This window comes from Pangasianodon hypophthalmus, chromosome 30 (genome assembly GCF_027358585.1).
Source record: "Pangasianodon hypophthalmus isolate fPanHyp1 chromosome 30, fPanHyp1.pri, whole genome shotgun sequence".
Lineage (NCBI taxonomy): Eukaryota > Metazoa > Chordata > Actinopteri > Siluriformes > Pangasiidae > Pangasianodon > Pangasianodon hypophthalmus.
In genome coordinates, this window is record NC_069739.1 from 4,854,776 (window position 1) to 4,966,111 (window position 111,336).

The following is a 111,336-nucleotide window of genomic DNA, read 5'->3' on the forward strand; positions in this document are numbered from 1 at the left end:
GTGGATATGATCATTTGTTTCATGAAGTTACTGTAGATCTCCAGGAACAGGGTTGGTGACCACTGATCTAGAAGATCCCCCATCATGGATATGATCATTTGTTTCATGAAGTTACTGTAGATCTCCATGAACAGGGTTGATGACTATTGATCTAGAAGATCCCCCATCATTTATATGATCATTATAACACACATGTTTTCTAACTAGCTGTATGTTTCACACTGACTTGACTGTAACACGGAGACTGAGGGGGACGTGTACGCGCGCGTGCGTGCGCGAGCGCGCGCGCGCCTGCCTGCCTGCCTGCCTTCTCCTTTGGCCTCGCGCGTCTGTTCGGAATCAGTTCAGCGCGTTCGCTACTTCAGATAAGCGCCCGCGCGCCACAACAACAACAACAACAACCACCACCACCACCACCGGTAGGAGAGATGCGCGGAAAACGAGCTGGAGCACGTCTTTAAAAAGAAATAAATAAATAAAATAAGAGGGGGATGTGTTTTCTCTCGGACACGCTGTTCCGGGTAATAACGTTTCAGCGAGAGCATAAACCGGCGCGCGCAGAGAGACGGGATTCAGAAGACGGCGCGCGCTACAGCCGCGAGCTGAACGGAAATATTAACGGAAAAGGGAGAAGTGATCCGCTGAGCACACCGGAAAGTCTGCTGATGAAGGAAAGCAACCATCTGGGATTGGGAATTAAAGAAGTAAGTAGCTAGTGGAGTTTATTTATTTATTTATTTATTTATTCGGAAATTTTATTATTATTATTATCATTATTATTATTATAATAGAGAGATTTAAAAATCACCTCACAACTCTATGGTGCAATGCCATGGTGCAGGCATTATATATTAAGATGTGTGTGTATGTGTGTGTGTGTGTGTGTGTGTGTGTGTATATATGTATATATATATATATATATATATATATATATATATATATATATATATATATATATATTTCTAATGTAATTTTTTCACCATTAGGCTACATATTTTTTTTCAATTGGAAATATTACTATCATTGTACTTACAGTGAGGCTCCTTTCTAACATCCAAAAGTCAAAAGTAACACTATATTTTCTGAAACAGATGAATAAATCTGTATGCTGCATGAGAATTAATGAATAAATGGTAAATTGCAAGCTGCTGGTGTGTGTGTGTGTGTGTGTGTGAGAGAGAGAGAGAGAGAGATTGATTGTATATTCTTCGTGGATGTCCCTCTGTGTTTGAAATGGTAAAATCCAGAACCTTTATGGGTTCTTCGGTTCCCCACTTTTGAAGGAAGCCTTAAAGAAACCTGGAAAAGAGCGTTTTCCAATCTGAGCTCAAAGTAAACCATTTCTAAGAAGAAACAGATTCTAAAAGACATTGAGTTAGGAATATGCTTCCTATTCCAAACAAACGGAAACCTCATGGATTCCCAAATTATGGGTCTCAGTCGTAGGGTTTGGTGTCATGAGATAAACACACAATCTCTTCTTTTGTTTAATTGTATCGGTCGAACTATGAAGCCGGATTTTTGTGCTAATATTTTGAAATGTTCCTGGAAGTCACTGTATACTGTGTTTTTTTTTGCTATCCTGACTAGTGTAGGAGTTCAGCAATAAAAAAAAAAAAAAAACTTTTCTGTCCACCTACTTCTGCTTCTTTCTCGAAAGCATCAAGTGATTCTGATTCAATGTCTAGACAACAAACAAACAATTACTGAATATGGATTTACAACTTCTAGTTTATAAATCTGGAATAAATAATGTACGCTGGTCAAGGCTTGGGATTAAAATTCAAATCGTTTTGCGAAATGTTTAGGAACTCCTGTTGTGTCCTGTAAGCAGTGCATTATGGGATTTACACATTTGGACTGCCAAATGGCAAAACTCTCCAAGTGTGTAGTGAATTGTGGTTTTTGTGGACTTTCCATGCATTGCAAATGGACAAATGGACACAATCCTTTAAATGATTTTCAATGAATAATTTGGTCATTTATCGTCATATTAATACAAGTGCACATTTGCATATTTCATTTAATCTAACATTCAACTTAAAAATGTCTATAGGTTTGGTAAAGGGGTGGATGTGTAACATGTTTGATGCAGAAGTAACTTTACAAAGTAAAAACTTAAAAAAAAAGAAAACAAAAAAAAAACAACTAGCTTAAAAATATTGTGAAATTGGTTAAAATTAGAGGTAGCTGTACTTTGTTACTATAGTACTATTTTGGATGATTTATACTTAAGTATTATTGAAATGTAATTACGCGAGTAAATTCACAAGACTCAAACACCATTTACAAATTTTAAACACCAAGAAATTTTTCATCTTTTTCTATCTTTTTATTTTTTTTGTAAAAACGAAACATCTGCCTTTAAAATTCACCATCAGATATAGACTCGTATATATAAGAGCTAAAGAAAAGTATGTTAAGTTAACTTCAAATTTTGTAATTTAGCTAGCTAAATTAAAATTCTCATTAAAATTTGCTAGCTAGTTAAATTTTGTAAATTAGCTCCTTAAATGAACTAGATAGTTAAGCTTTGTTTGTTACATTAGCTAGCCAGTTTAGTTTTGTAACGTAGCTTGTTAAATGAGCTAGTTAAGTTTTGTATTTCATTACTCATTCATAAAAAAGCAACTAAGCATCAGAGAATTAGCAAGCTAAATTTCGATGGGATTTTCCCGATACCTGATTACTTAGTGAACTCGCTAGTCATGCGTTGTCGAGCATGATGAACCTGCGCTCAGCTCTTTTCCTCAGTTAAAAATATTTGCTTTTTACTCTCGAATACTTGAAATTGTTTACATTTAGATACTTTCTGATTTTTCACTCAGTAGATTTTTGCCTCCACATTCCTAAGTTTAATTGCGTAAGATTTTAACAAAGTAACCATACGTTTACTTAAATACAATTTCACTGTACTTTCTCCACCCATGGTTAAAACTAGCGATGCATCAATATCATATTTTCCCTTTTTTGGTACTCATTGATACTGATTCTGAAATAATTAACCTATGCAGTACTAATCAATCAATCAATCAAGGATGATCCAGATCATTTAATTTGAAGTCCATAAGCTAGCTACATTAGTTGCCTTGGATCGAGAAAAGCACTTCTTTTCAGTAAGTAAAGCATTTTTTTGTTTTGACTGCATCGGAATCCCTCTATAGCACTGACCAATAGCAGCTAATCTTCAAGAACAACATACTGGGTAAGAACGTTTTTTTTTTTTGCACTCACTAAGTGTTGTCTGTAGATTTTTTTTCTCGCCCAGCCTGCATTGCTGGTTGCTGCCATGTGCTGTTAGCAATAACAACTTGGCACAAGGAGTTCAACATGTTTTATCAAGTTACTTGCATTGTAGGGAGATCTTTTGGCAGAGCACAGTTTGTACTCTGCTTTGTTTTATTTGCCATCATTATTTGTGAAATAAGTCCAGATTATTTCATTTTATCTCTTTATTAGCACAACAGTGTACACGAGGCTAACATCATGTAACATCAGGTGGCATCACATGTTAGTATCGGAGCTTTTTTTTTTTTTTTTACAAATATGAGTATGCATATTGGTATGCATCCCTAATTAAAACAGTGGTTGAATATATTTTTTTAATTATTTATTGAGTAAACATCTAATTTGAACAAAAGTTTGGTCAATCAAGGACATGTTTGCTACAGCATCTAAAGCACAAACAAAAAATGGCAAGATTATCAGACTTTTTTTTCCCCCCAAGTAATATTTCAAAGAAAGCTAAAATTTAGGACACTCAGGTTATTGATATGCACACAAGCCCTTATAGTGGACTATTAAAAATAATTAAATTTCCTTGGCAGCCTCTGCAATTTAAACATCTTCTCATTTGTCTCTAAAATCTGCCCTGAAATACACTTGGCTTTACACCGTGCAGTCTCGGAGGAGCACAGCCCTGCAGAGTTTAAATTTCTACTTCATTTAACACCACCTCAGCTCAGCAGCTCAGCATGGTGTGTCAGAAGAGGTATAACACTAATCTCTATAGGGTTCGCATCGACCTAAATGATCTGGTCTGTGCAGTAAAATGTCAAATTGATTCAGCAGCTTCTTTTTTTCTTTCCTTTTCTTAGAACATTTAGTGCTCTAAACCCTTCACAACCTGTTCTTACACACAATTCCTATCAGTTAATGTTAATTCTTTATCTATATCCTGTTCTATATCCTATCAATTAATGTTAATTCTATATCAGTTAATGTTAATTCTATGTTAATTCAATTCCTAATCGATTAATAAACACACAGATACTTGGATTTCAAGGGGTTTCATCCAAACATTTATGGAATGAGTCTCCAGTTTTACATTAGTGTCGGAGTTTATACTTTGCGGTTTCTTGGTAACATTGAGAAACAATGATTTAATGATAACAGGAACTAACGTGTATTGTGGATGTTCCACAACATTAAAAACAACTATAAATGGATAAAAATAGGATGTTTCATTCATCAATAAGTCACTCATTATTTTCCTATCACTTTCTTCCAATGTGCTTTATTCTTTACCTAAAAGTGAAGAGGATGCTAATATTCACAGATTTGTATAAGCTGTTGTTGAATATAGATTTTCACTGGATTAATGAAAAGTGGAAAGACAAATCCATCCATTCATTTATCTCTTTTTTTAAATACTCAGTGGCTGCTCCTGATCTTCTGGACCCCAAAGCTGCTGCTCACAACTCCAAGCCCCGCCTGTCTTTCTCTGCCAAGCCGGTGGTGTTGAACACTCAGGATGACTTTGAGCCGCGCATCAGTGTCATGCGCTGGAAAACCGTGCTCACTGTCTTCCTGCTGGTCGTCCTTTACCTTATCATGGGAGCAACGGTGTTCAAGGCCCTGGAGCAGCCTCACGAGAACTCGCAGAAACTTGCCATCCTCAGCCAGAAGCTTCAGTTTCTCATAGATCACCCCTGTGTCAACTCCACCGAGCTGGAGGAGTTAGTGAAGGTAAGGCAAGAAACTCACGCACTTATACACTTTACACAATGCAAATGTAGCTATAATTATTACTATTATAGTGCTTTTGAGCTTCCCAGGGAATAAAATACACACACAAACACACACAGATGTCGCGGTGGTGTAGTCATGCTGTTTTATATTTTTTATCTCACAAACAGAAGAATTGAACGAAAGTGCTGGAGAAAGCAAAAGTGTTCAAACCGTAAGGTCGATTTCAGCACCAAGGACAGCAACCAGACAGGATAGTTTTTTTTACTATTTGACACGTTTTTGATGGAAACCACTTGATGAAAGTTGTGCTAACTGTGTATTTTAGACCTGATATTGAAATTTTAATAGCAAATAGTGAATTTTCCCTCTAAAATTCTACAGCTAGTGGTTTACATTGCATTTATGTCTGTTCCTGTCTGTCTTCCTCCTTTGGCTTCCTCCAGTTGCTTGATTAGATCAACAACATCGTCTGTCTCTCACATTTATTTTGGGATGAGAATTTCCAATACCAAAATGACTTTAGTTAAAATACAGATTTGTCTGGAAGAAAGCTGTAACAATTATATATACTGGAAGTCTCACATCCGCTATGCCATCACCATTACCACATGCCATTACCCGAATTCCTGGACACTTCTTCTCTTGTCATAGCCATTTCCTGTTCACATAAAGCTCACTAGTGTCAATGCGAAGTCGTCCTGATATCTGCATTTACCTTGTCATGTTTCTGACCCTTGCCTAGTTTGGACTATTCTTTAGATTTTCTCTGTTGGTTTTGACGTTTTTATGTTTATGTTTATTTGGCCTGTTTGATGTCGAGATTGATTCAAGATTGTGAACAAGTGTTGTTAATAAATCTCCAGCACATGGATTCTCACATAACTGCCAAGTCTGGTAGGTCTGGTAGGCTCTTGCCACTTGCAGTCTTAACAGTTATGGCATATTGTGTTTAATTAAATATACTGTATTGATGGTGGGTGTTACATTGGTGCAGTGGGGAGTACTGACACATCACTGCTCCAAGGTCTTTTTTTTATCCACATGGGTTTGCTTTTGGTTCTCTGGTTTCCTCCCACCTCTCAATAACATATTGGTAGGTTGATTGTCTATGCTAAATTTCTGAATTCACGTGTATGATTGACTGGTGTCCCATCTAAAGTGTAGTCCTGCTTTGCACCAGTGTTCCCAACATAGTCTCCAGATCCACCATGGCCCTGAGTATAAAACACCATCATATCATCTAGCCTACAACTAGACCACTCTACTTCCTTCCCATTTCTTTTTCTCTATCTGTCTTTCTCTATCCAATGGACAAGTGCTAACCCCAACCCTTTATCTTTCGTGGGCAGTTAGTCCATTTATTAGAGATAAATTAGAGATGAATTCTGATCATTGCCTTAAGCTCTGGCAGAGGCCATTATTGACTCCTCATACCTTCTTCACTCCCCAGAGCGTTCGTTTGTCCACTATTCAGTCACAAGTGTCTGAAATGACCTCTTATGAGAGTTAACCTTGGTGCCTAAGTAAGACCGTGCTGCCAAACATGCAGTAAAAATATCAGAGGTTAAGAGTAAGCCTTCGCAAGAGCAATTTCCAAGATGTTTTTCAGGCAAATTTCTGGAAACAAAGAATCACACAAAACCATTTGTGAATATTTTCATTCAGCATTGAGAAATGATAAACATGAAAAGAGTAAGCAGCAAATCTATCATCTTCTGAATGCTTTATTTTGATTTCCTTTATTTTAAGCCAGGCTTTTCAGCACCACACTGTGACACAAAGGGGAATAAAAAGGGCACGGTTAGCAGGGGGGGACAAGAGTGAGCAATGACTCACTTTAACAACTGTCATATTCTGTTCCTGTACAAAACATTCGCTGCATTACAGTAAAAAATCTCATCGTTTTTCAACTTTTTCATGTGAGGCAAAAACAAGCGAGGCTGCAGTGTCAGATTCTCAGGTGAATAGACAGGTGTCACAAAAGGCTTATCTTTTTGAAAGATTAAGCTTAGACTGAGATTACTCAGGATTTTCTTCGAAGAATCACTAGGAGGCATCTAAACTAATCTCAGGCATATGAACACATCAGTTCGTTGGATGAATTAGGTTATGCTACAACTAAAATTCACCTATGACGAAAAACAACGAGGACATATAATATACATTCGATAATATACATCCTGACGAATTCAAAATTGAAAATTGCATCAGGGAGCATGAAAATTGCATCAGGGAGCATTAAATCAGCCTTTTTTCCACATCATTGACAATTTTATGTTATGAAGTCTGCTCACAACCACAGATTGCTCTAGGAAGTCAACCTTTCAAGAGTCAAGAGTTATTTTTGAGAAAACTAACAGCTGCATGTTCACAGGAGGTTATGTTTCATTTCATACTTCTGTTATTTACACACTCCCGCTGAACGTAGTCCTATAACTGTACACACCCTGGTAAAATTATGTCTGTAAACAGGCTCTGATTAAGATCTATACTTGTTCTTGACTTTACTAGAATTGCAGTTTTGTAATCTAAATACAATTATGTAATCTTACACGTCACCTGGTCTTTATTTTTTTCTTCAACTGTCCAAATTTGGTGCCCATTTCGGCCTCAGATTCCTGTTCTTGGCTGAAACAAGTGGAATCCGATGTGGTCTTCTGCTCATCCATGTCAAGATAGTGGAATGTGAGATGCTTTTCTGTTTACCATGGTTGTAAAGAGTGGTTATTTGCGTTACTGTAGCCTTCCTTTCAGCTTAACCAGTCTGGCCATTATTCTCTGACTTCTCTCCTTAGAGCTACTGCTCGCTGGATGTTTTTTTGTTGTTTTTTGCACCATTCTGTGTAAACTTAGTTTCTGAATTACTCAAAACAGCCCGTCTCGCACCAACAACCATCACTTCTGTACATTGCGTGTTCTGAATAAGCAGGTAGGTGATAAAATGTCAGATGTACACTTTGTAGAAATGCTGATTCTTAGCAAATTCATAATTCATATCAGTTAAGCAACCCTTGGGTTCGGAAATAAGTTTACTGCTCAGTAAGCCAGTGTTTGATCCACTCACATACAGATCCAGCTCACATCAGGACCAGGCTTTGGGGAAAGATCATCACCGGAACCCTCGGATGATATATTAATGATTTTAGGGACCTCAGATCCACCACTCACATAATCACACACGTACATACAATATGTATACTCATGTCCTGACAAAACTGGCCTTTCCAATTATCTTCCCAAGTAAACATTTAATTTCATTTCATTCAATTCAAATGTACTTATATAGCAGTTTTAACAACATTAGTGCAAAGCACCAAGCGTGGGTTCTGGGGGATAAACTGTTTTTTTTTGAGAAGTGAAAATATTTAGGGCATCCACGAGGGAATGTTCTCTAATTAGAAAGTTTTTCAATAAGTGGCTTGAGGAAAAGCTGAGGTATGGATAAAGAAAAGTCGTGATATCAAATATCAAATATCGTCTTGAAATCCCGTGGGAATCATGCCTACAACTATCTCATCCGTCCCATGGTACTGCTCTTTTTCTAAGATAAATGGCTGTGCTGTTTCTGCTCAGTGGGAGTAATTAAACATGGCAGTGATGGTGGAGGAAGTGAAAGCCCTGCAGCATTGGAACAGTCACCTTCCTCCAGCACCACGAGAAAGAGAAAAGAGAGACAGAGCATTTATTACCAATCTTCATCGTCTTCAGCTTGGTTAATCTAGTGCTGTAGCCTTGGGGAGAGTGAAAGAAAGACAAAGAGAATCGGAATCCTAATTTATTAATATTTGGAAGAGATCAGCATCATATCTGACTGAATGTTGCACATTATGTTATGAAACAAGAAACAGGGGAAATGTGAGGGGGAAAAAAAACAGCAAATCTAATCAGAATCAAATCAAGCACACTGTGAATTAAATACTAACATGGCACACTGAGACTCAGAGTAAAATGAAATACAAAAATAAAACACAATGACAGTAATATCATAACAGCCAGGAAACCCTTTAACTTTAAACTAAATTCCTCAGACCAAGTTGATACTGATGTCACGAAATTCTCCCTCTAGTTTATTTCATGTCCTTTTGCTTTGTTTTTAATTTTGGCTTGTCTCCTCCCCGTCCTGTCATTGGTCTGTTACCTAATGTGTACACCTGTTCTTGATTATTTTGTCTCATTGCGAAGTCTTGCCGATTGTTCTTGCTTGTTCCTGCCTGCCCAAGATTTGACCTATTTCTAAGAATAAGAAAATGCTAATTTTACACACTTGAGTCTTTCCCATGTCTAAGGCACATTACAATTATTTATAGGTCTATTTGTTTTTGGATTATTTTGAATTAAATCTGTTCAATTCAAGCGACCAATGACTATGAGACTGCAATGGCAAATATAACGTTAATAATTGTGGGTTGTGATTTCCATAATTGGAATGAAATTAAAAAAAAAAAAATCAACCCCTAGCTACACTTCCTGCAACTTTGTTATTTAACAATTTCCACCCACGAGCCATCTCCATCCTATCACATGACTGCTACCAACCATTGCGTCAGGGATGGTTAAAGCTAGCACATGCTTCCTTTGAGACACGCAGCTAAACACCCAGAGGAAAGTGCTATCTATCCTCTTTCACATACATGAGCTCACAGATGCCCATGATTGGTTAGTGTCACTCTGATTGACAGGGGAAAAAGTAACATTGTCCCTCCCACTCACCCATCTTGGACTCCTGGCCACAGATGGCTGGCAGATTGTCGAGATTTGATCTCGCACGATGTTTTCTGTTGCGCCACTCGGGAGTCCAGTCTTAATTTTTTCATTTTTTAACTCTATTATCATTATACGTATTGTACAGTAAAATAAGGAATAGCAATACTTAAAAAAAAAAAAAAAAAAAACGTATAGCATGACACTATTGGTATAACTGTTTCAGAATTCAATATGATCGTATATCATCCTAACGATATAATTTTCAGTTCAGTTTCCATTTTTCTTTTCTCTGTTATTTCCAAGCTTTGTCAACAATGATGTATTTTTCATGCTTGTAAAGGTTTCAGAAAGCAAATTGAAAATGAGAATGAAAGCAAGAGAAGAGAGAAGAGAAAATATTGATGCAGCATCTTGATGAAAAATTAAGGGTGCGTGTAGGCGAGTGCACATTTTGAAATGCGGATAACATGTCAGTATAAGGATTAAAAAAAAAAAAAACATGAAAGCAGCCATGCAGAGAAAATCAACACTGCTCTCTGTTTTCTTTCTCTCAGCTCTCCTTCTATCTCTTTCAGTCTCATTCAACATGCTATAAGAGTCAATAGCATGGACTGGCTATATCCATGACACTCACATGCTGTTGATTGTGTGTGTGTGTGTGTGTGTGTGTGTGCATGTATGTGCGTGTGTGTGTCAGGAAAACACCCAGAGGCTATACATGGCACTCACATATTCACAGTAATGGTGTTTTCTAAGCAGAATTGTTTGTGTGTGTGGGACCAGTGTGTGCACATTAAGACTACAATGAAACCTTACCATGTGTGTGTGTGTGTGTGTGTGTGTGTGTGTGTCTTATAACAAGAGGTCAAACTGATTGATATAATCAAGTGAGGCAAAAAAAACATTTGAAAGATCTTAATAATTACTTACATTGGATTCTAAGGTTGGTGAGATGTGTGCTCTTATAAAAAAAAATTCCGTCAAATAAATTTGTCCATTACATCATTTTAAAGGAGTAGTAGTTTAAGGTGACCTGGGAATATATTTTATTGTATACTGTTCCACCCTTACAGTAAATATAATAAAAGTGCTTGGGAAAAAAATGGTAATAACTCACAGTGTACACTGGTACTGATGAGAAAAAAAGATTCTCATAATGCAGATAGTGTAATTACAGTAAATTATATTGAAATATATGCATCATGGAATAACAGCTCACCGGACAACAAGAAATATGAGAGAGAGAGAGAGAGAGAGAGTATCCACACCTATATGGTAGGTATATCTAAGAAAATTGTCAATGTGTGTGTGTGTGTGTGTATGCTGTTACTTACTTTTCTGCATGGCTGTGATCAATGTGTTCCCTTACAAAAAGATACATACAGACAAATTATCCGATAATGTGTTAAAAAAAAAAAAATCTCAGCCTTAGCCTCAGCCTCTTCCTTAGACACCATTCACGACTTTGAATGATTTTTTTTTTTTTTTTTTTTTTTGTGTAGCATGTCCATCCATACATCTATACTCAGGCTCTGCAGTCCTAGCAAATGTTTATGAAAGAGTGAGAAAGTACAAGAAAGATGGAGAGAGATGGTTCCCTGGAGTCATTTATCCATCCATTTTCCATACAGCTTATCCTACACAGGGTCACGGGTGAGCTTGGAGCCTATCACTCGGGGCACAAAGCAGGGGACACCCTGGATGGGGTGCCGACTCATCGCAGGGCACAATCACACACACGCTCACACACTACGGACAATTTAGATATGCCATGCAGCCTACAACACATGTCTTTGGACTGGAGAGGAAACCGGAGTACCCGGAAATACCACACATACAGGGCAGACCCTGGAGGTGCAAGACAAATGTGATAACCACTAAACCAAACACAAACACACTCAGTTATGAATGTTATGAATGTTGTGGGAAAATGAACCATGGTGGACCCTGTCCGGTCTTCCGTTCCATCTACAATGCAGCATAAGTTGTGTGTGGTGGTGGTGGTGTGTCTGTGTGTGCAATATAATTGTCATTGAGTGTAATTTCCTGATAATGTGGTACTATGACAGACAGGTGAAATGATTTAAGCCTCAGTTAAATGTATGTTATGGGTAAGCTGTCATACTTAACAAGCAAAAAAAAAAAAAAATGGCTGTCGAAATTGATCAATAGGGTGAATAACTCTAATAAATAGCAAAAACTGGGTAGTGGGTAGCGTATTTTGTCACAAATGACACTCAGCATTATGCCTAAGTCACACTATATAATTTTTTCAATCTTAACCAATGGTGAAAATATCAGACCCTGGATATAATAACAGATTTCACTGATTTTTTGTCCTGAATCTTCCATCATCTATCACACTGCTCTATAATACTACAGTTATGCAAAATAAATCACCACACGCTTTCAGGTTATGCACACGGCCTCTCCAGAAGCTGGGATTTTTGCAGAATTTTCTCATGTAAAAATGTGACATCAGATCAAAACAAGAATTTCAGTGACAGTTCAGCTTGGTTCTTCTTGGTTCTCCATGTTCGCTACACTTTAACATATTAAATATGTTCAAGATTTTAAATCTGCACAGCCAGGACTGGACTGTGAATAGACTGGAGGGGTTAAAACTGGATTTTTCACACCACAGGATCATTTGAGAAGATTTGCAATCATTGGGAGGGATGAATTCTGCCCAGAACTGACCTGATTGTCCTCTAGTTTGGGCTAGGCACTACATTTATAAATCAGTATATATTAAGAAAACACCCCTTAGGCCCGAACATATCCTGGCTGATTAGCTACCTTTGAGGTCAGAGGAATTTTCTATAAAGTGTCATTTTTCTCCAGATCGTTCCTATAATGCACAATATGTTCTCTTGTTCTCTGATTGCAGCAAGTGATGTCAGCCATTCGCGCGGGCGTGAACCCTTCTGGAAATTCGTCCAATGTGACAAGTTTATGGGATCTGAGCAGCTCCTTCTTCTTTGCCGGGACTGTTATCACCACTATAGGTATTACACACACTGGCACACAAACTCCTAACGCATTCAGTTACCATTGACACTATAGATAATACATTGGCAAGTCTTCCTTTGACTATTTGCTGAGAATATAGGGACGGGTTACATTGAGAGAAGTGCTAATTGTAGCTTTTTTGCAGCATTTGTACTATGGGTGTGGCCAGTCTGAGCGGACGATCTATTAAGAATATGCAAACAAATGACCACAGGCACATCTTTCCTAATTAACTTATGGATCACTCAGTATAAACCCTGGTTTTGTGCATGTTTCTCTATAAGTAAATGGGTGAATCTGGGTGTGTGATGAAGATGAGGCAAGGGATGGGATCCTAGTACATGTTTACTGAGTCAAAGAAAGGTAAGGGTCAGAATACCAACCACAATCCATGGAAATAAGACAGAATATTTAAGTACAGAAAGTCAAGTCAGACAGAATAGGAAAAGAACTCAGCGTCTCAAACCAACCAACAAACCAAAACCCCACAAAGAAACTGCTCGGACTTAGTAACTAGGCTGAGGCAAGATTTTGCAACATTAGCGAATGTGTCATGGGTTTAAAAATACTGCAGGTAATGATGGTGCTGATGAGCTCTGCTGGTGGACACCGAGTTCCTCGGATGCAGATGTCTCTGGTTGTTTTGCCACAACTTTTGATATTAGTGTTTTCCAATCACACACTGTCTCAGGCCACTTGGCAGGTTTGCGAAATGGCATTATTAGTAATTGAATAATAATGGAAATTCGGACGTGCTTTGGAACATGCTACATTTGCAGCCCACAATGTTTGAAACAAAAATAACACAATCACAGCACAGACGTCGCACAAGGCAGCAATTATCAACCCAGGAATAGAAGGTTCATTAAAATAACATCCACCCAAAATTTGGCTTGTTGAGAGGGAAACTCCTCGGAATGCATATCCGATAATGGAAAAAAAAACAATACGTATTTGGAAATAATCCACTAAGGGAAAAATAAAACACATTATATACAATACTGACCACCATTTTGAGCTTATTATAGACATTAAAAGCCCCTGTTTAGTAAACAGTCATTTTTATTCAGTGTTCAATCCTTGTATATCCATTGTACCTGATTTCAGTTATTTTCTTTCTCTACTAGACTATAAACTGTCTTTTTTAGTATTTCTAACTTTATAAATTTTACATTGATGAGACTCTGCAGGTTTAACGTAGACCATATAGTGCTATTCTATTTAATCTTTATTGAAAGAAACCATTGAGGGGCATGCTGTTTTAGAAAAACAATCATCAATTGTTTGGTGTGATGTGGCATGATGTGAAGAAGAGTTACAATTTCCACCCCAAAGTCAATTATTTTCCTGTAATATCATGTCCTGGTGTGTTTTATTCCTTATTCCAAATGGCAGTTTGGCAATGATTACATATTTTTATTAATTAAAGAACATCATTATGAGAGCTCGTTTCCAACAAATATGAGAAAATATTATTTTTAATCTCATAATGAGGAGTGTTTTAGACTCAGTAGGATAGTGTGCTTGTAGGATAAAAAGTCTTAACTGTGATATAAACTCACAATTGCAAGATAAAGCTAAAAAAATAATATTTTCTCACACATGGCGTCACCTAGTTGCTGCCTAGTTACGTTAAATGTTGTGAAATGTTCGTTAAACAAGTTAGCTCCTTATGTTATAGCAGCTATAAATAGTCACTCCCTCACCAGACTCTATGTTTTCTTTCTCATGAAGTTAATAAGACAACAATATTAAACTTGTCATGTTACTGATAAATCACGAAGCGTAAATTCTGTCCTGAAGACTCTCTTACTGACTGTTACAAAGCGCTGACACTGGACACTCCCTCCACAAATGTTACATAAACGTGTTTATCATATCAACGATTATACATTTTTCTTTGTTAGATAACACATCCTTTTCTTATTGTCAGTAGGATATAGCAAATTTATCAACACCTTGTGACCAATCAGAATCCAGAGTGGTATAAAAGAAGCTAAAACTGAGTCAGAAATGCGAATAATATTCCCCATCATTGTCTTTTTTTTGTTTTTGCAGCTGCCTGAGTGTCTTTAAACAGCTACATTATCAGAGTCAGAATGAGGACAAGTAGGCCTAAGAGGACAGAAAAACAGAAAGTGGAAAGCGGTTATTCGTTTACCGACATTTAAATAATCCCCTGGTAGACCTGTCAGTCAGTGCGACAAACAGTGAGACGGATCCAAACACAAGACGGATGGAATGTGTGCGTGAGTGTGTGAGTAAGAGCGAGAGAGCAAGAGAAATATTTGCATATGCCAAAGACAGCTGTACTGTGAGCTGCAGAGTTTTATCCCATGATCCTCCATCATTCCTTCTTTCATTCAGTTCATTTAGTACCGCATGACTACGTTTATTCAGACGTGTTTCGTGTGACTTCTTGTTAATTTTGCTTCAGAAGGAGCTTAGAGAGATGTGGTAATTGCAATCAGCCAATTGGTACAGAGACGAGTGAATGCTCGAGTTAAGTGGCGGAGAGAGAAGTTGAGGGCGTGCTGATTGGTGCAGGAGAGGGTGAAAGGGAAACGTTAATTGCAAGCAGGCCGTCTTGAGGTCAGGGAAACTGAAGGAAACAGCCCCAGGCACTAAACAGAGCGAGACAGAGATGGAGAAACATGACGGATCTCAAGATTCATTCCTTAGGGAAATTGTTTTATTGTTCCATTTCTACTCCCCTCTATCAGAATGGCTTTCTGAATATCTCTCCTAATCACCTTGCTGTCCCAGGTAACATGTGTAACATATTAAAATGTGTGAATTCTACAAACCTTGTATGATATATTAAATTTCTACACTGGAAAAAACAAAAGATTCAGTCAATTTTCTCAAAGTATTTATCGCAACATTACATATTGACTCAATTGAACTTTTACTTTACACACGCACATATATATATATATTTAGTCAGGTCCGGAAGTATTTGCCTTTATACACCACCACAATGGATTTGAAATAAAACAATCAAGATGTGATCGAAGTGTAGACTTTCAGCTTTATTTTAAGAGGTTCCACAAAAATATGGCATTTACCATTTAGGAATTACAGCCATTTTTAACAAAGTACCTCCATTTTCAGGGGCTCAAAGGTATTTGGACAAAGTGACATAATTATAAATATAACCATAATTTTAATACTTGGATGAAAATCCTTTGCACTCAATGACTGCCTGAAGTCTGGAGCGCATGTTCTCAAAACTCAAATTCTGAGTTTCCTCCCTGGAGATGGTTTGCCAGGCCTTTACTCCAGCTGTCTTCAGTTGCTGCTTGTTTGTGGGTCTTTCTGCCTTCAGTCTGCCTTCAGTAAGTGAAAAGCATGCTCTATTGGGTTGGGTCAAAAAGTCTTGAGTTGCTTTCGCCAGTGAGCCCGTTCCATTGGCAGCCATACATGCCCATGCCATAACACTGCCTCCACCATGTTTGACACATGATGTGGTATACTTTGGATCATGAGCTGTTCCTTTCCTTCGCCATACTTTTCTCTTCCCATCATTCTGGTATAAGTTAATCTTGGTTTCATCAGTCCAAAGAATCTTATTCCAGAACATGGGAGGCTTTTTTAGATGTTTTCTGGCAAAGTCTAATCTGGCTTTCCTGTTCTTGAATGTCACCAGTGGTTTGCACCTTGTTGTAAGGTGTTGTATTTACATACATGAAGGCGTCTCTTGATTGTAGATTTTTACAATGATACTCCTACCTTCTCCAGTATATTCTTGACTTCTGTTGATGTTGTGAAGGGGTTTTTCTTCACCAAGGAAAGGATTCTGCGATCATCCACTTTAGTTGTCTTCCATGGTCTTCCAGGCCTTTCGATGTTGTTGAGCTCACCAGTGCTTGATTTGGCCACACCTAAGGTTTTTGCTATCTCTCTTATAGATTTATGTTGTTTTTGCAGCCTAATGATGGCCTCCTTTACTTGCATTGAGATCTCCTTGGACCTCATATTATTAGGTCCAGTCAAACAGCTGCCAAATGCCAACTCTATACCTTTTATCAACTCCAGCCTTTATATACCTGACTATTTATATATATATATATATATATATATATATATATATATATATATATATATATATATATATATATATATAAGAATTAAATAGCAACATGGTATAAGAACATTGGTAAAGCTTTACCTCACTTCGTCTTTCCCACTTGCTCATCAGGGAGAGACTGTATTACCAGCATACTCCTAAAGGACTTCCTTACAGCAGAGCCGTGCTGAATCACATGGACTTCTATAATAGTGTCCTTTCATTTGACGCCTATTCTCATCTCTCGAAGCTGAAAAAGGCTCTTCTTGGCTCTCCCAAGCTATTATTCCTGACATCCCACCCATGCACGTCTTTCGACTCCTCACTCCATCTCACATTTTATTGGATCCAGCTTTCAGTTCTGCTCCATTAGCTGTTCTTTTTTCTGTCATCCATTCTAATTTTCTCATATTTCTTCTTTCAGCATGTCTTACTCACTCACTTAGCCTCGCTCTCTCTTTATCTGCCACCATTCATCCGCTATAAATATATAGGACCTCATTCTACAATTGAGCATTTTGAAAAAAGATAGGTGAGGTAGTGTATTAATACAGCATTTACTATTTATCTTTCATGAATGGCAGTCAATCGGAACCACATAAATCAAAAATAATACTGCAATGATGAAAAAGTGAAAGAACCAAAACATCACAAGCTGCAATTAAGTTATTTTTTGCTCTCTATGAAGAAAAAGGGGGGAAATGAGTCAATATTTAGAGAATATTCAGAGTTAAGTTCAAAAGATAAGTCAATATTTGCGTAGGGAAAGTTCTGGGTATTCAGAATCGTGTTACGCAGGCGCTTAAGATGAATTCGGATCATGAAGCGCTTTCTTTCCTTGGCAGGAGTGCTGAAAGAGCATCCCTCCCTTTAAATATATACAATATAGATACTTTAACATTAATATTGACTATAAACTGTCATGCCCTGCATCTTCTACTCTTAATTAATAAGAATTTGTTTTAAATAAAATAAGAGTGTTTTCGAGATCCAGCCATTGCATAACAAGGTTTCAAATCCCATTATTTTTTATGGTGCTTTTGAAATTATATATTTATTACAAGCCTAGAGACACTACTCCATACTGCATACTTTAAATGATATCCATCTACTGGCATTTGGATTTTGCACTCTGTTTCAGCATCCTCTTTCTCCTGTAGGATTCGGGAATATTTCCCCTCATACAGAAGGAGGCCGGATATTCTGCATAGTGTACGCTCTGCTAGGAATCCCTCTGTTCGGCTTCCTGCTGGCGGGAGTGGGCGACCAGCTGGGGACCATATTCGGAAAGGGCATCGCTAAAGTGGAGAAGATGATTGTGGTGAGTGAAAGAAAAAAAAAAAAAGAGAGACAAAATGGTTAGTTTATATTGACTATATTGACTGATTTTATTATTTTTTTTATAAACCCCTCACCACTTGTGGACATTGTAATATAATATATGTATAAAATTACAATTTATTATCTATTAAAATCAGTCCTAAAAAGTCCTAAAAGTAACAAAAGCTAAAATTATATGTAAATTAGCTATCAGATTTAACCCCGTTGCTGTTTATCTGGTTTATCAGCCATATTAAGCCATATCAGCCTTACGTCTATTAGCTGTTTAAAAGCATAAGACTAGATTCAATTTGTGTTCAAGAATGTGAAAAAGGTTTAAAGTAAAATTAAAATAAATACATGTAACACATTGGGTGCGTAATGTAATGCATGCTATGAGTATTATGATTATTTTATTAGATTCTTGGGTCATTTGAAACATTCAAAACACAGAGAACACATCCCCATCAAACTCTGACTCAGAGCTTCTCTCTCAAGATGTTTTACCCACTGTGTATATTACTTTCTGTTCTCTGAATTGGCAACATTACTGCAGCCAGAAATGTCGAGCCAGCTGCTTTTAAGCTGCGTTGGATCATTTGTCCTGGGAGAAGCTCTCACTTTCAGACATAATTCATGCTGTTCTCACACTGAATGTCCTCACAGGACCATCAAGCAGCATCGTGTTCACTTTATCACAGCTCTGCTTGTGTGCATCACGACCTGATCTGGGACTTTTGCCTCAACATGTGCTCCCTCCCTCTGAACTGACATCAGAGCAGACTGCAAATATTATATGGTTTTCTTTGCTAAAAAGCAACATATTTTTTTTTAACACTCATTTGAAATACGTTATTGTTTCTATAGTAACAGCTATCTAATGTGTAGCTATAGGCAGGACGAAAGCGTGATTAGAGTGAATCCAATAATCATCATCAAAGTCCATTGGGGGTCAGAACACAGGCAGGGAGCAACAAACCAGGATGATCCGTACTCAAAAACACAGACGCAGTCATGAGTCAGACAATCGGAAGAGACATGAACAGGAAATAAGGCTCAGAAACATACACTTATACAATGAATGAGACTTTGCATCTATGCAAAGACACAACATATAAATAAACACATTAATCAAGATCTAAAAAGAGAACATATGGACACAATCAGGAAACACACCAATGATAAAAAAGGGGCGGGGACAAGGCTAGAATCAAAACAAAACCACATGATATGAACTCAAAACAAAATACGAATACGGTGCTTGTCATTTTCGAAAATGTGCCGTAATTAACAGGGACTTTCTGTAAGGAGATGTTTATATAACATTTATGGAAGGAGTCTCCAGTAACAGTCAGAATTTTTTTTTGCCATGGGAAAGTTTTCAGAAATTTTCAGGACTTACTCAATAACGTTTTTCTTTTTTAAGTAACTCATAGACATGCATGTAGTTTTGTCCACAACTATGAAAAATAAGGTAGATTTAAACATTAGATGTTTTGTGTTGATCCAGAAATCTGGCATCTCTACAAGAGTTGATAGATGTTAATAGAGACCAAGCCGAAGTTCTTACCATATCTAATATTTACATCTTGGAATTTCTGACTCACTCCCTGGAATAAGAATTTGTCTGAAAACCTCGTTTCAGAAATACATACAAAAGTACCTGAGGCTCACGAAAAGGGGAAAACACTCTGCAATATTAATGCATAGCAAGCACAGAAGAAATACTCCAGTTGATAAAAAGCTTGTTATAGAAAGACTCTGGAAAGTTGGATTATACCAAAAGATGGAAGAGGGGAAAAAGGGCAATATTAGGCAATATATTTTAGCATCAGTGAACTATCTACACGTAACACGTGGGAGCTGGAGGTCGTTTAAGGTCATATATCAGTGTAAAGAGTTCCAGCAGTCAGGGTTATTGTGATACTGAATCACTAAACGAGAGCACAAGCCCAGACTGAATCCACAAAAGATTGAAAAATCAACCGGAAAATCTACGACTACTAGAAAATACTACGGAAACTAGACACAGGGGATAAATAGTAAGTTTTTAATTACATTTTTTAATTATAGTCGGTTTTTAAATACATCAATAGAATCCAAATGCATGAGAATATTAATAAGTGAGTAATTCTGTACTACATACATTAACAGTAGTGATACACTATGTCTTTGTATTGTATAAAACACAGAAGATCCATCCATCCATCCATTTACATCCATCCATTATACATTCTGATGTCAACCCTTCCTATCACCAATCCATCCATCCATTTATGTCAATCCATGATACATTCCCATGTGCCATCCCTTCCTGTAAGCCATATAAGTATATAAACTATCCATCAATCCATGTATTCATTCATCCATCCCTCCATCTATGCATTATACACTGGGTCAAACCTCTCTCTAAACCTTATAACTATATACTATTCATCTATCCCTCCATCCCTCTGTCTATAAACTTGTCTGTCTGTCCCTCCATCGATTGCACCCTCCATCTATCCTTTCAAACATCCATCCATCCATCCATCCATCATACACTCTGTCAAACCTCTCTATAAACATTATAACTGTATACTATTCATCCAGTCCTATATCCCACACCAATAAATCAATCTGTCTGTCCATCCATTGATCCCACCCTCCATAAAATCTCTCAAACATCCACCATTCCATCCTTCGTACATTCCCATGTGCCACCCTTCCTACAAACCATCTAAGTATATAAACTGTCCATTTATCCAACCACCCATCCCATCCTCCATCTACTGTATCCCTTCACCCATCCACCAATCCATCCATCCAAATGTATGTCCATCTATTATACATTTTTTTGTGCCAACCCTTCCTATAAACCATAAAACAAATATAAACTAACCATCCATCCATCCATAAAAATCACAATGAGACAATCTCAAAACTTTATTATGTTTATATCATAAATAAATTAGAATGTTACATAATGTTGTTTTGGAAGGAAAAAGGGACGGCATGCTGCTATAATCCTCCCAAAACATTTTAATAATAAATAGAGCAGACAATGTTTCACCAAAGAACCACAAAACATCCAACAAATAAATTACATCCACAATAAATGTTTTGGGATTCATTGGTGATTATATTGTATTGGAGAGGATGATTTATTTTCTGGAGTTTTTCACTGGAGAATTCTTGTTTGTTGTCTACACCCATTGTCAGTTGTGTCCATTTAAAGATTTTCAGGATTTAATGTTTTTACTGCCTGACGAAGACCGACACGGTTGAAATATTGTCAGCTCTATTTAGTATTAAAATGTTTTGAGAGCATTACAGCCATGATTTATTTTGTTTTTTCTTGGCCATACACCTGTAAAATAATTTTTGGGATGTGTGCAAACTATCCTGTTTCTCACATAATGTTATTTTCCCAATAATTTTTTTCCCATAACACCATGCCCTGTCCTCTTTTGTTCCTTACATATCCCACTGTACACATGAGAGAATTAACTTAATTAGTATAATAAACCATATCATACATTTACAACGTTCCAGTCACCTTGTGCCACCATTGAAAAACAAGGCTCTGTAAGACTCAATATTATTTCCTGTAATAAAAATAGTTCAACAGATAAGATAAAGTGAATTTAATTAAATGGAACTGTCTGTTTTCTGGAAAGTCTTCTACAGTAGATCAAAGGATACTTGCTTCTCGACTTTCCATTATACAGCACCGAAGAGAATTCAATCTTTCAGGGGATTCAGTGGATCCTCTTTATCTTCTGAGCATAATGAACATTCAAACGCACCATAAAGCAAAGAGTGAAATCCATTTTAAGGAACGGATCACTCTCAGATCACTGACTTAACACACCAGACTCAGCTAATGGAATGTGCGTTAATTATTGGAGGAGGATGAAACGTACTTTATTGCTTTATTGGACTTGTTGTTAGTGAACTCTGTGCTGAATTGAAACAAAAGGATTGTGTTAGTTAGTATTGTGTTAATTTCAATCAGTGTAAATAACAGTTTGTCACATGTACTTACCAAAAAAGGACGGATACTTCCTGTTTGGGTTTTGCAAGAAAACATAACCTAGTATTCCAAGCCAGTGTGTTTTTTAATAAACAAAAAGACATATTAGGTTGTTTGGAATAGACACAATGTTGAGTGTGATTATTACACAACATTGACTGAATGCTGTAAGTTCTGCTATAACCTCTATAACCTTTATAACTATAAACTATCCATCCATCCATCCATCCATCTATTCATCCATTTATATCCATATATTATACATTCCCATGTGTCTTCCTATAATTATATAAACTATCCATCCATCCATATATTCATTCATTCATCCCTCTATATGTGCATTATACACTCCTTATATACCTTAAAACTATATACTATCCATTCATCCCTCCATCTATCCCTTCAAACATCCATTCATCCATTCATCCATCCATCTATCCATCCATCAATCCATCCATCAATCCATCCACATCCTTCTTGTAAACAATAAAATTACATAAACTATCCATCCATACCTCTGTCGCTCCATCCATTCATCCATCTACATGCACATCCATCCCCCATCCATCCCCCATCCACCCATCATCCATCCCCCATCCATCCCACATGTGACAACCCTTCCTACAAACCATAAAACTACCCATCTATCTATCTCTCCATTGATCAATGCGTCCATCCATTTCTCCTTCACCACAGAAGTGGAACGTGAGTCAGACGAAGATCCGCGTGATCTCCACGGTGCTCTTCATCCTCTTCGGCTGCCTCCTTTTCGTCACGTTGCCGGCCATCATCTTCAAGCACATTGAAGGCTGGAGTGCCCTAGAGGCCATTTACTTTGTAGTCATCACTTTGACGACCATTGGGTTTGGCGATTTCGTTGCAGGTGAGGGCGAGCGCCGTCACCACCAGGACAGCAGCGGTAAATAACAGCACATTCTATTCCTTTATATGTCACATTTTTCATTTAGCCGGAGACTGAAAATAGTCAATAAAAAGTGTGGCCATGCAGAAACCTGGGAGCTTAGTGAGTATTTATATAACATATCGTTGGTCATTATAGGATATACTGATTAATCTTCATTATACCACGGCGCTCTTGAATGGTTAAATCTGATTGGTCAGAAGGTATTGATTAATATTCTTTTAAACAGCAGCTCTGACAGTAGATCTGTAATTCATTTTTTGTCTTATTAACTTCCAGAAAAATGACAGTTTATAGCTGCTATAATGTAAAACATTAGCTAACTTGTTTTGTGGACATTCCACAACATTAACTGTAGCTATAAATGGCTAAAAAGTATGATATTTTGTACTTTAATTAATAATAAAATGTAATCCTTGGCAAACTGCTGTGATTTAATACCATATTGAAATATGAAATTCCCTTATTGAAAGACTCTGACTAAGTCGATGTCTCTGCACACCTCCTGTATACATAGAACTGACATCTTTTTTTTTTCCTTTTTCAGTCCCCTTCTGTAAACATTGTGTATATTGATGTACAACTGTGCACTCGGCCATTCCCTTTTCCATATTGATTTACAATAAATTCAGCGGCATGATCCAAAGCTAATATTGATGAAGGTGAAAACCTGACAGTTTGCTCTCTGTCTCTATCCTGTTCAGGTGGCTCTGAGATGGAGTACCTGGATTATTATAAGCCGGTGGTATGGTTTTGGATTCTGGTGGGACTGGCGTACTTCGCTGCAGTGCTCAGCATGATCGGAGACTGGTTCCGGGTCATCTCAAAGAAAACGAAAGAGGAGGTAAAGCTCAGTGGAAACTGACAGTAAAACTAAACTGATATAAACAAAAAGTGTGAATTGAATAAATGAGCCACGATAGCGTGAATCCAATAAATATGTCACGGGCAGTGTGAATTGAATAAATGAGTCACAGACAGTCTGATTCAAATAAATGAGTCACTGACATTGTGAATCAATTAAATGAGTCACTGACATTGTGAATCAAATAAATGAGTCACAAGCATGGTGAATTGAATAAATGAGTCAAGGGCAGTGTGAATTGAATAAATGAGTCACAGACAGTCTGATTCAAATAAATGAGTCACTGACATTGTGAATCAAATAAATGAGTCACTGACATTGTGAATCAAATAAGTGAGTCACTGACATTGTGAATCAAATAAATGAGTCACTGACATTGTGAATCAAATAAATGAGTCACAAGCATGGTGAATTGAATAAATGAGTCAAGGGCAGTGTGATTCAACCAGACAAGTCAGGGACAGTATGAAAAGAATGAAGGTGTCACAGGCAGTGCGAATCCAATTAATGAGTCACAGTCAGTGTGAATCAAATAAATGTCGCAGGCAGTGTGAAGGAAATAATTGAGGGTGAATTGAATAAATGAGTCATAAGCAGTGTGAACTGAATAAATCAGTCATGGACAGTGAGTAAGAATCAAATAAATGAGTCGCAGGCAGTGTAACTTGAATAAATGATTCCTAGGTAGTGTGACTTGAATAAATGAATCACAAGCAGTGTGAATTGAATAAAGAGTCACGGGCAGTGTGAATTGAATAAATGAGTCAAGGGCAGTGTGAATTGAATAAATGAGTCAAGGGCAGTGTGACTTGAATAAGTGAGTTACAGGCAGTGTGATTCAAATAAGTGAGCCAGGGGTGGTGTGAGTTGAATAAATGAGTCATAGGCAGTGTGAATCAAATAAATGAGTCAAGGGCAGTGTGAATTGAATAAATGAGTCAAGGGCAGTGTGAATTGAATAAATGAGTCAAGGGCAGTGTGAATTGAATAAATGAGTCAAGGGCAGTGTGAATTGAATAAATGAGTCATGAGCAGTGTGAACTAATTAAATGATTCATGGGCAACATGAGTAGAAAAGCCTAAACTGCATAATACATAAAGATTATGGCTCCATTTATAGAAGAATTGATTTTTGCCATCTTGTAAAATGTGTTTGAAGGAGTCTTACACAAAACTCAATGCCAAATGCATACTACTTCTGGGTTCTGTGGGATGCATGCAGGTAAACTGAGTAAACCAATGGAAACCAACGTCATGGCTTTTAAATGTCCTTCATGCAGTGTGGAACAGTGCGGATTGTTTTTGTTGGATAGTAGGAGATCTGTATCAAAACCAGAGAGCCACTGTAGCGGGAATTTAGTTGACAGGAACCTGAATATCACGGTTTAGGTATAGAGCTAAAAGTAAAAATAGTTTCTGATATATGAGATGTGGAGAAATAGTGTCTAGTTCCATTGTGTCCAAAACAAACACAAAGTCATGTGTTATTAGGGGTTACATTTTTAATTGATCACGTCGCCAAGATATCATATCATAGGAAGCGACTAAATATGATTCTGATTTATGAGGCATGGAAAAATTTTTAAAAATAAAGAAAAAAATAAAGAAAAACAACAGAAGGCAAACAATCGTGACGGCTCATTTGGGATTAAAGCTGTTAACTGCTCAAATAGCCAAGTAAGCCCCAGTTGCCATCACACCTGTCGCAGGTTTCCTAGCAACCACCTTTTCCTCCTGTTCTTAGAGAGATTCATTATATATGATAAGAGAAAGAAATTCACATGGGCTGTTGAGAAAGTAGACCACACACACACACACACACACACATACATGTTAAGCTCTGTTGCACATACACATGCACACACACAGCATATATCAGCAGATGTCTTTTCAATTCTACGTTATTATTATCATTCATTGTGGCTTAAGTGATTATGTTTTAGAGTGCACACACATGTGTGGTCTAAGGAGGAGAGAGAAAGAGAGAAAGAAAGAACGAATGATTTGGAAGCCCACTTCATTAGCGCAGAAAGCATCTAAACTATTCTCTTGATCTTCCTCTACGAGTCCCAAGCTTCCTTCTACTTTATTTATACTTGATTATATTCCGCAGTCTCTCGCCCACACACGTTCGGTTCACTTCAAAAGGGTTGCCGGTGTTTCTGTACTTAACCTTTCCCTTTCTTTTTCTCTTTCTCTCTCCCTCCAGTATTAGTGTGTGTTCATTCAGTGTTCATCATTTTATTGCCTACTTAATGCCATTGCACTTACCTGCTTTTTGCATTTATCCACTCGCTCATTATTTTGTTCTCCATGTACATATACATATATATATACATATACACACACACACACACACACACACACACACACATACATACACTGCATGCACAATTATTACGCAAGTGGTATTTCTCAGCTTAATTTTACAAATACAATGGTCTCAGTCGATCCTAAATGTTTATTTCACATCAAACTAGAATGCATAACAAAGAAGAAATGAGATTTATCTTTCTCAGGGGAAATTATTAGCGTGCACAGTTATGAGGCAACTTTTAGTGTGCACAATTATTAGGCAACTAAAATTCAGTCTTTTTTTTCTTCACTTACTTGTTTATTCTTCAGTCTTAAAGTATTATTTAAAAAAGTTTAACAGTTAACAAAACCAATTTTGGCCCTTCAAAACTATTCAGTGATGAATATAGCCACCCTTCTTTTTAATAACCGCCTTTCATCCATTGAATCTGTCAGGTTCTTGATCTGTTCACGGTCGATTGTCTTCCCTCACTGTAAATCTCACGCAAGTTCTTAAAAGGATTTCAATCAGGTGAGGAAGGGGGTCAGGTCATCATTCTGTCATCTTCGAAGCCTTTTTTCTGGCTAGCCAAGCAGTGGTGTACCATGATGTATGAGATGGAGTGTTGTCCCGCATAAAGATCATGGCCTTCTTGAATGTTGCTGACTTCTTCCTGTGTCGCTGCTTGAAGAAAGTGTCTTCTAGAAACTGGTAGTTGGTTTGGAAATTGATTTTCAATCCATCTTCAGCCGGAAAAGGTCCAACTAGCTCTTCAATAATGATACCAGCCCGGACTGGTGCTCTCTGCTCCATCTAAAGTCACTCTCATTTCATCTGTCCATAAAACTTTTGAGAAATCAGTCTTCAGGTATTTGTTGGCCCAGTCATGACGCTTCAGCTTGTGAGACTTATTCAGCGGTGGTTGTGTTTCAGCCTTCCTTACCTTAGCCATGTCTCTCAGCACTTAACACCTTGTACTTCTGGACACTCCTGGAACATTGCAGTTCTGAAATATGGTTGCACTGGAGGCTAACATGTTCCTGGTAACCTCACATTTTATTCTACTTAAGTCTTTCTTCTTAAGCCAACATGTTCCTTTTCTTCTCCACGCGTTTTGTGCGACCCTGATGAGTATTCATAACAAAGATTTTGATTGTCTGATGGGCATGTCTCAATAGTTTTGCAATCTGCAGTGTGCTGCATCTCTCTGATAGGTATTTTACAATTTTTGACTTTTCAGTCTCAGTTAAATCTCTTTTTTGTTCCATTCTCCTCTGGTAGAGAAGCTTGCTAATAATTCTGCATACCTTATAGAGGGTGTTAATCACTTTAAGCCACACCCTCCCTCATTAAATGATTAAACTTCACCTGAAAATAATTATACCCCGTTAGCATTCAGGTTTATATGGTTAAGAGTTGGATAATATGTATAGAAATAATGATCAGATCATAATACTAACTTGCCTAATAATTGTGTTTATATTATATATATATTTTTGTGATGTTGACAGTCTACTTTTATTAATCAATGAAAATATAATGATGTAAATCAGATAATGAATTCCCCGTCATGTTTACAGGTAAGAATGCAAGCTAGTTTACAAGAACGACGGGAGAATTTGGAGAAGTTATATATATTTACATAAATTACAATGTATATTCATGGACCCTGGCAAGTCTAATGAGGGTAAAGATGTTGAGATGTTCCTAGGCCATTTTAGTTGTTTCCTGTATATTAATACACATAATAAACAATATATTATTCTGCGTATTTTCCTTATAGATTTTTACACCACTGTTGAATTCTCAAATGCGATTGGTCAGAAAATGTTGATTAATTTTCTGTAACTGCATTACTTCAGGCTGTAGTTCAAATCACTGGTTTATATTAATGCGCTTGTTCTAATACTTTGTTTCTATAGTAACAGCTTAACAAGGAACGGACTTTTATGGTGGATGGCATACATAATCAAAGGCTAATAACAATAATAATTCAAACAAAGAACAGTTTTTAATTGCTGATATGGTGCAGTTTTCTGTATATGGAAGGAGTCTCCAGTGTCAGTGCTTTATAATAGATTTCTGAACATGCGGTAAAATTCAGGAGTTTACACTTTGTAGTTTCTTGGTAATGTGAGAAGCTTCATTTCTTTGTCTGATTAACTTCAAGAGAAAAAAAAGAGAGGCTGGAGAGGAAATTACTGTTTCTAGCTGCTATGATAGAGTAAGTGATAATAGAAACTAATTCCACGCCATTAAATGTAACTATAAATGGTTAAAAAGCACAAAAGTTTGTTATGCTTTATAAATTAAATACATGACTACTTGATGAAATATTGATCATGGTTTCCTAAGCCAGATATAAATATTTCTGTCTCTCACTCAGGTGGGCGAGTTTCGAGCGCACGCTGCCGAGTGGACGGCCAACGTCTCTGCCGAATTCAAAGAGACTCGTCGCCGCCTCAGTGTTGATATATATGACAAATTCCAGCGTGCTGCTTCTATCAAGCGCAAGCTCTCGGCTGAGCTTGGCCTCAACAACGCGCCAGTCAGCCAGGAGATGACGCCGGGCAAGCGGGCGCTCTCTGTCAACTTGGGAGACGACAGAGAGACATATCCAGCCTTCACACTGGCACGCAACGGCAGCCTCTTCCTCAACGGCCTCAGCCCGGAGTACGCCGACCGGCGTGACATCGCCATAATAGAACATCTGAAATAAGAACCGAGGAGGAGAGACAAAGAGACGGAAAGAACTATGAGAGGGGAATGGAGGACAGTAATGGAGAGTGGTAGAGGGAGAACTGAGATAAAGGAGTGAGGAAGGGATGGAAAGAGCGAGGGTGCTGTGTTTACCAGAAACACGAGTGTCGGATTACAGGATTAGAACTTCTGCACTCTTACCTGATTAATATATCTTCATCCATGACTTTTTGCTAATGCAGAAACTAATGCCTGAGCGTTTACAGGATTAATCCTCCTGCACATGTACCCTTGACTCCACCCCTTTTCTCTGAGAAGCTCACCAATGAGCTCACGAGCCTCAGACCAATGAAGATGTTCTTCACTACACCACTTTGTATCATCAACGATGAACCAGCTGTGTCTTTTCTACTGGATCTTGTTTAAAGAAATAGTAGACTTTTTTTTAATTCTTCCTCCAAAAAGTGATGAGAAAACCTTCTGGAACTTGTGAAAGCAACAATCTGAATGTGTCTCCATCGCTTTGAAAAGCCAAACTGTGTTTTGTTAATGCCGCAAGCTGTTTTAGACATTTCAGATCCGTTGTGAAGCAAAGAATGTCCACGTCCATGTCTTTTAGCCCTGCAATTCATTTCAGTGCCTTAATGACTACAGAACTCTTAAAAACTGCATGTGTTGATCTATTTCTGGAATCTGCTTGGATATTAACCTAAAAGCAACCCACATGGGGTTTGAAATCTGAACAGGTAGGTAGGTAACCCGAGGTCCGCTGAGGTCTGCTGTTGCTATGGTGATCTGGGAATAGGAGACGAGCCTCTCCGGCCAAAAAAAAAAAAAAAAAAAAAACCTACAACGATTACCATGGTTACTACAGCACGGCAACCGAGTGTAGTCTGACTCGCACACACTTCCCACTTCACACAGACTACAAGTGCAAATCAGAGACATGACTCTGCATCAATCCAGCGGCATTTCTGATACAGATTGCTGTCGCTATTCCACGCTATATCTCATTCACTTGAAGAATGTGATGAAAAAAGCACGGTCACATTTGCACATTTTGAAGAATTTGAGTGGTATGAAAGTTCGAGCGAAAGCTGACGTTTGTTTAAAATGAATTACAAACCCTATATATCGGTCATGAAATGAGGTTGATGAAGCTGTGTGTGAGATTAATAGCAATATTTTATTTCATATCCATGGTCTTAGCTCTTGCTATTAGCTTGCTATTTTTCTTTTCATTTTTCTAAACAAAATTTGCTTAGACAGCACCTAGTTCACAAATGACTGAACTCTGACTGAACTCCTCAGCTAATTATCGCACTAAGACCCTCAAATCGTCAGAAAGTAACGGCTAAGTAAGAAAATGAGATGCGATCTTGTAAAAACAGGGGTGGACAAATGATTAGCCCACTAGGCAACTGAAATCTGTCTAGTCTCATGTTTTAGTTGCCTGGAAAAACCAAAACACCTAAAGACTAAACCAAACAATGGTAGCTGATGGAATATAATAATGTATGATGAGCTAGCTAGCTAGCTAGCTAGTTAAGTGCATTAATATAGACTAAAGGAAACAAACAAAAGGATGACTGCGTAACCATAGTTTGTGACTTCAACAAAAAGTCACTAGTGTACGTTTCTGGGTAAGAATAATATTTGAGTCTGGCTAACGCCTTTGTAGTCTTATGCTAGCAGGAGATTTTGCGGTGACTAAGAATGAAAAAAATGAACAACTTGGACATGAAATGTGCTTGTCCTAGGTGTCCGGGCTTCTGATTTGTCCACCCTTGCTTAAACATATTCACTTTTAATTCAAAAAAAGAGCTAAAATCTTCTTTTTCTCAATCACGAATGCATGGCATGTCCTAATCTGTATTTGATGAATGTTATCTGAAGCGGCATGTTTTAACGCAAACATATGCAACGTAAAGGGAAAGCGGCAATAGAGATGGTACTGAATTTTACTTGAAGCATCTTATTTTTTTCGTTCGTTTTCTTGTTTTATTATTTTCTAATCAGCATTAGCACCAATGAGTGGAATTTCCAGTGTGTGGGTGAAATCTTTAGAGTGTATGAGAGGATACGTCAAGAAGTTGGAGTTGGAAGGTTAGAAATGATATTTTAGGGTGGGTTGTTTACCAAACCTGCTATAAATCAGATTCATAATCAGCTGGAAACCAATAGTAGTTTCTGGCTATTACTTTTAAAAAAGTAATGATTCAAATCCCAACCGCCATGTTTTTTTTTTTTTTTTTTTTTTTTTTAAAGGGGAAATCACATACAGTTCAAATGATTTAATTTTATTTAATTACTTACTTTTCTATGATAGAGATAAACCAGTTTTATGAATGGAAGAGGTTTAGATTAGTTTTAGGCTTGCTTTTTTAAAATGATATTTTTACGTATTTCATTTTCGAGTTTACTTTTAATGTTGGTTTTTTTGTGCCTTCATAATTTTACATTGTTTTCATGCATTCGTATGATATATGGCTTTTTAAATGTTCAGATTCAGGAAGTGACCTTTGGCAGGTGAAACAGTGAGACGTTTCTGAAGTGGTGCAACAGATTGAATAATATAGATTAAATATGATATATATATATATATATATATATATATATATATATATATATATATATATATATATATATATATAAACCTGAGGTGTGACAGAACTCAGGCAGTTCATGACTGTGTAAAGAAAAATGGTGCACATTTAGCTTAATGTACTGCATGTGAGGAATAATTAGTCAAAGCTATAATGATACATTAAGCATATCCTGAATGCATGTAGCATGTTTCCCGACTCACAGAATTCACACTGATGCTAAGAGCTCATGGGAAACACGCTCATGATGATGATCTTTGGTTGATGGTTTTGACAGCAACCTCTTGGGTCACAGAAATGGAGTAAGAGAGCAAAGAGAGCAATGCTGCAGATCAGATAAGACCTTCCGTTACGTAATGTCTGCTGCCTGCAGGGGATTGTGTGTGTGTGTGTGTGTGTGTGTGGGGGTGTGTGTGTGATCAAAAATTTAGCTTCTACTCACAGGGACCGGTCTGACAGTGTGTTTCAGCATACAGCTTTAAGATGATGACAAAATATCAATACTTACGAGATGAATTCTGGATTCTGATTGGTCAGAAGGTGATGATTAATTTTCTACAACAGCAGCTCTGACAGTCGTTTCGGCTGTACTGGAGATCACAGTTTTCTATAAATATGTTATCATTTGACGCAGACAGATTTTTAAAAATGTGTGTAATCATTGATGTCATTGACGTTTTCTGTAAATGTATCATTTATGGTTGTGTCAGCGCTTTGTAACAGTCAGAAGTAAAGCTGTAACTTTATGTTTTCCCTCATGAGGAAAGCCTTCAGGACAGAGGAGATTACGCTTTGCAGTTTCTCAATGAAAATGGTAATTGTTGGCAAATTATTGTGGCATAAAAGGAATGAAATATGTCACGATTTGCTGCAAATAGTTGGTAACAGTAATTCTGCATCATCACCCCACCCTGTCATTGATTACTTTCCTATAATTTCACAACCTGAAGTGATTTATTCCTCATATAAACTGTTTTCTAGACCCAGTGTATGCCTAATTCTACTGACTTTTTTGTCTCATGAAAAAAAAATTTCAAGGATTCGCAGAAATCTGTGGTATTAAAAGCACCCAGCTAAGATAACACCGAGACAGATTCAGTGCTTTAATTACAATTTTTTTCATCTTTCCAATGAAAACACTCTCATTCCTGACATTTCCTTTACATTGCTAGGAAAAAAAATGAATTGTGCAGTTGTGCCAGCCTTTTGAGTGATATCTTCTAAAATAAGCCTTATTAGTCCCAGTAGCTTTACTTGAACTGTAGACACATTGCGGGTTTGTTCCTATCCAAACCCTGGTTTTGCCAATCTCTATCATAATGAATGTACCTCAAGCTTTTCTCTAAAGACATTGAGATTACTCACGAATGTAGGCATGGCACGTATTGTGGTTTTTAAGACCATGCAAATCATTCAAAACCATTTTTTTTAAAAATGCTAAAACCTTCACTTTAGCAGATTTTGTTCTGTGTAGAGTTTCTTTATGTCGGAGCTCAATGAAATAATTAATTCAAGCTGCATGTTTAATGTCTATAGTGTTTGCAGATCAGATTTCTTTGTATGATTCAGCTATAACAAAGGAAGTGGCAACTCAAATGGACTTGAAAAGTGTTCATGAACTCTTCTTGTATTTCAAAATCACATACAACCTTTTTCCAATGACCCAATAAAGATCCTTTTTTTGTATTAAAACTGTTTTATTGTCTCTGTTCTGTGCCACTCTGGCTCTTTTCCATGATTCAGTACATAAACTATTATAATAGTCTGTCTACTGCTGCACTTAAAGCCATTTAAAGCAATTTGAATGAAGAAAGACGCTTTATTGTAGAAAAAGAAAAAAAAAAGTTAGTGATTCATTGTTCTTCACGCTGAGTTCATGTAGGTGTACATAAAACATATCCGGTCATATCGACTTTGTGCTCTCTGATTTGTCCCACAATCTTCATTTCTGATGTTTGCTCAAGCCTGCAACTAATAATGTTAATCATGTAAGGGGAAATAAAGTGACGTGTTTAAGAGTGCCACAAATAAACCTCAAGCACAGAGAGTTAGTAGCCACAGAGAGTTGGCTACTTAAGTTCAAATGTTATGTGAGGAAAGTTCCTCGTATTCAGTGTCAGGTTACGCACACCTCTGCATTTAGGTGATTAAAATCATCTGCATGTAGTTCACGTTTCTGAGGTAGTTCTTCAGGCTCCTTGAGAAGATGCATCCAGGAAGGTTTTTTTAAACACAGGCACTAGCCTTTAAACTTGAAGAAACAGAAACAGATCACTTTTTTGCTATAAAATGACGTAACATTAAAGCAAGAGATGATTTAAGAATAAAAAAAATCAATGACAAGCATTGAAATAAACAAACAGGAGTCTAGTAAATCACCAAAACTGTACACTGATGCATGTCAGAGAGATAGAGAAAGGCAAAGGCAAAGAAAACAAATGAAACCAAAGCAAGAATCATAAATATAGTGAAATAAGAGCTAGAGAAACACGACATGAACCACACAATAGATTAACAGCACCAACTGGCTATACGCAACAAACACTTAGCAACTAAAGAGAGAAAACATGTAATATATACATAGAGACACTAATTAAGGGAAACACAAAACAGGTGAGAGGACTAATGAAGGTATGTGACAGGGTCATGTGATTAGTTGTAGTCCGTGAGGGATGATGGGAAATGAAGAAATTAATTGTAATTAATTTATGGTTTAATTTAGGAATCTGGCTTCTACCCTCATTATTAGCTTATAAAATAGCACTTGATCCAGCACATTCTAATATCTTGTATTTTATTTTTTATATCGTGCACACAGCTACATAAAGCCATACTAAATTCAGGTCATGAAATAGTAATGTGTATACAAGATGTAGGCTTGTAGATCTAGATGTAGATCTAGTTTGCTATTTTGATTTGTCGAATTTATGAAGATTATGTTGATTTTTTTTAACATCTAAGGTATAAAATCATAAACCTTGACAAATATAACATAGCTAACAATGCTAACTGGATTTCATGCTAAAAATGGTTCATGTCGGCCATCTCACAGCCAACATCAGCGCTGACGTGACACTGCATGAATAGTCCTAGTTGTAATTAATTTATGGTTTAATTTAGGAATCTGACTTCTACCCTCATTATTAGCTAATAAAATAGCACTTGATCCAGCACATCCTAATATTTTGTATTTTATTTTTATATCACACACACAGGTACATAAAGCCATACTAAATAGAGGTCATGAAATAGTAATGTGTATACAAGATGTAGGCTTGTAGATCTAGATGTAGATCTAGTTTGCTATTTTGATTTGTCGAATTTGTCAGCGTTGTTCAAAATGTTATCCATTATTTTATTTTGGTCCTTGAGATATGCAGAAATTTCATCGCCACGTGCACACCTGACAACTCAGAACCCGATCCATTACACGCAAGCGCGTTGGCACACACGCCCACGTGAACGCCTGCTCATGACGGCCACACATGATCACAGATAAGAAGATGAAGTAGTACGCAAAACACTTTACATTCTTATATAAATTTATCATTGTTCCAGGCACGGCACATGATTCACCCAAAGGTCATTCTGAATACGAACAAAGACATCTAGCTGGGTGAAACCATTTTTCAGTTTCATCACACACACACACACACACGCACACACACACACACCAGTGCTGAATAGCCTCATTACGCACAGCTTTTCACATCACAGGATAGCAAAGTGAACATGAGTTATTAAGCTGTGCATGTGACACCTGTGTCCTCCACGCAGCATGTGCATGTTATTGATTCTAACCAGATCTGACGGCACACTTAGTGTTTGAAAAGAGAAATCAGATTCAGAGAAGACCCTGTCTGATCTGCCACACGTGACCCTTAATCACCATCTGTGGTCTATTTATTCAAGAGCTGAACTCGCAGTCAATTAAAACCCAGCAATTAACTTTTGCAATTAAAGTGCATTCAGTAATGGATAATTTGTGTATAATGGAAAATAATTAGTGGACCCTTTTCATGCAGCAGCACAATTTATTTCACTTCTGAAGTACATGTGTCGGGTTTGTTTCCAATTTGCATATTTAAAAAATTTACAAAAACATATTAAAAAAAAAACATGCAGTTATTTAACAAAGAATAAACATATAACTATGGAAATGGTATAGTTTCCTGTGACGAGACATTTATTTAAATATTTATGGAAGGAGTCTCCAGTGTCAGCACTTTGGAAAACTCAGAAGTAAATAAAATGTAGTTTTCCACCATGGAATTTTAATTTGAATTAATTAAAATATTAATTTTATTAAATAGTATTTCATTTTATGCTAATTTCCACTGAACTGGTAGAAGAAGTGATCGATTGGCTAATACATGTTTTGTGTTTGATGTTTGCTTCTTTCCTTTTGTACTGGAGAAACAGTGAAGATTATGTCGACTTTTATTTAACATCTAAGGTATAAAATCCTAAACTTTGACAGATATAACATGGCTAACAATGCAAACTGGATTTCATGTTAAATAGCCAGTTTAGCAACATATACATAGCTAGCAAAATATACACATACATAGCTATATTGGAAAGTCTTATGGAAAAGATGCGCCGGAAACAATTCTCCATCGAAGTGTCCTACAAAGACATGAAGACCTTCAGTCTAGTTTCAGTTGCTCGGAAGAGAACCTATTCCTCAGATGGTTAGCTAAAACCGTTATTTTTGGGATGGTAGACAGCCATGCCTTCATTGGATAATTTGAAACTTGACGACTTTCTTGCACTCTACATAGACAAGATGATGTTTCAGCCCTGTTTCTGGAGCTATGAGACAAACAAAATCTGTCTCAAAATCCTGTAAATCATGCCTCAATCTTCATATACTCGCTTCAATTTAAATCAATTATTTTATGAAATAGTAGACAGAGTCAGTATTTACAAATTTAATTGAGACTATACGATCATAGCTGTATAACGTACAATGTTACACATAAAAGTGATTGTGGATTTCCAAAATGGCCGCCCCCATAAAGTTACAGCATGTGATTATAGCTACATTAGACTTCTAGCACAAGTGCAAGACTAGAGAAGCAAACATCAGGCACTAAACATGTCAGTTTGAGCAACTCACCAAAATCTTTCCAGATGATCTCAAAAAATGATGTAATGTTGTGTGTGTGTGTGTGTGTGTGTGTTTGTGTACACTTTTATGCTAAATGACTTGATCATTAGCAGGCTTTCTGTTTAGCCTTCTTTCACTCTCTAATAAAGACCTGCTCTCGGTGTTGTTGTTTGTCTTTTATTAAAGCTCCAGATGAGATCCATCATATGCTGATTTCTATAAAGCACGATTATTCAAGTCATTACAAACCTCCCAAACAAGCCGAGTGGCTGAGTTTTACGCCTGTGGCCTAAACGAGTTATGCCAAAGTGGTTTGCTAGCTGCGAAGTGTTTTGTCTTGCAGCTCCAGGTAATTAGTAGACTTTATAGACGGCTATTTGAACACAGCAGCCAGACATTTATACCTTAAATTACCAGATGTAAACGGACTTGTGTGTCATGGCTTCTGATTTCCTGAAATCATTTAAGAGGCTTTTTAATTTTGTGGAAGTGCAGTTTAAAGGGTCAGTCTGTGATTATACAACTAATAAATGTTTATCCTTACACTTCATCTGGTTTAAGGCTACAGAAAGTGGTGAGGAACAACTATTAATCAGTGGTATATTAGAAAGCTTTGGAAAATACAGGCCCCTTATAGCTCAAAAGCTAAGACCAGTGTACAGGTACCATCAATCAGCGAACCTCATTCTAACCAACAAATACATATTCGTCTAAATAAAATTTGTAACACTTTATTTGAAGGTTACCTGCATTGTATTCATTACAAATACAGATTTTCTTTTAAAATTTACATTAAATGGTCTTTTCTAATGACTGCACTGCAAAGCCTTGAGCTAAAAATACGCCGACTTTTTGATTCTCCCTGTTGCTAAATGTGGCCACTGAGTGTGCGGCAGTACTCCCGTCGTGTTATCTATCCACAAGATGAAAGTCAGTGTGACCTTTATCATTTCAGAGCGATACAAAATCTCTCATACCGCCCAGGCACTTGACATCCGCACATCCCGTCACTCACTACGAGAGAGACGGAAGCACACACGTGCACGTTGGACTTCAGTCCTTCTGATTGGCTAGAACTGTGGTGTGATATAAGGATATGAGAGGATTTGTGACAGTTAGGAATCCAACCAAATCCTTCTCATTGGAGGAAAATCCTACTGTTTTTGTGTTAGACTAAGATTAGTCCTGCTCTTACAAAGTGGAGAGAGCAGGAAGTTTCCCTTTTCAATACAAGCGAAGTGCTAATTATAGTAATATGTCTACCAGCTCATGTAGAAAGACCCGGGTCATTAGTGATTTCCTCCAACAACAACGAGCTGCTTAAAAAAGCCACGTGGGTGGCTGTTAATTATTGTTCTACCTTGACTTTAGAGGCAAACAGTTTCACGGTGGCAAACACACAAGAATCCACACAAGCCAATTTGTATGAAACATTATAAACAGATAAGGTGAAGGTTTAAGGTGGAGGTAGCACTTCTTAAAATAGATTCATATGAAATCCCAATGGCTGGTGTAAGTGAAGCGATGAGAATGGGTTTGGAAGGGATTTGTTAGATTCACAGGCTCACTACACAATCACATCTCTCTGTCTGTATTGCAATTGTTAACTCTATGACATTTGACCCCTGTAGTCTGTACAAAACTTTTCCGTTAATTCTGCATCCAAATTTGGATCTGATTGTGGGAGTAATTGTGGGTCTGACTGTGAGTCTCGCAGTGGGTCTGATTGTTCGTTTCATTGTGGGTCTGATTGTGAATCTGATTACAGGTCTGATTGTGAGTCTCACAGAGGTTCTGGTTGTGGGTCTAATCATGGGTCTGACTCTCGGATTGATTATGAGTCTCCAGTGAGTCTGACTGTGGATCTAATTATGGGTCTGATTGTTGGTCTGACTGTGAAACTGATTGTGAGTGTGATTATGGTTCTGATTATGGTGTGATTGTGAATCTAATTGTGGGTCCAATTGTGGGTCTGACTGTGAGACTTGCAGTGGGTCTGATTGTGAGTCTAATTGTGGGTCTGACTGTGAGTCTCGTAGTGGGTCTGATTGTGGGTCTGACTGTGAGTCTCGTAGTGGGTCTGATTGTTGGTCTGACTGTGAGTCTCGCAGTGGGTCTGATTGTTGGTCTGACTGTGAGTCTCGCAGTGGGTCTGATTGTGGGTCTGACTGTGAGTCTCGCAGTGGGTCTGATTGTTGGTCTGACTGTGAGACTCTCAGTGGGTCTGATTGTTGGTCTGACTGTGAGACTCTCAGTGGGTCTGATTGTGGGTCTGACTGTGAGTCTCGCAGTGGGTCTGATTGTGGGTCTAATTGTGGGTCTCGCAGTGGGTCTGATCGTGGGTCTGATTGTGGGTCTGACTGTGAGTCTCGTAATGGGTTTGATTGTGGGTCTAATTGTGGTTCTGACTGTGAATCCGATTGTGAGTGTGATTATGGTTCTGATTATGGGTCTGATTTGTGTCAAACTGTGGGTCTGATTGTAGATCTGATTGTAGGTCTGATTATGGGTCTGATTGTGGGTCTTTTACGGGGGGGTTAATGTTTTACACATCACCTCCAGCATCCCAGCAGCATTAAAGCATCAATGAGAAGGGCAGTGTTCACATCCTAAACCTGATCAGCAATGTTTCTATGGAGTAACACAAACAACTTTAGACAATGTCATTCATTAGCGCACCACACACACACACACACACACACACACACACACACACACACACGCACACACACACACACACTCTCTCCTAATTGGCTTACCTATAAATGTACTTTGCCTATTTACATGACGTTCTTTTTCACTAGGTTCTTACTGTCAGGACACGGGGAAGTCAGAAGGCAGAATTGTGCCGTTGCTATAGAAACCGTTCATTAAAGGGGCAGCATGTGTCACATTGCGCATGTGTGTGTTGTTTAGTGATGGATGTGGACTTGTACTACATGAACAAGGTAGAGATCAAACCCTGTGAGAGAAAAACTCAGAGGAACATCGCAAGCTCTTCTCCTAACTCCAGATTAGCGAAAGTGTGAACATCTTCAGACTCCACAACCTTTGATCAATGATTATGCCTGAGGAAATGTTCTCTCTTAATGGATGTCATTTTTCCACTTGCTTGTCTTTTTTTAGACAATCACCTTCAACGTCTGCTATTAAAAAGTTACTGGCATTAAACCTTTCTTAGGGAAAAGACACAACTGCATGTAGATGTTCAAGCACATCAGTCAGACAATGAATGTTCAAAAACGTTCTAACTGGCAGTGTATATACACAAAGCAGTGTTTGTAATGAATAATTCATTTTTATCCCCAGGCGGATTAAAGAATTTATGACTGTAAGCCAAAGAAGAGAGCAGTAACTATTCCAGTCCTCAAACTTTTCATTTATTCAGGCTATGATGCCAAAAGGCAACATGTTGTATTGTCTGTACAATAAAAAACAATAAAAAAAACAAAACAAACAAAAATGATTGACAAACAATTGATTGAAGTTGTTGGGTAGACACAGGAGAGGAATAAAGTTATCAAGCTGGCTGTAAAAATTTACAGCCATTATCACAAACCTGTCTGCTATTTATGTCCTTTAGAGATACAACATGAATTTTAGGCACCGTTGCACTCATAAACATGAGATTTATCATAAATCTTCTTCGGTGTAGCTATACTTTATAAAATTATGGGTCATACTTCTCAAGTCCATGGTAAAAATTCTAATCAAGGCATGCTATTATTGGCAAATAATCAATGACGTTTTATTTGTCTTATACCATAGCAATTTGCCGATGCTAACAATTATTTTTATTTGTTAAAAAACACATCATACTTTTTATCTACACTTCATGTTGGGGGAAAAAAATTAGTTCCCGTTATCATGTACGTTAAATATTATGTATTTAAACAGTCATTCCCTCACCAACCTCTTATTTTTCTCTCGTTTGGTGTTAAAAGGAAAATGAGAAACTGCAAAACTGCAGAACTCCTCTGTTCGTCTGAGTCCCGAAGACTCTCCCAAGGTGGAAAAACCTACAGACCGTTACAAAGTGCTGACGCTGGAGACTCCTTCCATAAATGTTTCCTTACGGTAAACATTACCATATCAATGATTACAAGTTCTTCTTTTTTAAACATTTTTTTTTTCAATTCATTTATAATTTCACTTAGATTATGCCATATACAATTCCTTGTGAAATAATTGTTACTATGGAAACAATAAAATATTGCCGGAACTACTTTCTGAGCCGTGCTGTGATACAAGATTAATACACACCTTATGAAATTGACCAATCAAATTCAAGAATTCGACAGCACTCTAGAATAATAAGTAGTACTGACCAGTATTTATAACCTTATTAGACAAAATTATACGTAAAGAAGTCTGTAAAGCAAAGAAGCAAATCTGCATAGCATGATGATTCGAGGTATTTACTTACGATCATAGAACTTCAACTTCTGATCCATTACGACGACTATTCATGGCATTTGGTAATTTTCTGTATATCTATTTGTTGTATATGTTGTATATGTATTTATATGTTGAATTTTACAGAATATATTGTGTATATCTAGCATGTTTGATGAGCTCTCTCTCAAAAAAAGTGTAAACAATCAAGTTGTCTTATGACTAGGTTTTATAACAAATTCTAAATGTGAGCAATTTTGCTGAATTTTTTTACTAATAAAAATTTGCATATGGTGTCGGCAAAAATAACAAACACAAAAAAACACTCCATTACAAAATAATATCAGTCTCTACACCCAGGTAATGTTCTGTATCTTTGATTAAGGTCTCCTCACAGGTGCTAAGCTCCACAGCGACCAGATGGTCCAGTCAGTTTTTGCTAAATTCCATATTTTTTAATACTGAATCATTTTCTATTTTCCGTGTTCAGGATGGAACACGCAGCCAAAAGAAGTCCACAGATGTTTGTTAAGAGTAAGAGTGCGTGCAAGCCCGCAAACTTGACGACTCTTAGAAATCTCGATCCCAACCGGAGAAATCCTCATCGGCCAGGCTCTTATCGAATGGGAAGCGGTCGAAGTTGATGTAGCAGGGACCCTGAGACAGAAACACACACAACTCATGGTAGGTTTGTGCATGATTATGAGACATGTCCAACTTTACCAACTTTTAAGGAAAATAAAACACTTGGGTATGTTGCGAATAATTACTAACTAATTAGTGACCAGTTTTTATCTCTTTCCTGAGGTTAATAAGACAAAAACGTAACTCGTCACGTTACTGAGAAACCATAAAACGTAAACCCATCCGTCCTGAAGTCTTTCCCACGTCAGATAACATAAAGTTACAACTTTACGTGATTGTTACAAAGCTCTGACACTGGAGACTCCTTCTGTCTCGACAGTTAAACATGCCTTTTAATCCTCTTATTCAAAATAATGTTAGCACGGGTGCATTAATATAAACCTACTGTTATAGAAAATTCATCAGCGCCTCCTGACCAATCAGAATCGAGAATATGAGTGTTGTTAACAGAGTTGTTGAGGAATAATAAATGTCATAAACGACTAGAAGTGTATCGCAATACCATTATCTGGTATATTATCTGTACCTGTATCTGTTCAGATTTCCAAATATTCATATCTGTTTTTGTGTTTGGATTTAAGTCTTAAGTGGGTGTGGCCTAAACCATTTTTTTAATGAAGCCTATGTCAATGGAAACACTGGAAAATGTCAAGTATGGGAATTCTGGCTCTGACAGTTCCTCAACCTCAGCTACATCACTCCAGTTCATCATTCATCTCAATTAGAAACGTTTGTGGGACTGTTTATTTTTTTAATCCCATTCACGCAGTCATTATATTCGTTTGTACCTACCTGTGATATTTTCTAACGAATTTAGTTGGGTCTTTATCCCAAACTATAAACAAACTAGTAGCCTAAAATAGTAGCCTTTTTTGACGAATTACTCTTGCCTGCATGAAAGTAAAAACCTCCCGTGACTTCTGTCAAGCTTGCTTAAAAAAAAACAAAACAAAAAGAAAAACAGGGATAGCGCACGTCCTATTCAAATCTGTATTTGTATCTGTTTAGAACACATTTTCTGTACATGTATTTGGGTTGCATCCTTACTCCTTGATTATGGTTCACATCCTTTGTTTTGAATATGAATTTGTATTTTCCTGTGAGAACTATTTCAAGCTATGGATTATGACACTAATCTATTGTTAATCCGAAATAAATCCTGTATCTGGTTCTTAAATGCTCCTAATGGTCTCATTTCAAATTACTGGTGGGGTAATGATCATCAACAATTCTAATAAGCATTAATCAGCATTTAGCCTCAGCGATAATCAGCATTTAGCCTCAGTGTAGGAACAAAATGTTTTGTTTTATAATGTTATAAATAAGACACCTATATATATATATATATATATGGCTGCCTGTGAGGCCTTGAGCCTGGAACATTGTCCTTGAAAAAAAAAAAATATATATATATATATATATATATATATATATATATATATATATATATATATATATATATATATAATTTTTTTTTTTTTCAAGGACAATGTTTTTAAGAACAATGTTCCAGGCTCAAGGCCTCACAGGCAGCCATATATATATATATATATATATTTTATTTATTTATTTATTTATTTTTAAGGACAATGTTCCAGGCTCAAGGCCTCACAGGCAGCCAGATCTAGAACATTAAATCAGCTTAGAGCTTGAAAGCATATGTTGCTGATCATCAGTGAAAGTTTGCAGTGTTCCTTTGTTGGCCTACACTGGCTTTCTGTACAGGTAGAGAAAAGCAGATTTCGTTGATGCAGTAAACCGTCTGCTTTCAGATGTTGTGTAAGGAAAAACAATCTGTCCTGCTTCTAACAGCATAAGACGGAGATGATCCGTTTGTGATTGGCGGCGCTTTCGCAGCCCATGCGATCTTAATCAGCTCTGCCTTAATTAAATGTGGTGATGCGTTACAAAGGGGAAGGGATGATATTTGGGAAGGAAAGAGTTTCGAAGTTAAAATAGGATTAAAACATCATATGAGTCATTTCTCTCGACGCATGATTAGGAACGAGAAATAGAATGCCCTTATGTGCACTTGAGAAATGAAATAAACACTCAGTTACATCATATTTACGTTATACAGCAATCAGAGTTTAGTTTAAAGGATGATACAAAGGCATGCCGCGTTCCCATATTCCAGAAATCAGAGGAGAATGAATAGTGAATAATATTCATCACACTACCATCATTGATTATTTTCCCGTCACAGCACACCCCCAAGTGTTTTACTCCTTACACAGTCAGGGAATTGATGTTTCTGAGGACCGACCTTTCTGATGAGTTTAACTGTTGGAGCGGTGATCTGCTTCATCCTCAGTTTGTGCCAGTTCATGTTGTTAAACCACCTGATGGAACAAAAGAGTGTGTGTATGTGTGTGTGTGTGAGAGAGATGTGTTAGTACCTGCATTGTATATGAAGTGCTGTTACATTCATATAATAATACAGCAATATCCAGGTTTATCATGTGTGATATGGATAGATGGATGGATGTGGATGTGCATATCATCACCTGTGATTACGGACATCTTTGATTCCATTTTTGGTGTTTCCTAACCTTTGACCTGGACGTGGTCTAAAATAAAATAACATAAACCATTTTTAAAATTCCATTCTTACAAAAGTCAATCACACCAACGAAACAGCTTAAGTTCATAATTTTAAATAAATAAATAAATAAATAAATAAAGTGTACTATCTAATTTTCACAAAAGCCATATGGAAAATATTTATATACATGCCATATTTAGGTTGAAAAATTCAGTACGACAAAATGCATATCTATGAAATGAAACATAAAGAATGAAAACAAACGTTGACGTCATTTAAAATAAAAGATAAAAAAAAGAAAAAAAAAAAAACCCTACAGGTTGAAACTAAAACTGCAAAATAAAAAGATTTTAAATAAGTTATTTGATGGTATATAATTCATACAGTAAGAATGTACTACATAATATCATTAAAAGTCTGATTTATGAATATTAATTTGATTAATCGGAATAATTTATCTGTTCAACTGGATAAAGTTTAAATGGCTTAAATTTCTGCCCTTAGTCTTAAATAAAACCAATTAAAATAAATAAAATCATGTTGATTAATTAAATAATTAATACTTGAAGGTATATAAATCTGTTTTCTTTCTTTCTTTCTAGAATTTTATCTAAAGTTGGTCTTGAATTTATTCTAGGAAGTTACACACTGCCATGATTTTTGAAAAAAAATAATTTTTTTTTTTTTTTTTTTTTTTTTTAGACCTCATAGTCTCATTTTCCAAATGAAAACCATGTAACCGAGTTTGGCATTTACCTGCAGAGTTTGCTAATAAGAGATCTGGCAGCCTCTCCCATGTGCGGGGGATATTTTATCACACCATCCAGTATCTTAGCGTAGATGCTCTGCGGCTCTGAGCTTGAAAAAGGTGGGCTTAAACACACACACAGAAAAGAAAAAGAAAAAAAAATAGATTCGCTTCAGTCTGGATTTGAATCTAGCTGAAGAAGCCACACGTTTAATGCACATCAACACAATTAACATTTAACAACAATTAACACACAAGTGAGGCCTATGTGTACACACACACACACACAGTGATTCATGAATCACTGTTCTGAAGAGAATCGTGATTCATGATTCAGGTTCATTCCAGCTCTGGCACTAAGGCTGGCTCTATTTCCCAGGTTGAAAGTCGTAAGACTGAAGTACTAGACAGATTAAAAAAGTGCACAGAGCGTCTAATGAAAGTCTAAGGGCAGTTGTAAGGGCAGTTGTGTATCTGCACAGACTTTTTCTTTTCTCAGTACAGGAAATTATTATTCTTATTCATTCTATTAGTAGTTGTGATGGCATTGTGGTTCATTTTTATCCTACCTGCCTACCAGAAGCTCGTAGAGCAGAACACCTAGAGACCAGAAATCAGCGGCAAAGTCGTGGCCTTGATTCTGAATGATCTCTGGAGCCATGTACTCTGGAGTTCCACAGAAAGAGTATGTCTTCTGTCCTCGCTGGAGCTTCTTAGCAAAACCAAAATCAACCTAGAGAGAGAGAGAGAGAGAGAGAGAGAGAGAGAGAGAATATGTATATTCTAGTGAATGGCCAAAAACTCTGAGGTCTGTTTTTAGAAATGGAGAAATATTAAACATGATTCCAACTTGAAACTTTAAGTAGCTGTCTAAAAAAAGAAAAAAAATTAAAGTTTAAACACCTAGTTTCTAGTTTTTAATCACTAGATCAGTTGAAATTATATGTAAACTGTATATAAACAACTCAGTGCTACTCCCTGTGGGTTTATATTAGTGTTATATTATGTTCAGGGTCGAGTTTCCCGAAAGCATCGCAGCACAAAAATCATCGTTAAATGGTAGAGCGAGCATCACATTGAACACTATCTCTCTCGCAGTTAAGATAATCTTAAGTTTATGATGTTTCTGGGAAGATCAGCCCAGATTATTATGAGCTGAGAGTAACAAGATGGAATAAAACTGACACAAACCTGAAACCTAAAGTAAATTTAGTCATAATTCAGTCATGTTTGCTTTCAGGAGGACCATCAAGGATGGGAACTGCATTTTGCGAGTTGATTTCCAGAAACATGTGCATATTGCTTATAGCATATTGGTTATTTTAAATACTTTTCACAACAATAGTGCTATAAAATGAAAAGAGATGGTCTGTGATATTGGGATTTCTGTTGAAGTTTTGAATAAATCAGAGTTATTTACGAGTTTGACGTATCCCCTGGAGTCCAGCATGAGGTTCTCTGGCTTCAGGTCTCGGTACATGATGTCTTTCTTATGGAGGTAGGCGTAAGCCTCGACCACACATGCTGCTACGAACACAGTTGTGCTCTCTTCAAAACGCCGTCTGTAACACACACATGCATAAAGCTGCTGTATAACACTATATATATATATATATATATATATATATATATACACACACACCTTTAGATAAGGATTTTACTATTTATACTGTTTTTAAGAATATGTATGGCAAAGGCTGGACACTATAACGCCATACCATAAAATAAAATAATCATATAATAATTACACTTCTTTTAGCTTGGTCCAGATCTCGCCCCCTGAGCAGAAGTCCATGACCATATAGATGTAGCGGGAATCTTTAAAAGTGCCATGGAGCCTAAAACAGAAGGTTTAGAGTCGACTTAGCCTGGGGTCATAACAGTCATATGCAAGTTCAAAAGGTCAAGCTGTTAGAAGTAATAGCTCACCTGACAATGAAGTCACAATCAATGTCCAGCAGGAGCTTCTTCTCGAACAACACGTGCTTTTCTTGCCTCTTCTCTACTATGAGCTTTTTGCTGATCTTTTTCAGGGCAAAGTATTTCCCATGATGCAGCGTGGTTACCTGTGAAATAAAGATTGTAAACCACTTAATGAACAAGGTAGAGCTATACATGAAAGTGTGGAGAGAGAATCAGAAACTTGTGCTTTGTTGACATAATAAGGTTTTTTGTTATTTGTAGCCTTCAAGTTATCATCTTTAAAACTTAAGTAAATCAATTTTCTCTGCATTTAATATATAAAGTTAATGTTAACCATTGATTTGAAAAGTGTGACTCAAATTATGTTCGAACGACGTAGCTTTGGCATCTAGCTAACATAAATTTACGTCATTCTCGCTAGCTGGTTAGTTACCAACCTGTTTTTATTTTTTTTTCGTTTTTTGAGCAAATATGATAAATTCTAATCTTACACGTGTTAATGTGTTACACGGGAATGTTATGGATATGTTGTTCTTAGTGTTGCCGTTTAGCCTCAGGGTAATCTCCCTATCAATGTTCAAGGAAAAAACTACACCCAAGTGCATACATCTAAATTCTCTCATCATCCTACTATACCAGTTCCACTCGTCCGAACCCCCCCAGTCCCAGGGTGACGGGGCTTCCTTGGTAACGTCCCTCCTGGTACAGGACCGGGATCAGATCGTTCAGCTGTAGAGAAGATAGTGAGCTAAAGACATGCAGAGCAGAACATTAAGGTCAGCACGTTCACTTCATCACCATTAAACCAATACAGACAATTTCACAAAATGGCTGCGACATCCATGGTATAGCAGAAGTATATTTAGTTTCCATTGATTTCTCTTTCTTGCGTTATGCAGAGAATCTGAAACCTGAAGCAAATTGACTTAGTGTCTTTGATTGACCTTCTAAAATTATATTTCAGCCAAATTTGTTTACTTCTTCAGTCATTAATTAGTGATCTTACCTCTCTTTCCTTGAAGTGCGAGTGTTCTCCAGAAGATCTGGACTGCTCAAATGAGAAAAGGTGAAGAAAAAAACAGTCAAGATCTGTCTCTAATATCTATTATTTTATGTCTATATGTCTTTAACCTTAAGATTGACCTTAACGCTGATTAATCCTAATAGAAGAGAAGAGATAAACTGGTGCAATGTCATCAAAATAAGTACAAAAAGCTGCCAACACCTTAAGTTTAAGAAGTTTAACGCAAAAGATAAATTAGAGTGAGAGAACGTTTGGAAAGCAACGAGTAGAGAAATAATTAAGTGCCCAAACCTCAAAAACATCCACTTTCTGTAATGTGACGCTTCATTATTCATGCTGGACAAAAACTAATATAGTATTTTGTGAGTGTGTGTGTGTGTGTGTGTGTGTGTGTGTAAAGCTGGAAGCAAAATAACCATACTCATCATGTAACTCCAGGCTTTCTATTGGGATTGTCTCCTCAAAAGCCCTGCAAAGAAAAAGAATTAAATACTTTTTAAATAAAATACTTAATAACTTAACACTTAATAAATAAAATAAAACAAAAAAATACTATTAAAATAAATAAATACTATATACATATATATATATATATATATATATATATATATATATATATATATATATATATATATATATATATTCTAAAATAAATGTAAAAATATTTTAATAATTTATAACATGCATGTATGTAACACAAAGTAACACTGAACAAAATTAAAAAATGAAGAAATAAAACAAAATAAAAAGTATATGATAATATAAATTAGAGAATTGGCAAGACATGTGATTTACACACTGATCTGAAAGAACCTGAAGACTCACTCCTTATCGATGGCAAAGCAGGTGACTGATCCCAAAGCGGTGCACGTTGCCGTCCTCAAGATCTCACTGCAAATAAATAAATAAATAAATAAATAAATAAATAAATAAATAAATAAATAAATAAGTCAATAAATAAATAATCTGTGGAGATTTTCGCATGTTGTCCTACCTGCACGTGTTTCCTTCGGGTTGTCTGATTGGATGGTGGATTGGCTACTCTAAATTGCTCCTAGGTGTGAGTATGTGTGTGTGTGTGTGTGTGTGTGTGTGTGTGTGTGTGTGTGTGTGTGTGTGTGCGTACATGTGTCTGGTGCCCAGCAATGGACTTGTTCCCCATCCAGGGTGTATTCATGTCTTACCATTAGTGTGTGCGAGCAAGGCTCCGAATCCAATGCAAGTCTAGTTAGTTAGCCGAGACTAGCTAAGCCTGATAAGGGCGCTGTTATGATTATAGTGTGCATGTTACATAAGTCATTTTTATAATATTAGGACAAAGAAAAATAAAAAAATTAAAAATAAAAAAATAAAAATAAATGCCTAGTGTGAAAGTGGCCTTAAAAAGATTTTAAACAGTGGCTATATATTTATATATAATTATAAAGACACTCTAAAACCCAAGCGTAACAGGAAATACAGCAGTGATATAGACAACCTTACTCTAACATTTCCTTACCGTATAAGAGCCAGTTCTCCGAAATGATCCCCTTGTCCCATTTTACGGATGATTTTTTGCTGCCCATTCACTTTCTTTGTCACTTGGACCTGAGGTTAGAGAGGATATGTATGAGAATGACATACTGTACAGTATATGTGCACTATAGCAACAGGGGGTAAAAATGGTGTCACATTTAAATGTGTCCTCCCTCACCTCTCCCTTGAGGATGATGTAAAACGTGTCTCCCTCGGCACCTTCACGCACGATCACCTCGTTGTCCTGAAACTTCACCTAGATGATGGTAAGGGAAGGATTAAAGTGGAAAATCTCCATTTATTTATGTTTGTAAAGGTCAGTGGTGGAAAGTTTTTACAGATGGTTGATGTTTTGACTACATGGGGCCTAAAAACAGACTAAACAGACTAAACAGAAAACTTAACTGGTATACGTGTGGGATCCTAGGGTAATCCTTCACGTGGTGAAATTTTGATATTTTTTACTACTATAGTTCTGAAAACTGCAGATTTTCCTGAACTGAAATATGTTTCTCTTTTGCATCTATCTCAAGTATAAGTAAAGTTCTAGCAATTTAATTTCCGGTTACCCTAAAAAAACTGAAACATTTATACTAATCTACGTACATAAAAAAACAATACTGTCTAAATTGTAAAAGATAATGAGTTTCCAATGTTAAATGAGTTCTCATTTTGATTATCAGCATCATCCACATCAGTCTTTGTCTTGTGGCATTTAAACATAAGCCTCAGTGTCCCTCCAATTTAGCCACAATTTGGTCTTGAGAATTCCTACCAACTAGCTAACTGTTGGTCCAATTGGGGAACATGAAGGCAAACACATGCTTCCTGCAATACTCGGAGGAAAGTGCTATCCACCCTCTTCCACATACATGAGCTCACATGATTCGCTAGGATCTCTCTGATTGACAGTATCATCCATCCCACCTCCCTTGGCTACAGAAAGCTTGCGGCATCACAGAGATTTGAACTTTGAATCTCCCGAAGATAGGGAGAACGCTTTTCTGTTGCACCATTTGGGATCCCTTTAAAGGCTTTTGTTGGCATGAGAGAAATTATTCTTACTTGAAGTAGCCTCTCTGAGAGGCCAAATTTTACAGTGAAATGAATGAAAAATAAATATGTATTGCCCATTATATGTATATATGTAATATTCCATTATACACTTCCATGTTTTTTTTTCAATTAGTGGTTTTCCATTCTTTTCTTATTTCAGAGGAACATGTTCAAATTGTTTTTTTAGATCATCTCTAGATGCAGTGAACCAGCACTGGAGTACTCCTTTAACTGATCTCAATGACTGCAACATGAACATATTTGTGATATGAACTGATTTGTGATCATTCAAAAATATGTAAATTCATAGATAAAGTGCAGTACAGATGAGGAGCACTGTGACGGAAATGGCACCGAGTGGCACAAACCTCCTCCATGGAGTCAATGATGTTGGAGAGCTGTTCATCCCTCAGGGATTTGAAGGTGCGAGCTCTGAGAAACGAGACAGGCAGATTTCATAAAAATCACATTATAGACTTCAAGAAAGCTCTCACTGTCAGACTCTATAACTCCTAAAGACATGACAGTGTACTGTTATTGAAGATTTGCAGTCTAACTTCAGAGATGCAGGAACATCAGAGCATTAGATTGAAATGATGTGGATTAGCGCTCATTTTTAATTCACTTACGCAAACTGTTTTTGTGCACTTAAGGAGTTTCAGTTATATTATTTACCTCATGTCAGCAAAAATGACTAAGATGCTGCTGTTTTGGCTATACAAAAAATCGTTACCTAACATAATTTAGACCACAGTGCTGTTCTAAAGCTAATAATGAACAGATTTAAAAACACACTGTTATTTATCAAAGAAAATGGTATAATCGTTGATATAGTGAAGTATATTTATCATTTATGAAAGGATTCTCTACTGTCAGTGCTTTTCAATAAGTTTTCCAACATGGGATTAACTTCTAACGTCTTACTATCTTATCTTACTCATGTCTTACTGGCTAATTTTACACTTTTTAACTTTACATTTTTTTGTGGATGCTCCACAACATTAAATGTAACTATAAAGTGATAAAAACTACTAATGTCTTTCTTTAATCAAGTAAAATATATATATATATATATATATATATATATATATATATATATATATATAAGTATAAGCAGAATAAAACACTTCTGGACTTGGTATTACAGGAAACTAATCAACTTCCGGGTGGAAACAGTATCTCCATTTCCCATCACACCACATCACACCACTCTTTTGTTGATTATTTTTATTACAACAGCACACCCTCAGTGTGTTCTTTACATAATTACGTAATAACATACTATGACAAGCTAGTTAGTTAGTTATAGTAAGTGCATTAATATGGATGACTATATGATTTCCCAAGGAGAGGACAATTTTATGTAGCTGTAGACCTCATCCTCTGAAATATGAATAAAAACTAACAGCTCAGACAATAAAATCTAATAATTATTGCCTGGTATAAAAATAGCTTATGTGCCAGTTAGCTTGTTCTCTATATACAGTATATATATATATATATATATATATATGAAAAAAAAACGAAAGCTCTTACGTCTTTAAGAAGCCCATCAACTGCTCTCGTTTCTTCTTGGACTTGATTGCCATGATGCTTCTGTATATCTGTCTCTCAATGCACCATAACTTAACCGCCGTGACGGCTAGAGGGTAAGGACAGACACACAGAGATGGACAGATAGAGATAGAAGAAAAAACTGAGACAGAAGAAAGTGTATATATCATGAGCTATCGACTTGTTATTCCTGAGCGCACAGCTTGGTGTAATGCCACACCAGCATTAGTATACACACAAGTTATAGCACTAAGTCAGGTGATATGTATTGAGGCATACGTGTGAGGATTTCGAAATTAGCTAGAAACTTCTACTACTTGTTAGCAGTACACTATATTATTTAGAGTGGAAAGGAAATTATGAACGTTTTATTTTTGACTGAATTATTCTATCAACGTCAGGGACTGACCTTTAACAGAAGCCGTCCTTTTGCAGTTGTATAAGATGGCCAGCTCCCCGAAGACATCTCCAGAGGTCAAAGTTCGCAGATTACGCCCTGCCTGAGTAACTCGGAGTTCTCCAGCTGTGATTAAAGATGTTAGATTTACTCGCACACTCATCAGAATTATTTACACTCACATGCATCCATTGTGCAGTAAACCACACACACACACACACACACACACACACACACACACAAACCTGCAACAATGTACATGCTGTCACCCTCTGTGCCCTCGGTAATGATGTCATCACCAGGACAACGGTCCAGAGAGGAGAGGAGCTCCACCATCATGTTGATCTGCTCCTCATCCAGACGACTCAGGAAGTCGTTTTTCTGCATTGCCTTCATGATCTGAGCTCTTTCACTGTGCGCACACACACACACACACACGCACACACACGCTAATTGTTTCCTGCTATCCATCACTAAACAGCAAACGTGTTGCAAAGAAACATCCAGCTCGATAATTAACCAGAAACCTTTAGGGAATTGTACGTCACAGGAAGAGAGTTAACCTGGCAGTCTTTTTGACCCTGGTGGTCGAAATGTCCATGTCCTCTGGAATCGGCTCCGGAGCCATGACTGCCGCTCGGCTCTGCCGTACCTCCACACTGTCATTGCTGTACCTCTGAGACAAAGTATCTAAGAAAGCAAACACACAGTCCATTAGAAATCTGCAAAGTCACTTACATTCATTTGGGACTCATTCAATATCCCTCACTCGGACTGATCCCATAAATCCGATATGATATGATATATTTCAGAAAAAGTCTGATTTGACTACTAGGAACTGAATTTATTTGAATATTTATTTAAATAAACTAATACAGGATATTGCCACCAAGTGGAAATGTATTATTTAAATTTAAATTTAATTTCAATTGTGTAATATCTGCCGAATGCTAAACTAGTGGATATAAACTTTCCTTAGCTACCAATTTCTTTCGCATTCATGGGGTAAATGGAATATTGTGCACATTTCATTTTTCACCAAACAATTGCTGTAACTGTTCTTGTCTCATGTGATATTGACTTAAATAATTCCATCGCTTATGTGTTGTGTCTTAATATCCCTATTGCATTAAGTAATTTTTTTTTTTACTTATTTAACAGTGGAATCATGCCAGATATCTGACATACACTAAAACCATACAAGCATGACCAAACTACACTACTACGAAAAGACTTCTTCATTTTGCTCCTCTAGCGGAATAATTAAAAACCTTTATACCTTAGTGCTGTTGAATTCTCGAATCTGATTGGTCAGATGGTGTTGATTATCACATTTCTAAAATCATGTTGTTGTTTAACAAACAAAAATGAATAGTTGTTGATATGGTTTAGTTTTCTGTGACGAGACGTTTATAAAATATTTATGGAAGGAGTCTCCGGTATCAGTGCTTCGTAACAATCAGAGGTAAGTTTCCCCTAGAGGAAAGTCTTCAGACAGAGGAGTTTATGATTTCTCGGTAACATGACAAGCTGCGTTTTTTTGGTTTATTAAAGCGCGGATGGTGAAGGAAGGCTGCTATAAATGTACTGTAAGTGATAACAGGACTTGTGGCCATTCCACAACATAAAACTGATTAAAAAGTACAATGTGCCTTTCTTCAATGAATAAAAATGCTGATGTCACTCCTCAACTCCTTTGTTCCCCCACTAATTAAAAATAAACCAGAGATCCGGAAAATGGCTTTTCATCCTTTAAACATTGATCCGTTATGTGTTCCTGAGAATAAGTACTTCCTGCTCAAGCACCACACACACACACACACATACACACACTCATATACATGCACACTCACATACCCAGCCCATCCAGACGACTCTGCAGCTCCTCCAGGAGTTTCTCCTTCTCCTTCAACCTGGTCTCTTGAGACAGAGAGTAAGAACTATTACTAGAATATAAAACAGATCACAGGAATCCATGCCTACTTTCCATCTATTCCAGCACCCAATACAAAAATATATTTAATAAGAAGCAACTGACTATCTCTGCTTTGTTCTGAACATAATGTTGGTTTATTTTATTAAGCCACCTCTCTTACCCAGGTCCCGGTTTTCGTTCTGCAGCTCCTGATTAATTTGGCATTGTTTCTCCAGTTTCTGCCGGAGTTCCTTCAGTTTGGCCTCCATGCTTGTCCCTGAGTAAACACACAGCGGGAATGAAATCTCCAGCTGCAGCTCAGTGCCCGTGGCTTTCATTAAAATCTCACCCAACAACACTAAGCCATCTTGAGGACAGGAGGAACTTCAGGGCTGAATTAATTTCAGGCGGCCCACGAAGGCAGTTATAATTATGCGATGTAAATAAACACTAGTTAGATGTGCCAAAAAGCCACAAATAATAAACTAAAATATTACCACAGGGTGCTGAAACACTAAGTGATGCTCAGATTGAGTATTAAAAGAATTGTGTAGTATAAAGTTTCAATTTACACACTTAAATTTACCTTTTACACCAGATGCAGCCAGTTAGATCAGGCATGTTAATTGAGCAATATGAATGCATAGCTGGAGCTACGAGGCTAATGTAGCTGACAAGTAATGAAAGTCTATCTCACCTAAAATCTGTCACATAATCATATTATAAAATCTTTATATGCTTTCTTCAACTGACATTGTTAACATGATCTAATTTGATTAATAATTACATTAAAAAACAACAGGGAAAATCCGGGAAAATCTAGAAATTTACATTCCAAGATTTTGGTATCAGTATTTGTACTTAAGTAATTATTTGTTGTACTTGGTTTTATTTTTTATTATCATTTTTTGTTATATTGTTCTGATTATAAACCAGCACTGCTGTCAAGGTTTTGTGTTTTTATTCATATTCAAGGCAGAAATTAGTATAAACATATTTTTCACCAATCATATGGTTTGTTATTCAATTCCTACACCAATGAGAAGATCGCATTTTCAACTCCACTTCCTGTTGTTATGCACAGAATTACACCAACTTCCATCCATCCATCCATTTTCTGTACAGCTTATCCTACACAGTGTCACAGGGAGCCTGGAGCCTATCCCAGGGGATTTGGGGCACAAGGCAGGGGACACCCTAGACAGGGTGCCAATAGTGCATACACACTCATGCACCACAGACAATGCCAAATAGCCTACAATGCATGTCTTTGGACTGGGTATCTGGTGCAAACCCCAAAGCATAGGGCATGGGAATTGAACCCCCGATCCTGGAGATAGGAGGCAATCATTCTAACCACTAGGCCACCGTGCCCCAATTGCAACAACTTGTATTTAATTATTCCAGTTGTCCAAGATGGCTGTCCCCATAACGTTTGTTTAACTTAAAGTAATTCCAGACTTCCGAAACAATTCCACCTTCAAACTTTGGGAATCAGGGCATAGAGGAATGATTTTAAACTGTGCTAAGGAAAAAAAAGATTCCAGCTGTCCAATATGGCCACCATAAAATCACAGTATAGCTACATTGTGAAATCCCTTGTGTTTCCATGCACTGTTCTAGAAAGGTTAAACCAAAGGAAAAAAGTCTGTGTTTACTTTGTTTAATTTATTCGTATTTGTATCTGGGTGAATAAGAAACCACATGTACTGAGTAACTGTACAATGCCCCTCTGTGCTAAAGGGTGATTTAAAGGGTGAGCTGTATTCAGGATTTCATGTACATGCAAAACCCATGAGCTCAATTTGGAACAAATACAAGCAAGCCAATAAAGCATGACATACCATTGAAGCGTTTTTGAAAAATGACTGTGCCTTAATGTATGCACACTCATGTGGATACCCACAAAGCTAAGTGAAGTTAATTAGCAGCTGCACACACACAGACACACACACTGGTCCCTGCAGTACAGACTACATTTCTTCACTACAGCTGGGTGAATCTGGATAAATAGTTTAAGAATTTAAGCTACATGTTCATATTTTTCTAATATATATATATATATATATATATATATATATATATATATATTTGACAGCACAGCGCTGCTGAATCCTCGATTCCCAATTATCGATTATGGATTTACGTTAACATGCTTGTTCTAATACTCTATTTACTCTATTGTTTCTATAGTAACAATTTACACAGTGACTTGTATAGCATAATTTATGACTAATAATAAACAAATGATAAGATGTTTTGTTATTTAACAAAGAAAAACGCAAATGTTGCTTTGGCGAAATTTTCTGTGAGGAGATGTTTCTTTCATGGAAGGAGTCTCCAGTGTCAGTGCTTTGGGAAGTGTTAAGTACAGCAGACTTTCTGGTTTCCAGTTTTGTCCGTACCAGGAAAAGTTATGTTTTTTGTCTGATTACCTTCACGAGAGAAAGAAAAGAGAGACCGGTGAGGGAATGACTGCTTATAGCTGCTATAATGTAAGTGATAACAGGAACTAACATGTTTAATGGACAATAAATGTAACCATAGATGGATAAAAAAAAATTACGTGTCATTCTTTAATTAATATAAACATATAATCATTGGTATACTGCTGTCGTATAAGATGAATAAAACACTTTGCCACGTGCTGTTATTGGTAAATAATCAATGTCAGCGTGGTAGTTGTAACTCCGCTTCACACTGGACCGCATCACACTATCCTTTTGTGGATCCTAAAACAACACGGCCTCACGTGTTTTACCCCAGTGTTTTACCACTATCTCTCTGCCCTGTCTGTAAATATAATCATGAGCTTAGCTCAACCTGCTCCAATCACACAAACAGGCCATAGAACACATCTTAGGAATCATAAAATCCTAAATAAAGTCATCATATAAAAGGATATCAAACAAAAGTCGCCTCTTAATAGCCTATGCTGTAATTCTCCGGATATAAACGGGTGGGTTCAAGGTTGTGTGATGCATGTCTCTCTCTCTCTCTCTCTCTCTCTCACACACACACACACACACACACACACACAAACCACCTTATATATATATATATATATATATATATATATATATATATATATATATATATATATATATATATATATATATATATATAAGGAAGCCTCTGATCATCAAGAAAGTGTAGAACAAGAGCTGTAAAATAACAGAAACTATTTTTAGCACTGCCTCTGTATCCACTTTGAGCTACAACACATTCATTCGTCACACTCTCTGCCAGAACATTTCAGTGAAATGTATCTCACAAACAGTCAGTCAGCAAAGACATTTGGTGTCTGGCATTTCTATAAGTTCTGTACTGGAGCTACGATGTAGAGGTGTGTGTAGGACTGTTTTTTTTTCTTCAATCCATGTCCTGACCACTCTCAAAGGAATTGTGCCCAATCCCAAGCACTCCCGGAGGAATTCAGACATATCACCCCCACTGAGGAAGGAATTCTGACTGATTCCTCCTGTTCCCGAAGGAATTCTGACTGATCTACCAACTCCGGAAGAAATTTTGGTAGTACCAATCAAGAAATCTTTTTCCAACCACTCTTGAAGGAATTCTGACCAATTCGGATGGAATTCTAACCAATCCCGACCTCACCCAAAGGAATTCTGACCAAACCCTCCCATTTTCGAAAGAATTCAGACCAATCTCTCCAGCTCCAGAACAAATTCTGACCAACCCCAGCCACACCCCAAAGGTATTTTGCCCAATGCTTCCTGCTTCTGAAAGAATTCTAACCAGTCTTGACCACTCCCGAAGGAATTGTAACTGCTCCTTCCCACTGCCAAACAAATTCTGACCAATCCTGAACACTAAAGGAATTCTCACCAATCCTAGTTGCTCCTAACAGAATTCTGACTAGTCCCTCCCACTCTGACTAATCCCTCCCTCCCTGCCAACCACTCTTGAAAAAATATTGACCAGTTCTCCCCACTCCCAATAAAATCCCAACTACCTCAAAAAACATTCTGACCAATCCCGCCCACTTCTGAAGGAATTCTGACCAATCCCCCTGTTCCTAAAGGAATTCTGAGCAATCTCAACTACTCTTGAAGGAATTCTGCCAATCCCTCCAGCTCCCAAAAGAATTCTGACCAATCCTGATCATTCCTGAAGGAATTCTGACCAATCTTTCCTGCTTCCAAAAGATTCAAACCAATCCCTTCCACTCTCAAAGGGAATCTGACCAATCCCTCCTGCCACCAAAGCAGTTCTGCCTAATCCTAACCACTTCCAAAGGAATTCTGACCAGTCCCTCTTGGCCCAAAGAAATTCTGACCAATCCCTCCCGGTCCCATCAGTCACTGGGTAAAGTACGGATTAATCAGAGAAGCAACCAAGAGGTACAAGGTGCCATGCATGTAAGTAATCTAAATATTTGTCTTCATTGTTACTACGCACATCATCCAGAAGTATATTAAATACCAGCTTTGTATGACTAAAATGTTTTATTAGAAATCTTTGTGTGTATTCAGCCCCTTTGTTTGGCTTTGAAGTCTTTGGTACCATAACAAAAACATAGATTTGAAACTGTACATACAGTTAAACTGAATATATAGTGCAAATTATGTACCTCACTAAAATATAACATATCTGTAAGATACTGTATTTAGTTAATTAGCCTTTTTTTTTTTTTTACTAGGTTGCTATCTGTAACCAGTATAAATGCATAAAAATAATAATTGATTTTACACTGTTTTATTATAAAGGCTGCACAGTGTTACATTAATAACTTTGGTGCCTCTAACACACAGCTAACCAAGTCTCAGATTCCAAAGTCCATTAAAGTGTTTAATCAATCAGAATAAACACAGCAACTTGAACTCAGCAAAGCTACTAGTTCAAGTTTCAGACTCCTATTTTAGGCTGATGTGTTTTGTCTAAATTTTGCAGAGGGAGATTATGATCAGGGTTTTAAGATTTAAGTTCAGTGCTGAGAAATGAGTAGCTTGCATTATGCCCCTTGGGTCTGTTTTATGATCAGTCGGAGGCCTTTGAAATCACGGAACAACATGCCAATTACGTTATATAACACACAGATGCAAGCGCACACACATGCACAGCAGTTTCTGCAGTAAATGGTCTCAAATGATCGTGTTTATGTCAAACCTTTCATTCCAATAAGTGACAGATTATTGCTACTGATTATTGCATTGATTTATACTTCACTTACAAACTTGAAAAACAGTGAAAATGAAATGTATGTGTGTTAAAGATGTAATGTGTCTTTTTTAGTGTGTTTGACAGCTGTTTCTTTTATAATAGATCGCAAACTAATGCCACTCTCGCTTTCTGTCATCTTACAGTATATAAGTGTTTAGAGAAAAAAAAATGCATTAAAGGAAAAATAAGGTTATAAAGTATAACATTGAATGTTGAATGAATGTTTACAATATTATCTGGAATAATATTGTAGTTTTTTTTTTAGAATACTGTGAATGTCATTTAGAATAACAGTCCACATTTACTCTAACATTATACAGTATATCTGCATTAAGTGAGGAATGAAACTCTTGGGGCAGTGCTATTATAGGAAAACAATCAGTGACAGGGTGAAGAAGTTGTTACTGTTTCCAACCCGAAGTTGATTACTTTTCAATCATGTCGTGAGGTTTTATTCCTCTTATATCACAGCGATTTCAATTTTTTAAATTTATTAAAGAATTATACGCCATACTTTTTATCCATTTATAGTTGCGTTTAAAAGGATATTCTGAAAGAATGTTACTCTATTTTATGCCATTTTGAAACATGGTTTCTTTTTCAGTTTTATATCAAAACATGGGATCCAAGCAGCATTAAATAAAGCAGTATTGCTATCACAGTGTTGATTTTCCAATATACAGTATAATCGGGGATAAAAGACATCCTGTTATCAGACATCCATCTAATCTTTAGAATTACACAACTTTCTTACCTGGGCAGGTGAAACAGACTTCAACTCACATCCACTCCCACTCGGCTGTCTATATTTCACTCGTGAGCCGAGAAAGTTCCAGCTTCTCGAGTCTGCTACAAAGCTCCAACGTTCCAAGTCATGCATACCACAGCTAAACAACTTGCACACAGCATATTCATTCCATGCCACTTCTCACTCTTCTCCAAGTGTCTTTAACTCCATAGAGGTTTCTGTGTCATTATCACAAAAGGCGCAGCCAAAAAGCCCTCACGGTTTCTCTGACACTGATCATTAACCCGCTCCTCCACCCCCTTTCAACACGTAGTGAGAAGGAATTACTGCTCTTATCACCAACACTGTTACACTTATCCATCCTGACTGTCCATATCTATAGTATACGCCTTCACATATCTTCGCCAGATTTATAAACAGGTCTTTAGTGAAATATATATGTCACTTAATATACACTAACAAGACCCATGTTCATGTAGTGCTGGGAAATCACATTAATCTACGCACTCATCCACTCATCCAGAACAAGGAAAAACAAGAGTGCATCTGTGCTCATCATGCAGCTTGTGGAAGAAAAATCGATAACCACATATCCATTTTTCTGAAAGAGTGTATGTGTGTGTGTGAGGGTTTGTGTGTGAGCTATTTTTCTAACACATCCAATAAATCCTGTATTCAAAATGCATTTGTAACGTGCATTTATAACAGCAGACATGATACCTTTTAATGCTTGGTATAAACCTCTATAAATGCTTATAGTGACTTGCATAACCTTTTACAAAACACAGTAAAGTATGGTTTAATTGAACTATTGCACACACTAACATTAAATGTAAGAATAAATAAAACACAACAGGGAGTGCTGTTATAGGAAAATAATCAATAATGGTTTCAAGTGTGGCCTGATGCAAAGCAGAGTTATTATTACTACTAAAAAGTTGATTATTTTCCTATAACAGCACATCCTGAGGTTTTTATTCCTCTTATACTACAGAACTTTGCCAAGAACGACACATTGTACTTGTAGTTGTAGTTGTGGAACTTCCACGAAAACAAGCTTGTCATGTTACTGTTAAGCCACAGAGCGTAAACTCCTCTAAAGATGTCAGAAAACTTCAATTTACAGTTGCACCTCTGACTGTTGCAAAGTGCTGACACTGGAGACTCCTTCCAACATCGCCATATAAATGATTATACACATTCATTTTTTCATCAGTTGATGTGGAGCTTCCACTGTACAAGTCTCTATGAATGAGTTGTTACTATGGAAACGATACATACTATGGAAAGAGAACTTTTCACGAGTTAAAGAAGTAGCGTTCAGTTTGGCCCTTAAAGAACCCTGAGTTAATTTGACTAAAGAGTTTTATGTAACTTTGTACAATATGTTGTATAGTACATTATCACAGTATAGACTTAACATTCTGTTTTTACTCCAGATTGCACTCTGGAGTAGTTTAAGATGAACAGTCTCTGTTTTATGGGCACGAGTTAATGATTAATGCTGTAAGGCTAGGCCAAGAGAAAAATATGACCTGTGCCTATAAGCTGTCTGAGACACTAAAAATGGCATTTTGAATTTCCTCCTGGATTATCGCACAAAAAATACATTTATGTCTGTTCCTATACACGAGACATACAATCCCATATGTAGATAAGATAAAAGACTATGTTATAGCCTGCAGTAATACTTTGGTTGGCTTGTTCAAGTTTAATGACTGCATGTATGATAATGATTAGCAGCAGAAGGTGTGACTAAACTGTAGAAGTTTGACCGCATCAGATTCAAGGCAATTCAGGGTATTTCGAATAAATCATTAAAGGTAGAAATAAATGATTTCTACCTTCTACCAACAGTTTATACCAACAGTGTGCATAAGTAGAGAGTAGATTTTAGATTGCATCCTGGTACCACATGAAATATTGTAATATTTGGGAATTGTTCACACTTGTTCCTGGATTATCACACACACACAAATACATTTATGTCTGTTCCTATACACATGAGACATACAATCCCATATGTAGATAAGATTAAGAATATGTTATAGCCTGCAGTAATACTTTGGTTGGCTTGGTCATGTTTAATGACTGCATGTATGATAATGTTTAGCAGCAGAAGATGTGACTAAAGTGTAGAAGTTTGACCTGAATTCAAGGCAATTCAGGTTATTTTGAATAAATCAGTAAAGGTAGAAATAAATGATTTCTACTTTCTTCCAACAGTTTATACCAACCGTGTGCATAAGTAGAGGGAAGACTGTAGATTGCATCCTGGTACCACATGAAATATTGTAATATTTGGGAATTGTTCATTTTCGGATTTTTGGAGATTTCCCAACAGATTACACTTCCATAAATTCTATAGACCCTTTTACCTGGATTTCTGGATTAAATAAGGAATAAAACACTTGGGGGTATGTTCTTATAGGAAAATAATCAACAATGGTGTAACTGTTACCATGCCGACGTTGTTCATTTGCAGTAACAGTAGTGTTATCCCTCTTATACCACAGCAACAACAATGGGAAATTTATATTTATTAAAGAATGGTGCATCATACTTTTTTTTACCCATTTCCAGTTACATTTAATGGCGTGGAATGCCCATGAAACAAGGTAGTTCCTGCTTTCACTTATGTTACCGCAGCTATGAACAGCTGTTCCCTCACCAGACTTCACCCCCCTTTCTCTTGAAGTTGCTAAAAGAAAAAAAATGCAGCTTGCCATGTTTCGTGCGGAGAGAAAATATTACTGACTGTTACAAGGCACTGACACTGGAGACTCCTTACAGAACTTCAACATAACAATTACATATTTCTCTTTGTTAAATAACAGCACCTTTTTTTTTTTTTAAATCCGTTTATTATTAGCCATAAATTTTATGGATGTTCCACCATACAAATCCCTGCAAATTAGCTATTATATTGGCTATTACGGTAGAAACAATAACATGTTAGAAAGAGCATATTAATATAAACCTGTGATTTGCTTTGGAACTACTGTCAGAGCTGCTGTTGTAGAAAATTAATCAACACAGAACAATCAGATTCAAGATTTCAACAGTGCTTTGGTATAAATATCTACATCCAAGTCACAGTAACAGATAAACCCAGTGCGTAACAAATAAACCCAAACTAACAACACAAATAACTGTAATGTTTGTCATGTCATTATTCAACATTAATCATTCATCGTTGAGGCTGGAAAACTTTATGTACCGTGTATTTAATAGCACCTCCTCTGGTAGTAAAAACCTTCACCAAACCTTTTTTTTTTCCTGTAGCTACTGAACAAGTCTTGCATAAACTTTCAGTTCATTCCAGCTGTGAAGCATGGTGGTGGGAGCATTGTGATTTGGAGCTGCTTTTCTGCTTCAATGCAGACAACCTGCCATCATTGAGAGAACAATGAATTTAAAATTTTGCATCATAATGGCCCTGAAAAGGGCTTAAAGAGTGCTGTTTATTTAAGAAATCCCAGAACTACTGATGAACAGAAACAGGTTTGTAGATCAATTCCTTGGTCTAAATGTAAAAGTAAGTGTGTTTTGTAAGTAAAGTACGTAAATAAATAAGTAAAGAAAGTTTCATAAGTAAGTAAGTAAGTAAGTGTTTCTCTTATGTGTTTTCTAAGTAAAATAAAGAACTACATTTGGTAAGAAAAGTAAGTGAATAAATAAATATGTGTGTTGCCTACGTAAGCATATTTCCTAAGAAAGTTAGTAAATAAGTGAGTATGTAGGTAGGTAAGTATGTAAGTGGGTTTTGTGAGTAAAGTAAGTACATAAGTCAGTAAATAAATAAGTAAAGTAGGTAAGTGAGTAAGTGTGATTGAGTAAAGTAGGTAAATATGCAAGTAAGTGTGTTTCGTAAGCATGCAGGTGTACATAGGTAAGTAGAGTAAGGAAATAAATAAGTTAAGTTAGTGGAATCATTGGAATCACAATTTTTAAAAAAATCCTTTTGTTGGAAAATGGATTTTTGTGTAAATTTATGTAAATTGTCCCATCTTCGACTGACAGATATGTTCAACACAGTTTCATTCTTAAAGAAATAGAAATTGTAGCTGGTGCTCCTGAACAGAAGCTCCACTTAGTCTTTAAAAAGAAAAAAAAAAAAAGACACAATGCTGCTTTAAGTGTTTTATTGATGCTTCAGTATTAGACTTCAGCGCACTATGGACATTTGACTATATTAAACTCAGAATAATGAAAACTTGGTGAGATTTTATACCAAGACCAAGGCAAGAGTGAAAAGCTTCATATACCAATACAGTGTGTACAGTACAGCATTCAACTGTAAATATAATTCTCTAGTCTACCTTCACATATCTTATGTGAACAGTGATTTTTCATGTGCGTTATAAGCCCCTGGTTGTCAAACACACACCTGTAGGTGGTAGATTCGACTCTTCCACTCTGACCAAAGTCAGCACAGTTATTATGGTCTCTGCTTACACAACTTCTGACTATATAAAAATAAATCTATAATCTGTTTCACATTTCACTGATGTATCATTATTGTTATTGTTAAAACTGTAAGTGGTCACAGATTAAAAATATAGCATGAACATAAACAAACTAAGCACCAGTACATACTATATAGGAGGTTAGTCCATAATTTTGTCTTTAGATCTCTGGCTCTGTTGGCTGACTCCAGATCAGCCAGTTGACAGGAAACACACACACCTGATTCAGGTCCAGATAGTAAAGGGAACATGGCTCAATTTGACACTTCTCACTCAATTCACACATCAGTGCTAATATACTGCAACGTTTATAGACCGAAATCAGTATTTAAAAGCAAAAAAAAAAAAGAATTCAGTCATTCAAAAGTCATTCAAGCTATAAGAAAATCATACTTTAGAATCAGTCTAATAAACTACAGGTAGCAACATTAACCTGTAGTCTGTACAAAGACAGTTAAGTGCTTTAATATTCGTGTCCTCCTTTACAGTGGCGCAATGACCCTTAATCAACATTCGGGTAATTCCATGATTTGTATCCTACTGATATTACATTTACAAACATTACAAATACGTATGTAAAGTGAAGGTCAAAGACATTTCAAACACAAGTAAAGTCACCTACATAACCAACCTATGTGCATGTTTCAGATAAATAACATAAAGAACTACAATCCTTCAAAACACTACAATCTAAAATACTTAAAGTGTGAATGTATTTAATATCTCATGCTTGTATCATGCTTTTCCATGATTCATCCATTACAGGTTATAAAAATGTACATTTTAGTTCATTGTTCGTTCAACAACTTTTGTTACCTGAACATATTCCCCCCTATGAGATATTTGGAGCATTCCACAATTCACATGTTCAACAGCAAGTTGGATCATCCAACCTTTCCTGAAGATCATGCGAAGAAGAAAAGTATGCTCTCTCATTCTTTTTCCTTTATTTTAAGTAATGTTGTGATTTTAAGTGACAAGGTCATTTTGAAATTATATCCTTGTTACCCAAATTATAGGCGGAAAGTAGATTATTAATTGAAAAAAAAACAAGGTCAGAAATCATTCAAATGTCTATAATGCCGTTACACAATTCGCATTAATGCTATTTAAGCACATTTTGTGCATCTGCTACTGTAATTCTGTTAAAAGCTCTGTTCCTTTCATTTAGGAGCAAAATGCCATTGTCAGTAAGGCAGTAAGGAAACCTTGGGGAAAGAAAAAAAAATTGTAAAAATGAGATGTTGCCTGAGATTGAGTAAAATGTTTCTTCTTTTTTTAGAATAACAAATCATTTCAGATTCACTTGTAAGAGCTCCAAGAGTGAAATGGCACTACAATCATCAGATCACCCATTTATATTTACTCATTTTGTCCAATTGACTTAGAAAAGAGGTGGGAAGCAATCCAAGCCCACAACTGGCGACTACGTCTTGCTCAAAGAAGCAACACTGGCTCTCTGGCAGGCCTGGGATTTAAACTCACAACTGTCTGCTGACTAGAAAAGCTTAGCTTAATTTCTGAAGTATCCTTGCCCTTATTATCCTGATTCCTATGCTCTTAAATCTGAGGTCATGTGGTTTCCTAATGCAGGACGCAGTGACAGCTCGATAGCATAACCTCTCTGACAAGTAACTTTGCAAAATAGGATAGTACAGGAGATGGGATACGCCAAAACTTTTGCACTAGGTTAGATTTCGTGTGGTTTATAGCACTGCACCTGGAGGTCTGTCTGGTTCAGAGGCACAGAAATGAGATGATGGAAATAAAGTCAATGGATGAAGGAAATAAAATCATTAATATTAAAAAAGGATCTTTAACATTAAAAAATCATAATACAAAAATGAAAAACAATATTATTAAACCCACAATAATAAGATCACTATAAATGATTGTGCAATAATAATAATAATAATAATAATAATAATAATAATAATAATAATAATAATATGTACTGTTTTGTAACTTTACTATTTTAAGGCAAGATTTCTTTTGGACCCTATTTTCTTCCTTCCTTCCTTACTTTTATTTATTTATTTTTTTTAAGAACAACCGTTTAAAAATTTCTTAAGTAGGAAGAAATCCGTGAATATAAATTATTTGGGAAATTGTCTAGGGTCTTAAAATAAATGTTCATGTCAATGAAAGACTATTCTACATTTTTTTTGTAAAAATCTGATTGTTGGTGCATTTCTATTGTCTGATTGCATAAAATAATCACTATTATATGATTTGTATTAAATAAACAGTGTAAAATAACTGTCAATTTAAGCCATGTCTAAATTCCTTCCCTTATCTGTTTCACAGAATGTAAAATTACATTTGTTATAATAACCACTTTCAACAACAGTGGAAACAAAAGGCTAAATAGCTAGTCAAGTTTGTTCAGATTGTAAAAGTATTGAAACTAACAGTACTTCACGATCATCCAAAAAAAAAAAAAAAAAAAAAAAAAAAAAAAAAAAAAAAAACACTCACTGGCCTTAAAAAACATCTTTCTGATACTGACATGAAGTGATATAAGGAACAATAATAATTGCCAATTAATGTTATATTTAGAATTAATTGAATGTTTCTTTTCACCTAGTGTACTAAAAAAAAGCCTATCTATACACAATTTCTTATATTACAGGGAAATTTCACTTAAAAATATGTTTATGCTTGTGCTTCCTCACAGACATGATGGAATGCTAAAATAAGAGGTAAAATATCTTGGCCAGAAGAGGATAGAGCTGACCTTTGTTTGTATCCCAAAAAGCATCGCACTGAACCACTCTCTCTACCAGATAACGATCTCGGCATTATGATGATTTTGGGAAATTGCGGCTTTTTAATAAAGCAGTTTCAGTTGAACAAGAAGTATAAGCAACGTCAATCAGAGAAAAGAGGAAACAGTGCGGCTTCACAAGGAGCTTCCCTATCCGTTCTACACAAGCTGGAGCTTTAATACGTGACCTTTGGTTGAACTTCGAGTCAATACCAGCCTGGAAAACCCTCCTAGACGCTGCTATAATGAAGGCTCTGTTGATGGACATGAGCTTCCATGCTGCGCACTCTCGGCTCCAGAATCAATCATTTCAGCTGCAAATCATCCACACGAGTGCTTTTTAAGAACTGGTACGTCCTTAAATAGTGTAATACGATACAGTTTAATTATTTTGCACATTTTTTGCACCGATTTATTTATTTTATTTTCGTTAACCGTGTAGCCTAAAAAAAAACATAAGCTGAAAATGTTGTAAAATTTGTAGCCAGTGTATGGCTGTTAATTGAAGTGGATTGTTTGCTGTTATCAGCATTTAATGGAATTAATAAAACAGCCTGAAAATTTTTTTCTTTCTTTTTTTTTTTTTGTAGAAAAGACGACTAGTCAGCTTTTTGAATTACTGGTCGATTGGTAAAAATTAATAGTCGTACAACAAAAGACGAAAATGTTGGACATCAAACATGTCTGGGGTAAATAAAAAATTGTGTATATTTGTTTTTCTGCCAAAATTTATACTTAAATCATAACACAATTTTTGGCAAACATTACAAATTTTTAATTTTGATCGTGCCTCTTCAGCCCACAAACTGAATCTCAATGGTAAACCCTCAGTCCCTTTTAAGAGCACAACATGGCATGCTGTAAAACATTTAGAGCATAAAGTGTCATTTTTAAGTGAAACTTCCTTCTAATCTGCTATCAAATAAGGTTTCAATACCTGAAATCTATGACTTAGAGGTGTATTGGTGGTTAATGGATTATAAATCCTACATGTACTGTAGTACTTAATCTGAGCTGCTGTGATGTTTGTGCTACTTGTCACTGCTGCTGCTGATGCTGCTGATGCTGCAGGCCTCCTTCAGGTCCTCCTGGTGCTCAAAAGCGGCTCGGACGAATTCACTGAACACTCGATCCATGTAGCCTTCACCGTGCGGGAAAAGGCCCTCGAGGAAGCCGATGTGTCCTCCGTGTGATGTCACCAAGAGAGCCACGTTCGGTAAGCGCTGAGCCAGAGCTACTGGGAAAGCTGTAGGGAGGGAAAGAAACCTCAGAAACAAGATCAATACACAATCTTTCACACAAACAAGCGATAATGGGTTTGTGTTTCTCACCGTGTTTGGGGGAAAAGGGATCATCAGCGGCGTTGAGGCACAGCACAGGGACAGCCATCTGGGGCAGTTTGTAACCCGGACTGGCATCCTGGTAATAATCAGTGCACGACTTGTAGCCAAACATCACAGACGTGAAGCGCTCGTCAAACTCCCGAATCGTACGCGCCTGGACACAGAGAAAATAATTTTTTATCAAGTATGTTTTAATTTTAGGTAAGAATAAAGACTATAAAGCAAGAATCAGACAATTATGCTTATACCACAGCGCTGCTGAATTCTCAAATCTGATTGGTCAGAAGTTGGTTCATTTTCATAGTAACACATACTTCCAAATACACAGCTCCACATACATACATATTAAAAAATATAAATCTTTTATACTGTAATTGCTGCTATGGTGAAGTTTTCTGTAAGGAAATGTCTGAACATTTTTGGAAGGAGTCTCCAGTGTCAGCGCTTTGTAACAGTCAGAGGTATAGCTGTAACTTTTCCAAACAGGGAAGTCTTCAAGATGCTTTGCAATTTCTCTTTAACATGACAAGCTGCATTTTTTTTTTTGTCTTATTAACTTCAGAGCAAAAAATACTGGTGTTTATAGCTGCTATAACATAAATGAGAACAGGAAATAACTTGTTTTGTGGACGTTCCACAGCTTTAAATGTAACTATAAATGGATAAAAAGTACCAGATGTTGTTCTGGCAATGTTCTGGAAATGTTATTTTTGGCAAATGCTATTGATTACTTTCCTATAAAAGTATGACATGAAGTGTTTCATTCCTTACTTCAATTAAAACGACATGGAATAGCAATATTTACAGCCGAGTGCAAAAGTTTGCATCCCTCCAGGTATTTTGAATGGGAAAAACTAAAATGTAGCCATATGTGACAGATTATCTATCTTATCTACAAATGATAAGAAGTTAAAAATGAAAAGTGGCTGGATCCTGGGAAGAGAAAATAATCTGAAACATAGCAAACTCATCAGAAATACAGTCAAAGATTCATCACAATCCTCTCAGTTGCAAGATTTGAAGAAGGCAGTGTTTGATATCTGGTCAGAGTTGCAAAGTTTTTCAGAGGATAAGAAAGACATTGGGGTTTAATTATAAAAAAAAAGAAGCAAACATCTGAACTGATTAGTTTTAGCACTATTAATATATTAATATTTACTATTTCACCATTTTATTGTTACTTGTGATAATGAAGAAACTTTATTATCTGTGAAATTAAAACTATTAAACCTGCCTAGTGTAAAAAAATAAATAAATAAATAAAAACCTCTGTCTTCTTCCTTTTGTCTTAAGGGTGTTGCTATCTTTCAATAACACTTTCTATAATACTGAATTACAGAAGCAGGATGATGTCAGGAATATGAGTGAATACCTTTAACACATAGTCTATGTCTATCACCTTCTCCAGGATCTTTCTGTGTCTGAGGACAGAGTGAGAAACAAGCATTATCACTGCTATTCACAGTTCTATTTAAAGATGTAATAGTCATTTTTTTTTAAATTTCTTACTAATACGCATAACCTGTAAAAATATGTAGAACATGATAAAAAAAAAAATAATAATAATGGCATAAGCACAAATGTATTACGTGGCTGAGAAAACCTGTTTGGAAAACTGCATTGTGGTCTGAATTGATTTCTGGGAGCTCATGTAAGTCATTATATAGACGCTCTCAAACGCCCCTTTACCCCGCCCCTAGTCAGTTTGAAATCAGCAAGCGCCCAGCGCAGCCTGATAATTCTCCTGTGAGGGGGAAAAAAACCAAAAAAAACCCCACTCTGGGCTTCGAAATACGAAATGCAGCAAAACCAGAATAAATATCAGCAGTGCTTTGTTCCAAAATGGAGTTATTTATTACTAGTGAAGAGAATGAAGCTGAAAGCAGAATTCTAGACCAGTATGTATGTAACGTATTGTTATTATACTTTCTATATTATTTCAAATTCACTATCCTATCTCATTGTTATTATAAAAGCAGTAAAAACAGATCTTGATTAAGAACAGATGGAATTAACCTGTTGATGGCGCGACACAGGTTACTGGTGAGGTGGCGATTGAAAAGCAGCTTGTTGATTGGCTGCTCCAGAGATTTGGAGGATTCGAACGAGTTCCAGCTCACGGACAGGGTGAGACCGGCGATCATCTTCGAGTCACGCCCTTTACGCGCCAGATAATTCAGCAACAACATCCTGAGGGTGAGAGTGATATCATATAGTTACATATCTTATTTTATTCTTTAAGCTCACACATGAGGATGCAGAAGAGAGACAAAAACAAATCATAGAATGATTTAGAAAATAACTATAATAGAGAAATGGTAGTAACAAAGAAAAAAGTTCCCCGGTCTGTACGTTTCCTGCGCAGCTAATTAATCAGCGAATTAAACGCTGAATCGAGATTTAGGGTTGGACTTTAAATACTAAAGGACTGAAATGCATGTTCGAGCAAGGAAAACAAAAAACATAGTTTATAAGCCGTAACAATGTACTGCTGTACACTAGCACCACCTGCTGGCCGTAAACTTAAATAGTCATCTTCAAGAGTATATTTGTCTCCATGGGCGTATGCGTGCGCTTGTTTCTCACCCGCCAAGAGACACCCCAGCTCCGAGCAGAGGGGCTTGTGGGTAGAGCTCTTTCACGTGATTGACAGCCGTCTCCACATCTTGAGTATTGGCAGCACAGAACGTAAGAGGAGTCTGAGAGAGAGAGAGAGAGAGAGAGAGAGAGAGAGAGAGAGAGGGAGGATACGATTAGGACAAAGTGAGTCAGATGAACTTTACGACATATATAGGTGGTGTCACGTAGTCTCTACAACTTTTTTTTGTTCCTGTGAGCTCTATAAAACCTGATGTAGATAAGATATAAACGTGTGTTACGCAAGTCAAACCGTGACTTAATTTACGACTGGTTACGGTAAACGAGTCTGACCCTCAGAAATTCTTCAACTATTAAAGATAGCTACTACCGTCAGAGTCAGCAGTAAGAGATAAAAAAAAAGGTAGTTATAGAATTTATAGTAGTAGAAGAATATATAGTAGTAAGTAAGGAAGAACACAGAAAGGCGTGTGCTGTTACAGGAAAATAGTCAGTGACAGGTGATGTGGTGTGTACAATACAAAGCTGAAGTTGGTTATTTTCCTTTAATAGCACATGCCGAAGAGAAACCAGAAAGAGTACACTTTTCCATCCTGAAGACTTTCTGCTGACACTGGAGACTCCTTCCATAAACGTTAAACAAGCATCTCCTCACACAGAATTTCAATCATATCAACCATATCAACATTTACATGTTGTTTATTTTAATCTGTTTACTCCAGGCATCTTCTTCTGTAAGTTGTTACTATAGAAACGGCAACTTATTACAATAAGAGCTATATAATATAATAATATAATATAAAATATGTTATGGAAAATTAATCACCAGAGAATTCAACAGTGCTGTGGTATAAAATACTAATAATAGTAACTAATAATAATTATAATCATTTGGGTTACCGAATATTTTGTGGTATTAAAATCTCAAGCCATCCTGGCGTTATTTATGATAACACAAGATCGCTGTATTTTGTCTCTAAAATTTTTTCTCTCCTTCTAGCATTTGCAGAATGTAAAGATTTAGTTAAAGGGGGAAAAATGCAAATCGTTTAGAGCCGAGAGCCTGAAAAAACTTCAACAGGAAAAGGGAAAAAAAATAGGGAAATAAAGATTAAGTTACCAGCAACTCTTCTCCTCCAAAACCTCGGTTATTCATCACAACGCACCTGAGAGAGAAAAGTTAGTGAGGACTGCAGTTTTGTCACAGAGTAACACAACGAGCCATGCCACACTCCATCATCCATCCTACATGTCTTCCTACAGATCATCTTTCCTACATGTTATTCTTCTCACATCTGTATACATGTCTATGTACAGACTGTCCACACTGTCACCTGTATCCGTGTCGAATGGCTTGCTGGACCATGTGCAGGACGTACGTCTGCTGGCTGTTTCCTGTCAGCCCGGGTAGGATTAGCACCGTAGGCCGAGAGGAGGATTGTGGGTAGTTTGTACTATCCGGGTTATCCGCCCAGTCCAGGGAGAGCTGACCGCCATCGCCTGTCCTGATCATCTCACTGAGAGACAGTTGGGAAAAAAAATGACTGTAAAATGGCAGTCTCTTCTATAAACATTGTAGGAAATACTGCATTTCGAAGGTCTTGAAGTCCATACTTGCGATATGTAACAGCAGGGCAGGACTTGATGAAGACACGCACGAGCGTCTGCACTCGGCCGCCCCAGCACCAAGGTGTAGGGCAAAACCGCTCCAACACAACGGGGCAGTGTGTGCGCAGGAACGCCCGGAATCCGTCAGCACACACCAACACCGGCACCTGCACGTGGGATGACAATAAGTGGAAAAAAAGTATTTAATAGAAATGGTGTAAAAGAATTCAATCACATACACATACACACACATACACAAACGTATGCACTCACTACTATCAATACACTACAGTAGCACTATACCAAGTAAACATAACAGTACAACCAATAAAACAACTACACTGTGGCTCAAATTAGTACAGTAAGAAAACGTTGTGCAAACTACAATATACAATACAATACAAAACAATACAATGAGGCACTACAACAACAATACAAAGCACTACGATAACGCTATAGCACAAATGATTACTACAACCACTTCACACATAACATACAATTACAACACAGTTGAAAACATCAATATATCAGCTTTACAATCCAAGTACACAAATCTGTACATTAATGCCACACAGCATTACACAATATACATCACTACAATGCCACTACAATATCACTACAGAGTTCTACACTATCACTAGAAAGCACTACAATCTGACCAAGACAACACTACAAACTAAAGGAAACAAAAATAAGTAAATAAAAATTGAAGGAGCGTTTTTTTTATGTAGATATAATATCGTTATCGTTATAAATTATGTTCCATAACACTTTTCTGAGATATTGTGGTTAGTTTTTAACAATCTGGAAGCAGCTGATTTTATATAAATGTTACCATTTTTACAGATTGTAAAAAAAAAATAAATAAAAAATACTCTATGGTATTTTTATTTCTGGTTTCTCAGTAACTTATCTTAATAATTTCAAGTGATAGAAAAAAAAATAAGAGGCTGACGAAGGAAGGAGTCATTATAACATTAAATGTAACTATAAAGAGATAAAAAGTAGGTTGTTTATTAAATATACATTTGTGATTGTTGGCTAAATTGCTGTGGGATGAGAGGATCCTACATCACACCAACCCCATGTTGATTACTTTCCTGTAACATCATGACACAGAATGTTTTATTCGTCAACACTAATATAAGACAATAAAAAAGAATAAAAATAATAAAAATAATTCATTTGACTGACCTGAGCCTTGCTGCTGCCATACAGGTACAAAAGTGAAGCTGTAAAAGCTCCTAAAACTACAGTACAGGGTGTAGAGGTGATGTACTTCTCACACACTCCCCACAGGTCAGAATGAAATAACGGCATTATTATTATTTTTAATAATTAGGTTTAATTTCTGCAGAGTGATAAACACACACACACACACACACACACACACAAAGCCAGTGACAGATAAACAACTTCCCCTTTCAGAAAAAGTGGGGCAAAGGGGACATGACAGCCTTCAACTGCACATTTCAAAGTTTTTAAACCAGACTATAGTGAAAAAAAGTTAATTATTAATTATGAATTTGCCAACCAACGTGCTTGACAAACAATACTTTAAAATAAAAACCTAAAATATTACTTATTAGACTACAAAACAGAATGAATAGAAATGTTTACTTAACGTTCCGGTATTTTCCAATCCGACATTTCTCAACATGTAGGGCACTATATAACATTCAGATATCCATTACGACATGCACTATCTAGTGCACTAATAAAGAAAGTAGGAAGCCATTTGCAACTCGGCGTCGACCGGAATAAGGAAAAGGACCCAAAGCTGTCCGTGAACTTGCCTTAATAAAAAGATGCATAGCGAAAATCTTCTCAAAATGTCGTTCAGAGAGCGGTTTTAAACAAAGTGTGAAATAAACATCATGAGTAAAAGAGGTACTTTTATGGTTTGTCCGAGAGAAAACACCTGGAAACCTGTAAAAACCTCAGGGTGTGCAGGGTGTGACTTGGAAAAGACCGGCGAGGTGATCATCTGTTCTTATGATCATGTCGCCCTCTAGTGGACTGGAGAACAACAGAAAAATTATTATGTAACAGTTTAACAGTGTATCAGTTTATTGTCCTTAATTACTAAATAACAATTCTATAAATGTTTAGAAAACAACAATATGAAATACTAAATACTATTATTATTATTACTATTATTACTATTATTATTATTATCATCAGCAGAAACAACAACAACAACAACAACAACAATAATAATAATAATAATAATAATAAATAATTTTAGCTGTTACAACAAAAGTTATAACAGGAACTAGCTTGTTTTTGGGATTGTCTACAACAATAAAAGTAACAATAATTGGATGAAAGTACAATATGGCATTCATTAATACAGTAAAAAAATCAAATTGCTGGTAAATTGTCATGGTATAAGAGCAAGAAACCATTTGGGCCATGTTTATTTATTTATTTATTTATTTATTTATTTATTATTTATTTATTTTATGGGTTTGTGTTAAACTCATTGGTCGACTACTCTATACCAGTCTAAAGTCTGATATTTAAAAATTAAAGATCTTGATCTTTCCTGTTTGGGTCTAAGGTTCTTGGCATGCTTTCCCCTAAAGCCTTTCAGAGAGGTATGGGCTACATGCCAGTTCTCTGGTTATCAGAAGCTGAGAGCTGTTTCAGTTTCATTTCCTCGCTGGCTTGCCATTGCTGTCTGTAGCACATATCCTTTACAAGCCTGCTTGTTGTATTTGTATGTGACGGAATAATAAACCCTATGGCTTCCATCGTGTCTTCCCTGAGCGCTGGGAACGAGGTGGCCCTACAGAAGTTCTTCTCCAGTCGTGTTTGTTTTCATCTTCTGTACAAGAGCAGTCATCATGGAGCCACTGTTAACCAGCTCCTCGACAGGTTTGACAAACATGGGAAGTATTTGCTCACAGTATTTCTGCAGTCGGGGTCAGTCAGAGGCGCTTTCATGAGTAAACCTCTGATGTATGGAAATGAATACTCAGATGAAGAAGTGTTTGTGTTTAAAATGACGGATTACTACGGCAAACGGTTTCCAGGGTTAAACTATACCAGAACTTTCACTGTTAGTGTAGGTTCAGTTTCTGTCTCTTTTGGAAAAGGCTTAAACCTAAAACTGGTGAATGGTTGCTGGTACGAGAGCTTCTGCTCGGATGTGGTTCATGGTAAAATAGGACTAGAGGATGACAATGTTTGCTGCAAAGATGTGGAACTGCACCGTGTCCAAGGTACGTTCTACCACAGATGTCAAACTATGAACTTCAGATTTTGACTGACGCTTATGAAGATGTCTGTTTGCTTCTTGCTTCTCTCTTAGATGTAGGGGATATTTTACCCAACCCTTGGAGAGAGGTGTCCTGGTATGATACGTAAGTCTCTCTCTCTCTCTCTCTCTCTCTCTCTCTCTTAGAAATAAGAACCGAAGTGTACTACAGTAATATCTGTCGATGTAGTTCCAGAGAAACTGGACATCTTGGACAAAAGTGCTTAATCAGAAGTATAATCTGCTTTTTTACTCAATTTTTCTCCCCAAATTGGTCATCTGTCAATTCCCACCAGCCAGCTCTCCCCTATCATAGAACACCTACCAATCAGAGAGTGTGAAGGCTAACGCACTTCCTCTGAACTCGTAGTCGCATGAAAGTACAGTTGTTCATAAGGTCCAATAGTATAGAATAACAACCATGCTGAGAGGAAACGTAATTGTCAATGAAATTGTCATTATGGTTAATGGAATATTATTTAATGCTTTTCCAAGAAGAAAGCTGACTCCAGCCCTCTACTAATTGGTGTCTTGTCTGACTTGGGTAATGTTGAGAAAGTGGAAGATGTATACAGAAATAAAACAGCATTTGAGACACAAAGTCCATTTACCAATCCATATCTTATTTTCTTTTCTTTTTTTTTTTTTTTGCATAACAAAAACCTACAATTTTAAAAGGGTTGTGTGTAAACTTTTTATATCCACTGTAGTTAGATAGACAGATAGATAGGTTAAAGTGTATACATGTTACCTATATTTATACCACAGATTTGTTTATTACATTTACAGTAACATGGTTTTGATGTTACAGTAGTTCCAGCCGGAACATAAAACATTTCTTATAATTTCAAAACAGAAAAAAAAAAAAAAAAAACAGAGGCTGGTAAGAAATGACTTTCTAACTGCTATAGTGTAAGTGATAACAGGAACTAACTTGTCTTGCAGACTATATATACCTTTAAATTGTTTAATAAATATTGTCATTCATTAATAAATCTTGTGTTTACATTTATGGCATTTGGCAGACACTGAGTAGTTGAGGGCCTTGCTCAAGGGCCCAGTAGCAGCTTGGTAGTGCTGGGATTTAAACTCATGACTTTCCACTCAGTAGTCCAACATCTTAACCACTGAGCTACAACAGCCCTTGTGTTTATGCTTTATGTAACATATCTGGTTACCTTTTCTGTAACAAAAACAATAATTCTCTTCTTAAATAACTTCAAATAATAGTATCTTATTTAAAAAATGCAGCAAAATTACCAATGCTCCTAAAGAATATTTTAAATAAATGCCAATACAATGTCACCCTCAAAAAATTCTCTTAGTTTTACATTTTGCGGCTAGTAATCCATTGGGCCTAGATGGATCTTCCAGCAAGATAATGATCCCAAACTTACAGCTAAATCAACACAGAAATGGCTGAAATCAGTGTTTTGCTATGTCCAACTGCAATGGTTTGTGATATTCATTTTACACATATTCATTTTTGCTATTTATTGTTAAGGTTAAAGGAATAGTCTTTATGGTATATCATATTTATATACCATAATTAATTGACTGCACTGTTGTATAATTGTCTGTGTTGATTAGATCAAGGGAGAATCTGAGGAAGGATTTTGTCTCGTACAACCTGTTGTTGGAGTCTCTACCCCGGGTGAAGGCTTTACTCTTGGGCCCAGTGGGTTCTGGAAAATCCAGCTTCATCAGCTCTATCAGATCCACAATGTACAATCGCATTGTACATCTGCCCAGCATCGGCACAGCAGTGGAGGGGTTCACCCAGAAGGTCATGAAGATGTCAAAAATTGCTTCACAGATTTCAAACATTTCAGTGCTCAGTGCTGGTCCTGTATACAACATCGCATTGATATCTATGCTGTATATTTATCATAAAAATATAGATCATAGTCAGAAATTGAAATTACCTCTGTGCAACTCAGTCCTGCAAGGATTTTTTTGTGCAGATCGTGCAGATAGAAGTGGAACAACTGTCTGTGCTTTCTCTTCCTTACTCTGTGTTACCCAACTTTTCTTTCACCTAGATGACAACCTATGACATTCGGGTAAACCAGCGAGGTCCTCAGAGTGTTCTGAGCTTCTGTGATGTGATGGCAATAGGAGACGATGACTCTACTGGTCTCTCTTTCTCTGATGCACTGGCTGTCATCAAAGGCCACGTCCCGGAAGGATACAAGGTACTGGACTTGAAAATTGTGTAGGGGTAGGCTAGATAATGTTACATCTATTAGGGAAAAATTACTTTGCATCAGCATCATTTCCATACCAATTTATAATACATTTGGCAGCACCCTTAATGTGTGTTCCAGACCTTTATATCTAAACAAAAAAACAAAACCAAATGTGTGGCTTTCCAGCTTGCATAGGTGCTGAGCACCGTAGAGTCGGCATATACAGTCACACATGTCCCCCACTGCAGAGAGAAATAAAGGACATAAATTAAGGACAGTAAAGAGGTTCACAGGTTGATTTTCACTCTTACAGTCTGGCTCATCCCTCCTTTTCCGCACATTGCAGACCCATGCAGGTAGTATTGAAGAGGATCACCCCAAAAAATGTTCTTTTTCAGTGGTGCACCAGGTAGTCCTCTGCTACATAGGACAAAACAGATGTGTTGGAGGGAGATAGATCAGGGAAGTAAAGCAAAAAGGGCACCCCGCAGACAACTGCATTAACATTTAATATTTAACATCACTAGCACTACTCTGACTGCTGACTAGTGATTGTGGCATGGCCAAGTGGTCTGTTTCATATTCACAGTACTTAGTTCATCTTTTACTACATTTAAACTCTCAACACCATAAGGATCACACTAGGTATTAAAGGTCATTTTTGTATAGCTTTTTTGAGGTGTTGCTTCATTTCCAGATAATTCTCCTCCCAAATGATGCCATCTATTTTATGAAGTGGAGGTGTTTTTCCACAACATACAGTACTGTGGAGTCTCAGGCACCCTATTTTTGTAGTACAAACTTTGTTATACATTTTTATTTTATGACTTCTACATTATCATATCACATAATTTTTCTTTCATCTGACCAGAGAACACTCCTCCTGGCTGATGCTGGTGATCATCAAACTTCAGTCTGTGTTTTTTATGCTGGTCTTGGACTATGGGCTTCTTTCTTGCATGACAGCCTTTCAGACCATGGTGATGTAGGACTCTCTTAATGGTGGATGTAGATATTTTGGTACCTGATGCTAACGACTCCTTAACCAGTTCCTTTGATGAAACTTTCAGACTAGAGATTGTTCCTTCCCAGGATTCAGTTTGTGCCTCATTCCTGAATGATGCAGCGTCTGTGTGGTCCCAAGATTTTTACATTTGCGTACAGTTGTTTGTACAGATGATTGTGGTACCTTCAGTTGATTTGAAATTCTTTTTCTGAAGTCTTAGCAGAGTTGCTTGGATTTTCAGTATCAAGGCCAAAATGCTTGAGGATTAACTGCTAATTATAACAACTAGCCAATCAGATCAATACCACTGGAATTCAGATATAGTGAATTAAAATAAAACTGTCTTTAATAGATTGTTTTAAAATGATCTCTGAAATGAACAAAGTATCAGTTGAACAATCTTATGAACATAATCTAATCTAATCTAATTGACTGACAAAAGAAATGTTTTTAACATGAAATGTGTGAAGTTGTGAAAAAAAAACAGAGCTTGAATATCTTTAGCCTAGGTGTATATAAGCTTTTGGCCTCAACTGTCTATCCAATGGGAATTTACTGTGTATGCTAGTAAGTACTTTGCTTTTGGCTCCAGTTCCAGAGAGGTGTTACAGTCAGTGATACAGTAAGTGGCTACATAGCAAATCCCACCCTGAATGAGCAGATTCACTGCGTCCTCTTTGTGCTTGATGCCTCCAAAGTGACATCGTACCCCAGCGGCCTGGAGTCCACGCTCAAGAAGCTGCACTCCACCATATCGGACATGCGTAAGAGTGAATTTATCTTGTGCTTTCAGTCTGACTTATTAAATTGAAGAAAAATACTGGCCCTCAGTATCTTATCTCTCTGAACCAGCCAAAAGTCTTTTAATCTACATGCTGTAATTAAGATGCATACATTTGGATTTAAGCTACACAAAGCCAATGGGATGATAGATTTTTCCCAGAAAGAAGACCATGGTGTGTCCATTTACAGTGTTCCAACCTTTATGTAGGTACATGTGTCCTGGGATCTAGTTGTCTCATCAGTTAGAGGACACCTACTGCTTTACTACAGTATAGACTGTCTGCTTGCATATCCAATTGTGTCTTTTGATTATTTTTATCTACTGTTTTGATGCCAGGTTAGAATTTTTCTCACACATTCATCAAGAATCTACTCATTATTATTACATTGATGAGGCTTTTCTTTATTATTTTTGTTTTAAAAAAAAGCAGTGAATGTGCTTCACTTACAACCACCTAAATCAGAGATGCCTTTGATCCCAGAAATTGTAATCTGCTGTTCAGGATCCATTATCTCTAAATATGTTGTGTCGAATTCACTCAACTTCTACATACATGTTGTGCAAAGTAGTATAGCCAGTGCTGGCAAGAACATATTTATAACAACCTTAAACACCTCTAAGTCTAAATTGCATTTTCGTACCAACAATGTCCTTATACAACATAGCTGTACATCTATCTGTGCAAATTCACAGATAGAAAATGGAAATTATCGTGTACAGTTAAGTCACCACACTTAATGAAGCAGAGAATGATAAATAAGGATTGTTTTCATAGAACAGTGATCATACAGTGAAAGTTTTTCTGCAATGAAATAAAGAGCAACACACTTTTATTTTACCTGCCTACATGAAATTTCTCCAAACATTATGACTTTTTCTACTTTTGGAGTAGCCATGAGTGACTGTGTTGTTTTTTCACACCCTACAGGTATCCCGCAGCTGATTTTGCTCACTCATGTGGACCAGGTGTGTCTGGCAGTACAGAAAGACCTGAAGGATGTCTACTCCAGCCGAGCTGTGCAGGATAAGGTACTAACTCAGGCCTGCCTTATTTACTGAATTTACAATGTTTATGCAGTTTAACATGGCTTACATGCACTAAAATGCCCTTCCTAATTCACTATATGCTTGAAAATAAATACGTTCTTGTCACATTTTTATCTAACTCAGTCCTACATAGTAAAATACTGAATAGTTTGAATATTTATCTGGGTCATAGTTACTGCCTTGCATAATAGCCTTTTTACTATTGTAATTTGTGAAAAGGTTTAGGAGTATATAACTCTTTTGGCCCAACTCTTTTCTGAACCCAGATGCAGAAAGCAGGAGAGTTGGTAGGATTGCCATTGTCCTACGTTCTGCCAGTGAAGAACTACGTTTCCCGGCTGACAGTGGACTGCAGCACCGACATCCTGCTCCTGAGTGTGGTTATGAGCATCCTACAGGCTGTGGACGACACATTTGAAGACCAGTACTCTAATCCTGTCTTTAAATCAACCTATGATTTAGACAACTTTCAGACAATGAAGAAATGAGTAACAGCGTGTAGAAAACTTGCAGTGGCACTTATAATGAATAAATATGTGTTAAGGCTTTTTCTTCTATACTTCTATAAAACGAATGCCACATGCATTCATATTATTTATATTCATAATTATATCCTCAATATCTGAATAAAGTACTACACTATCACTACACAGCGCAGTAAAAAGCAAAGTAGCACTAAACACCTACAAGCACTAATATATGACAATATTTCAAACATTTTCATATATAACTATATACTTATACATCGGTGTTGGATCCTGGCACGAGAGAGACAGGCAGCCACCCAGGGTGCCATCATTCCAGGGGTGACACGTGACAACTGCACAAAAATATCAGATACTGAGTTAAATGCGCAGTCACTCTTCCATCATTCATCTGTGAGACACTGAGGTCATGTCACCATATTGGGCATTTAACTTCCTTGTCTTCCTTGTCATCATATCCTATTTGTGTTGCTCCTAAGTAGCTGGGTGGAGCAGGGGGAGGTTTAATTATCAATAGTTCATCTCTATCTTTGTACAGTACTTACGTTCAGTTGATAAATCACATGATGAATGCAAGCAAATGATGCAAGCAAATGAACCTCTGTTCTTGATATAGCATACAGAATCTGACATAATCCTGCTCAACGTTTTCTTAATAAAGCATACCAAATGAATATAAGGAATCACATTTTTGCTTTTTGATTTTTGCGAGAGGATCATCCTGTGCCTAGAACAAAACAAACAACATCGCTGTCATCAGAATCAACCACGTGGTTTCCGGGAAGATTTCATATGATGACATCATTGATGACTTTTCATCAAGGGAGACAAGAAGGGTCAGGTTTTAGATTTAGGGCGTATACAGCTGTTCTCGACTACACCACTCCCAATTATAAGGTCACCAGTAAACTTAATCTTAATAAAAAAGAACAAAACAGCTGATGTCAATCACAATGTTGTTTACTTCACAAAATATCGCAATAACAAAGCTTATTCCAAGGGTGTAATAAATTGAGCTCAATAGTAAAAACCAAAATTTACAACAAGTCTGCTGGGTCCTAAAACCTCAAGCTTACCCCATATCCATACTGGATTTGTCATGTAAGCATCAAATTAACTCACTACTAGCAGCAGAATGAGCAAAAGTGCATTTAAAATGTAATCTGTTTTGGCAACTCCAGCATTCAGTTATGAGAAGTTGAGAGAGAGAGACATTAACTGTTGAAAGTTTAATAATTGATACAGGAATAAGCCTAGCTCCAGAGCTATGTACCTAGTTAGGCTGTTACAATCAATAACATGTCAATAACATGGTAACAACCACCAGATTAGCTACTGTTCAGAGGTGGTCCAGTGGTGGTCCACATGTGACGCATTGTACAGGGTAGCAGGTGAGCTACTGTCAGTAATTCTACACATACAAATTATACCTAATAAAATTATCAGTGAGGGAACTGCATGGATATTTCTTATAACATCAAATCTAGCATGGTTCTAGGTTGCCCACAGCACCAAGTTACACTGCCAAATAAATGCTTGAGGCTTTTTAAATTAAATAAATATATAAAACATGGAATAAATATGTGTAAATATCACAGCTTTTTCATGGCTGATTTGTATAGCTATGAAAAGTGAACCCAAATAGTTAAGCAATGATTTATTCTTAAAGGCCAAGAAACTGAATCTAGTAAAATAAAGAAAAATAAAGCCAAAATACCCCCAGAAGCCCTTGCATGGCTTAGCCAGTCTCCTGATTGAATCGCATTGAAAATGTATGAAGGATTTTGATGAGTTAAGTAGTTTGTATTGGACTGGATTGTGTTTCCAACATTATCTGAATTAAATCAAAATCCAAGCTTAGCTTCTAAGCAACCCCAAGAGGCTCCAACACCATTTAAAGCAAGTGTTCTAGAAAAAGCTGCAATCAAGAAACGTCTTGAAGTATAAACGCTAAAACTCTCAGTAGAAAAGGATCTAAATGGTGTTGAATTCATCTGAAAGACTAAACCTACCAGAAGACAAAGCTAAGTGGAATTAAAGGAAGCTAACGTTAAGCAAAATGGTGCTTGCTATCCACAATAAGATTTGATTTGCTGCTTCATCTGTTCACCATTTTAGCATTGTGTAAAGCAATTAATGCAGATGAATTTAAAAATGAAAATAGGAAATCTAATACTTGGACAAACTCATGTAACTAATGCTAATTATCATCAATGCCAAAGTAAGAAGATTCATTTCTTGATAACTAAAGAAAGTATTCCACAAAGAATTCATATTATTTATTCAGATTGGAGTCTCACCTGGTGAGGATTCTAGCATATAACTCTCCATATGGTGAGAACCATAAAACAAAAAGATCTGTTGGGATGTTAGTTTAGCAGATTTGAATACACTGCAGGCAAAAAAACAGAAGGAACAATACAGTGCTTTGAATACTTCCAGTAGCTTGAAACAATTACATGTAAGCAGCCTACATAAACACATACTTGATTCATACTTTGATGGTTTTAGAAACACCACATGTGGCACCACTTCATGTTTTTTGTACAGTATCTTCATTCATACGAACTGTTGTGTCATCCTTGCTGTGGTGCATATGCAACTTCCTCCTTACCTTGTTGGAGTTTGATGTGGCAGCCATCTTAGAGCTGAAAGACCAGCACGGACACAGAAGTTTTGGCTAGATTTTTAGATAAAAACGCAAAAGCAAGGTAAAGTAAAACTTATAATCTGCTCTGAATATGAATGCCAATTTTTTTTGTTTGTTTATATAATGTTTTAGGCAATATAGAGAAAAAAACCTCAGTCGGCTAGTTTCAACCTATGTCAAAGCCGGTCGGCTAGTTTCAATCTATGACAGTCATAAAGCGACTTAAGGAAGTGATTCTGTCTCTCTAGGAAAGCATGATCAATACAGAAAGTATGTTAAGAATGAGTCAAATTTGAGTGATGACTTGTGGTCATGTTGGGGTTTTTTTTCTAGTGGCAGTTAAAAAGACTTCGATCAAAGACTTAAATCATGCTAACACATTAGCTTTTAATCAAGAATAGTCATGTTAGCATTGCTAGATCATGTGCTCATAACAGTCTATGCCTGCCATACTGAAGAAAAAATAAATAAATAAAATAAACAGCTTAGACCTTTTGATGGATGTCTCTAATCATTGCCTTTTTGCTAGTGTTCACATCAGCCAAAAGAATAGGAGAACTGCTTGCTTTGTGATGAGCTCCCCTTGCATTCACTGGGAGTCAGATGACTCTAGCATGACCTTGTAGTTAAACCTGGGTTATCTAATGTTTACTGGAGAGCATCAAAAATGATAAATATTCATAATGACTAATTTGTTGAGCACTGTTTCACTTCCAGTCATGCTGTCTAATGATGTATAGCCCCTTTAACTTCTTTCATGACAGCTGAAGTCTAACGTTTAGTCTTATCTTTATCAGACTATGGCTATAAGACACAATCTCACACTGATTGTTTCATATGTTACATCATAGAGGTTAAGGTAACAGTGTTTTTTTAGACATGCCTCTATTGTATACCTTTGTTGCTGCATTCACGTGACCAGCCTCCTTCTCACCAACAGGATGTAGTCCACTGCTGTGATTTGCATTGTATTTAAAATGGAAAATCAAAGGTAAAGTAACATTTACAATAAGATCTAGCTCTGAAAACCCTTAGGCCTAATACAGTTCATATAATGTTCTATAGCCACTTATTATAAAACCACAATCAGTAGGCTAGTCTGAACATGTTAGCCGGTTAAGAGGTGATACAAGGTGGAAAGTGTCAAAACTATGAGTTACAAATGTAAGGGTTAGGCCCTGGTTTTACTGAACAAAAACTTTACCCCTTGATTTACAGTACATGAATGCCTGTGGGGAGCTAGTGTGAGATTTAATCATGCCAACTTTTGTTAGCGAAGTTGTGTGGCTTTTTTTAAAAATAAATAAATAAATAAAAGGAAAACCCTAGCTTGGATGTAATCCAGTTCAAATAGTGATTTTGAGCTGTGAAGAGTGCTCTAGAATGCTAGTTAGCATAACCAACATAGACTGATTTATTTATGGTTAGTGCTGGTTTTTAAATGTTATCTTAAAAAAAGAATATTTAAAATATGCTTATTTTATACCTTTCCTGTATTACATGTTTTCTCTCAGTTCTGATTTTAATTCCAGGCTGCTGGAGTTGGAGAGGCTGATAAGTGAAGAGCGGTATAACTACATCAAAGCGGGTGCTAAATTTTGCTCATACCAGTTTATAAGAACATGTCTTCTTGACTCATATTTGGCCGCCTTTCACATTATGTTCCTAAAATTTCCAAATTGCAAAGATCTTTTTAATTCTGACAAGTTGTTCAAAAATATTCTGGCTTTGCTAAATGACAGAAAGTATGCTCAAGCTAAAGTTGTTTCTATGTGGCAGCTGAAACATGTTAAAATTGATCACACATGCAAGGAAGTGGACTTTTATGGCAACATGAAAGACCATTTCCCTCTGTTTCATAAACTGGTATGTGCTGAAATGACTTCCAACCAAAAAATTCCAAATGATAGTCTCATCCATAAAGAAATACTCAGGTAAGTGTATATGCAACTTCAAAGCAATAATCACTGACATTACAATAAATGTAATAAATATATATATAAAACTTCTAATGGAGAGAATTCATTTTCAGTCATCTAGCATATTTTAACAAATAGTTAATATGTAAGAAGCAAGATTACTGTACTTTAGAGTTTGTGTTATGTCCATTCTCTGTGTAATGCAATGTTTGTCTTGGCAGCAACTTTAATAAATTTGGTTATATAAAGGCTTTGGGAGATCCAGCAGATCCAACACTTATTCTGTTGTACTGTTTGACTTCGGAACCACTACCGTGTGTCAAAGATAAGAAGAAAAGGTAACTGTACGCATGTATCAAAACCCATTTTACAAAGCAAAACTGAAGTTTAAACCTGAAGATTATTTGTTTATCCCGGTGATGCTCCATGTCCCTTGAACAGTGTATTTGTCCTTCTTTTAGAATCTTTGAGATTCAGTTTTTCCTACTTGGGAAGGATGAGCACATGGCTATGTGTTTCAGATTCTCCACCAATGAATGGCTGTTCTATGACAATGACCCAGCAAAGCCTTCTTTCCAGTCTTTTTCCTTTGATACAATTAAAGAGTATGTCATTTGTTTGGCCGGATACGTCAACATAACCCAAGCGCAGGAATGTAAACTTGGTATGAGTTTCCTTTTTAATCTGAGTTTGGGTGTGTTTTATACCATTTTTTATTCTACCTTTCATAACCTCCAAAGGTAGTGAGAATCACCTCAATACCTTCTCGAGCGCATACATGCTGAGATCTGAAATCATGAAGTGATGTATGATGCAGTATTTGCAATAAATTGTGCTGTCATACAACCATCATTCCCTTCATCTTCTCATCTTGTACATGTGTCAGACTATATGGATCTATCTGCTTAACAGCTACATCTAATCCACCAAAGCTCTTATCATCATGTATCTTCTCTTATGCCAGTGCGTGTGTGTGTATTTTACACAGATTATTTATATATCTATTGTGTTTTCTGGAGAACATAATGACACTCTCTGGTGGTTGTCAGGGTCTGGGGCACTGCCCGATTCCCAAAATGCTATCCATGGAAATCCATACTAAAGGTGTATGTGGGGTCCTAAAATTTTCAAGGCCTTTCTGAAAGGTGGCCTTTATTGCAAATAATGGATAATACATCACTTCATAAATTGCACACATCATGCATGTGCACAAGAAGCTAACCGGGTGATTCTCACTGCCACTGCTGGTTATCCATGTTTCACATTTATGTAATTATCATTTTCACCTATACTTCTGTATCCTCTGAAGTCACTGGTATACAGTGACTCCCTTTTCTTTGTTTCATTCTGTAGGCATTCCTGAGACTGGAGAAGGAACAGGAGCACAGCCTTTCTATTCAAGTGAAAGCACTTCCCTCTTGGATACAGAACAGTCAGTGGAGGATGTGGAAATGGAAGATCTGTCCTCTTACTCTGTACCCATTCCTGAGACTGGAGAAGGACTGGGACCACAGCCTTTCTATCAAAACTGACCAGAAGTTTCCCCCATATTCAGCCACCCAGAAAAGCCAGTGGAAGACACAGAAATGCCATAAAGTTATACCAAATCAGTGGGCATTATTGTCCATGCCCTACAGTTTTACAGTTTTACAGTTTTACGTTTTGTTATTTTAGTTTGTTATTTTCTTAGTTTCCATCGGTTAGGTGGGAAGGACCCCAGGTCTGACCTCCAACTGCTGGGGGGCCTGGACCTTCCCTTTTTTATGATTTGCTGCCTTAATCATTTGTACCATTGCTGTCTTTTGTTTCAATAAACTTTGTTGATTTCTTGCTAACTCATGGGCTCCTTTTTTTGCAGTCTACAAACTATGTAAATATTTGAGTTGAGTGATATTGACGTAGTTCCTGCTTTTGAATCGTTTGCACTATCATTTTCCTTTGTTGTATTTTTCACTTTCCCCTTCTACTGCATTTTCTTTTTTTTGAAGTTTGCTTTTGTTTTCGATGAAATCAACTCCACAAAGCTTTGACTAAGGTACGTTTAACATTCAACATGTCAAACATTCATTTTGTTCGGTGTGTTGAGTGCAGGATGTTTAGTCATTCTTCCTCTTTCCTTAGTAGTAGCTTTACATGTGATAAGTGTATATTAGTTAACTCTCTTAGTTAACAGAGAATATTGCAGCATTAGAGGTGCACATCCAGATGCTAGAGAGGGTTAGTGAGAGTGAGAGCAGCCTAGTTTGGGTAGGGGAAAGTCTGGGTAGCTTTGGTGGAGACAGTGAACCCTCAACTCCAGCATTAGAGCCTTCACAGGGTGCTGAATGGGTAACAACTCTGCGGCATAATAGCAAAGCCAAAGTTAACGATAACTATACTGGGAGCCAGGGGGCCAGACATAACAGGTAATCTTAGGGTCTTAGGAAAGCATATGTTTTTGAAGATAGATCTTCACATAGGAACTAATGAATTATGCCTTTGTCAGTCACAGGTTACTAAGAGTAGCATTGAAGAGGTGTGTGAATTAGGGAAGGCGATGTCTGATACAGTAATATGTTCTGGCCCCATCCCATTGTGGTGTGGCTTACAGCAGGTTATAGTCACTGAACTACTGGATGTCCAGGTGGTGCAGCAGTAAAAGACCTTGGTGTGATTATTGACACCAGTCTCTCATTTTAAGTTCATGTAGATAATATTACTAGGATAACCTTATTTAATCCCAGATATAATAGGGTGTTTTGATAACACTCTATTTTTGCATTCTCTCTGGTTTGTGTCCCATGCGCCCTCATATCTGTGTTACCTTCTGGCTCTCCCTCGTAGATATGCTGTCATAGATAGTCTTGCTTGAAGTCACTGCTTGCACTCTGCACACAATGTACATTTTTTAACACATTACAGGACAAGACCATACTTAATCTATGTTCTCACTCTCCCCCCTCTTTTTATCTCTCTCTCTCTCTGTCGCTCTCTCTCTCTCGCTCTGTGTCTGTCTTTCTTTCGAGCTACACATATTACCAGTGTTACCAGAGATACCAGTGATCCTGATCCCTTCTGCTCTCTGGACCTGCCTGATCCATTGTGATTCCCTACTTCTGGTTGGAGTTCTCATCGGTTGGAGATCGCCCCACATGGACGGCCTGAAGATCACTGGGATTGCTGGGGATGGTGCCGCTTGGAGATGGCTTGGGGGTCTCATATGGGGAGTTGTATTGTACTGTGTACTGTATTGGGACTGCAACTGCTGTGGTGGCTTTGGGGCTGCGGTTGCCGCAAGCAGTTTTGCACTCAGGTCTCCATCAGTGGACAATGGATTGGTTCAACAAACCAGACTTCATGTGAAAACTGTAATGAATTTACTGGTTGCATAATTACAGTATTTGTCCATGTAATACAGTTATAGAAGGCAAATTATTTATAATCGCACTATCCATTGTCACCCAGATGAGGATGGGTTCCCCTTTGAGTCTGGTTCCTCTCAAGGTTTCTTCCTCATATCATCTCAAGGAGTTTTTCCTTGCCATCATTGCCTCAAGCTTGCACATTAGGGATAAATCCACACATTTATCTAGCGTGACCTTGTACTTAAACCTGGGTTATCTAATGTTTACTGGAAAGCATTAAAATGATAAATATTCATAATGACTAATTTGTTGAGCACTATTTTACTTTCAGTCATGCTGTCTAATGATGTAGGCCTAAATAACAAATGAATATACAGCATGTACATAATTCAATTTTCATTGGAAAACTTATACATAGATATAGCCCATTTAACTATTTTCATGGCAGCTGAAGTCTAAGGTTTAGTCTATATCTTTATCAGACTATGGCGTTAAGACACATTCTCACACTAGATGTGTCAAAGACCACATCATAGAGGTTAAAGTAACAGTTTTTCTTTGATATGCCTTTACTCTCTAAGAAACGTTCATTTCCTCTTTGTGATGTGTGCACCTAGGGTAGGCCAGCCGTGTTACCATCTTGTCGTCTGCAATCACATGACCAGCCTCTTTTTCAACAACAGGAAGCAGGCTACTGCCGTGAATTGCTTCGCTGAGAAGCCTTTAACATAGGTTTTAAAAATGGATGCCGAAAGGTAAGGAAAAATTACAAAGAACAATAAGATCTATCTCTGAAAGCCCTTAGGATTAATACAGTTCATACAATGTCTAGTCTAGGCTAGTCTCAACAAGCTGGCTTCTAAGACAAGGCAGAGAGAATGTTATAGCATGTGAAATTCAGAATGTTAAATCATGAATAGAAAAAGTGTTTGCTAAATATGAGACAAGCTTGGGTTGAGTAATGACTTCTGATGACATTTCACTTCTCATTTTCTGTCATGCACCAGTTATAAAACTGGTGAAATGGACTGAAATACAGGAAGACGTGGCGCTAAATCAAAACTATATATGCATGCTACAAAGAACACATATAACGGGTAGGCTCCAGTTTTACGGAACAAAAACCTTACGCTTGACAGAGTTGAAGCGTTTTTTTAAGCATGAAGCCTTTGGGGATGTGATAGATTTAACTTTTGGTCACAGTAGGCGATGTTGTGTCATTTTGTGCCCTTGTTGTGAGTTGTGTAAACAGTCCATGCCTAAACTGCTTGTCAATTTCATACCCTAATTTTAAGACAACACTCAACGAAAAGTCTCAACCTAAAAGCACAGTCTCATCATGATCTATGAAGAAAGTTCTAGAATGCTAGTTAATTAACTAGCTATCTAGCTAACCCAGATAAACTTTTTTTTAGATTGGGTAGTGCTGGTTTTCAAATGTTATGTTAAAAAATAGAAAAAAAAAATATTTAAAACATTATCATTTTATAAATTTTCTGTATTGACTGTTTTGTATCTCTCGGTTCCTATTTTGATTCTAGGCTGCTCAGGTCGCTGATTGAAGATCCCTTTCCTTACATCAAAGACCCTTCTGCCTTAGGCCAGTTTACCAATACTTGTGTGCTAGACTCATTGCTAGCTGCTCTTCATACAGCTTACATCAAATTTCCAAATATAAAAGAAATTTTAAATAGAAATGACTTTTTCACAGAGGTTATGTCCTTGTTAAAAGAAAAAAGGTATATTAAGACTCAAATTGTGTGTGTGCAAGAGCTGAATCTTGGTAAAGTTGACCTTTATGGGAATGTTAAAGATTATTTCCCACTGATTGCTAAACTAAAATATGCAGAAATCACTTTTAAGCAAAAACTCCCAAATGATGCCATCTATAAAGAAATACCCAGGTAAGTGTATAAGCAACTTCAAAGCAATAGTCACTGCCATTATAAATTATTAAAAAAAAACATAACATCTAATGGAGATAATTAATTTTAAGTCACAAATAGTTCATTTGTAAGGAGCAATATTTATATACTTTAACATGTATGTTCTATCTCTTTTCTGCATGTAATGTGATGTTGGTCTTGGCAGCATGTTTAAGCAATGTGGTGACGTAATGGTTTTGGGCGACCCATCTGATCCAACTCTAATTCTGGTTCATCGTGAAGTTCACAATGTTCTGTATCAAGATTGTAAGAGTACTGAACTGCCACTCCATGTTGATGATGAAAAGAACAGGTAACTGTACAAATGCATCAAAAATCATTTTACATAGCAAAACTAACGTTTATTTTTTTTATCCCTGTTATGTCCCTTGAATGGTGTATTTATCTTTCTTTTAGGACATTTGCACTTCAGTTTTTGCTGCTTGGGAAAGAAGAACACATGACTATATGACAATGATCCAAAAAAGCCTTCATTTCAACCTTTTGACCTTGAGTGTCTTAAAAACTATGTCATTTGTTTGGCAGGATATGTAAACATAACCCAAGTGAAGGAATATAAACTTGGTAAGAGATGCACTTTAATCTCAGTTTGGGTGTGGGATATATATTAACTCTCTGAACCACCAAGATAATCACCTGAATACCTTCTTGTGCATGTTTTGACCTGCCAACAAAGTCATGAAGTGATGTATGATGCAGTATTTGCTATAAATACTACTGTCCTACAACTATCGTTCCCTCTCCTCTTCTCACCTTGTAAACTTGTCAGAATACATATGGAGCTATCTGTTTAACAGCGATAGGTAATCTGTCCTCCAAAGCTCTTTTGCCTTGAGTCCATTTTTTATACACTTATGTATACAGGGTCATAAATGTATCATGACCTTTCAGAATGGGATGAGGCTTGGGAACGCCCTCTTAGTCCTTTAATGCTGCCCCGCACAAGCCCTGAAATGGGTGTCCCTAAACACAGCCTTTTTATATTGAATTTTTTTTTTTTTTTTCACTTTTTTGATATTAAGCTCCCCTTATTTGCACTGGTGGCCCAATGACTCGAGGGAGACCCCAGAGACCCAATGTTTCTACCCAAGGTCATATTACTCAATTTTGTAAACCAATCAATTCCATGAAGGTGAACCTGCAGAGTGTTCCCTTTTGTGCCCAGTTCACACCCCATGGTATTATGTAGACCAAACAGCAGCCATCCAAACTCCTCATCTGTCATGGTAGAAAGAAGCAAGTGGATCCATTGTCTAAACAAAGACTGGCCCATTGGGTGGTGGACATCATATCCAGGGCCTGTAGGCCTGCTGAACACACAGCTAACGTTGTCTCTCCCTGTGGTGTGAATCACCTTTCTAGTGAGTTCAGAGGTGTGTTGGTTGCTCATGAGGTGGTTGTATATGTTATCCAGGTGATTCTCATCACACCTGATGGTGAGGATGGGAGAAGTAGATTTCTAGTTCTGTATATAACTGTGTAACCCCAGATACCTGCCAGGTTTCCTAGTCATTCAGAGCTAGCACTGACTTGGTGAGAGCTCAGGTTCCGTGGGAAGATGGCTGTATGACATTGCAAATAATGTATTCCACATCACTTCATGACTTGTGCACATCACGCATGTGCATAATAAACCATCCCACTGATTCTCGCTCCCTCTCGTGGTTATCCATAGTTCACAGTTACATATGTAATTAGAATCTTCTTTTGTTTTTGATATACAATGAGTCCTTTTTCTTTGTTACACTCCGTAGGCATTGCTGAGACTGGAGAAGGAGCAGGAGCAAAGCCTTATTATTCACATTTAGAAAAAGAGCAAGAGGATCCATCCAAATACTTCTATCAACAACAATCAGTGGCAGATATAGAAATGGAAGATCTGGGTTGTACCAGCTCTTACTCTGTAGCTGAGACTGGAGAAGGACTGGGACCACAGCCTTTCGGTCAAAACTGGCTAGAGGTTTCCCCCAAGCTGAAACAGTCAGTGGAAGACACAGAAATGCTATCCTGCAGCAGCTCCGATTCGGATTAAATAGACAGGAATTTTTTTTTAATCACTGGGCATTATTGACCATGTCCTACAGTTTGGCAGCACTTTATTTTTATATTTTGTTATTTTAGTTTGTTATTTTCATACTTGCCAACAGTTAGGTGGGAAGGACCCCAGGTCCATCCTTCAACTGCTGGGGGGCCTGGACCTTTTATGATTTGCTGCCTAGGCCACTTGTTTCATTGCTCTGTATTGTTTCAATAAAATTTGTGGCTTTCTTGATAACTCATGGGCTCCTTGTTTTATAATTGCAGTATCTTACAAACCATCTAATTGTTAACAATATAAATGTAACCCACAATATATATCTGCTGCTGTTCTTGACTACACCACTCTCAATTATAATGATGTCAGACCCATAGGCTTAACCATAATAAAAAAAAAAAATTTGCATGTTCAAAAAACAATACATAGCTGATGTCAATCACAATGTGGTTTCACAGTGTTTTAAAATGGCAAAGCTTACTCCAAAGGCACAAATATTAGTAAAATCCAAAAATCGGCAACTTACACAATGTCATTGTAAGTCTCCTGGGTCCTAAAACCTCACCCTTACCCCATATCCACATGGGCTATGTCAAGTAAACATTGCATCAATACCTCAGTCAGGTCACAGCTATGTTCCTGTATTCACTATTAGCAGCAAGAAAGTATAACAGCATCCTTCAATTTCAATCTGTTTCGGCAAATCACCGATTTGATTATTATTTATGAGTAGGGGGATAATACATTTAATAATGTCAAATTGTCAAACTGACAAATTAATCTGGCAGGCTAAAATAAACAGCGGAAAAAGCTAACTAGTAATACAACCAATTCATATTAGTAAAATGTTGTTGCTTCATTTGTTCAGCAGGTTATCGTTCTGAATTGTGATTAATGCGGATGAATTTAAAAAGGAAAATAGGAAATATAATACATGAACATTATGTAACTAATGCTAGTTATCATCACTGCCAACTTAGCTGAGAGTTTGATAGTTGAAGAAAGTCTTCTGCAAAGAATTGATTTTTTATTCAGTCCCATCTGGTGAGGATTCCAGCAATTACTCATCATTATGGTGATGAGAACAAAACATAAACTCTTTCCATAATGAAATGAACTGATAAGGGAAGTTAGTTTGGTGAATGAACATGCTGAGAGCAAAAAAAAATGGAAATGATAATTCACTGCTTTGATGAACGCTTCCAGTAGCTTGAAACATTTCCATAACCTTTAAATTCACAGATTTTGGAAGACACTCTTATCAAAAGTGGTTTACAGAAACTCATTCTCACCTTGATTCATAATTTCAATGGTTTTGAAACTACATTACCGCAAACACTGCTTCATAAAAGTTAGTCTGACGCAATTTCCTGTTTCTGTCCGAGTTACATTCATTCTATGCCACGTCTATTTACTGTGTAACTTGTACAACTTCCTCCATTATGTTGTTGGTGATTGACCTGGCAGCCATCTTAGAGCGAGAGAGAAAGAAGAACGATAAGGACTTTGTATTGTAAAAAGCAAAGGGAAGGTAAAGTAAAACTCATAATCTCCTCTGAATATCAACACCCTTTGGTCTAATTTGGTTTAAACAATACTTTCAGGCAGTACACATTATTTTTTAATCACAAACAACCATGTTAGCAACTGTAGGTTGTGTGTTCACACACTCTCACTTTCTTTGTTTCATTCTCCACATCATGGAGGTTGGAGTAACAATTTTCTGTTTTCTTGTGAAATATCTTTATTTTATACTAACATCAATTTCCTTTTTGTAGTGTATGCGTGGGAGTTGCCCAGCTACATTCCTCCTCACATCGACGGCGTCACGGGTGTGTTTCGAACAACAGATCCTGAGCCGTGCTTACAAAAAAAAGAAATGAAAAGAAGAGCAATAAAAAGAAAAGGTAAAGTAAAACTTATAATATGCTCTAGATGTAAAAACCCTTAGGTCTAATCCTGTTCCTAAAATGTTTTATAGGCGAAAGAGAAAAGCCTTTTTCTATAAACACAACCAGTAGCTTAGTCTCAACATGTTAGCCTCAACACAGGCTGCGACACAGTGGAGAGTATGTTCCAGTTATAAAACTTTTATAACTTTTAAAAGTGAAGAGCTGAAAAGAAATTAAATAATAATAAATTCACCTCCATGAAATGCAGAGTTTCCCCTTCTACACTCATCACAACTTCCTTTTTATTTCTATATAGTCAAATTTTATTCATGAACTCAATGCAAATTCTAGACAGCTTTACCATTTGCATAGATTTTGTCTCCAAAATCAATTAATATTGCCATATCAGGAAATGTTTTAATGAGATGTTGTGACATATCTTCTGTAGGTTTAGTCAAATTCAGATTAATATTGTTTAGATTGTTTAGACCAATATGCTGTTAAATTCGCTGTGTAAAAATCTCAATTTAAAAATATTCAGTCTTGGCCTGGTGTCTTCAATAAAAAAATTTCCTCTGAGACTATGAGAGTTTTACCAGTTTCACAGAATTATGAATTTAAACACTATTTACATTGAAGTGCTTCGATCCAAAAGCCATTCATACTACAAAATTCCGAATGTTTTTCGTGAGAATTGACTTGGTAAATGATTGTGCAAGGTTTCTTTTTTCCCCAGCACTTTTAAAAACAAAGTAATGCCTATTACCTTCTTTTTATTTTTCATATAGTGAAACATGGAACTTTTTTTTCCCTTTGCTCTCTAATTCAGTACAATCAGCTGATGTGTCACTGCCCCCTAGAGGACACACACATTATATTTAAGTTTGAAGACCTCATCCTGTGTGAAAGTCTGCATGAAACATCCTGACGTCATCGCAGAGACACACTTTTAACTTAGTAATCAGTACAAAAGTCTTCTTCCTCGCGTAACCTTCCTTGCTGACTGCCAGGCAAATGGCTTTCTGTAAGGAGAAGTTTATTCAACATTTATTAAAGAGGTCTCCTGTAGAAGCACTTTGTAATGGTCAGTGAGTTGTCTTTAGGACAAAGGAGTTTGTGCCTTTTGTTTCTCTCTAATTTGACAAGACAGGCTGTCTTACTAATTTCAAGAGAGAGAGAGAGAGAAAAGAGGGGACTGTGTATAGCTGCTATAACAAGTTAATAACAAAATGACTTAGCTTTTTTGTGGATGCTTCTAACATTTGATTTTCCCTCTTTCTTTAGCCTCAGTCATGAGCAGTGTACCAATTAAAAGGTAAAATCCTAATTTAACCAATAATATCTTATTGATTCACTGTTCTAATTTGAAGACTAGATTTTAATTTGATTAGGTGTGTTTCATAACTGAACAATCACATCATGCTTATCAATGTTTTCCCTATTTACCAGGAGCTGCACAAGGAACAGTGGTGGTAAAACATCCATTTATGTTCATTAAACAATATTAATGGATTGTCAGTGATCTTCTTTTTTAAGAATGATTGTGTACAGAATACAAACCAATGTTAACATTTTTTTTACTATTTCTGTACTATTTAATTACAGAAAGAGAGAAGCCTACATGGTAAGTGTTTAAAGATGATCATTATATATAAATAATTTTTTAAACATATTGCTATTAAAATCTCTGTACTGTTCCAGGCCTCCAGCGTTACAGATGCTGGTCAGTGTTCAGGGAGCTCAGGGTTCCTACATGAAAGAGGCTTCGGGCTTATACCAGTTTTTCAACACTTGTGTCCCAGACACATTATTGGCTTCCTTTCATATTCTTTACATCAAATATTTACATATAAGTGCTCTTCTACAATCAAATGACTTTTTTAGAGTACTCATGGATACTTTAAATGAAGAAAAGTATAATTACGCTAGAGCTCTTTGGATTAGACGGCTGAAGGATTTTAATAAACTTGACCGTTTCAGTAATATAAAAGACCATTTTCCAATCATTGACAAACTGGTATGTGCTGAAGTTGATTATCATCAGGAAACCCCCAACGGCCATCCCATATATGAAAAAACACTGAGGTGAGTTTATAAGTAATTACATTACATTACAAAAACATGTCATATTAACAGCCATATCATTAAACAAACAAACAAATAAAATAGTGTATGGCTATCATGCTGGTTTTATACTGGAAGTGGTTGCAGGAAATGAAGTCAAAATTTTATTTAAAAAAAAAAAAAAAAAAACATCCAAAACTCCTTAAATGGTGTTACAATAGTCCAATAGTTACAAATAGTTTCCATGCAAGGAGCAATATTCGTATATTGTATTATGTTTCTTATATTAATCATCTCCATATAATCTGATCTCTTTGACTTGACAGCAAATTTCGGCCCTTTGGTGACCTGAGGGCTTTGGGTGATATATCAGATCCATCTCTTATTCTGGTGCACCGAGATGTTTACAATCCTCGTTATGATCCATGTATGCATCATGGACTGTCCCTGGCTGTTACAGATGACAACAAAAGGTAACTTTACAAATCCATCAAAAATCATATTATCCTGTGGACCTGGGGGTATTTCAGAAAGCTGGATAGCCACTACAATGGAATTTGTTAACTAAAATTCACAATGTACCGTTGCGCTAAACATAGTGGCAGATTTTCTTGAGTTAAACTTGAGTTAAGCTGTGGGAAAAATTCCACAGGAAAGTCTTGGTTACAAGCTGTAGTTTTTCTCTCTTTTGAAACTTCCTGAGAAGGTAAAGGAACGATTGTTTATAGCTGCTATAAGCGATAACAGGAGCTACCATAGATACTGCACAACAGCAAATGTAAATATTAACTGTTAAAACGATGATGTTCTTTACTAGATACAAACGTAATTGCTGCAAAATTGTTTTGCCATAAGAATTACAAAAGATTCTTTGGGATGTGCTGTTATTAAAGCAAAAAGCCAAGAAAGGGCATGCCTTATGGTGAATTTATCCCAGGTACCAGTGTTCCTAAAATGCATGCCCTTGAGAAGCTTATTGCTTTTATAAAATGGTGACAAACCAATGACACAATTCAGCATAAAATAATTTGATTGATTAGTAGTAATATTCTCAGCAAATATTCCGCCATGTAATTTAAAAAATAGTATGTTGTAGTTAAGCAAAATAACGGGCAAACAATAACTTAACAATTAGAATTAGTTGTTTAAAATTAATACAGAATTAAATTATTGATGTGGGCACAGGTGTGTGTATCTTTGTGTATATCAAGCATTTTCACAACGGTGTCGTATGCGGCTCAGCCAACCAGATTTAAAAATAAATAATAATAATAATAATAATGATATTGCAAAAAAAAAAACTTTTTAACAGTTTGTGTCTCTGGTCCAAATGTGCCATATGAATTTTCATTGCAATTTTAGCCACTAGAGGTCTTAAAGATCAAAGAGTGCTTTGCATGTTAAGGTTATTAATGTTTGAGTTTTTGTTAGATTTATTGTACATAGTATAGGAGACATTACACAGTGATACAAGACAACAGTTGTGCTGTGTGTTGTATTTATGGCATCATCTATTTATTGTCAATATACTGATTCTCCGTTCACAGGGGAGGTATTTTTGCACCACATGAATTTTGCCTCACATGTCTAATTTTGACCTACATGTCTGGCAATTCACTGTCACTATCTGTAATGCTGCCCTGTAAATGTTGGAAATTGCGATTTCATTCTACTACATATTTGTATATGGTGATTGTGATAATACAGCTAATGAAATCTTCCTTTCTCCACAGTTGGAATTGTGTTTTAAAAAAAAAAAAAAAAAATTCAAAGGTGAAGCACTTGAATGAAAACAGACACTGTGTAGGAATAATTGTGAGTAAAATCAAGAAAAAAGGCGAGAAACAGCAGCAAGGATTGCTTCAGACATCAATGAGAATTACCAGATACAACTTAGTGCACAAACGATTGGAAACAGGATCGACAAGCATGCGTACAGAGGGAGAGTAATGCAGCAGAAACCATTCAGTCTCAAGCATAAGAAAGCAAGGGTGAAATTTGCTAAAGGACATTCACAGAATGATAGCAGCTTCTGGAGAACTGTTTCCTTTTCAGATGAATCCAAATTGAACATGGATGGACCTGGTGGTAGAGAGTTTGTGTTGAGAAAGCCAGGAGAAGCATTCCAATTAAACAGCATTAAGGGTACTATAAAGCATGGAGGCTGGGCTGTTTTTGTCAAGAGAAACAAGATGGATTCAATTGTGAATAGATGATGCTTTATTTTAGAGTAAACCAGACAAACAGAGTTACTGAAAGCAGAAAGTCGTGGGTGCAGTGATGGCAGGCTTCCTCGGTAGCGCTAGGCTACAATGGGTGAAAATACAATAAAGCCCAAACCGAGAGACAACGGGTGGTAAACAGTCCAATAATCCAGAAACTGAACAGCAATAATCCACCAGAGAGCAGGAACCGGGAACAGAGCAAACCACAGGCACTGCATAGAAAACAGACATGAAACAACGATCTGACAAAGACAAGACAGTCACTGAGGCTGAAATAGAGCAGATAATGAGCCACAGCTGAAACTAGTGAACTCATCAACGGTAGTACACAGAACGGCCAGAAGAGGCCGATGAACCTATGAACCATGACAGTTTTTCCTACAGTAGTGTTGGTGAGCTTGTGCTCAATGATGGCTATTGGACTCAGAAGTGTACAGATGGATTTTTGCGAACTTGCAGAAATCAGCGAAGAAATTATTCAAGCAACAGAAGTGGATTAGATTTCGGTTAAGCGCTTAAGTATTGCACTACACTACAGAGACTTCAAGACATTTTTGGCTTCACTTTTAAAACCCTTTTACAATGTCCACCCATATATACAGTGCTTGCTGTACTATCACTATCAGTATTAAAGTTTTACTCGTCACACACTACCCCAGTCACTGTGCTGCTGATCACTGTATGTACTGCATATACCACAATGTTACAACAGTTCTTAAAGGTTCTGTTGTCTTGAAGTTATAACAAATGCGTTGCATGTTATATGGTATTTATTGTGTTGTCCTCATTGTATTGATTCTACTTGCAGGGTGTGTATTTATTGTCTTGTACTTGTCTACAAGTCTGCTGAGTCACTTGTCACTTCCTGTAATATTGCACCAAAGCATTAGAGAATGCTTCCTTCTGTCTAACTGCCTGTAAATGCCTCCTGAGCTCATTATGATCTCAAGAAGATTAAGTCTTTTCATACACATAATCATTGTTAATGATGTGTCTTATTCTATAGTTCTGATTAAATATTATGTAGTATTAATCAAAAAGGGGAAGTGAAGAATGTACACACACTTGTGGTGTAATGCAGTTTTACTATCTGTATCTGTTTGGTGCTCCAAATATTCATATCTGTATCTGTATTTGTTTAATGCTCCAAATACTCATATCTGTGTCCTGATTTAATTTTTATAAACACTATGCCCACAGAAACACTGGAAAACACTGGGGAAAAACCCAGAGGTAGAAATGTTAGCACAGTCTTTCAACATTGGTCTCAATTAGAGATGTGCACAGGACTGTTTTTTTTTAACCCCTCTAACAAAATTACTTTGTACCTGCCAATGATATGTTCTAACACATTTTTTTGATTGTATTTATTGGGCTAATGAAGCTGCATGTTAAAATTATAAGGTTGTGTCATAAGATGGATGCAGTTGCAGTTTAGAATTTTATTAATACTGGCAAACACAAGACGTGAAGCAAACTCATGAATAGGACCAGGCAAGAGGTGATCAGCAAACAGCAATACATGGGCAAAATCCAAAAACCAGGAAGCAAGGTAAGTTCAAAACCCCAGACCAGCAATCACTTCATCAAAGGCTTGGTAAGTCAGAGACAAGTTTACACTGAGTGTTACTTCGCAAAGAGTCATTATGAGAGTCCATGTATATATAGGGTGAGTGTGTCAGGTGAACGTGCCGGTGGAGTGAGGTATTGTAGTCTGTGGCGGCCATGTTTGTAGGCCAAGATGTATTCTGGGAAGTGGAGTTTCTGTTAGATTCTAGCAATGGCGTGACAGGTTGCAGGTTAAAATTATAAGGAGGTTTTTTGGGCTACTTTCAAAGTACTTGGAAGCAGCTGAGAAAAAATTATAGTTTATATATTTATATATGTTTATATTGATGCTGGTGTTAGATTCCTGGAAACTTAACAACAGACATGCACATTCTGTAGGCTACATTGATATAATGCCATAGATAGCATACATCCATGTCCTGAGTGAAAATTCTAAATTGGAAGGCGAATGTGTCCAAGTCAACTATTACAAAACATTGCCTAAAGTGGTGATCTGCGGAAGCCAAGCACTCTTTGCCTAGAGTGACCAGTTCTTAGAAGTTACATAGAACAATAAACAGACCATAAATGAACACACTAATCAGGTTTTGTGACAATAGATCAATGCTGATCATGTGAAACACCTGCTTCAACCTGGCTGAGAGCAGTAATGTTTTTGAAGTAACCCAGTCATTTTTTAAAATCCATTTACAGATTAGCACAATGATGCAGTACACCAAAGTGTCAGCTCGATTTGATTCACAGTTCCTGTGAAACAGCTATTTGAACTTAACTCCTCCCCTATCACCGACCACACCTCAAAATCTTTTTTCAGACCTCCTCAGGACCTTGTAGTAAACATACCATTCAACTTTTGTGTGAATCCATAAATAACAGCTGTAGAGTAAACCAAAGTAAACTAAGCTCCACCCAACTAGAATTGATTTGCATGTAGGGGCCATTGTTTAAAACTCTCAGCATGTACTTGATAATCATTGAGATTCCAACTCTGTTGAGTCACCATTTTTGTGAAGATAGGTGAAAAATCCTAGGGCTAGTTCGCCAAAATGAGTTGTGCATATTATGCAAATTAGTTTATGGTGTCAGCCAACAAATTGTGTCCATTTTTAGTGAGATTGGGTCAGTTACTATAGGGACCCTAGAGGTACCTTCCATTCATGTTTTCTGAAGTTCAGTCCTCACCAAAAATTAAAAAAAAAAAACCTTACAGATTAGCACAAAGATGCAGTATATAAAATTTCAGCTTGTTTGGACTTAATAAGGAACAATTATCTGAAATTAGGGCCATCCCCATTTTGTATGAGCATGCCCCAAATTTTGCAGTCATCCTCAGAATTTTGTCCTAAATATGCATTTCAAGTTTGGTGCAAATTCATGCAACCAATCAAGAGGTACATCTGTTTGAGTAAATTAGGCTCCGCTTTGAAAAAAAATTATATTGGGATTCATCTAAATACATGACTAAAAAGCAATTCTTCTTTGGAGACTCTATCTGTGACTATGAGGATGCTTGTTTTACCTTAGGATTTGGGGAGATCTGTGAGAAAGTTGACGGCTAGATGAGACCAGGGGCGTTGTGGTATGGGTAATGGTAAGAGGTTGTTGGGAGTGTTCTAGGTACCTTGGTTTGGGCACAAATACTGTGAGGTGACAGTCCGTTGTACGTCTTTTATAATGTCGGCCATGAGTACTTTCCTCTCAGCAAGATAGGTTCTGTGGATTCCTGGGTGGCCAGTAGCTACTGAGATGTGTGCCCAAGTTGAGTCTGTTCCTGAATTGAGTCGGTACGAAGAGCTTGTTCGGAGGGCATGAGTCTGGGAGTGTTGCAGTTGGCTTGATCCAGTTCCCATTCAATGCTTTCCACTACACAATCAGGAGGCAGGTTGGTTTCCTCAAGATCACGACTGGGTTCTGATGCGTGCATATGTGATAAAGCGTCAGCGATATGATAGGTTCAACTGAAACTGGTTGAAGCATAGTGACTAGCATGTTTAACGGGGATTGAGGCATTTAGCGGTACGGAGTTACTCTAAGTTTTTGTGATCTGTCAGGATGGTGAATGGATACCGGGCCCCTCAAGCCAATTACACCACTCCTTTAGTGCCAGTTTTACTGCCAGCAGTTCATGATCTCCAGTACTATAGTTTCTTTCTGCTGGGGATAGTTTCTTGGAATAGAATGCCACTGGGTGCATCTTGGGCTTTTCTCCAAATCTCTGGGTGAGGATGGCTCCCACTCCAGGTGTCTACCTCTACTATGAACGGCTTGGTTGGATCGGGGTGCTTTAAGATGGGAGGTGAGGTAAAAGCGTTCTTGAGCTGGGTAAGGGCCTGATCTGTAACTGCATTCCATGCAAGTCTCTTGGAGCCTCCTTTTAGCAATAATGTCAGGGGGTGTGCTATGGAGCTGAAGCCCTGGATGCAGCACTGTTAGAAATTTGGCAAAGCCAAGAAATCACTGTAAGTACTTGACCGTACGGGGTGTAGGCCAACTGACCACAGCTCTGATGCATGACTACTCCATCTGGGCTAATGATGTAGCCAAGAAAGGCTATGGTTCTCTGATGAAATTTGCACTTGTAGAGTTGATGTTGCAGGAGGCGCTTGAGGACTTGGCAAACATGGCTGACATGACTTTCCAGGGATGATGAATAAATTAGGATGTCATCAATGTAGGCAATGATGAATTTACCAAGCATATCTCTGAGGACATCATTAATTAGGCACTGGAAAACTGAGGGGGTGCTAGAGAGTCCATACAGCATCACCAGGTACTTGTAGTGACCTACGGTAGTGCTGAAGGCGGTCTTCCACTCGTCCCCCTCTCTGATGCTTACTAAGTTGTACGTGCTCTGTAGGTTGAGGTCAGTGAATACTTTGGCTGACTGGAGCTGTTCTGGAACTAAGGGCAGGGGGTAGCGATACTTCACAGTGAATTAGTTCAAACCCCTGTAATCGATGCAAGGTCTGAGTCCACCTCCTTTTTTCTCCACCAGAAAAAGCCAGCATAAAATGGAGAAATAGAGGGTCTTATGTATCCTTGCTGTAGTGCTTCTTGTTATGATACCCTCTCCAATGGGTCCTCCATGAATGGCTTGGATCTTTTGGTGTTGTGGTAGAGGTTGCATGGGGATGTTGAGCTGCTTCACAATGTTCTGGTCAATGAAATTTCCATCTGCTCCAGAATCTATCATGGCTGTGAGAATAGAAGACCGGCCTGAGCACTGTATCCCTGCTGGTAGAGTAAATGCTGGACTAGGAGGAAACTGAAATGGACTCAGCCAAGATGAGCAGGGTTCCCAGTCAAGGTGGGGTGATTCTGGGCATGTAGAGAACACTGTTGGATGAGATGGTTTGGCTGTCCATGGTAGAAGCATCACTTCTTATTGCGACGTCTCTCCCTCTTGCTTCATTGCCATGCTACACAAATTAGCCTCAAATCTAAGTGGGTGAAGCTTAATGGGCTAAATTGCAAATCGATTTGGAATTTTGTCTCTAGGCTACAAGGCCAATCTCGCTTGCCTAGTGGTCATGAGTAGCAGTCATGAGTGCTACTTATTGTCCAAATTTAATGACTCTATGACTTACAGTTTGGTCTGCACAATTCATTTTACGGTAGAAAATAAGAATAGGGGTATATCTATCAGGGGCAATCTGTGGGTTTTAAGCACATTTTGTAAATAGTTTTCTTAGTAGCTAGTAATTGCCAAGTTGCATAGAACACTACAGAAACCATTGATAAACATACTATTCAAGTTTTGTGATGGTAGATCAATGCAAATATTAAACTGTGAATTGAGAAAGCTGATTGGCTGATAGTGGCCATGTTTTTGAAGTAACACAGTCAAGATTAGAAATCCACTTACATATAATCACAATGATGCAGTATACCTAACTTCGGTTTGATCAGACTTATGGTTCCTGAGGTATTTGAACCTAACTCCACCTACTATGGATAAGTATGTGCCAACCTTAGCATACCGCCTGCTGAAAAAGCATTTAAAGTTTTGTGCAAATCCATCTGTCATGTGTTATATCTGTTTGAATAAATAAAGCTCAGACCTTCAATAATTGATTGGCATCATGGCAGCCAGTTTGCATATAAATCTCAACATGTTTTGATATTTATTGAGATTCAGACTCTCACTGTTGAATCATTTCACATCAATTTTGTAAAGATAAGGCAAAATTCCTAGGACTAGTTCACAAAAATATGTTTGAGTTTGAGTGGGCAGGGCTAAATGATCAAAAAGCAATTTTTTTATAGTTTCAGCTGAAGAATCAGAAGAATTTCACTGTACACCTTGTGTTACAAGAGATACACTTGTTGTTATGAGCAAAAACATGATTAGCACTCCCTTGCAGCCAATTTGAATGATCGCTGGATCTGTTACTAAAGGGGCCCTAGAGGAACCTACCATTCAAGTGTCAGGATAATAGGCCAGTGCTAACTCTGTTAAATGCCTGCTAAATGCTAATTTGCCAATGGTGGCCATGTTTTTAAGTAATCAGGCCATCTTCATAATCCTCTTACAGATTAGCATAAAGATCCAACTTGATTATACTTACAATTCCTGAGAAACAGTTATCTAAATTTAGCTCCGCTCCCTATGTATGACCATGCCCCATGCAGTCCTCCTCAGAATCTTGTCTTGAGTATGCCTTTCAAGTGCCGTGCAAATCCATCAAACCAATCATGAGTTACAACTGTTTGAGTAAATTAGGCTCCATCCCACTACCAATGATTGGCATTTGGCAGCCATATTGCTTGTAATTCTGAGCATATTAATGATAATTACTGAGGTTCACACTCTGCTGAGTAGTTTGACACCAGACATATCAAAAATCCTAGGTTGCAAAAGTTGGTTTCACATAATATGAAAATTACTACAAACTCTACGTGGTTGGAGTCTGCAAATAGATTTGGAATTTTGTCTTTAGGCCACAGGGTTCTTAAGATATGGCCTGAAACACACAATGTTGTGCTATGGTGGTACCATTAGGCTGATTGGGCCCATCACATTTGCCTGAGTAGCGGGCGGGAGTACTACTAATATTGTCTATATTTCACCTCTATGACTTAGGGTTTGGTCAGCGCAATTAATTTTATGGTTTCACATACTATGTAAATGCAGCTAAATGATTTTTGTGGCTTTTTGTTTGGGAGAACCGAGAAAAAATATAATTTTGTTTGTAGGATGGTTAATAAGATATGGACCAAAAACCTAAAAAAAAAAAAAAAAACCTGCCCTATAGTGCCACCAAAAAAAAAAAAAAAAAAAAAAAAAAAAGGACAATGAACAATTGGTGTTTGGACCCCTAATATGAGGATGAAAATTATAAAGAAAACAATAGGGTTCCAATCATTATGTGCTTGCTATTCAAGTGATCTAACTGTTAAACATTTGGGATTTGTAATGGAAGGAATTTGCAGAACAAAATCAAACAAAGAACAAAATGCACAGCATTGATTAATTTGATGATAGGGCCTGCAACAGTGAAGGTCTTTACATACAATTCTTTCTTTACAAAGGTCTGGATAAGCAGCTCACATTAATGAATGGCAACAACAGTTATCTTTCAATACATAACTATTAATGATATTTTACAGCTGTTTTATTTTGAACATACCTTCATAAACAAATATGGATTTCAAAATTGGACTAGTCTAAATCTTTAATAAAATTAATGTGGTAGTAGTATCTGTGGTAGCTGACATTGGGATTTGGTTTATTTTGGTTTTGACACCACCTTTTTCTCCAATAATGTATTGGTGACTTCAGCACATTCTTTTACTTATCTGAACAGAAGAGACACATCAGACAGAAAATAAGGGAGGTTAAATATATGTTTTCCTTTCATTTGCACTTTAGATTTTAAGATTTTTTTTTTTTAACAGGCCATGAAATGGAAAAAGTCTGAAACATTTAGCCCCTCAATTTATGACCTCTGATATAGGGAGTGGAATATATTTGTATGTATCTATTTCATTATGTCTCTCATTAGCTCATGTTATGATAAAAGGAAAATATAATATGATATAAAGACAAAAAACTTCACAAAAAGATTTGGACTAGGTACAGCTTCCACTGAGTGGGTTTTAAGCAATGATTGGGCTGAAGATTTTCTGGACCTGGCAACGCTGTTGACCAGACAGTTACGAAAGATGAATGAATGGATGAATTATTGAATGAATGAATAAAGGCTGTAAATGCATCGCACAGCACCGCATGTTCATGTTAGCTTCATATGTGACCACTTGTGTCCACATGAAATTAAAAACCACCTCACAAAACTTTTTTTTTAATTAAATGATTTTTATTGGCATAAATATTACAACAGTTACAGTACTGCTAAAACACTGAAAAACATTTTTGTTGCATCCAGTGGGAAAAAAAAGTTGTGTACCTTCTGTTTGTGTCGGTATCTGTTTAGAACACATTGTCTGTTTATTATGAATGATATATTTGTGTTTGGTTACATCACTAATACAGTAGGCATATTACCTAACAGACAGGAGCATGATTGTGGAGAACTAGCTAACGGACATTAAATGGCAATGATTAAGTTGGATGTAACATGGGGTGAAAATGAAAACACACTACCAAAACAAACAAACAAACAAACAACAACAACAACAAAAAAAAACGTTTAAAGTTGTTAAACCTACTTTCTGCAATACCCCCAGGTCTGAAGTTCAACCAATGATCAATTTAGACCAATGATCTGTGTTTCACAAACAGTGTCTTCTTCCTTTATAGGAAATTTGAGCTTGAGGTATTGCTGTTGGCGAAAAAAAATCACATGTTTATGTGGTTTAAGCTATCAGATGGCATATGGATATGCTATGATAACGCCCGAGAAATCCCTTTCCATGAGCATCACTTCGAAATGCTTTACACCATGAAAGATGTTTGCATCTGCTCAGCCATATATGTCAACACAACCAAGGCAGAAGAATATAAGCATGGTATGAGTTGTGTTTTTTTAATGACACCTTAATTTGGGTGTGAATTTTCTTACTTTCCATACTTAAATTTCATATGTATTAATGTTCTCTATATACAGTGAACACCTTTTTTAATATTTATTTTATATCATAGGCATTCCTGAGACCAGACTAGGAACAAAACCCTTTACTTTATCAAGACACCAGAAGATTCTGTCTAACCACATGGATCAAGATCCGATGCAAGACCTGGAAACAATTCTGCAAAATCTATCAATTACTAGCTCTTAAATACAATTATTTTTTTTTTTAAAAGTGCAATGTAAATACACTGTAAAACCAAATAAAAATGCAAAAAAAAATCACTGCTTTCTATTGTATTCTATTGTACTCATTTTCCATTTTAATATTTCTATATGGCATTTTAATATTTTACTATTTACTATTGTTTCATATTTTCCATGATATTGGCAGGAGAGACCCCACAACCTTTCCTTTATACTCTGTTTATGATTTGCAGTGGTGTAGGGACCACAACAGGCTCCTATCTTACACTATAAAGGCAATAACTCCCACCACTCAAACAATATACTGGATGTGCTTTGCTAACTAACCCGCTCATGCAACTGTGCTGTAAATGTGTTTATTTCTACACATGCATTTACATTTATGGCATTTGGCAGACGCCCTTATCCAGAGCGACTTACATTTAATCTCATTTTTTATACATCTGAGCAGTTGAGGGTTAAGGGCCTTGCTCAAGGGCCCAGCAGTAGTAGCTTGGCAGTGCTGGGGATTGAACTCATGACCTTCTGATCAGTAGTCCAACGTCTTAACCACTGAGCTACCACTGCCCACATGCAAGTTTAGTCCACATGTAAACAGAGCAGTTGATGTTAACATCCTTACGATGGATTAATTCATTCATTCAGGTTGTGGTCAGTGTAGTGGTGGATCCGAAGCCTATCCCAGTAACACTGAGTACAAGGTGGGAGTACTCACCTGAGAGCTGGCCCATTACAGAGCACCATACACATTCACACCTAGGATAGCCAGTCCACCTACCAGCATGTTTTTGGACAGTGGGAGGAAACTGGAGAACCTGGAGAAAACTCACACAAAACATAGGAACAAGAGGTGAAACTCCACACAGGCTGTAACTCAAGCTGAGAATCAAATGGAATGACATTCTCCTCAACGCATGAAAAACAAGATAAAAACAAAATATCTGAAAACTGGTCAATTGGGCAAAGGTGAAACTTTTCCCATTCGTCACTGCGCACTCACTTTGCTGTGACAATTATACAGGAGAAATAATTGAGCGTGAATTAACTGAGGTGTTCTTGGCCGCATGCAGCAATAGTCAAGGCGAGAGGAAACCTTCGTGTTCCTGCACACTGATAGAGAAACCCTGGATATATTTCCTCGGATCGGAGTATGTATGCTAATGTTGAAGTGATGTTATTTCCTGATAAAACATTTTATTCCCTAGAGGTAATGAAATTCATTGAAAGTCACTGAAATTAATTTACTTTTATGAGTAGGCAGTGAAATACTCATATCTGACATTCTGTTTAAGAAGGATTTAAAACTTCAAAAACTTACATTTTGGGAAATTTAAGTACAAAAAGCAAAAAGCATTTCATTTTAATTGCGTAAAAAAAAAACATTTTTAGTTTCTTTTTTATCAACTAAATTTATACTAAATCTAACAATAACCATAAGATATGACTATAACTGTTATGTATTTTCATGAAAAAGCTAAAAGTAAAGCCAAATCAAAACCAAACTAGTGGTTAAAATTAACACAGTAATTCAAACAGCAAATTGAGATGGATTGATAATATCCTAGAAAGCATAATTTCCTCAGATCAGCCTTTAAGCTAATCATTTCATCAAAATTAAATTTGAATTGTGATTTGAATGTCATTTTGTTGATCTTGTTATCGCTTACGTGTTGCCTCAAGCCAAAACTGTATTGAAACTCCAGGTCATTACTTAATGAATATTTACAGATACCACTGATAGTCCTCATGCCAGAACAGACAAATAGCACCTACAGAGTAATATCATCTGCATTTCTGGTGCCTCTGGTGCAAGTCCCTTCATTATCAGTACTGGCAGGCGGCGGAGGTGGCGGAGGTTAAAAGCTTTTATCTTTTAACAAGCAAACGAGTCTAAGCCTGAGGGTAAGTCAAAAATACAGGCAGAAGTCAGGTAATGTGCAAACAGAGTAAACTGGGCAAAAGACATAAACCAAAGAAACAGAATCGTAACCCTAAACACAGTAACAGACCAGTAAGGCTTAATATTGCAGGTCCAAGCCACTGAGCATATACTTTGCAGTGTAGTGGTGGAATGAGTGTCCTTATATACTGTGGCTGTGATTGTGTAATGGAGTCCAGGTGTGTGCAATCAGAATGAAGGCGAACCCGAATGTGACAGAGTTTGTGATGGCTGCTGGGTGTCGTAGTCTTCGGCTGCCATGTTTGTAACCCGCTTTGAGTTCTGGGAGTTGTAGTCAGCAGCCACGTTTGTAGGTTGCTCTGTGTTACTACGAGTGGGAAGCAATGCCGATTCCAACGTTGACGTGAGAGGTATGGCCATGTGAGGTACAGTATATCATCATCGCCAGAAACTCAGGAACCAACAAAAACAGGAAATACTACATCCACTAAATAATATGTTTACTGCATGTTAGTTACATTTTAATAATAGATAAATGAACAAAATAAAAAAAAATACTGTGCTTTACAATAATGTGGTGAATCAATTTATCCATCCCATGTATTTGAATTTTATCCTGCCGTGTGCTTGTTCTGTTCTGCTGCTTGGGGTCTTTTTGGGTGCAAAAAACTTATTTTATGAAATTGTAATAACAAAGCATAGCAATGAAAAAGACTCCTGCAATCTTAACCTGCATTTGAATATGCTGGATGACAAT

At 36.9% G+C, this 111,336-nt stretch overlaps 6 protein-coding genes across 10 annotated transcripts; 4 read left to right on the plus strand and 2 right to left on the minus strand.

Moving 5' to 3' along the window:
* The first annotated feature begins 281 nt into the window (after window positions 1–281).
* kcnk2b (potassium channel, subfamily K, member 2b) lies at window positions 282–31,428 on the plus strand. The gene is made up of 7 exons (XM_034301908.2): window positions 282–704; window positions 4,658–4,968; window positions 12,566–12,683; window positions 17,917–18,077; window positions 22,788–23,010; window positions 23,718–23,857; window positions 28,561–31,428. Coding segments are annotated over exons 1-7 (1,287 nt in total). The 5' UTR covers window positions 282–703; the 3' UTR covers window positions 28,894–31,428.
* Window positions 31,429–39,951: 8,523 nt separating this feature from the next.
* Window positions 39,952–60,510, minus strand: prkg3 (protein kinase cGMP-dependent 3). The gene is made up of 22 exons (XM_026918251.3): window positions 60,249–60,510; window positions 54,492–54,587; window positions 54,253–54,315; window positions 52,959–53,085; window positions 52,641–52,807; window positions 52,408–52,521; window positions 51,981–52,086; window positions 50,813–50,876; window positions 49,567–49,644; window positions 49,372–49,460; window positions 48,699–48,764; window positions 48,295–48,342; window positions 47,856–47,897; window positions 47,486–47,597; window positions 46,856–46,992; window positions 46,675–46,764; window positions 46,347–46,488; window positions 45,496–45,659; window positions 44,935–45,051; window positions 44,141–44,203; window positions 43,900–43,975; window positions 39,952–41,645 (listed from the first exon to the last, which is right to left on the minus strand). Exons 2-22 carry the CDS (start codon window positions 54,577–54,579, stop codon window positions 41,559–41,561), a joined length of 2,040 nt encoding a protein of 679 aa, XP_026774052.3. The 5' UTR covers window positions 54,580–54,587; window positions 60,249–60,510; the 3' UTR covers window positions 39,952–41,558.
* Window positions 60,511–64,370: 3,860 nt separating this feature from the next.
* On the minus strand, window positions 64,371–75,011 carry LOC113528979 (phospholipase ABHD3). Of its 2 annotated transcripts, none has more exons than XM_026917880.3 (9): window positions 74,824–75,011; window positions 73,034–73,194; window positions 72,754–72,936; window positions 72,540–72,585; window positions 71,408–71,520; window positions 70,838–71,011; window positions 70,194–70,242; window positions 68,810–68,975; window positions 64,371–68,724 (listed from the first exon to the last, which is right to left on the minus strand). In XM_026917880.3, exons 1-9 carry the CDS (start codon window positions 74,839–74,841, stop codon window positions 68,510–68,512), a joined length of 1,125 nt encoding a protein of 374 aa, XP_026773681.3. In that variant the 5' UTR covers window positions 74,842–75,011; the 3' UTR covers window positions 64,371–68,509. The 2 variants fall into 2 exon arrangements, with proteins under 2 accessions (XP_026773681.3, XP_026773680.3); XM_026917879.3 differs by lacking the exon at window positions 74,824–75,011 and adding an exon at window positions 74,222–74,641.
* Window positions 75,012–75,663: 652 nt separating this feature from the next.
* Window positions 75,664–82,482, plus strand: LOC113528978 (interferon-induced protein 44). The gene is made up of 7 exons (XM_026917877.3): window positions 75,664–76,254; window positions 76,344–76,395; window positions 77,880–78,075; window positions 78,332–78,484; window positions 80,077–80,248; window positions 81,197–81,297; window positions 81,582–82,482. Exons 1-7 carry the CDS (start codon window positions 75,774–75,776, stop codon window positions 81,801–81,803), a joined length of 1,377 nt encoding a protein of 458 aa, XP_026773678.2. The 5' UTR covers window positions 75,664–75,773; the 3' UTR covers window positions 81,804–82,482.
* A 1,939-nt stretch (window positions 82,483–84,421) lies between these two features.
* LOC113529331 (uncharacterized) lies at window positions 84,422–88,163 on the plus strand. 3 transcript variants are annotated; one of them, XR_003403042.3, is made up of 6 exons: window positions 84,422–84,511; window positions 85,391–85,441; window positions 85,983–86,384; window positions 86,619–86,707; window positions 86,831–87,033; window positions 87,723–88,163. XR_003403042.3 is itself a non-coding variant. In XM_034302144.2 (6 exons), the coding sequence occupies exons 2-6, from the start codon at window positions 85,428–85,430 to the stop codon at window positions 87,899–87,901; spliced, it is 933 nt and encodes a 310-aa protein (XP_034158035.2). In that variant the 5' UTR covers window positions 84,422–84,511; window positions 85,391–85,427; the 3' UTR covers window positions 87,902–88,163. The 3 variants fall into 3 exon arrangements, 2 of the variants coding, with proteins under 2 accessions (XP_034158035.2, XP_034158034.2); XM_034302144.2 differs by having other exon boundaries at window positions 85,965–86,384; window positions 86,591–86,707; XM_034302143.2 differs by having other exon boundaries at window positions 86,591–86,707.
* A 6,962-nt stretch (window positions 88,164–95,125) lies between these two features.
* On the plus strand, window positions 95,126–101,477 carry LOC117596517 (uncharacterized). Of its 2 annotated transcripts, XM_053231635.1 has the most exons (8): window positions 95,126–95,225; window positions 95,473–95,601; window positions 96,871–96,901; window positions 97,036–97,058; window positions 97,192–97,210; window positions 97,288–97,671; window positions 97,977–98,123; window positions 99,384–101,477. In XM_053231635.1, the coding sequence occupies exons 2-8, from the start codon at window positions 95,574–95,576 to the stop codon at window positions 99,598–99,600; spliced, it is 849 nt and encodes a 282-aa protein (XP_053087610.1). In that variant the 5' UTR covers window positions 95,126–95,225; window positions 95,473–95,573; the 3' UTR covers window positions 99,601–101,477. The 2 variants fall into 2 exon arrangements, with proteins under 2 accessions (XP_053087610.1, XP_053087611.1); XM_053231636.1 differs by lacking the exon at window positions 99,384–101,477 and having other exon boundaries at window positions 97,977–98,234.
* The last annotated feature ends 9,859 nt before the right edge of the window (window positions 101,478–111,336 follow it).

Excerpts from the sequence above, each read along its gene's own strand:
- LOC113528979 (XM_026917879.3), bottom strand. The coding sequence starts at position 74,347 with ATGCCGTTATTTCATTCTGACCTGTGGGGAGTGTGTGAGAAGTACATC. Across the intron at positions 70,243-70,837 it reads CTGTGTCGCGCCATCAACAG|ACACAGAAAGATCCTGGAGA; the intron begins GTTAATTCCATC and ends CTCTGTCCTCAG. Across the intron at positions 68,725-68,809 it reads TCCCTTTTCCCCCAAACACG|CTTTCCCAGTAGCTCTGGCT; the intron begins GTGAGAAACACA and ends CCCTCCCTACAG.
- kcnk2b (XM_034301908.2), top strand. Across the intron at positions 4,969-12,565 it reads AGCTGGAGGAGTTAGTGAAG|CAAGTGATGTCAGCCATTCG; the intron begins GTAAGGCAAGAA and ends CTCTGATTGCAG. Across the intron at positions 18,078-22,787 it reads AAGTGGAGAAGATGATTGTG|AAGTGGAACGTGAGTCAGAC; the intron begins GTGAGTGAAAGA and ends CCTTCACCACAG.
- LOC113528978 (XM_026917877.3), top strand. The coding sequence starts at position 75,774 with ATGGCTTCCATCGTGTCTTCCCTGAGCGCTGGGAACGAGGTGGCCCTA. Across the intron at positions 76,396-77,879 it reads GAGGTGTCCTGGTATGATAC|ATCAAGGGAGAATCTGAGGA; the intron begins GTAAGTCTCTCT and ends TGTGTTGATTAG. Across the intron at positions 80,249-81,196 it reads CTCCACCATATCGGACATGC|GTATCCCGCAGCTGATTTTG; the intron begins GTAAGAGTGAAT and ends CACACCCTACAG.
- prkg3 (XM_026918251.3), bottom strand. The coding sequence starts at position 54,579 with ATGGAGGCCAAACTGAAGGAACTCCGGCAGAAACTGGAGAAACAATGC. Across the intron at positions 52,522-52,640 it reads CAGCATGTACATTGTTGCAG|CTGGAGAACTCCGAGTTACT; the intron begins GTTTGTGTGTGT and ends CTTTAATCACAG. Across the intron at positions 44,204-44,934 it reads CTTATTAGCAAACTCTGCAG|ACCACGTCCAGGTCAAAGGT; the intron begins GTAAATGCCAAA and ends ATTTTATTTTAG.
- LOC117596517 (XM_053231635.1), top strand. The coding sequence starts at position 95,574 with ATGAAAAGAAGAGCAATAAAAAGAAAAG. Across the intron at positions 95,602-96,870 it reads AAGAGCAATAAAAAGAAAAG|CCTCAGTCATGAGCAGTGTA; the intron begins GTAAAGTAAAAC and ends CTCTTTCTTTAG. Across the intron at positions 97,672-97,976 it reads ATATATGAAAAAACACTGAG|CAAATTTCGGCCCTTTGGTG; the intron begins GTGAGTTTATAA and ends TTGACTTGACAG.
- LOC113529331 (XM_034302144.2), top strand. Across the intron at positions 86,708-86,830 it reads GTCAAAGATAAGAAGAAAAG|AATCTTTGAGATTCAGTTTT; the intron begins GTAACTGTACGC and ends TCCTTCTTTTAG. Across the intron at positions 87,034-87,722 it reads AGCGCAGGAATGTAAACTTG|GCATTCCTGAGACTGGAGAA; the intron begins GTATGAGTTTCC and ends TTCATTCTGTAG.